Source organism: Candoia aspera, chromosome 3 (genome assembly GCF_035149785.1).
Source record: "Candoia aspera isolate rCanAsp1 chromosome 3, rCanAsp1.hap2, whole genome shotgun sequence".
NCBI lineage: Eukaryota > Metazoa > Chordata > Lepidosauria > Squamata > Boidae > Candoia > Candoia aspera.
The window spans coordinates 8558017-8702195 of record NC_086155.1 but is presented as its reverse complement, the minus strand read 5'-3'; the positions used below and the strand labels follow the sequence as shown (position 1 = coordinate 8702195).

Genomic DNA, 144179 nt, shown 5'->3' with positions numbered 1-144179 from the left:
CTAAGCCCTCAGATCTGTAGGGGTTCAATTTCTGTCAGATAACGCCTCAAGCAGAGCACAAGCTGGCCCAGATAAAAGCACATCAGGGATCTTGGCATATTGCATGAAGATGGGCAAGAGAAACAGACCTGGGTATCTTCTGCATGCACCTTCCTAGTAGCTACGCACCCAAAGGACAGGATCCCCTGTGGGCCATACTCGACAATGTAGAACTCCACCATGGAATTTTTGAGATTTCTGTCCTGAAACCAGCAGTGTTACAAAGGTCTTCTGCATTTTTTCAACAATCCTCATTAGACCAGATGGGAAATAAATTGTGTTTGCTTTTTCATCAAAGGATGTGGAGTACCAGCTGTTTCATTTAGCTTACTTATGAGGAGGCCAGAGAGTTTGCAGTGAATTTCCTTTATTTCATTGTACTACTGTCTTTGTCCAGTCATCTGTCCAGCCCTGCTTAGCATCCTTATGAGAGAATACAGGTGATATGCATAACAACAGGGGCATCCATGGAAGCCAGGAGTTCAAAACTATGAAGATGGCTTTCACAACCATGGGATTGAAGCCCCGCCCCCTTTAACCTACCATTTTACATTCAGTGGGGCAGGCCTTCAGTTGTGCAGTTGTGGCTATCAGCCTGACATTTCTGACTCTTCCCCATGGATGCCCCTGCACAATATTCTAAGCCAAAAAGAAAATCAGAACGAAAACTAACCTCGCAAACACTAGATCTTTCACTGACTCAGTTAAGTGTGTTGTGGGAATACAGCCAACATCTGTCAACGCCAGTTGTTGGATGGGGATTGCAAGCAGCAGGAGGATGTATTCTCATGCCCTGCTTTTGAGCTTTCCAGGGAGATCTGATTGCCTTTGCTATTATTTTAAGCATATTAGTGAATTCTAGGATGGATAATGCACATTTGTAGGGTTCTTCCAGCCCACCCCTCTAGGGAAGTTCTGTCTTGATAGTTTGCACTGCTATCTCTTTAGCCTTCAAATTCCCCCTGTATCATGCCAAAAAGCATAAACCCATAAGCCTGTTCATACTCCTTATAAAAACAGATATAAAATATTTTAATCAGAGGTTTTCCCCTTACCTCTTACTTAATTTGAGGTTAACTTAAGACTATCTTTCTGTCTCTTAGCCTCTGTTTTAAAATAGGTTTGCGGAGACTCATAGACTTAAAAATAAAAATTGCTTTCTCTCCCTTAATCTCTCTTTTTTTACTAGGTTCTGGTTCTTTTTATATGCTCACTTCCTTCTCAAAGCATCGATGCTTTTCATTTTATGTGAGACATCAGCTGAACACCTCCTTTTTGCAGTGTTCTGATTAACTTTTTTTTTTTTTGGAGGGAGTTTGGATTAACATAGGATTTAGTTCAAATTCAATCTCTCCAGCTATTTGGTAAACAATCTCCCAATTTATCTGCAGACAATTTTCTTTACATTATAAAATTTCAATCAAAATTCCTTAAGGCAGTCCTGGGTTTCTTTCTTTATGACCTCTAAACTCTATGTAAACTCAACTTTGACCTCAGCTGGCCGGCTTCCCGGGCCAGCTGTCATGAAGCTCTGAAAGTGATTGTCACCAAGATGTCAGACCAGAGACTTGAACTCAGAACCATACTGATCAGTGAGATCTTCTGAAAGGCCACATCAAGGATCGAAGCTGCTAGAACTGGGTTTGGCAACCTACAGCCCACAAGGCCAAACATTTAATTTATTTAAAACATTTGTATAGCCATTCAGCTTAAATCTGGGCAGCTCATACCCCCAAAATAAAACAAGACATACAAAAATAGAAACAATAAAACCAGTAAAACCAAAAACTGGAAAACAAGATGCCACAATGACACTTCCCTGATGCATCTCCCAATGTTCTCTTCTCACTCTGACCACACCCTATCCCAATGTCTGGGGAAAGATCTTTCCTTAAGGTTAAAGGTTATGTGCTTTCCTTAAGGTTAAAAGGGTGGGAGCCTGTTGGATCTTGGTGGTGGGGGGAGGTGTTCCATAGGGCAAGGGCTGCAATAGAGAAAGCACGCTTCCAGGACCCATAAGATGGCAATGTTTAAGGGAAGGGACTTGGAGCATGCCTACCTTATCCAATCTAATGGGATGGGGAGGTACCCTCAGGGAGATGCTATATGACCTGGTCCTGTGCCACTTAGGGCTTTAAAGGTGATAACCAGGACCTTGAATTGTATCCAGAAGGAAACTGAAAACTGGTGCAGCTCTCGCAACAGGGGTGTAATGTGGGTGAACTTAGGGATGCCCAACACTGCTGAATTCTGGACTAGTTGTAACTTCTGGGTGGTCTTCAAGAGCAGCCCCATGTACAGTGCAAAAATGTCCCTATCCCATTTTTATAGACCACTGAACTGGGTGTAAATTGCCCATTTGGGGTGGTGTGATTTCGCATAATTTTTATTAATGTCTGAAATAGGGGTGCTAAACTTCTAATTGATTGATTGATTGATTGATTGATCATTGATTATGTGCCACCAGGCCATTGTCAACTTTTAGTGACCACATAGATAGATTTTCTCCATGACAATCTGTCCAATCTGGTCTTTTAGGTCTTCCAACAGTGCACTCATCACTCATCACCACTGTAACTGAGTCCATCCACCTTGCTGCTGGTTGTTCTCCTCTTCTCTTTCCTTCCACCTTTCCCATCATTATACAATTCTCAAGAGAGCTGGGTCTTCACATAATGTGTCCAAAGTACAATAATTTGAGCCTGGTCATATGTGCCTCGAGTGAGAACTCTGAGTTGACTTGTTCAATGATCCATTGGTTTGTTTCCTTGGCTGTCCATGGTATTTTCAGGAATCTTTTCCAACAACAAAGTTCAAAAGCATCAATACTTCTCCTATCATACTTCTTCAAAATCCAACTTTCACTTCCACAGTGTCACAGGGAATGCTATGGCTTGCCTTGCACAATTCTGATCTTTGAGAATCTTAATAAACCATGTTTGAATTTAATTCCACCAAAATGTCTGCTTAAAAAATTTGCAAGTATGTATGGATCAAAAATCTTGTCTCCACCCTTTCTGGTGACATAATCACATCACTACTTGCCTGATAATGTTTAAAGAACAAGGGGGCTTCCAATTACAAAAATGTTGTCTGTTCTGGCATTGGTGTATTCTATTAATTCTGGGAGTTGAAGTCCACATATCTTAAAGTTACCAAGGTTGAGAAACACCACTGTGGAATGTCCGTGAAATTCATTTTCTTGTTTCTTATTTTAAACTTCTAGCCTTTGAAAAGAGATTTTTTAAAAGTGGTTAAAAAAAAGCAACATTTTCTAGTAGTGCTGGTAAAAGTAAACATATGTCAAGAAAGTAGGAAGAAATGCTTATGTTTTAGTAAGTGTCCTATTATTTCTTATTCAGTCTAGCCTAGTGTTTTTCAAACTTGGCAACTTTAAGATGCATGGACTTCAATTCCCAGAATTCTTGCTAGATGGGGAATTCTGGCAATTGAAGTCCATGCATCTTAAAGTTGCCAAGTTTGAAAAACACTGGGCTAGCCCAAACAAAATCGGTAGTTATTCATGGAGGAGGCAGAGGACTTTGCACAAATTCATGTAACATTTTAGGAGGTAGCATATAATTTCTGAACCCATCCTCTGGCCCAGCGCTCAGCCCAACACAAGTGCCCTCCAATTGTGGTAGACCACAGATCCTATCACTCCCAGCCAGCTGATGAATAGGTTGGGCTGGCCGAAGGTGATTAGAGTCACACCTTAATTTGCAGGCTGTCTGGTTGAAGAAGGGGGGTGTATATGGAGGCTTCTGGTTGATGCATTTTATAACTTCACTTGTGGAAAGAGATAGAAGTTGTACAATCTAGGTTTAGTGTTCTCTGGGTAGGAGAGAATACCTGTTGAAGGATTTAGCTCTGGCCTCAAGAAGCAGGTGGGAGACGGGACACGGTTGCTCAGCCTGAAAAGTAGAAAGTGTGAGAAAGAGATTCAGGTCAGTCCCACCTTGACTTTGTTGTCCTGAAACAGGAGCATGGAAGCTTCTGTGTAGGCTTTCAAGATTTGGTTATTCTGCCTAACTATAATCAAGAACATTTCTGGAATCCCTGCTATGTCTGTTTCTTGACCTGGCTTACCTCGAAGGGCTGAGAATACCAGCTACTTAACACATAGTGTTAAGAAGCGCTTTACTTACTAAGTGGAACATCAGTGAGATAAAGCAGTTACTTTCTTAACAGGGAATAAAAATGTTTCTCTGTGTCAAGTCACACACAAAAACAGCCAGAGACAACAAACCAAAAGAGCCAGTTTGGTCTGTGGCTAAGGCAATGGGCTAGAAACCAGGAGGCTGTGAGTTCTAGTCCCGCCTTAGGCCTGAAAGCTGGCTGGGTGACCTTGGGCCAGTCCCTCTCAGCCCAATTCACCTCACAGGGTGGTTGTTGTGAGGAAAAGAGGAGGAGGAAGGAGTATTAGGTATGTTCGCCACCTTGAGTTATTTATAATAAAGGCGGGATAGTAAATAAATAAATAGGAGAGAAAGTGTCTATTCCATGAGATGCTTTCACCTAGATAGAAGTGCTTTCTCTCTGGTTGGGTTTGCATCACACATTAGACAAAGCTAAGCTGGGATGGGTTGTTTGTGGTTCAACATCTCGTGGGAACCCAACCATTGTCTTAGGATGTTGTCTCAACCAAGCCTTCATACTGAGGCTTACTTGTTGAGATGGACAGCTATAGAAGATAAATAAATAAACAAACAAACAAACAAATAAATAAAAACAGGCATAGCACAGGATGCAAAGACAACATTTCGGTCCTGCTGATGCAAGGTTGGGCATAGTACATTGTGTCATCCTGGCCCCTAATCCTCTACATCTCCCCCCTCCCACTTCATGGGTAATTTGCATGAAGATGGAAGATGGCCAGGATGGCTACAAATTTGAGATTCAGTAGTAAAATGACTGGAGATCCACGCAGATAAAAACAGCAGCTACCACGGTCGAGCTTGGACAGAAAGCTTCTGTCGTTCTTTCTGGGAAGGGGAGCCAATGACTTGACTGGGTGGGCTGAGTTATTCTGAAGATCACTGAGTGGAGGGAATAGTCACAAAATAGAACTTGCCTCCCTAGGAAATTCACCATGCTGAATTACTTAGAGTTTTCCACACATCATTAAGCAAAGCAATACTTTTTGTTTAAAAAAATGACATATCTTTAATATAACGACTTTAAACAAACACATGACAGGCACCTTCTGAGAACCTGTTTTCTAAAAAGTTGCCTTCTATTTTAGCAGGAGAAGAAAACACCCAGTTTCTACAACTCATCCAGGTAGCTTCTACAATCAAATAATTCATTCCATAGAATTACAGAATGTATGAGTTGAAAAGTATCTTTGAACCCATCTAGTCCAACCTCCTGCTCAATGGAGGAATCTACAAAACCACCCTGGACAGATGCCCATCCAGACTCCATTGGAACATTTCCAGCGAAGGTGTAATGGGTGGAAGGAATAACCCTGAGGAACAGGAAAAACTGCTGCTACCAAGACAACATTCAGATAAAAGAAAACTGAGTCCAGCCCAGAACTGTAACCTGAGAAAACATCTCAGGCTTGACCCTTCCTAATTCTCATAAAGATAAAGGGAGGGGAGTGGGGGAGGACATTCAGACTTGCAAACTTCTGTTACTTTAACCTTATAATAAAAGTAGCATTAGCATTCATAAGCTTGATTTCCTAGTCTGGTCTACCTTGAAGGGCTGACATAGAGAGCCTCCTTCCACTGTTTGAAGCTCCATTGTCTCCAAAACCCTTTTATTCATAAGCAGTTTTATGGACATTGAATGGTTAAGTCTTCATTTGATCACTCCACTGAACTTCCTTTTAAAAGTCCGGAGCTCATTTTCTAGCTGTATGTTTTGAACTACTCCTTATTTCCCCTGCACCATGCTAGTCAAAAAAGGTGGCTTTTGTAATCCAGTGTGCCTGGAGACCTTTGGGTTGGAGAAGCTTGCATTAGAGTGTCAGGCACCTTCACTGCAGGGTGAAATATCCAGCTAAACATTGCACAGGGTAATCTTGAGAGAAAGAAGTCAGAAGCCCAAGAAAACCCTTATCAAGGTCAGTTTTCAAGAGACATCGCTATTCACCAATGAGAGAAGAAAAAAGAAAGGTGATCTAACATTGAGGTGAAACCTTTGTCTCTTGTAGGTCCCTAAAGTGCAATTCTTCTCCATTCCCAAGAAGGAGATAGAAAATAACCCCCAAAGTGTGGGATCTTTAAGCACCTCCAGATTTTTTCCCACCTCCCCTTGAAAGTGCCAGAAACGGCTGGCCATCCTTTCTCCCATGGCGCCTACCAGTTCTGCTCCTAAAACCTCCTGGGTTTATCTCGGCTGGAAGAGCTCCTGTTGATGTTGGTGGTGCCTGTTGGTTGTCAACAAGGCAGCTTATCTTCTCAAAACATTTACTTAACCCTTTGTCTTGTAGCCCACATGGAACAGGGCGGGGAGGGTGAGAGGAAGGTGGAGTTGGTGAAGGACCAGATTGTTGGGCTGCAGAACTACCTCTGGGGAACAGGGAGATTTTAGGGGCAGTCTAAAATGTAGGAAAATGTAGGAAAGACATATCCATCAATTTCTAACCAGCAATGAGGAAACAACATTGTTTAAAAAACAGAGCCCTGACATGAGATTCTGTAGGTTTACAAATTCATTTTTTTCTTAGATCCTTGATTGCGTGCAGAAACTTATTTAATGTCACAGATGACCTCAGATGTTATTTGATGATCTAAAAGACAACAACAGAAATCCCATCTGTCACAGGCAACAATCTGGCAATGGGCTGATTTCCATGCAATTTCCAGAACTCTTCAGCTGGCATGGCTATAAGTGAAAAATCCACACATATTCAGGTTGCCAAGCTGGGGAAAAGCTGATGCCATCTTGGGACCATATAGACCCCTTTATTTACTTTACTTTACTTTACTTTACTTTACTTTACTTTACTTTACTTTACTTTACTTTACTTTACTTTACTTTACTTTACTTTACTTTACTTTACTTTACTTTACTATTTTATTTTATTATTTTCTATCCTGCCTTTATTACTTTTTTTTAACAACAACCCAGCAGACAGTTCTCAGCCACTTGGGGCAATGACCTGATTTTGTAGAAGACAATCTGTATTAATGCTGTGTTAAGATCCATTTTACGGTTTTTCCAGTGTCTTCTTCCTTCTGCCAGAGGCTTGTTTTTCTACCTTATTCTCAGTATGCTTAAGGATTTGGAATGTTTCTTGATGATGCTTTTGAGCTGACTTTATTGTTGCAGATCTTCTTTTATATATTTCTCCATCTCTCCGATGGCTTCTGGCTGCCCACATCTGCCAATCTGAAAATGCCCAGTGGGAGAGGGACTTCCATGATGTCTTTGTTTTTAATTTAACGGAAGTGTGAGAAGCTGGTGAGACTACAGACCCCAGGAGGGATAATGCTAAGGTTGAAACCTGCATGCCGCCCAGTAGATTTTCCCTGAAATTCTCTTCCACTTTGAAATCAAAACCAAATTTTATTTCAGACAGTTGAATAAGAACTGGTAGGAAAAAATAAAGTACTTGCTTTGGCAGCAAATATATTAAAATGGGAATGGTTAGTAGGAAAAAAACGTAGGAGAAATTTGTGCATGGAACGATTCCATATATCATCAAGTGACAGGCATAGTTTTGATCATACATACAGTACAAGCTTTTCTCAAATAGGGCAAGTTCCCACCCCTGCAGACAAACCATTCTAATCGCACTGGCAGTTCCAAGAATAAAATCTGCATTGTTTTTGCACAGTTTGTACTTCATTTCCAGGCTCCTTCCATTTATATATTTCATTTGTTTTAAATATACAGTATATTTATATGTGGGCGTGTGTGCACTTATATCTATGTTTAGATTTTTCTTCTTATTTGAAATCACTTGTTACATTTTTGTTGTGTGTGTGCTTTCGAGTTGGATTTGACTCCTGGCAACTGCTTGGACAAGTCCCTGAATTTTTTGTTACTGAAGTTTTAAAATGTATTTTAAAAAAAATTCTTACTGCTATTTTTTTTTATTAATCAGTTCAATTGTGTCCAATTCTCAGAGACTGCCTGGAGAAATCCCTGCAGTTTTCTTGGCAAGGTTTTTCGGAAGTGGTTTGCCATTGCCTCCTTCCTTGGGCTGAGAGAGAGGGACTGGCCCAAGGTCACCCGGCCGGCTTCGTTCCCAAGGCAGGACTAGAACTCACGGTCTCCCTATTTCTAGCCTGATGCCTTACCCACTACACCAGACTGGATCTCTTACTGCTATTTTAATATCCCTAAACTATCTAGAACCCATGAGGACTGAGGAATTAGATAAATTGCATAAATAAAAAATAACATTAAATAAAAAATAATGACTTGCAAGGTGAAGTCTGGTTCTTCAGGGAGTGATGAAGAGAAGTTGCTTGGCTTTTCCCCATGAGGTCCACCACTCTGGCCCTATTCCTCCCAATGGTGGGTCAACTGAATCTGGCATCACGCTCAACAACCTTCCAGCACAGGTTTTCCCAGCCCGGTGTCCTCAGAATCATGGCTGGGAATGCTGAGAATTACAGTCCCAGTCATGCCAAGTTGGAACAAGTAATCTAGTGAAAAGTCATGACAGTGGCTGATTTATGAGGAGCCCAGCTACCCAGTATTTATTCCCATTTGATAGTGAGCTGCAGAAGATTGGAGATTCCACCATTTTGTTCCACCGCTGAGCCTTTTGGATCACTAGGGAAAAGGGTGAGAGATAAATAAGGTGAAGGGTCTTCACACAGTGCCTTGGGGGTATCTGCAAGGGGTCATAAGAGTCAAGCTGGCAACCACAGCCATGCAATCAAAGCCCCACCCCTTTTTTATGTGCGTCAGCACACATAAAAAGGGGTGGAGCTTCAATCACATGGTTGGGGCTGCCTTTTTGACTCTTTTGACCCCCTCCCTGCAGACCCCCCTGCACTGCTCTGTGTCTGTGTCTCTCTGGCCTCTGGCTAGTTAAATGATCTCTGTATTAAATCAGGGAGGTTCTTGTTTTTCTCTGCCTTGCCTTTTTTTTTTTTGCATTTTAGGTTGAAGTGAGGTTTTCTTATTCTATGTATTTGCTGAAAAGTTTAGGGTTTGCTTAAAATCTAAGGGCTGTCTGCCGGCATCCATTAACCACTGGGCTAAGTCTATACTTTGTGTGCCTGACAGCCACATTATGAGCACTTTTCTTTTCGAAGGGGCCCTGCTGTTCCTTAATGACTTGGCACAGGATTCTTTTATTTATTAAATAAGTAAATGAGAACATCCTATAACAGGGGGTCCTGCTGAATTCAGATCTCCAACAAGAGACCCTGGAGCCTTTGTAGAGAGGGATGGAACTGTGGGAGGGCAATCAAAGCCCCTCCCCTTTTATTGGACGTCAAAAAGGGGTGGGGCTTTGATAAGGCCATCTTATTTATTTATTAGTCAAATTTATGTAGCTGCCCATCTCACAGGAAGTGACTCTGGGTGGTGTACAATAATCAAATAAAAACAGTACCTATATAAAAACAAGCATTACAAAAATATCCACATTTAAAAAATGAATTAAATCAGAAATATGCAAACCCCAGACAGGGAGAGGATGAGTACATCCACCCCAAGAGTGCAGCCATTTCAACAGATCTCTGGTTCCCTGGGACCCCCAGGCCTGGTGATATAACCAGGTCTTGTGGGACTTCTGAAACGTCAAAAGGGATGGAGCTAACTGAATATTGGGGGGGGGGGAATGTTCCATAAGGTGGGTGCCATCTTGACTTTTTTGCAGATATTTCCAAAATAGCTGTTCTTGCTGTCATTTGGGAAGTAGTATGGTGTAACCTTCTCACGTGAATTAGGGCAAGTCCCATGTATATCTCCCTTCCACTATAAAATCTAAGAGCCCTGCTTTGTTTTTTTGTACCACTTAGTACAGTGTTTCTCACTCTTCGCAGCTTTAAGATGTGTGGGCTTCAACTCCCAGAATTCCCCAGCCAGCCATGCTGGCTGGGGAATTCTGGGAGTTGAAGCCCACACATCTTAAAGCTGCGAAGATTGAGAAACACTGACTTAGTATAGTGGTTAATACAGCCTGTTCCTTTTGAATACATTGGACAATTGGCTGTTGATGGGTTGTCAGTCATGTGGGAATGGGAATGGGGAGAAAACCCCACTCCCAAATATTCCACGAAGATAGAAGTCTGCGATGGACCCTTATATTGTCTGGGTCTGCCTGGCCCCATACCAACAGAACACTGATCACGTTCGTTTTTCCACTTAATGTAGGGTTTGCAGGACAGCTGTCACAGCTAATTAAGTAGGGTCTCTTTGAATGGACCTGAAAGCTTGTGATCCCGGTTTAAGATCTTGAGTGCTGCAGAAATTGCCAAAGGGATTGAGAGATTCAGGTTGTACCTTTTCCTGAGATGCATGCAACCATAGGCCGGGTCTGACTTTCCTACATTAACACGGAAAAAGAAAGAGGAAAACAGAAAAAGTGAGGGAGACATGAAACAAGGGAGTGATTAGTGGAAATCCACTCCCATTTCTCTATTTGGTTGGTTGTATATTTGATGGTGCCAGCCAAATGGAAAAGGAGGAGCTGGGAGCCAGTCTCTTATCTCCAGTGATAAGACTCACAAAATCCTTTTGGATATTACCCATTCAATAACCTCCACAATTTAGTTCTACCACTCAAGCCTCTGGTTCATATCAGAAGGCAAGCTCAGTACTTGTAAAAAAACCGAAAGCTTTAGCAAAACAGATCTTGTCAAACAAGAAAAGGGGCATCAAGGGAACTATTAAACAACTCTGTTCTTCTTTTGAGGACAAAGTGCCCAACGGCTAATCCAGGGTTAGTGCTGGAGAGCTGGAAGGCCTCTATTCAGGTTTCAGCTCCGCATTGGACACATTCAGCTTTCCGTCTGGGATCCTCGCTGACCATCTCCCCCCCAGTCTGGCCTCCTTCAGATGTGGTGGGTGGACTATTACGGCCATTCTCATCTGGGATGGATGCCAAAATAACAACTTTGAGCCTGGGGCCCCGGGTGTGGGACAGAGCCCATCTCCTGGCTGTATGGATAATTGGTGGAATGATGCCTGACTGCTATGTGTTTTGTTTTTTATATTTTGCATTTTATTTATTTTATTGTAAACCGCCTAGAGTCATGGATGTGAGATGGGCAGCTATGTAAATTGAATAAATGAATACAGGTAGTCGACTTATGACCAGAATTGGGAGTGGAACTTCCATTGCTAAGCGATTTTATGACCATTTTTGCTCAGTTTGTTTGTTAAGTGAATCTGGCTTCCCCCATTGACTTTGCTTGTTGGAAGCCAGCTGGGAAGGTCGCAAATGGCAATTATATGACCTCAGGGTGCTGCAGCTGTGGTAAATACCTGCCAGTTGCCCAGGGCTCGGATTTTGATCACATGACTGCAGGAGCACTGCAATGGTTGTAAGCGTGAGGACTGGTTGCAAGTCACTTTTTTCAGTGCCATCGTAACTTTGAACGGTCATTAAACGAATGGTCGTAAGTCAAGGAGTACCTGTAAATCTTTTTCCATTGGAGATGTTAAGAGTAGTTCAGCAACACCTCCATCCCTTATTTCGGCTTTACGAGGTACTTGTTTCACCAAATAATTAAAATTTCCCCATCTTCTTCCATCTGCACACAATTTCTCCAGAGCTGATGGATACATGTTGCTTTATTCCAGCAGAGAGAAAGGATCTATTTCCAGTTGGGAACAGAGCAGATAATGCGAGGCCTCGGTCTGGGAACATTCGCCATTTGAAGCATAATGGGGAAAGCCTTGGAAGAAAGCCTTTCCACTTAAAAAATTTCTAGTTACAAAATAAATGTGTGTGTATGTATAGGGAGAGGATGGTTTGCCACTGGTAAAAGTAGGAGATTCAGATGGCATTAATTGGTCGTATTTTCTAGTCACAAACCTGAAGAAAAAACACACCATCCAGACTCAGTTGATCTTCTGGAGAACAGGAGTATCTGCGGGATATGGTCAAAAAAGTCAAGATGGTTTTTATCTTCAATTGCAGCATCGTTGCCACCATCTTGACTTTTTTGAGCACACCTTGGGGATAACACAAATGGTCAAATGCAAATGGTCGTTTTGTTGATTCGTCTTTTAAAAGGTACTCCAGAGAAAACGTGGGCATCAAAAATCACGAATCTCTTTTCGGTAACTGTTAGCGGACGAGGACCACGAATAAGTCATTCAACTAGAACAGGCTCTGTTAACGTCTTGAAATCCCAAGACAGGCATCCAACTGTTCACAGATAGGTCCTTTGCTGCATAATATTTCAACTTTGCATTTTTTAAAAAAAGAAAAACAAATGGCCCGGCTCTCACATGGTACCTGGGCACTGTTAGCATAGTGGGAGCAAAGTGGCATTCCCACACGTCCATAATGGTGGAAGGCATGACTGCATTGGGAATACATCCCAAGACAATTGCAGTAGGAAAATCTCACATGCTCGGACAATGCCAGGAGGGCACCTGGTAAAGCTCACTCAACGCCGCCTTCTCTCCCTCTGATTCAGTGTTACCTTTTAGGCTCTCTGAGATAATGGAAGCTGGCAGGCCTGTTTGGTTTAATCAGTTCAAGGCAAGGCTGAATAATATAAATGACTCCCTGAGGAGCAAAAGAGATTCTGCATTCCAAATGGATATGATCAAATGCATTACTCCTAATTTTAAAGCCGGCGATGGGGAAGGGGGGAGGCTGTGTGCTGCAGACAGAGCTTTGAATGAAGACTAGCCCATTGCAGAAAAATTATCTTGCATTGTTTTCCCTAACAGTTCTCATTCGATTCAGGGAAAAATTATTTGCTCTGAAACTTCTTCCCAAGAAGGAAGAATGCAATGGAGCATTCTCATGGCTGTGGCAGGTTTTCTCACATTTATTTAATTAGCTTCCCACACTTCGATTAAACTTTGCAAGCCGATTTCTGCCATCTGGTGTTCTCAGAATGGGAGGTGTTGGGCTTTCAGAGTGATGGGAAGATGTGCCACAGAAAATGACAGCAGAAGCTACCTTGCCACCTCCAACATAAACGAAGATCAAAAACATCCAATAAGAATAAATTCTGAAGCACCTAGGGATTCAGTAAAAAAAAAAAAGGGGGGGGGTTTGCAGGGGAAGAACATTGTTGAGGAATCGAAAGATTCAGCACTGAAATGAATAGGAGTTCAAACAGTGAAATTAAACAGGAACCTGTTCAGTTGGTTTATCCAGAATTGTTTGCTATTTGCGTGAAGAGAAAGGGAAGGGAGCTATTTCTGAAAGTTAAGATACGTCATCATAGAATGAGAGAATCACTGATGGGGTTTGCACGTGGCATCATGCCATGGTTTGGTGATGGTTCATGGAATAAATAACAATTGGCTGGTTTCACCCAACGTGCTAATTCATAAACTGTGGTTTATAAATCACAATGGCCATTACACACTTCAAATATGACTCAGGGTTCAGTTTAAGTCAAAACAGGTGCATTAAACTTAGCAGATGCATCATGGATTTTAGATTTTATTTGATATTAAACACAAAAAATGGCATTGCCCTAAGTTCCATCTGGTTTTCAGAGTTTGGGAGTTTGGAAAAATGGGATTCAAAGTTGCCTATGGAGAGCCAGTCTGGGGTAATGGTGAAGGCACCAGGCTAGAAACCAGGAGACTCTGAGTTCTAGTTCCACCTTAGGCACAAAGCCCAAGGGTGACCTGGGTGACCTTGGATATGAGAGTCCCTCTCTCTCAGCCCTAGAGAGCCAGTTTGGTCTAGTGGTTAGTGGTTAAGGTTCTGGGCTAGAAACCTAGTCAGTTTCTAGCCAGAGTCTGTGAGTTCTAGTCCCGCCTGTCATGAGTACTGATGGCGAGCAGGAGGGGGCCTCTATCCAGGGTGGAAAACGCATGCGTAGTACTGAGGAATTAAGCAGCCATTCAAAGAGACACAGATCAGACCTGCCTTAACTTTGGGGGTTTATCTGTCTGGGTTTTCCCACGCTTCTTCAGTCTGTTAGGATTCTGTTTTATGTAGCAGCAATGAACACTAGAGACCTACTCCTTGTCTCAGCGTGGTTCCTGACTGTTAGGACACTGCCTTAGGCCTGAAAGCTGGCTGGGTGACCTTGGGCCAGTCCCTCTCTCTCAGCCCAAGAGCCAATCAGGCGTGGTATGAGAGTTCTAGTCCCGCCTCAGGCCTGAAAGCTGGCTGGGTGACCTTGGGCCAGTCCCTCTCTCTCAGCCCAAGAGCCAATCAGGCATGGTATGAGAGTTCTAGTCCCGCCTTAGGCATGGAAGCCAGCTGGGTGACCTTGGGCCAGTCCCTCCTCCTCAGCCCAAGAGCCAATCAGGCATGGTATGAGAGTTCTAGTCCCACCTTAGGCCTGAAAGCCAGCTGGGGCCAGTCCCTCTCTCTCCGCCCAACTCGGTGCAATGTAGACTAGCCTCCTCGCGGTGCACCCCGGGCAATGTGACTTGTCGCGGCTAAATAGTCTACACATCTGGCTGCTGGACCTCACAAGGATTTCCCAGCAAGAAAAAAGCAGCATGAACTGCTATGCCATCCGATTAAAAAAAAAAAAAGGCTTAGGAAGAAGGCAATGGCAAACCACTTCTGAAAAACCTTGCCCAGATGTGAATGGATTATTCTCCTCATAGCATTCTTCAAGAACTACAATCTCCAGAATTCTAGTGGAAGAGAATTCAAAGCTACTTATGCCAGTGTTGTACAGAGATGCATAAATGTTCTTAGATTGTGCATGGATATGTACAGATTGTATGATATTGGTGACATACTTACGAAGTTGACATTTTGTGTTCAGCTAACCCTACCCAGGTAAGAGGTCCTTCTCCTTTTAACAAGAGTCCTTGCTGGCTCCCCTGGTCACTCTGTCCTGTGCATCCCACCACCCACCTTTGGTGGTAGTGACACTGGCACTTATTTTCCACCCATAACATAATTCTGAGGACTCTCTTAGAATGACATGGCCGTGGCCACTACCAATACCCTTGTTTCCCAACCTCAGCAGCTTTAAGGTGTGTGGACATCAACTCCCAGAATTCCCCAGCCAGCTAAAGCCACCCCCACTTCAATCTGCCACTCTGAGGAAATTCAAAGAGTTGCTGAATTAACCCACGCTATGGATTTGCACAATACGTTAGATCACAAATTAATTAACTGAACTGGGTCTGGCCCACAGCCTAATCCTAATCAAGATGAACACTAACCCACTTTCAAGCGGGGCTTGCCACTGCATACATCCCTATGTTCACTCAAGACACTTAATCAGGTCTGAAAACAGCCATTTGCTCTTTAACTGACCTGGTAAGTGTGTTGTGTGAATGTTAAAGTTGTCTGCCCTGGGCACAAAGTCACAGCTGCTGCTGACCATGTGTTAGAAGGGTAGTACCTGGGCACTCACCTGCAATTTGCCATTTGTCCAAGCTTGCTACCTGAAGTAGTATCTAATTGTAGAGCTGGCCCCAAATATTATTTGCAACATACAAAGTGAGTTTCATGTCTGTTTAACCCCAGTGCTGAAAAGCAGCAGAAAGTCTTTCAGAAATTTGGATTCAGCTGGACTTTGGACTGATACATTATACCTGTTATGCCAGTTGGAGACTTCTCCAAAGGCTACAGGACTGAAAGTGTGTCAGAGGGCTGCATGCATGTTCTGCCTCCTTCAGTATCAGCCTAATCATATCAACTATGTGGAAGAGTGACCATCCCTGTCGTCAGTTGAATACAGGGATCTGGCATCTTTTGATGGGGCAGGCTAGCCAGTGCAGAGAACTGGATCCAGTGGAACACCATGATAAATATACCTCTGAATATTCAAAGGAAGTGGAACAAGCTCAGAGAAGGGCAACAAGGATGATCTAGAGACTTTCAAGAAATTGAAAGAGTGGGGCATGTTTAACCCTAAGAAGAGAAGACTAAGGTGGGATGATGATGATGATGATGATGGTGATGGTGATGATTTTATTTAAATTTATTAGCCGCCCAACTCCAGCAGAGTTGGGGCAGCATGCAAAACTAGAGAAAACGTAACAACAGCTAAAAGTATTAAATCAGACAGACAGCCCAGACTAAAATAATCTAAGAGACAGCAAAATCAACAACACAAAACAGGGGCCTTAAACAGATCATAAACATCAGCCCCAGGCCTGGGACCAAAGCCAGATTTTCAAGGCTTTCTGGAACCCCAGGAGAGAGGCACTGTCCTTATCTCTGGGGGGATGCTGTTCCGGGGGAGGGGGACAGCAACTGAGATGGCATGCTTCCTAGGTCCCACAAGATGGCAATTTGAATGGAGGGGTCCTAGAGCGCACCCACTGTGCTGGAACATACTGGGCAAGCAGAAACAGCTGGAGACAAGCCGTTTCTCAGACAGCCAGGCCTGATGCCATACAGAGCTTCATGGGTAATAACCAGCTCCCTGAATGGCATTTGGAAGCTGACTGGCAGCCAATGCAGCTCATGTAGCAAGTGGTGACACATGGGCACACCGAAAGGCGTCCGTTACTGCTTGTGCTGCTGCATTTTGAACTCTCTGTAGCTTCCAGGTGGTCTTCAAGGGAGCCCCATATAGAGCGCATTGTAATAATCTTATCATAAGGTAACCAGGGTATGAGTGACTGTCTGTAGGGCCACCAGATCCCAGAAAGGGCGCAACTGGTACACAAGATGAACTTGTACAAAGGCCCTCCTGGCCACAGCTGCCACCTGTTCTTCAAACAGTAGCTGCGAGTCCAGAAGGACCCCAGAAGGTGCAGTCTTGAAAGGGGGAGTGCAGCCCCATCCAAGACCAAGGATGGTAACATCCTTGACCCAGGGGGTCCAAACAGCCACAGCCACTCAGTCTTGTAGAATTCAGCCGAAGTCTGTTCTGCCCCATCCAGACTCGAACAGCCTCCAAACACTGGGTCAGTACATTGACAGTTTCACCTGAGCCGCTCATGGTTGAGATGTAATATAATAACACACCACAAATACTTGGAAGAATATTATACAGAAGACGGTCAAGACTTCTCTGATGGAATTATGGATGTGAGTTACAGAAAATCAGATTCCTACTATTAGAAAAAAAAATGGCAGTCACTGTAAGACAGTGGAACCAATGACCTGGAGAAACATTGGCTTCCTGTCATTGGAGATGTCCAAGCAGGGATTAGACTGTCATCTGCAAGGGATGCTGCAGTTTGAATTCCGGCACTGAGCAGAGAATGTGACTTCATTGCCTCAAAGATACCTTCCAAGATTAAAATTCAATGATTCTATGATCTTCAGGTCTTCCTACTTAACATGGGAAGCTGGGTGAAGGCGCAAAGCTGGAGTATCTTCGGTTTTGTGATACCTGCAAAAAGTTTGGCTGTCCTGTAAATATGCTGAGGGAATTCACTTTTGCTGATGGTGCCTTGGTGGGAATACTCTTCAGCAGAATGCACAGAAGGGTTCAGAATAAGTGGAGCACAAGGCCAGGCTAGCAGTCTCTACATGTTCATACAGAAGTCCTGTCATGAGTGCCGTTGAGCTAAAGTCATCAGCGCAATGGCACACATGACAATGACAAGGAAATAAGTGAAGGGGCACAAGTTAAGTAGCCATCAACCCACAACGACTAACGGCTAACAAACAATAGCTAAACGAATCACGGAGCCACCCAAGCCATCAGCGGCAATACAACGGGGATCGCCCAGCTGAAAGCAATCAGCAGAAGAATGGAAACCTGAGGATGGGCGATCCTGGAAACCCTCAACCAATGGCAGGGCAACGCATGGGACAAAGGGGGGTGACGTGACCGTGAGCGAGGGGGCGCTGACCGGCGCGGGGTATTTAAACCCCGCACCGGCGCGCTCCTGTCACTCTCAGCTTTTTTCTACCAACGTTGTACCTGCCCTGAAATAAACCAGAACCTGATTTGCAAACCAGCGTCTGAACGTTATTCAGAGGTAGGCAGCGCATGACATAAAGCTGAGAGTCATAAACTCAGCCTCGCCGAGCCCCACCGGACGACAACGAGCCGCGGGAGGAGTAGACGGCGAGAAGACCAGCAAGATGAGGCCGGAACGGCGCGGGCAAGGAGGGCGAGCCGCGCGGCAAGAGACAGAGGAGGACCGACCGAGGCCAGAGGCACCGCGGACTCCCGGAGCCATGGACGCCCACCCCACCCGACCCGAGCCTCAGCTCCAACCCCAAGGGGAGATGGCGACGGAGGCAACCCGACCGCGGGAGGGAGCAGCACGACTTCCGAAACCAGCGGAGGACCCCGCGCCCCACATCGCACCCCAGCAACGGGCGTGGAGCGACAGCCCCACGGTGCTCAACGCGGAGGAGGACGACGGAGACACCCATCAGACGGAGGAGGAAGCGGACCCGCGGCGGAGGGACGATGAACCCCACCGGCAACCCACCCCCGAGGACGCGCCAACGGAACCGGCCCCAGCGGCGGCGCGGGCTGTGGACGAGGAGGCACGAGCTGAACTCGCGGCCATGCGGGCTCAGCTGACGGAACTCCGGACCATGCTCCAGGCGCTTATGCCCCCCGCGCCACCCAACGACGTCCCCGCACAAGCCCACACCCCGAGCGAAGCACCGAACCCACACGGGCCAGCGGAGAGCCAGCAGACGGCACAGGCGGCCGACACCACACCCCGGGAAGCGAGAGGCGGGGCCGCACAAAACGCCCGGGCCCCAAAGGACTTCCCCATCTTCTTCGATGGGACCCCCTCAAAACTCTCGTTTTTCGTTACCAACGCTAGGGAGTTCATGGGGAGGCACGGACACTCCTATGACTCCGAGGCCGACAAGATCGCCGCCGTGGCGATCAAACTCCAAGACAGGGCGGCGGACTGGTACGTCCAACTGTACGAGTCCAGCTCCCCCGCCCTCGCCACCTTCCCTGCTTTCATCAAAGAGATGAAAAACTACTTCGAAGACCCCCTAGCTAAAGTACGGGCGAAAAGCGCACTCCAGAGACTTAAACAGGGCACACGCACGGTCCCTGACTACGCCCTGGAGTTCAAAGCCCTCGCGGGAAAGGTCTGCGACTGGTCTGAGACCACCCTGCTGGAAATCTTCAAAAGGGGGCTCAACCGCGACGTTCTCCAATGGGCCCTCTACCGCGACGACCCAGAAACGTTACACGGGTGGATCCACCTCGCGGGGAAAGCCGAACACGCGCACCGCACCTTCCTTATGACAACCACGGAAGACACAAACTATGTCGGGAAAAAGGTACCCGCACCACACGGGGGGATGGCCGGCCCCATATACCCAAAAAAGAAGTTCAACCGGGAGCCCTGCGGGAGGTGTGGCAAATTAGGGCACAAGACGGCGGATTGCTTCGCCAACCGACCGCCGACCAGCGCGCCCAAGCCCGCCCCGAAAATTAGCCCCAAACCACCCAACCCGGGGCCGCCCCCTCACCGCCGAATGACCGTGGCCACAGCGACACCGGAAGAGGGCTGGGACGCTTACTGGGGGGAAGAGGACAATACCGACCCCGACCAGCCGGCGGGAAATGCTCCCCGCTTGCTTTGAGACGCGTGGCGAGGCAGGCGGTGGGACAGCAACGCGGACCACCTCAACGAAACGACAAAAGCTCCGTAATATTGGCAGCAATCCAACTCTCTGCCGGCAACGGAGCCACCACGGCCGCGGCACTAGTGGACTCGGGGTGCTCAAAAAACCTCATCCACCCCGACCTAGTCGCCAAACTCGACCTCCGCTGCTTCCCCCTCCCCACGCCGCTGGCATTCCACCAGCTGGACGGCTCTACAGCAGGAGGGAAACCAGCCACGCTACAAACCGAGCCGGTCACCCTGCAAATGGGCACTCACACCGAGCGCACATCGTTCGTAGTCACGCCCATCGGACGGCCCATTGCAGTCCTGGGAATGCCATGGCTCGCGAAAAACAACCCGCGGATCAACTGGGCGACCCGCACCTTCACATTCGGCGACGGCGAGTATCGAGCACCAGTACCAGCTGGCAAAAGCAACCCCACGGTAGGACGAGCGGAGGCGACCACACAAGACAACGCCGCTACCACAGCAGACCTACCAGAACAATACGCCGACTTCTCCGAGGTCTTCGGAGAGGCAGAGGCAGACCAACTACCCCCCCACCGCAAGACGGATTGCCGGATCGACCTACTGCCCGACGTCCCCCTACCTAGACCAAAGATCTATTCGATGACCCCGAAGGAGATGGCAACCCTCCGGGAGTTCGTCGATAAAAACCTAGACAGGGGATTCATAGAGCCAGCATGCTCACCGGTCGGAGCCCCCGTCTTATTCCGGGAGAAGAAAGACGGGACCCTACGGCTCTGCACCGACTACCGGGGCCTAAACGCGGCTTCCCTGTCCAACAAATACCCCTTACCCCTGGTGAAGGACATGCTCGCCCACCTGTCCACGGGCAAAGTCTTTTCCAAATTGGACCTTCGCGAGGCGTACTATCGCATCCGAATCAGGGAGGGGGACGAATGGAAGACGGCGTTTAACTGCCCCCTAGGCGCCTTCCAGTACAAGGTACTGCCCTTCGGACTCGCGGGGGCCCCTGGGGTGTTCATGCAGCTCATCAATGAGGTACTGCATGAACATCTGTTTAAAGGGGTCCTGGTCTACATCGACGACGTCCTCATTTACACAAAAACACACGAGGAACACGTAACCTTAGTCAGGCAAGTCCTCGACAAGCTCAGAAGGGCGCAGCTCTATGCAAAGCCTACAAAGTGCGAGTTTCACAAAGAGCGCCTAGACTATTTGGGGTATCGAATCTCCGGGGACGGCATCGAAATGGACCCCGCAAAAGTCGAAGCGGTGCTAAACTGGGAGCGGCCCCGCAACAGACGGCAACTACAGAGCTTCCTGGGATTCGCGAATTTCTACAGGTCCTTCGCCCGGGGGTTCGCTGAGATAGCCCTCCCCTTAACGGACCTCCTCAAAACCAAAGGGGTGGGGGACACCCGACGCGCCAAGAACCCAGGCACAGTGCTGAATTGGACTCCCGCGTGCCAGACCGCATTCGACAAGCTGAAAGCGCTGTTCACGACGGAGCCAATCCTCGCGCACCCGGACCCAGAACGGCCGTTCGTGGTCCAAGCCGACGCCTCAGACTTCTCCCTGGGAGCCATCCTGCTACAAAAAGACTCCACGGGGCTCCTGAAACCATGCGCCTACCTGTCAAGGAAGTTCTCCGAGACAGAGAGGCGATGGCACGTCTGGGAGAAAGAAGCCTTCGCGGTGAAATCGGCACTAGAGACATGGCGTCACCTACTCGAGGGAGCCACCCAACCATTCGAGGTCTGGACGGACCACCGGAACCTCGAGGCCCTACGAACGCCTAGACGCCTTAGCCCAAAACAGGTCCGATGGGCCCAATTCTTCAGCCGCTTTGATTTCCAGCTGAAGTTCATGCCGGGCAAGAAGAACTTCCTGGCCGACGCCCTCTCCCGGCTGCCCCAAGACGAAGAGCCCGCCCCAGACACCATTGGGACGGTCCTATCCGCCTCGCAACTGGGGATGGCTGTGACCACCCGAAGCGGCGCACGGAGGCAGCTCGACGCTACGGCGCAGCCGACGGCGGGACAACCGGCGACGGAAAGAAGCCAACCGCAACTACCAGGGGGAATGCGCACGGACCTCGCCGCCGCCCTCAAAACCGACCCCTGGTTCCTGGCAAACCCCGACAAGGTAACGATGGCGCAAGACCTGGCATGGGGGGAAGGCAGAATCTACGTCCCGGACTCGCAACGCCAGGCGATCTTGCATAGGTCACACGACGCCAAGCAAGCGGGACACTTTGGGTTCCTCAAGACCCTACACCTAACACGGCGCCAATTCTGGTGGCCCGCGCTCAGGCGAGACGTAAAAACCTACGTGGCGTCCTGCCCAACGTGCGCTAGGGCCAAACGGGCACCAGGCAAACCCGCGGGGCTATTGCAACGGGTGGCAGAACCCTCCCGCCCATGGGAGGAAATCTCTATGGATTTTATAGTGGACCTCCCACCCAGCCAGAAGAAAACGGCCATTTGGGTGGTGAAGGACTACTTCTCAAAGCAGGCCCACTTCATCCCCTGCACGTCGGTCCCATCCTCACAACAACTAGCCAAACTCTTCCTCATCCACGTGTACAGGCTACACGGATGTCCCGCACGTGTGGTGACCGACAGGGGCACACAGTTCACCTCCAAATTCTGGCGGGCCTTCCTGAAGCTGACGGGGACCCAACAGGCCCTATCTACGGCTTGGCATCCGCAGACGGACGGAGCCACTGAGGTTCTTAATGCCACCTTAGAGCAATTTATACGATCATATACGAACTACCACCAAGACGACTGGGCTGAACTGCTCCCGTTCGCCGAAGTCGCATACAACAACGCCGTCCACACGAGCACGGGGAAAACCCCGTTCGAAGTAGTCTCGGGGCGCGACTTCATCCCCATACCGGAGCTACCTCAACCCCCGGAACCCCAGGTGGACGCCAGCGACTGGGGACGGAAGATCGCGGAAGCATGGCCAGTAATCACGGCGGCGCTGAAGGAGGCACAGGCTGCTTACAAAGAGCAGGCCGACAAGCACCGGCGCCAACAACCGACGTTCCAGGCGGGGGATATGGCCTATCTCTCCACCAAGTTCCTAAAGTCAACCCAACCCTCGAAAAAACTGGGGCCTAAGTACATCGGGCCGTTCCGAGTCACGCAAATAGTGAACCCGGTAGCAATACGCCTGGACCTGCCACACAACCTCCGGAGACTCCACCCGGTGTTCCATACCAGCCTCCTAAAACCGGCAACCACCTCCCGATGGCACCCAAGCACGCCACAGCCCACACCGCTAATGATCGACGGGCAACACCACTTCGAGATCAGGGACATCCTCGACTCCCGCAAGCAACGAGGAACTCTACACTATCTGGTCAGGTGGAAACACTTCCCCCACCCGGAATGGGTGGCGGCGCACAACGTTAACGCGCCTGACCTGACCAGAGCATTTCACCGGGCATACCCCGACAAACCGCAATCAAGGTCAGCAAAACCAACCCCCCCCCCGCAGGCCCCCCCCCGCCTCCCGTGCCCCAAGGGAAAGGGCCCCCCCCAAGCCCGCGACTTGGGTGGACCTTCCCCCCCCCGGGACTCACTCCCCCCGCCCCGGGCCCACGGGGTGGTGACAAACGATCGCCAGCACCCTCCCCCCGCCCCCCGGCCGCGGGGGAGTGGCAAGCAAGTCAACAGGGCAACCTGGGGGCAACGCCCAGGAGACACAACAAAGGCGACGCACTCTAAATAAGAAAAGAAGGGCCCTACCTGGAGCTGAGCAGCACCCGACCAGCCACGCCTCTCGCCTCGCCGAACTGAGCCAAACAAACAGGGTGTGGTTGGAGCATGCGCAAGCCAGGTCAGAACCCGAGCATGCGCACCATGGACACACCCTGGGAAGGCACGTGGTAGAGGGAGGAGCAAAGGGAGGGGCGACAACTACTCCGGCGGGAACTTTGAAAAAAAAAAAAAAAAAAAAATGTGGCGTTTTGACAGCTCCACGGGGAAAACCAAGAAAACCGGGGGAGAACACTATTCGAAAAGGGGGCAGTATGTCATGAGTGCCGTTGAGCTAAAGTCATCAGCGCAATGGCACACATGACAATGACAAGGAAATAAGTGAAGGGGCACAAGTTAAGTAGCCATCAACCCACAACGACTAACGGCTAACAAACAATAGCTAAACGAATCACGGAGCCACCCAAGCCATCAGCGGCAATACAACGGGGATCGCCCAGCTGAAAGCAATCAGCAGAAGAATGGAAACCTGAGGATGGGCGATCCTGGAAACCCTCAACCAATGGCAGGGCAACGCATGGGACAAAGGGGGGTGACGTGACCGTGAGCGAGGGGGCGCTGACCGGCGCGGGGTATTTAAACCCCGCACCGGCGCGCTCCTGTCACTCTCAGCTTTTTTCTACCAACGTTGTACCTGCCCTGAAATAAACCAGAACCTGATTTGCAAACCAGCGTCTGAACGTTATTCAGAGGTAGGCAGCGCATGACAAGTCCTAAAGGTGCCCTTCTCAAACTTGCATGCAGTTTGCTATGCCAAGCAAAGTCCCCAAGGATGCAGTTATCTGCAGTCACTTTTGTGCGTATCAGAAAAGGTCTCAGAAGCTGCATGATGTTCTGCAACAGGCTGAGAACTGTCTTCCCCAGGCCATTTAAGGTTCCACCAAAGATTTAGCAACATGAGGAAAAAGAGAATATTGGAAGTAGTCTTTTCCCAAGAGCAAAGCAAAATAAACGCAGCATGTAGGTACGTTAAAAGTAATTATAACATCAATTTAGAGTTCAGTTTACGTTTCTTGGTAATCTTTGTCCCCTTGTCTGCTACTGATGGCTTCTCCCTGGGTTGAGAAGGGCTGGATGCTACCATAAATAAATCTTAATTTCCCATTATTACCCCCCAGAGAATTATTGCTACCTTGATGATAATTAACAGTGCTGCTCCGAGTTGGCACTGCACTTTGGTTTATGACTGTATTTTTTTGGTACATGTGGGGAAACCTTTGAACTCTTTTTACAGACCCTCTGAAGGACATTCCTGAATCTCGGAGAAGAAAGTTTAACGCTTTCAAGTACAAAACACCTGAGAGAAGGAGAAACTGCAGTTACCCGTTCATAAAAGCCAACATTAACTTGGTATAATCCTCTTGTAGGATTGTACCCTCCAGAATGCACATTCATGTCCTCATATAGATTAGACATCCTCTTCATGCTATAGCCTGTCTTGAGTTGTAAGGTGGTTGATGGTACAGAAATATTGTAATAAATAGATAATTAGACATAATTTCCTTGGCATGCTAAAAATTGCTTGTCAATGGATCAGATGCATCATTATAGATATTATATAGATATTATATAGATGTATCATTCAATCTCATTTCTGAAAAAATTATAGTCTTGAAGACTAGACTTCAAATTGTCATGAGATCTTAGACTAAGGTTAAGGTTATTGGGTGTCCATGATCATATTTTTCCACTCTCACAATGCAGGGGAGGAAATATGTGTAAATTTATGGAATCTCCATAAGGGATGCATAATATAGAACTCTGTCCCTTGATAGGTGTTGTTGTTGTTGTTAATAGATGGCAATAGGATTCTTCTGTCTTGGAATTTCAGGGCTGTGATAAGAGCATTCCGGAGTCAAACCAACGAAATAAAAGATTTAAGTTACAGGATGGCAGATTCCAGCTGAATGTCAGAAAAAACTTCCAAACATTAAGAGCAGATCTTCAAAGGAACAAGTTACTAAGAAAGGTGGGTGGATCTCTTTTATGAGAAGTATTTAAGTAAATGTGACAAATTTGTGGTTTAATTTGGATTCCTGCACTGAGCAGGGGGTTGGCCTTGATGGTGCCTTCCAACTTTTATGATTCTAAGATAATCTTCTTTGGTTCTGGCATTTAAAAGTAGACTGATTCAAATGCTAAATATGTGTGAAGGATTGTTGGGGTTATAATCCATGAATTAATCGTTGAGTTTCTGTCATGTGTCTGGAAGATTAGATTTCAGATCCATGCTTGCCCTATAAACCGTTGGTAATGTAATTTCATCGAGGTTGAATCATTGTGCACACTGAAAGGCTTCAGACTTGAAAGGAGCCTTCCAATATTCAGAATATGAAGTTTGAAATTCCAGTGGATGAATCTTAAATGCCTTCGAATTAATAATTTGCATAAGTGCAGCCTCATTAGTCTTTTGCAGCAAGACTAATGCAGAGCCATGGAAATTTAGCACCTTGTAACTCAGTCTTCCTCTAAGACAGGAGCAGAGGTAGGACACATATTTTTTATTATTTTACTTTATTTATTTTACTTTTGACCAGGCAATGACTGCTATGGGGAAATCAATGAACTGATGGCATCATGGGTGGATTTTGAGGGGAAATGTAAATACTATTTTTGTTTCATTTTTTAAAAGTATGTTAAACCTATCCTACAGTTACACACCTTTGTGGGTTTTATTCTGCCTTCCAGCAGCATTTTTGGTATTTTGTTTTACATTTCAGTAGTCCAAGTCCAGACGTTCAGAGAGGCTACAAAATAGAAGGTTGCCTGTGGCCTCTGGGCTAGAAGTTGTCTAGGATGAACTTCCTCAACCTGGTGCCCTCCAGATAATGTTGAACTACAACTTCCAGATTTCCCAACCAGCATTAGTCAGTAGGACTTAGTCCTTAAGGGAGATGGGTCCAGCATCAGCTGAAAATCACATAGCTCATCTGTTCTAACAGGGCTGTCAGTGAAAGAATCTGTTCGCTGATTAATCATCTGCCAGGTTTTCAACATTTTGTCACGCTCAGATGTGACAAGGGTACAAAACAAGGGTTAAATGTTTTTTTTTTATTATTTTTTAATAAGAATTTTATTAGATTTAACGCAACGATAAAAACTAGAAAAAAGAAAAAAACTACAAAAAGAAAAAACTAAAAAAGTGTGAAAACACAAGAAAATAAGAATGTTAAAGATTACATAAAGCGGTGACTTCCAACTTTTTAACAGCAAGAATATGCAGCAGTTTCCATAGTCAATCCCTTACTCTATATCAGACCAAAATCACGTTATTTCTATAAATCATTCCATTAGCACACTATAAAAATCACTAAATACAATTGCTCCTTCCCCTTATATTGAAAGAAAAAGAAATATATAAACCTCCTAATCAACTCCCCCCCCAAAAAACAGCATTTATTTTATTATTTCTTTCCTAACACTATTCTATACATTTCTGTCCACTATAATAAAGATCAAACTAAAAAACATATAAGTTGTCTGCTCCTATAATCAATAATACTGCAGTTATAACAACCTAAAACCAGCATTTATTTTTATGCCTTATTAATCTTAATCCAAATCATTAAAAAAGAGTATGAAGTCAAACAAGCCCTAAAAGCAATCCAGATAAACATTCTCAAATCCTTACTCCACTTCAAAATATACCACAGCAATTACATATCTCCACATTACATACAACGCATTTTTCATAAAAAAAAAATCAAACAGCCCAACTGCTCCCCTTAAAAACTCTGACTTCTCAGCAAAAAAACCTCCCATAGAAAAAAAAAAACCCTCTTCCTTCCCATAACTTTCCATCAGTAAACCAATTCTATGTATGATTTGCAAGTTGATCTGTCCCTTTAATTCCTTCAGTTCCACAATCTGGTCATCATCAGCAGAAGCCTCCATCTCACTATCAGTAGAAACATTTCTATCGTAGTTGAGTTCTCAACTTCTTCCACGACATCCCCAGCCAGATGACACATTTTAAAGCCTATATTTTCTACAATGTCCCAAATACCTTGCAGAATAGCTTGACAGGAATCGAAAAAAAATCTGTTTAAAAATCTGTTTAAGCTCACAACAGAACTCTGAGAAAGTCAAAACATGGGTTAAATGTGATGGTTAGAAGTTTGATTTCAAATAACTGGGGTCACTAGGAGAAGGGTACAGATTTGAGTGTCCCTCTTTGCTTAGTGAGCGGCTCAGCAAACAATGTTGCTTTGCATGTAAAGATCCCAGAGAATCAATTGCTAGAGCTAGAGAAGGCCAAGCTGCCTTGACGAATGATCTGACTCAATATAAGGAAGTTACAGAGATTTATTCTTAAATTGTGCATAGCTTCCATGAATGGTGTTTGCCTGTTATTCTATACAAGAAGGGTGCAACATTTTAAGTAGCCACTAGGTTGACCTGGGCAAGTGCTATATTCTCAATATGGATTCTTAATGTACAGTGTTCTTGCACATGGTTAAGTGCATGCAACTGAATGTGCATAAACTCCCTCATTGCATGGAAATCAAGCATTGATGCCACGTGCCAGATTCAGAGAGTGGACTTCATATATTCAGGTAAAGCATTTTTATGAAAGTTCCTGTAAGCCTGGGAAACAGTGGTGGTTAATGCCTGATTAACTTTTCAATATTTTATAACCACACTTGCCTCTATGGTTGAGTTCAAAACAGCACATACAATGGTGCCTAGTCCTTTCCTGCCAGATTGTGGCCCAGAATAGTTCTTCCTTAGCAAGTTTGCAACTGCTTCAGATCCAGCTTGCGGGCACAGCTGGAGAGAAGGCAATGGTTGGTGGCAGAAAGCCTGCCATCCATGCAGAAACTCCCTACTTCAATCATCAGCATCTCCAGTTAAAAGGAACGTGGGAATTACGTTCAAGAAAGATGTATTCTAAGATCCTGCAGCACTCCTGCCTGCAAGAGTTGACAACACCATGTATGAACTAAATTAAAGCACTTTCATATGTCGATATGAAAGAATTAAAATGCAATTTTAGGACGCACTGGCTCCTGCACCCACAATCTCCTGTTAGCACAAGTATTTTATTAGTCATTACTTTAAAAAAAAATTATACTCGCATAATAGACCAGAATCAAGTAAACCTTTAAGATGTAGGTCATTCCTGTGTTTACAACTGATTAAGCAGTGACAGTTGTTAGTTGATTAGCCTATTGATTAAACCCAGGCACATTGGACATGTTCTTGTTTGTGACCTGTCTCCCTGTGAGACACACAGAAAGATGTGCATGAAAATTCCCTCATAAAAACTCCTGGAAGGAGGACAATGTGATGCTGATACAAGCTGTTATTATGACACACAGTTCAAGGCAACTCTGCACTTGTTGCCTGTGGTTTTTGCTTTCTTGCAAGTGATACACATTTCATTCTAAGTGGCTTTCGTGAGGCCAAGGGAACTGTTTATAATTAAAAGAGTGGCCCTCAAAAGAAAACAGATGTAGTTCTAGGAGACATTAGCTGCTTATAATAAAGCATTCATAATTAATTGAGTGGCCATATAAACATTACAGAACCCCTTCATAACCTGCACAGTAAAGCAGATAACTCAGGAAGCTTGCTGGAGACAGGGAAGTGTGATTGTGCATCTGCCCTCTCTCTCTTCGAGTATTCCTCTCTCCTGCCCCCTCTGAAAGTGCTTAGCTAGGCTTCCTTTTCTGTCCTGTGTTCGTTATTTACAGTAGATGCTATATTGCATGCTACATCTACAGCTTCCTCACTTTCCTTCTTCCATCTTCTGTCTTCCTTCTCCCATCTTTCTTCTTTTATCTTCTGTCATCCCATCTTCTTAATTCCATCTTCCGTCCTCCATCTTCTGTCTCTGTCTTCCGTCTTCCTTCTTCCATCTTCCTTTTTCCTTCTCCTTCTTCTGTCTTCCTTCTTTCTTCTTCTGTCTTCCTTTCCTCTTCTGTCTTCTGTCTTCCTTCTTTCTTCTACTGACTTCCTTTCATCTTCCTTCATCCCATCTTCCATCTTCCTTCCTCTGTCTTCCTTTTCTTGTCTTCTGTCTTCCTTCCTCTATCTTCCATCTCCTGTCTTTTTGTCTTCTGTCTTCTGTCTTCTTTCTTCTTCTGTCTTCTGTCTTCCTTCTTCCTTCTTTCTTCTGTCTTCCTTCTTTCTTCTACTGACTTCCTTTCATCTTCCATCATCCCATCTTCCATCTTCCTTCCTCTGTCTTCCTTCTCTTGTCTTCTGTCTTCCTTCCTCTATCTTCCATCTCCTGTCTTTCTTTCTGTCTTCTGTCTTCCATTTTTGGTGCTCTCTGATTCATCATGGCAATGCCATGCATACTGCTACAGCTGAGGCCTCTTTAAAGGGCTTCCTCATCCAGGGTAGGGCCCTTAAAGGTAAAACGGAGGAAGGAGGGGCACAGGGTTTCTCCTGCCACACATCCTTTCTTCTACTGTACATGGAGTTTTTTCAGAGGACCTTTGAAATTTAATTATTGCTGCTATTAACTGGTCTTAGTGCCAGGGCTGCTTTTGTGACTACCATTTTATTGCTATATTACATTATTTTATTGATTGCTGCTTTAATTTTTATTATTGTGGGCCTGTTTTTAATTGTTTAGAAACCACAGGAAGTCAGCTCCAATCACAAAGGTCTATTTAAAAAGCAAAACATGATGGCTTAATCAATGTGTAAACCAGGTCAGTGAGCAGTCTTTAGAGCAAGTCTTCCGTTCTTTCGCAAACTCTGTTCAACCTTCTGGCCAAGGCTGTTGGCTAAAGTTCCCTTTTGCTTCTTAATTTAGTTTGAAAGACTGTGACTGCAGGATACCCCGCTCCTTGCTTGTCTGCTAAGAATATGGAAGGTCTCGGATGCTGCAGATGCAAAACTATAGAGGACTTTAGCCTCTTTTTGCATATGTTTCTCCAATAACTTTTTGTAACAGTCCAGTCCAAAAGGCTAAGTATCTCCATGACTGTGAACATCCTGAACATATTCATGTGCAGCACATGCACAAAAGGGGTGGGGCTTCGATGGCAATGTACCGCCTGCCATCTTGCAGATTTTTTCTCTCTCACACACATACACACCCCACATGGATGCCCATGGCTGTGTCTCATTTTGTTTTTCCAAACCAGTGGGTAGGGTTAAGAAGAAAAGTAAAAATGACTTAGCACTTTTTTACCTTGCCAATGTGGTGTTAAAGTTCTGTGGAGAAAAAGTAATGACAATGGAGCAAAATCAGAGTTTTGGGAACCATAAAGTAAGTAGGCCTTATCTAACCGTGCTACCGCCCAGAGTCCCTCTTTTGGGGGAGATGGGCAGTAGCAAAATTTGAAAAATAAATAAAGAAAGAAACAAACAGGTCTTTGGTTGCGTCCTGTTTGAAATCAGGACTTCAAAACATGTGGCCTACAAAAGCTGTCCTTTTGTAGTCTTAGAGCCTTAGAGCCATAGAGCCTTTTGTAGCCTTAGAGCCTTTTGTAGCTTTACAGCCTTTTGTAGCCTTTTGTAGCCTTAGAGCCTTTTGTAGCCTTTTGTATCCTTAGAGCCTTTTGTAGCCTTTTGTAGCCTTAGAGCCTTAGAGCCTTAGGAAGCACAATATTGGATTTTGAGTTTTGGGAGAGGTTGGAAGAATTTCATCCCTTGTGGGCGGGGGGGGGAACTCTCCCAAATCAGGCCCACTTGGAGTCTTGGCCCTGTCTACTTTTCAAGAGACCCCCCCCTTTTAAAAAAAAATAGAACTTTATTGATTTTTCAAAGTATAGTTAAAATACAAAAGATAGAATACAGCACTAAAGAAAAGAAAAAGAAAAACTAAAGAAGTGCAGAAATAGAAAACTGAGAAAGAAAGTGACTTCTGACCCTCTCCAACACAGATATAAATGCATATTATACAAATGTAATCTCTTACCATTGTTTAAACTTTGAGTAACATTTTGTTGTTTATTCGTTTAGTCGCTTCCGACTCTTCGTGACTTCACGGACCAGCCCACGCCAGAACTTCCTGTCGGTCATCAACACCCCCAGCTCCCCCAGGGACGAGTCCGTCACCTCTAGAATATCACCCATCCACCTTGCCCTTGGTCGGCCCCTCTTCCTTTTGCCTTCCACTCTCCCTAGCATCAGCATCTTCTCCAGGGTGTCCTGTCTTCTCATTATGTGGCCAAAGTATTTCAGTTTGGTCTTTAATATCATTCCCTCAAGTGAGCAGTCTGGCTTTATTTCCTGGAGGATGGACTGGTTGGATCTTCTTGCAGTCCAAGGCACTCTCAGAATTTTCCTCCAACACCACAGTTCAAAAGAATCTATCTTCCTTCTCTCAGCCTTCCTTATGGTCCAGCTCTCGCAGCCATATGTTACTACATTACTACATTACAAACCATTTAATCATCAAAACTCAAAATCAAAACTTCATTTTTTTTCAGATACAAGCAAATAGTCCAAAACTGATTTCCAAGTAGAAACAAATCCAGTCACAGTATTTTCTTTTATCAATGCTGCCAACTTAGCCATTTGCTCCAGTTCCATTAATTTAACCATTCAGTCTTCCCTTGAGATAGTTTTCAAGAGACCCTTGGCATGTTTCATAATGTCAATTTTAGCCAGGGGCATCATCAGGAGTGGTAAAAAAAGTCAAGATGGCAGGGTTTCAATCACATGGGCATGACTTCCATCTTGACTTGGGGCAGCCCTTCAACTGCATGGCTGTGGTGGCCATCTTGACTTTTTTGACCACTCATGTGGTTGGCCCTGACTATGACCCTTGAGTTGATGGACAGTCTGAACCTTTGCTGCAAATAGATTGCTTTATTTATTTATTTATTTATTTATTTATCACTGCCCCTTTACTGGAGAAAACATGGGCAAAATAAAATAGGGGAGCCTTAATCATGAATTAGGCCTAGCTTGTGATCTGCACTGTGGGGGTGGTGTGCAAGTTTGGTATTATTGAAATCTTCCGATGCTGGTTAAGCTACTGACCCAGGCAGGCTGATACATAGGCTCACCCATTGTTTCCAGACCCAGTACTGTTGCCAACAGCTTGGCCTGAAAACATAAAGTCTAATTCTATGATGTTTTTCCTGGCTCAGAAAAATCATTGTTGAGCGCTGTTACCAATCTTCAAATGGAGTAGTGGCTGTAATTGTGACAGTTTTATTGTGGAAGTTTATTGTAAAAAGCAGCAAGAGAGCCATCAAAGTAATTGGGCTGTTGGCCTCACCTCCATCAAATTCTCCTGCAGAGGGACCTTTTTATCCAAGGGTTCAGCCGAATTATTTACAACAGGTACTTACAACAACAGACTCCATCCACCACTAGCTAATCCTCACAGTGTCGTTCAGAGGGAAAACCTTTATTTGGGTTTTTTTTTTTTACCAGTATTGTTTGTCCTGCCTCTCTGCAACAGAGTCCCAGAATTGACACAAATTTATCTTAATATTTCTGGGAGAGGGTCCAAGGAAAAAGGTGACATCTTTGCGATATCCATCATATCTTATGCATGGACTAGCATTAACTGAGATGAACAGAATCCCATTCATTCTCCTGTATTTTAGAATGCTCTTTTGAATCTCAAATATCTCCTTTACTGTAAATGTGTGATTCAAGACACCCAATGGAGAGAAGTGCAGGGATCACTTATTAGATCTCTTACATGTTTTAAAGGGTTCACATGGACCATGTGTCAGTTCATATCTCTGTAGTAGCCTGTGCAAAAATCAAACTGTTCCCTCATTTACAGCTGCAAACAACAAACAGAAGAACCTATGTGGCTAATATATCTAAAGTAGGAGGTGAAGCATTCAACCTATGTCTTCAAATATGTGTTGTGCTGTTGGTTCTCCTTCTGGTTTCTATGAGGTTCCAGTCATGAGACTGAGCTGTTTACAACCCTGGTATAATAGAGTTAAAGTACATTAGCGGATAAATAAAATACAAACGTGTTAGCCCTTTGAGGTAGACCAGGTTCACAGAGCAGGCAACACAAGGGTTAATGGAACTCTACTTTATTGTTATAGGGTATAATAATAGAATCTTGAAAGCCTGCCAGATTATCACTCTGCCCCCTTTTATACCAAATAGAACCAAGGCAGGGTTATCATGAGTTTCTTAAGCCTTTTCCTTCTCCAGGATTAGGGTTATCAGATGTCCGGCAAAAGGAAGAAATGTCAAGGTTGAGAAACGCTGGCCTAGACTGACATCATTTAATTGATTTCCTGATTCCACCCATCAGCTTCAATCCAGCCCCTTCAAAACTATGATCACTGTAGCCTGTACATCTCATGACTTGTCATACGTTTCTATGGAGAAACTTGAAAAGTGCATTGTTGTAGATTCTATTTTATCACTACCATACATTCTTGAAAATAAAGATTGTTGGAAAAATATTGGAACTGAAAAACCAGTCTTTCTGATGCTGGGAAAAGTAATTTTATATACATGTAGACCTGAGTACATTTTTTGGGTAGTTTTTCACTGTAATTATTTTGCGGCTGCCAAGGAAGTTAAACAGTTAGTGTGTCCTCCGTAGAGAGGTAGTTTGGTGTAGTGGTTAAAGCACCAGGCTAGAGACTGGGAGACCGTGAGTTCTAGTCCTGCCTTGGGCATGAAGCCAGCTGGGTGACCTTGGGCCAGTCCCTCTCTCTCAGCCCCAGGAAGCAGGCAAGGGCAAACAACTTCCAAAATCTTGCCAAGAAAACTGCAGGGGCTAGTCTAGGCAGTCACCTAGGAGTCAAAACTGATTTGAAAGCACATACTACGTTTGTGTGTGTGTGTGTGTCTTTCTTTCCCCCCATTTGTCGTCCTTTCCAATTGTCTATGTCCTCCTTTGCCTGCTCAGATATCTGGTAACCCTACCCAGGACTAGGCTGTCATTTATTTAATGCCACTTGTATTTCTTCAAGATTATCTCTGGACCCCTTTATAAAAAGGGGACAGGGATGCCAACCCCACAAGAACTCCCCACATTGCATTCATGCAAAGGCCATAGGGAGAATTCAGCCATTTATCCCATTCCCCAAGGCCCTCTGGAAGAGTCAGGATTGTACCCCAAAGTTGTAAAAGGGCTAAAGAGAAAAGCCAAGGGGCTTAATATCATTGACCCTTCACTGCCAAGGACCAAACAATAGTATTCCACCCATGTTAATAGTCCAGGAAAGCTCCTGTCTGGAGCTGTCCCGTTCGAGCCTTCAGCAAAGAAGTTAAATGGTTTTACAAGAAGTTTCCCTTTATGAGATAAGAAGGCCTTGCCCCAGTGCTGATTTGAGGAGCACTTAAACCATCCTTGAGCTGGCAGGAAACTCTAGGGCAGTGTTTCTCAACCTCGGCATCTCTAAGCTGTGTGGACTTCAACTCCCAGAACTGAAGTCCATGCAGCTTAAAGATGCTGAGGTTGAGAAACAATGCCCTAGAGCATGAATTTGTTATTCCCATTGCTGATCTCTCTCCTGCTGTCAGCCCTCTGAGGTAGGCCAGATCAAGAAACAGACAGGGATTCCAGGAATGCTACTTTAGTGTAGGGTTGAATAACAGAACCTTGAAAGCCTGTCCAAGTTTCTCCCTCGTCCCATCTGACCCTAAACCAAATCAAGGCAGGGTTATTCTTTTGCACACTTGCTCCCATCTCTGGACTGTGTCATCTTTTCTGCAAGTTTCTCCTTAATGGTTCCTTCATTCCTTTTTCAAGGTTACCTCTAAATTCCCATATCCCTATTTTCTTGCCTTCATACCCAGACACCACAGTCCCCAGGTTTGCCGGGGAGGTGGAGGTGATCAAAGTAGACAAGATGGCAGGGGCGGCATCACAATGTAAGCCCAACCCCTTTTGCCCTGGGGTGGGGCTGGCATGGTGTTAGCCCTGCGAGGTAGTCCAGAAAAGACTCACAACGAGGAGTATTAGCGGGAGGGTCCCTTCTGAAACTTTTCCCACACCCTCCCCTCTTCTGTGGGCTGAGATATCTTTTATATACCGGTTCTGTCTGCGGCTCTTCCTCCTGTCTCCCAAGGTCATTCCCACGTACCATTACACACAGTGACGCTGTACCCACCATCTTGACTGTTTTGATGACCTTCCCCACCCCGCCACAGACACTGTTGCTGCAGCTGAATGGGTGACAAAACCTAACAGAGTGTACACCCTCCAGGCTAGTTTTTGAATGGTGTCAGAATAAAGCGTGTGTTTGGATGTAGTTAAAGACAACTTAAGGCTGTTTCACTCAAAGGTTGGGGTTGAGAAGAGGGCAAGGTCCTGGGGGGGGGGGGCAGGAGAGAAAAGGAAGTTGTCAGGATGTGATTGTGCCAGGTTTACATGCCCGGGGAGAAATGGAGCATGCCTTAGTGAGCTTTTATTACCTGAAATATTTTCTCTTCAAAGGGGATCAGGATAAAACTCTGCTTTGAAATTAGTCCTACGTTGCCCATTGGGGGTGGCGTATGCCTGAGTGTGATTCAAAACAAGGGTAAGCTAATTCGGAGATACCCAGATATAAGCTACTTAATGAAGTCCGCCTGAGGTTGCGGTGTCTCCAGTATTCCCTCTGTGCATGCATGTCTGTGTGTGTGTGTGTGTCTGCTAGTAATAATGAACCCTTGAACCATGTTTGAGTTTCAAATACAATCCTGAATGATTCATTCCATTCAGTAACAAAGGTCAATATCATACATTCTATCACTGTGAAAACACACGTTTCTTGTCATCCTAAGCTGCCGGCTAGACTGGGAAGCTGAAAAATCATTTTGGAAAAAGGCAGCAGTATGTCACTTTGGTTCTGTTGCCAAGAAAACTGCATGGACCTCTCCGTGTGGACACCAGAATTGAGTTCCACTCAAGTGAGACTTTCTATGCTCATAACTGGCTTTGGATGATCTTGAAAAAGCCGAGCAGGGTCAGACCTGGTTAGTTATTGGATGGGAGACCACCAGGATATCCCAGAGCTATGGGCTAGACCATGCTGGCTGGGGAATTCTGGGAGTTGAAATCTACACATCTTAAAGTTGCCGAGGTTGAGAAACACTGGGCTAGACTCCGAAGCTGCAAACAAATCCCAAAGGTTAGGACTAGCAAATCCTTTCCATAGGTTGCTAAAAGAAAAAAAAAAACTAAGAAAACCACAAAGTCACCAGAAGTCAAGTTGAACGGAACAGAATCTTTATCTTAATCTTTTTGATAAGCCATGGTGCAGAGGGCATTGCTCAATGCCCAATCAAAGGCAGAAGAAGCATATTGTCTTCTTAAGCAACGGTCCCAATTTGTCAAGTTCTAGAAGTCAGGACTACAATTTCCATCATCCAGAGACAGCTGGCTGCCTAGAAGGCATGGGACCTGCAGTCCAATGCTGGTGAAAAGCAACGAGTTGGAAAAGGCTGTTGTAAAAATGCTGTAGAGCTTCATGTGCCTTGCCAGGACACATTGCATTCTAAAGCTGTACTTGCACATTGTTTGGCATGTAAAGTCAGGATGTACGAAGTGCATTATGTGCTTGCTTCAACCAAACAGACCACACCTCTCCCCGCAGGCCTCATTATATGGCTTGCAAACTTTGATCAATTAAAAAAAAAACAGATTAAGCAGCTAAAACATTTGCAGACTGATCTACAGGGATTACAATGCTTATTCCCAGGATATCCTCTACTCCTGGTGCCTTATTTTTTTTTAAAAAAAGGATGAAATGTGGCCTTTTCTTCTAATATTTAGTACTGGAACTTAATTATTCATTCAATTCTGTTTTATTTATTTTTCTCTTTTAATTACTAATATTGGTGTTCTGGTTATGGAAAGGACCTTAGCATTCTTAGATTCAGAATATTTGCGCAGTGCGCGCGTGCGCACACACACACACACACACAGCATTTCTTCTCATGGCATGCTAAATAAAGGTTATTTCTTTTTCCATTTGTTCTCCACTGAAGCCAAAAACTCAGTGCAAAGGGGGAGGTGGGGGAACCTAGAATACAATGATCGCGCATAGGATTATATTTTAAGGAATGAGCTTCATTCTTTGGGATGAAAAGTATCAAGGCATCTTTGAATACTGAAACTTGAATGGGGTTTCCTTCATGCGTGAGGCCAGGGGTACGTCCTTCTCCTAAAAGAGATCATGGTTACAGGCAGCTATATTATTATTAGTATAGGGAATTCATTTTCAGAAAGAAAGTCACCTCAGGTCGCCTATTTTTAGTGCCTGTAGAGTAGGACAGGGCCTCTCAACCAGGGTTCAGTGGCACCTAGGGGTTCCCTGGGAGATCAGGATTTATTTTAAAAAATTATTTCAAATTTGGGCAACTTCACATTAAAGAGGTCGGCTTCATTCTTTTTTTTTTTTTTAGTTTAAGAACAGGGTTAATGCATATATACAGGCGTAGCCATGAAACGAATATAATCATTTTGTAACCTCTGGCCTATATTTGAGCCTGAATGTGCAGGGGTTTCCCCAGGCCTGGAAAATATTTCAAGGGTTCCTCCAGGCTCAAAAGGTTGAGAAAGGCTGGAGTAGGCGCTGATTTTTGGTTACGGTAACTTTGCCTTTTTAAAAAGCGCGCTTGTACCATTATAACCCAGTTGGTTCTCTCTTTAACTGTTTGGGAGTGTTTTTGAAACCACTCAGCAGAGGGAGCCTTCAGCTGGATTTCCGCCCATCCGCCAGATAATTTCCCATTGCAGTTTCAGCTGGTCACAAGTGAAAATATCGTCGGCTGAAACTTTGGAGTACGGCCTTTTACTCAGTGGTCAAAGCCCATGTTTCTTTTTCAGGAGGATCCTACTGCAATCCTTATCTTTTCCAGTTTAAAAAGAGAGAGAGAGAGAGAAGATGACTCAGCAGCAGATGAAACTCTCTCTTAGGTTTCTACTAATCAGAGTAGACGACGTTGAGCTAGATGGACAGAGTCTGATTGCCAAGAAATTTTGCTGGGGTTGGTTGCTGAGGCTAATGCTGCCCTGGGTACATGGCCCAACCAAGTGACAATAACACAACGAAAGCAGTTGTAAGCATTTGGTGTGACTTCTTTTTCCTCAGAAGTGCACAACTGGAAAAGAAACACAAAACATCCAGCTTTGTTGGGCTAAATATAGGCTCTCCATCACACAGATAACTAGAGAACTCCACTCCTCTTGACTATATATGACCTTGCCATCTACCAAGCCAAAAAACATTCCTGGCAAATTATTATCCGGGGGCTATATTTTCGTTGCTATTATCTACTCTGACAGCTGTGGCCATAAGGACACACAGGGAGGCTTGTCATGCTTGTACAATTAATTGCCTTTGGTAGGAAGCTCGGATGATATGGTCATGGAAATAGATTTTTATTTTCCAGATTGTGAGTTTGCCTGACTTTTTTGAACGAAAGGTGTATGTTGCCCTACACTGAAGTCCTTCTGGCTCTTGGATGCAAGTCGATTAAAATCTGTTCCACTGTGTCTAGTGAGGGCTGTCCCACTATAAGTGGGCACATTGTAACTCAGTGTTTCTCAACCTTGGCAACTTCAAGCTGTGTGGACTGCAACTCCCAGAATTCCCCAGCCAGAATTCTGGGAGTTGCAGTCCACACAGCTTGAAGTTGCCAAGGTTGCAAAATACTGTCTTACAGTGATACCTGTAAGAACCTGTAACCTTTTGAATTTTATTTTAGAATTTTGGTTAAACTGAGCCACTTGTTTTCTTTGCTTTCAGGACAAGTACCTTTTTTTAATTACTGTGCATTTACAAAACTAAAGCTCACTAGATTGGGCCTCTGTATTAATTGCCTACAGTTCCTAGCAGTAGGACTTGTTTTTATTCAATGGTAAGATTTTCTGTCGGATTCTTGTGTTTCATTTATTATTGTGAGCCCCCAAGAGTCTTCTGTGATTGTGATGGGGTATATATTTGATAACGAAAGGAACTTTCCTCTTCTCTCAAGCCATTACAGAGGTTTCTGAATGGCTGGTGATGGCTGGTGATGACTGGTTAGTTATGAGGGTTAGGCACATCCTACTAGTTTGAGCAGGACTTGAAAGAAATACTCTAACGTTTTGAATGAAGCCATTCTACCTTACTATATTTTGAGCAGGGATGGTGATAAGGAATGTGGATAGGCCTGTGCAAATATTTGGTTTGGAGATTTGATTCAAGAGCAAATTGATTGAACCTCCAAATTCAGCTCGCTTTCCACTGCAAGAGTGAAAAAGCTATGTCACTCAGGGTTGAATTGTTGAGTTCTCTCTGAACTCAGTTTCTTTCCTGCAGACATTTCATTGCTGGACTAAGTAGTATCATTGGTGCTCTGGCATGGAAAAGTGAAGTTTGTTGGCTGTTTATATTTAGCAGTCTATTCATTTGAAGGCCACTCAGGTGGAACGCACCGATTCTGAGTATTCTGGGCAGGTACAGAAAGTATTTTTCCCCAAACTGATCCAAAACATTCAAACCAAATCGACGCAATTCGACCATTGGCTTCAAACATCCAAACTGAATTGGGGGGGGGGGTTCCCAGACCAACAAATGATCCAAACTGGAGTTTGCCTGATTCCTACAGGCCTAAAAACAGAGATAATGCTGCTTTGGTTTTGCTGAAGGAAAATTGAGCAGAAAATTGAAGACTCTTTCCTGAACACAGTCCCCTGTGATGTAGGGGAAAGGAAAAAAGCAAGCTGGGCTTCTTAAAGAGCAGGCCCAAGAAATACATGTTTGAGTTTGTTGAGGTGAAGAGACCCCCAAGGATTTCCCCCACATACACACGCACTTGAAACGGTCTGATGTGTTTTCTTGCCCCAAACTGAGAAAGAATCTCGATCCTTCGGGGATTGGAGGCTGCCGCAGAATGGCGTCTGCCCCGAGACGAGAAATATGTCCCCTTTTTCCGTCTCAGCTGCTGGCAGCCCGAGGGATGAGGAAAGACTTTGAAATCGTCCCTTTGCATAAATAACGCTCTGTGTCAACGGGCTGTGTTTGGACACGCTGCTGAAATATCGTGTGCCAAAAGATGAGCCTATAAACATTAAAGCCATATGGGCTGTGCAGCCAAACCACGCTGGCGTGGCTGCGGGAGCGCCACTGATGAGCCAAGCTCTGCGGGAGACTTGGCAGGGGGAGAGTGGCGCAGCGAACCCAGCCTGACCCCGCTCCATGTAGCCAGCTGGACTGCAGGGGCTGGCCAGAAGGCGATCCAGACCCTCGACATGGGCCTTGGCTATTTATCAACCCATGATCTGTTTGGCTTGAGCGGAGACCCTGAACGTGTCAATCCCTTCTGCTTTACTGCAGCCGTTCATTTTTACAGCAGGAGGAGATATTGGATGGAAATGCCGGCAAGAGGCTAAGAGGACTGTGACGTGGGGCAGGAGTTAGGATCCTTGCTGAAACGAGAATCTAGGGAGCCTGGTTCAGTCCTGCGGCATCTTCCTTTTTCTTCTTCAGAGGAGAACACAATCAGACTTGCTTGGGAATTGTTGACCCAACGCTGGAGCAAGTGGATCTGTAAAATCATCGAGTTGGAAGGGACCCTAGAGGTCATCCCTACAACCCCCTGGTCAGTGTAGAGCATTTCTGATGGACTATCTCCCAGACTCTGTTTGAAGAGCTCCGATGAAGGAGAACTGGCCAATTCATATTTTTCCAATTTCCCCTTCATGTGTAGAAAGTAAGGAAGATGACCTTGATGGAGATATACAAGCTCTGTTGCCAAAGCAACAAGGGGTAAAACATGTCTTAAGTCCACAATAGACAGAGAACAGTTGGAAGAGGCTCAGACAGACACCTCCCTAATTCACAGAAGGGGAGAAGGTGCAACCCAATCAGACTTGCAAGCTTCTGTTATTAAAGCCAATCTCAACAACAATAGTTTCAGCCTTCCTGCGGAGTCAATTTCCTGGTTTGGTTTACCTAGTGGGGCTGACATTATGTGGCAATCTGCTCCACTGATTCTGAATGATTCACCATTGATGGGAAAACAGCTGTGGATCTCTCTGATCCCACGAGTGTTAGAGAGTGAGCTTAATTTGGGTGATATACATGGCCCAAGGCCACCCATTGCTGGCCTGTAACTGAATTTCTCCTAAACTAAGATGGGGGACTCCTGCCAACCTAGCAGTTCGAAAACACGCAAATGTGAGTGGATTAATAGGTACCGCTTCGGCGGGCAGGTAATGGCATTCCGTTTAGTCATGCCAGCCACATGACCACGGAGGTGTCTACGGACAAATGCCAGCTCTTTGGCTTTGAAGCGGAGATGAACACCGCCCCCTAGAATCGAACACGACTGGACTTAATGTCAAGGGAAACCTTTACCTTTACTAAGATGGGGGGAGAGTCAAAGAAAAAGGACCATGCATTTTGAATGTATTGTGCCTCAATGTATGTATTTGTTAGATTTATATTCCCTCCACCCCCAGGATCTCAAGGCAGCTTACTTAGGGATCTTCCTTACTTTAATCTCCACAACAACCACCCTGTGAAGTAGGTTGGACAGAGAGAGAGTGTCATGCTCAACGTCACCCAGTGAGTTTCCACCAATGAGATTGGACTTGAACCTGGGTCTTTCCAGTCCTAAACCAGCACTATAGGTATCTGCAGGAGGGTCAACAAAATCAAGATGGTGGCCACAACCACATGATCGAAGAGGCCAACATCTTGACTTTGTGACTCCTTGTAGACACCTCTGTCCAACACATTAACCGATGTACCACATTAATCATTCTACCCAGTTTGGTGGCAGCACCCAGCCAACTTTGGCTAATCCTGAAAAGCTAAGCAGGATGGTCCTGGCTGGATGGGGGACCATGAAGAAGTCCCACAACTGGAGATTCAACAAGGAAGTTGAAAAAACACCTCAGAAAAAGGCCATGGCAAACTACTTCTGAACTGTGGCCAAGGGAGGAGGGGGGGGGGGAATCATAGTTATGTGCATGAAGTCACCAGAACTTGAGATTTTCCCTGGAGAGATTTTCCCTGGAGATTTTCCCTGGAGAGATCATTGTAAGTTAGGGGCTTATGTAAAATAGCAGCAGAGCCATCTATAAAACTGCTAGAGCAAGTGAGAAGATTTGGTTATAAAGCCGCAGATTTTCTCCTCCATTGCTTTGGATCACCCGAAATATCTGTTGGTTTCTGCCCAGTGTTCCAGCTTCACAAGCTCCTCCTGAAGCTTGACATCGTTGTGGCTGAGGGATTCTGGGAGTTGAAGTCCACACATCTTAAAGTTGCCAAGGCTGAGAAACACTGCTGTAGGTGTTTGCTATCACTCTTGTCTTTGTGTCATCTGCAAATTTGATAATCCTATATTCTATTCCCTTATCCAAGTCTTTTATAAATAAGTGGGTTGGGGCTTGGGGTTTTTTTTTTTTTTTTGTATAACTATATATTTATAGTTAAGTTACTGAAATAGAAAGAAAGTAGGAAAAAAGGCAAATATTGAAATACAAAGAGAGTAACTAATAAATAAATAAGCAAGACGACTTGGGCCAGTCCCTCGCTCTCAGCCCAGCCCACTTCACAGGTTTGTTGTCATGGGGAAAATAGGAGGTGGGAGCATTAGATATGCATGTTGCCTTGAGCTGACAAAAAAATAAAGGCAGGATAAATCAAATCAAATATCAATCAGTAAAAGACAGCTACATTAGATTGTTTTAAAAAAAATTGAAAAAAGAAAAAGCAAATGAGCAGGTTTGTAGGAGAACAGCCAACATGAAAACAGCCATAGGAAACAATGACCATATTTTCATGGAAAAAATGAAGGACAAACCTGAAAAAGGGGTAAATCCGAAAGAGTTTCATAAGGATAAAAAAAGTTAATTGTTTAAGTTCATAACTTTGCTTTCCAAAGGAAAATTCAAGAGCAAAACCAGGAAAAACTTAACCAAAACCCATGTTCCAATAAAAATATCTAAAACTGAACAGCGTATGTAAATTTATTTTAAAAAGACGATTCAATCTCCTTATTTTTCACCTGAATGTGAAAGGCTGTGCATTAAGTGGCACCATTTGTATGGTAACAGTTAAATGGTCAAAATAAAGGACAAAAGTGGCTTTTTGAAAAATAAATAAATCTAAAGGACAGCTTCCTGAAATAAAGGACTGGCCTTTATAACAAAGGGCATATGGCCACTGTACCATAGCAGGAAAAGATGGAGCCATTAGTCAAGCCTTTCTCAGGCTTTTCACCCGGAAGGACCCTGAAATATTTTCCAGGCCTTGGGGAATCCCTGCATAGTCAGGCTCAAATATAGGCCAGAAATAACAAAATTATTATATTCGTTTCAGGGGTAGGCCTGTATCTATGCACTAACAGTGTTCTTAAACTAAAAATAAAGAATGAAACTTAACTCTTAAATGTGAATGCTGGAATTTGAAATAATTTTTTAAATAAATCGTGATCTCACAGGGAACTCCTAGGGACCTCTTGCGGAACCCTAGGGTGCTACCGAACCCTGATTGAGAAACCCTGCGTTAGCCTGAAGGAAGTAAGACTGGGGGGAGAAATCACATATACTGTATATGAGGGGCTGTCATAGAAAAGAAGAGCAGAATTCTTTGGAGTTGTTCTAGAAGGCAGGACAAGAAGCCAGGGGTTTAAATTATAGGGGAGTAAGTCTGGTGTGACATCAGAAAAATGTCCTAACAGTTGTTCAACCACAGAACTGAAAGCCTAAAGTGGTGGAGGCAGGTGGCCATCTGCTGGAGCTACTGTTGAATGTGACACCCGCACTGGGCAGCGGGTTGGACTAGATGATCTCAAGACCCCTTCCGACTCTTTTATTCTACGTTTCATGACTTAGCTGTTTTGTAATAAGTCCGTTCCCCACCCCCTGTGGGGGTGAGGTCCTTTTGAGAATCTCCATCATAAAATCCTTCTCTGAATAATACCCTCCTTGCTCTCCCTTGTGGGGATCATTTCAGAGAAGGGCAGTATTTGCATAAGTCACCCACTAACCCTTTCAAACGAGTAGCCAACAAGTGATAGACAAGACCTGATTTTATTTCAATAGAAATGGGCAGCATTGCAGAAGGTGCTGGCGCTCATTTGCAGGCCCTCCTGACCTCTTCGTTTGTGGCACGTGAAGGATCTTTTCCTCATAAAGCATCTTTAAAGCCTCCTGCAGGAAACCCAGCCGCTTTAAAAGGGTCGTTAGCTCCTGGCGTGACAATGAAGAACTGATCTGGGGTCTTTCCTTTCTTCTTCATTCATAACCTAAACATCTCCTGATTTATTTGAGGGAGGCTGCAGCCTTGCTGGGTGTTTTCTTCAAGGACTCCAGAACCGCCTAGCATTGCAAAATGTTTTTTAGAACTTGACCCGGGAAAGGCCAGCCTTTTAAATTACGCCAATTCAGGAAACAGTTGAATTCAACACATGAGACGGAAAGGTTAAAATGTTTGTGATGAATTGTATTTAATCTTTCTACAGTAAATGCTGGAGGAAGCCGGACGTTTGAAGGAATTGACTTATTCTTGATGTCTTGAAATGCCTCCTGTTCTTTCGAAGGGAAATGATCATTAATCAGACGGAACAACTGCAAGCTAATAAAAGTGGCTGTTAAATTGGAACACATTTCCCATTTTTAGCTTTCATTGTTAAAATCTTCTCTTTTCCTACAAGGTAACCGTGGCTCACTCTTATTTTTATTCTATTTGTCGTATTTCCCTACCGCCCATCTCGCCTATAGCGACTCTGGGAGGCTTTTATTTTATTTATTTATTTATTTTATTTGTCCAAACCAGATGGCTGCCCTTCTCACAAAAAAGTGACTCTGGGCAGCGTACATCAAGATTAAAAACAATTAATTAATATATAGAAAACAATTAGAAAAATTGTTCTTATCCTTTACTCTGAAATGAGACCTGAACTAGTGGTGGTGGTGGTGGTAACCCTCTTACATTCATATTGATTGAGGATAAAATGGGATCTGGGAGCAAACTCTCTTAAATTAAAGAAATTAAATAAAATAAATTAAATTTTAAAATGATTTTTCTTGCCGAGAACAAAAGCCCTCAAATCTTGTGTTCTTTGGCCAGCTATGACTAGGCAGTTTTCTCTGAGTAGATTACCAAAAGAGTAATATGAAACATTTCTTTACTGCTGTAGAGGAACCAATACTCAAAGGAGACTGCTCCTGTGCCTGGAGGATCCATTCTTAGCTTTTGTTGGGTGATGATTATTACAGCTTAACAATAATGGTTTTCCTTCTCTGGGATTTTATATTGTCTTTGAATACGATGGCTGTTTTCACATCATACCCTAGACCACAAATAAGCCAATCATATTTTAGCTTAGGACAAACCCAGCCCTGGAAAACTGGATTGAGTAAACCATGGTTATGTTAAACATGTACAGTAGAAGCATGTCGTGCAAATAGCCCCTGTGAATGCTTCCTCCCATTTTTTGCCATCTTACAGACTTCCTCTTTTGCAGGAAATTGCATTCTCCTGTTAATCCATCCTGGCCACCTATGATTTATGCAAACCATAGTTTGCTTAGTCTGGATGAAACAGCTCACTGTGGCTTGCTATGAAAGAAGAAGACAAAGAGGAAAATGAAGAGGAGATGGGAGATGGTGAGGCAGGAAGAAATGCACAACTGAATGAGAATACTGATTGACTTTCGGTGAAGAAATCAGAGAAAGGTTTATAAAAGGGTGGATTCTGGGCAGATATGATCCTGCCAGGCTCAATATTCATATTGAGGATTAATATGCAAGTTGCAATAACTGACAGAACCTGGAAGGGTGGCAGGATTTGTCACAGAAAGGTAATACATCAAAATAAATGAAGAAAATGTTATTACAAACATATTACAAAATCTATTCTCAGGCTAACTAGTCTTCCTAGTCTTAGTGTCCTCCAGATTCCCATAACACTTTGCCAGCTGTTGGCTTTGCTGTTTAGAGATATTCAACTGGGGGAACATCTGTTTGAGGAAAAACTTAGGTAGAGCAGTTGTGTGCAAATCTTTTTAAGATAAAATTTAATACCATAACCTAGGCCAATGTTTCTCAGCCTTGGCAACTTGAAGATGTGTGGACTTCAGCTCCCAGAATTCCCCAAGGCTGGCTGGGGAATTCTGGGAGCTGAAGTGCACACATCTTCAAGCTGCCAAGGTTGAGAAACACTGCTTTAGAGAAGTTTCTGGACCTGTTGCTCTTTGGAAGTGTTAGCTGAAATTCTTAGCCAGGAGAGAATTTTTTGACCATCATCTTTGGTTGAAAAATGTTGCATGGAAAGTACAAAGGTAGCTTGGGAATCTAAAACTCCAACTGTCTTTTTTCTTTAACCTAGAAAGAACATTTTTAAGCTCCCAGGTTAGGGCAGGATTTATTGTGCTATTAATGTAATAAACAAGAACAACCTGCAGAGATATCAATGCAAGGGCTGTATTACTGTGCTTGCTGACTTGGTAAAAAAGAAACCATTCAGAAGCATCCGTGTAAAGGGCAGGACCAGCGGATCCTTGGAATTATGTTGTAAAAGGGCAAATGGTCTTTGGACAGCAGCTGCAGAGAACTGGAAGGACGCTATGCTCAGCAGAAAAAATAAGAGCTACGACGTGTCCAGTCACTGGAACACAGTTTTGAAGCTGCCCATGCTCTTTGTAGTTTGTGGCTGTTTGGGAGATGTTTTTTTAGGCCTTCAAGTTGTGTCAAAGCAGAGCAGGCTGCAGGTGATAGGCAGGACATTGGGGTAGACCAGTGTTTTTCAAACTTGGCCACTTTTAGATGGGTGGACTTCAATTCCCAGAATTCCCCAGCCAGCATGCTTTAAGTTGTGTGGACTTTGAATCCCACAGGCCAGGGCATTCTGGGAGTTGAAGTCCACCCATCTTAAAGTGGCCAAGTTTGAAAAACACTGGGGTAGACCAGTAAGTGGGTCTGGTGGAGATATTCAGTGTTGGAAATCTTCCTTAAATGAACTTTCCACATGGGGAGATCTAGAGGTCTGTGAGGAGAGCATCCTCATTAGCTTGGGGGTTAAATTGGATTAAGGTCCAATTCACTCAGTTCTCTTGCAAGTTATGAAACTGTATCTCAGTGCTCTGAAGGGAACAAATGCTGGTATATTTTTTGTTTGCACACATGACCTCATCTGGATTATGTTTCATAGAGAAGGCAAAGCTGTTTCATTAACCTAACTATTTAGTCAGAGCCAAGTGACTGGCTTCACTTGGTAATCACATTCAATCTGTGTTCCCTGAATGGCTTCACTTGGTAATCACATTCAGTGTGTGATCCCTGATAGGCTTTACTTGGTAATTGCATTCAGTATGTGATCCCTGATGGGCTTCACTAAGTATCACATCCAGTGTGTGATCTCTGATTAGCCAACATCATGCAGTGAAGAAGATATAAAGAAGCCATCCTGTTAAAATACAAATATAAGCAAAAGAAAAAAGAAAAAAATTGCAGTGATGCAGCAGCAGTGCCCCTGGAGAAGGGCTGCCAAAGGCCCAAAGCAGTAGCAGGACTGTGTGTGTTCATTTTTTTGACTCATGGACACACTTCTTCTTATTTAATTTATTTAGAGGGCAAAAATGTGGTGCCTCTCCATGTGGATATAAGCAGACATGCCTTCCAACCGGAAGAAACAAAGGACAGCCTTCTATCCAAAGAGCTGTCAATGGACAGGACTTTGAAAGCAGCTAGTCTGAATAGCTGTGGAATACAAATCCTTAAAGAATTTCAAGCAAACACATACACCTTAAAGTTGTTCTGCAACCATTCATACCCTGAAAAAAGACAGCAAATACAGTCATCTAATTAAAGTATTTCCAAACTGGGTGAGATATATTGCATTTCTAACTATATCATGGTCATTTCTCAGTTCACATGCAGCATAGCCTCTTTGGGGGACAATGGGTAAGTGGCCCACTGGAAGGAAAAATAAATCAGCTATCCACAGAAACTTCAGTGGCTGCACAGAATCAGGATAAATATGGAGACCTGCTTGCACTGTGGGAATCCTAAATACTGTGACTAAAGGTAAAGGTAAAGGTTTCCCTTGACATGAAGTCCAGTCATGTCCGACTCTAGGGGGGGGTGCTCATCTCCGTTTCAAAGCCGAAGAGCCGGCGTTTGTCTGTAGACACTTCTGTGGTCATGTGACCGGCATGACTGCACGGAACGCTGTTACCTGCCTGCCGAAGCGGTACCTATTAATCAACTCACATTGGCATGTTTTCGAACTGCTAGGTTGGCAGGAGCTGGGACTAGCAACGGGAGCTCACCCCGTCACACGGATTTGAACCGCCGACCTTCCGATCAGCAAGCTCAGCAGCTCAGCGGTTTAACCCGCAGCGCCACCGCATCCCTTAAATACTGTGACTAACATATTGTAATTTTCCATTAAAATTGGTGAAGTTCATGCAGTGCCAGACATGAATGGCAACTGCTTAAGATTCTCCCACACTGTGTGATCCTACAGTATGCATAACTCAGAAGTAATCCCCTTTTTGATCAATGGAGCTTACTCCCAGGTAAGAGAATCACAGATTTTTCAAATCCAAGATCCAGACCATGATAGTTGAAATAGCTTTAGCTGTAGTCCCTATCACTCTATTTGGGCTTGCTTTGACAACTTTGGATCTTGTGTGAGTGAACACTTCTCTGTTACCAATTTAATTTAATTTAATTTAATTTAATTTAATTTAATTTAATTTAATTTAATTTAATTTAATTTAATTAATTTAACAATTAAATTAATTAAATTAAATTAAATTAAATTAAATTAAAATTTAATTGATTTAAGTGCCACCTGACTCCAAATGACTCTGGATGGTTCACAGTATAACAAGAAGTTAAAATACAACAACAGTCCAACAACGTAGTACAGCTTCTGCAGTATCCTAAAAAAAATATGCAGCTGCTTTAAAAGTCACATTAATGAGTCAGTGCATTACAGCAGTCACATCTTTTCTCAGACTCACATGGAAGCTTGAAAAAAAAGGTACAGTATTTTAATGTATAATAGAGACGCATGTGGTGCATCCATTTACATTGTTTGCCTATAAATTGAATAATTGACTGACGTAAAATGACATTAAAATTTCAATTACGTCATTACAAAAATGACATTGGCTCACCTAAATTTGGATTTAACAGATATGTGGATTTAACAGACATCCCTTCCCCCTTATGGTCCATTAAATCGAGATTTTACTGTGATACAGCCCTGCTGCAAATGTGAAAGGCAAAACTTTTTTTTTTTCCCAGACAGGAGCTATGTTTTCTAAACTAAAGGCAATTCTGAAAAATAAAGGATGGGAATGCTGGAAGCCTTCAAGACTAAATTAAAAAAAAAAACTGCTGGGGTAGGATGAAAAAAAATGCTTTGGGTATGAATTATGGAATCATACAACAAGCCCTCTTGCAGCCTACTTGGAGCGGGAGCAGTACCTTCTTCAGAGCAACTGTTTCATTTCTTCACACGCTTCCATCCTTTGTCAAGGAATGAGCTTGTGGGCTGTGTTTAGCATCAGTCCATAAATAAACCCACTGGAGCCATCACTGTCGGGCTCTTGGCGGAGTTTAGAGTTCCAGCGGCTGCTTTAGAGAATGACTCATGCCAGCAGGGGTCAGGTGACCCATCCCTGGTGACAGGGCCATTGTCTGTGGACAATGCATTGCAGCAGCGTTGACTTGATCGCTGGATTTAAATAGCTCTTCTGCTATTACATGCTTGGCCTCCACTGTATCACTCCTCATGTTTACAGTCCTATATTTCTGCTGAGGCAAAGGTCAAAATGATGCCCTTCCTCATTCTAGGTATATTGTACATGTGGATTGGATTGGGAATCAGGTATCTGCAGGGAGAGGAAGAGCTTTAAAAAGTAAAAATGGTGGCTGCAATGGTATGATTGAAGCCGGGCCCCTTTCACAGGTATCGTGACCCCCAGAGGTGTCCAGAGGGTATGGCCAAAAAGTCGAGATGGTGGCCATGATGAGACAATCAAAGCTCCGCCTGTTTTTTATGTGTGTAGCACAGGCAGGCCTTTGATCGCACTGTTGTGCATGCCATCTTGACTTTTTTGACCATACCCTGCAGATACCTCTAATGGCACATATAAAAAAGTGCCATACATTCAACTGTATGCTTGCAACCACCGCTGTAACATGTTTTATTGTCCCCACCCCATGGACACCCCTGCAGTTGAATTTAACCTCAACCCAGAGTCCTATACTTCATCTGAGGGCAGAAGACTAATTTAGGGAATTCAGGGCAGGCCATGTGGCACAGAGAGCTTTGTCCTCTGAGGAATATGATCCAGAAACTCAGAAGGAATGTCCATGGAGCTGCAGGTATTGCCCTTGGCTTCCATCTGCTTCTTTCTTCTTTACAATAGGACTCCTTCTAACCTCCATGAAGAGGTAGGTATAAACAGCAGTTGGCCTCCCCTAAAATTGAAGGATGAGTTTTTTATAATCTCTGCCTCCATTTCCCTCCCTCTAGTGTCCCCCCTTGTCTCAAGCAGTGGAAGCACCTGGTTGACCTTGTTTGGATTCAGAAGCTAAGCAGAGGTCAGGTCTGGTGGTAGTCGGATGAAAGCCTGAGTCTGTAGGGTAAACTGGGAGATTGGAAAAGCAATATCCTGGAAGAAGGTGGTGGGAAACCACTTCTACTTTGCTAAGAAACTGTAGGGATGGCAGGGGTGGTGAGGTGGGAAAGGTACATCATGACATCATCACACAAATGACGTGAATTAAGTATGTCGTGGTACAACTAAAATAAAATACTTAATTCATGTCATTTGTATAATGGTGTCATAACATGCATGATTCCCCTTTGGTTTCTACCAGATATCTATGCCATGAAATCATCAAGCATTGAACTTGATTTGAAGGAGACTTTATGATGTCTTAACTAGAGCTTCCCTTGATAAATACCTCCCTCAGAGTTCTCCTCCCTCCCTCCATGTGTCCTTCCATAAAGTCCTGAGAGCAAGGCCACCAAGCAGGAAGGATCCCCACCTTGATCAAGGTGGCCTAGCCTTGACATCCTCTCTTTTTCAAACTGCCACTTGAGCAGAGGACTCACTTGGTCTCATGAGAGGAAGTCCTGTATATGCAACACCCCTTTTCCTCTTTTAACACCAGCTGCTCTTATGGCATCAGGAGAGACAACTCCCTGATTCTTGTTCCTTGTTGCAACTGAATATCCCATGTCTCCATTGGCTTCCTTCTCCATATTTGGTCCACACCGACTCTTCTGCTTCCCTTTTGCATAGGTTCTGCCACCACCACCCTTGTCATCTAATTATCTTTGGGGTCTTACTGCCCTTTGATTCTCTAAAGCCATACATTGACTACACTGACCCAACAAGCTGAACTCAGTTATTGAATTAACATGTTTTATGGGTTCAGACAACACATGGAACCATATATTATGAATGGCCCGAGTTTGCAGCCAGAACTCCCCCCCCCAAAACTGACCACTGTTAAAACTAACCAAGTTTAGCATGTTGTGCAAATGCATCAGCTAGTCTTTACCTGACCTGCTTAAATATGTTGCATGAAAACAGCCATTGAAAGGCCCTACTCTGCCATCCTGGGTAAAGGTACCTTCACATTCCCCTCCTTTACTCCTTCTTTACTTTTCCATTTCCTGGGAACTCCCTCTTGCCTAGATGGCTGGAAAGAGCCCTGTTATCAGACCTTGCCCAGTTTACACCTCTGTCCTTCCCTTAGATGCCAGATGTAAGCCCCAACTTTGCAATTTGCTGTTGCTCCATAATTTACAAACCTCACTGATCTCTTGTCAGGAACGAACCCCTCCCCTTCAGGGCTGTAGGCCACTGTGTGCATCTAACATTAGACAAACAAACCACATATTTCTCTTTGACAAGGGAAATGACCAAAGCAGGAAGCTGTAGTACCAGGTTGTTTCCATATAATGAACTACCTTTGGACAGCTTCCTGGTTATATAAATAACTATTGCTATATTGAAATAGTTCCTCCACACTTGCCTGTGATGAACTCATGACACGTCACCACTCTCCTCTCTATTTTTTAAACTTCTGGTGGGGCTTCAACAATTGGAGAGGACAACAATTAAGGCCTTTTGGAATCTCCTGGCACATTTCCTACCGCTCTTCCATTTCCTGAGATGTTTAGAGAAGCCGGCAAGGAAAGAGCAACACTCTTAACATTGATATGTTTCACCTCGCATTCTGAGAAACTTGGCAAAGGTTAATGCTTATTTAAATTCTGGAGCATCTTGCTTGAACAATATTGAGATGAAAATTGAAAAAAAAATCATAGCATTTTCATCTAATCCCAAGCACTCAGTAACAGGTTTTTCTACCACGGCAATATCTGAGACATCTCTGAACCTCTACTTCAGAATGAGATCTTACCACCTTCTTAGACATGGCTTGATTAACAGTGCTAGGGCTTTTATTGTTAGGAAGTTTATCTTAATGTTTGGCTTAAATTTGCTCCTTATGAATGAGATCTATTAATACTGATCCTGTTGGCCGACACAGTGGAAAACAAGTCTGCTCCTTCTCTGACGAGTGGTTGGATGTCTCAAACCATGATCATGTCTCCTCTTAATCTTTTCTCCAGGGTCAATGAATAGAACTCTTCCAATACTTGTTCACAAGTGTTTCCAAATTCTCCTTGCCCTTCTAAAGATATACAACAGTACCCCAAATTGGACACATTATTTTAAATGCAGCCTGGTGGGCAAAGCATAGCTGGACCTATTATTTGTCAGGAGTTGACATGCTCTTCCTGATTAATGCAGTTTAAGAATCCATTATCGCTAATCTCTACAGCAGCTTTCTTAGTTCCCAACTTCCTCACTTGAGACTCTATCACACTGTTTCTCAACCTTGGCAACATTAAGCATGCTGGCTAGGGAACTCTGGGAGTTGAAGTCCATACAGCTTAAAGTTGCCAAGGTTGAGAAACACTGCTCTACCAGATGTCCCAGGCGAATATACACAGTGGAGGGGTGGCTGGGGATAGAACCATCTCAAGATGTTTCTCCATCTATGGAACCTTCTCCCTCACCATGTTCTAGGATTTTTTAACCCAAAGCCAAACCATCACTAATACTTAGATTAGCTTAATGTGTACCAGTAAAATACGTCTTATGAAAATGGATGTGTGACAGGACATGCTTACTGAAATAATTCCTTTTCTTTCTTTCTTTCTTTCTTTCTTTCTTTCTTTCTTTTTCTTTCTTTCTTTCTTTCTTTCTTTCCTTTCTTTCTTTTTCTTTCTTTTTTGGAGTGCAGCCTAACAGAGGAGCAGTTCTTACAAGTATGTCTTCAAGCATCAAGCTTAAGGAATGGATATGTTTAGGGAGACAAAACTTGTAATTGTTTTATAATCACCATAAACTAAAGATCCAGACCTGCTCCCATTCCAGTGGCTTTTACTACTGAAAATTAAGCCCAGCTCCATTAGTGATCAAATGTACAATAGAGTGAATATTTCCCTTTCCCTCTCCCTTTCTGTGTATAGCTTATGGAAGAAATTTCAGAAGTGATACAGATGTTTCTTCCAGGCTGCCATTTAAAAAAAGATCACAGAATTCCTTAGAACAAGAGGGTTACACAAAGTTTACAAAGGGGATTCTGGGGAAACAGGGGTGGCTCTCACACAGTGTTTCTCAACTCACATGAAGATGTGTGGACTTCAGCACCCAGAATTCCCCAGCCAGCATGCTGACTGGGGGATTTTGGGAGTTGAAGTCCACACATCTTCAAGTAGCTGAGGTTGAGAAATGCTGCTCTCACTGATGCACCTTGATCTGCAATGTTCATCTTAGTTTGTGTAGATGTTGCTGAAGGACAATTCCAGCCTCTCCAACCAGCATGGTCCCATTGAGGGTGTGGAGTTTTAATTCAGCAACACAGGGAGGACCACAGGTCCCAGCCTTGCTATAGCACGATGAAATGCCGAGCGGCTTTTCCCATCCGAGTTTGCATAGGAAAGAGCTGTGCTTGGGAACATCCACCTGCACCTTTTTTTAAAAAAATGGTGATTAATTAGGCAGCCCAGGTCTCAACAGATGGCAACATCTGATTGACCTTGTGTAGGCTCAAAAACTAAGCAGGGCTAGGCTCTGGTTAGAAAGTTGAATAGCAGATCACTGGAAATCCCATGCTGGATTGGCAACTTGAAAAACATTCCAGAAGAAGACAAGGACATGTCATGAGTCCACCAGAAATCAAGCTCAACTCAAAGGAGACTTGAACATTTTAGGAACCCCTGAAAGTAACACACTGTTAGAAGGTATGTATGTATGTTAGAATCCTTCTAACATACATACATACACAGTGTATATGTATATATTCCATTCTTTGCCGCACAGCGCATGTGAGGCAGACAGCACTCTTTAAATTTTAATAAATTAAATGACTTGGTGTCATATGCTACCATATTTATTAGAAAGTGGAATAAAATTGCACACAAGGGAGTCATTAAAAAAAAAAAAGAGGAGGTGGGGGGAGAAAGAGAAGAATCACCATGAATGAAACATAGATTCTATTTCTTTTGGATGGATCTCCAGGGAAGGGAGAGAGGAAGACTTGTGCTTGAGGTGGGAGCTCCCAAGTCCCTTCCTTTTGATTGGCGAAAGAATATCAACTTTCAGAGATTCAAAGGGCCAACAGAGTTGGCGGCAACTGACTGCATGCTGCATGCAACTGGCAGCCTCCACAGGGAAGAAGAAGGAAGGTATCGGCCTTGAGGAACAGAGAAACATGCTGATTACGAGAAACCTGGCAGATCCAAAGGATTACAGCCGGGAAGTCTTTGTCAGCTCTCCAGTGATGTCAAAGGGGGATAGCATCTTTGTAGCATCTTTCCTGGTTTCAGAATGGAAGACGGGTGGCCTAGGCCAGGGCCAACGCGCACCACGAGTCTTGACGAGGGGCAACGCTTAGTCCCGATTGCTGGGGCATGGTGGATGACGAGAAGGTGTAATCTTCTGGCTCATACTTGAACTGAGGGTGGTGGTCCGCCAGTGCGTTTTCAGAATGACTTGGACCCTGCAAGGGCCAACAATATGTCAGTGAGGTCATCACCACATAGGACATTCTTAGACATTGGTTACTGTTCTTGCTGTTGTTATTAATCATCTCTTGCTGCCCATGCCCAGTGATCATAACATGAGTTCATTCAAATGTCTAGCTTTCCAGATTTTTGTAATACCTGGTCCTCTTTGAAGAGATAAATGTGGTTTATCTCTATGTATCCATTGATGGCTGATGTGTCCCTATGTGTGGCTGATGTGTCTCTGGGTCTATTGATGGCTCATGAAGCTTGTGTCTCTATGGGTGGCTGATGTGGCTCTTTATGTGGCTGATGTGTCTCTACACCAATTTCCTTTGGGAAATGAAACCAGTGTTTCATTTCCCAATGTGTTCGGGGCATAACACTTTCCCTCTGCTGCAAAGAACAATAATAACCCTTCTACCTGAGTCCATGTAAACCAATACCCAGAAGAAAAAGGTCAAAGTTGCATGGGGAGAACTTACGTGTATTCCTAACATTGAAGGACTCAGCCATGTAGACCCCCAAGGACCTCCACTGCCGGAAAACTAAAATAGATTGCAAATGAGCCATAGCGTAGATGCGCCATTACTAGGGGTGAGAACCACTGCCACCAAATGGATAGCTTTTATTTTATTTTATTTTATTTTCTATCCTGCCTTTATTATTTTAATAAATAACTCAAGGCAGGGAAGATACCTAATACTCCTTCCTCCTCCTATTTTTCCCACAGCCACCACCCTGTGAGGTGAGTTGGGCTGAGAGGGACTGGCCCAAGGTCACCCAGCCAGCTTTCAGGCCTAAGGTGGGACTAGAACTCTCATGCCACACCTGATTGGCTCTTGGGCTGAGAGAGGAACTGGCCCAAGGTCACCCAGCCGGCTTTCAGGCCTAAGGCAGGACTAGAACTCTCATACCACGCCTGATTGGCTCTTGGGCTGAGAGAGGGGGACTGGCCCAAGGTCACCCAGCCGGCTTTCAGGCCTAAGGTGGGACTAGAACTCTCATACCACACCTGATTGGCTCTTGGGCTGAAAGAGAGGGACTGGCCCATGGTCACCCAGCTGGCTTTCATGCCTAAGGCTGGACTAGAACTCTCCTACCACGCCTGATTGGCTCTTGGGCTGAGAGAGGGGGACTGGCCCAAGATCACCCAGCTGGCTTTCATGCCTAAGGCGGGACTAGAACTCTCATACCATGCCTGATTGGCTCTTGGGCTGAGAGAGGGGGACTGGCCCAAGATCACCCAGCTGGCTTTCATGCCTAAGGCGGCACTAGAACTCACGGTCTCCCGGTTTCTAGCCCAGCACCTTAACCACTAGACCAAACTGGCTCTCTTTACTCACTGCTTGTCCACTTATGGAATTCCTTGCCAAAAGAGAAATGCCAACTCAATTCAGTTGGTTCTTTAAAGAAATAGAAGCCTTGTTTTGGTCACAGCAGCTAACCTTGGTTGATTTTGAAAAAGATAAGCAAAACAGACCTGGTTAGAACTTGGATGAAAGGCCACCAGGGCTGTTGGATAGACTGAGAAATTTTTTAAAAAACCTATCTTGAAGAAATCATTGGCAAATCACCGCCATACCATAGCCAAGAAAACTACATGGATGGATCCACATGGTCACCAGTTTAACTCATCCTGGGGGATTCTTTACTTTTTAACAACATTTTGATTTTTACTGGGCCTCCCACCTGCAAGCTGCAGAGTTATAATTAAGTTTCTGACCTAGGCTTCTTTGACTTGATGATATTATTATGGTTCTCAGTGTTGCGACCACCTGTTTTTTAACAATGTTAATATTATGCATAAACGTTTGGTAGAATATGCAAAGTCCCTGCTGGTTCTACTGACCTGGGAAGTTGAGACTATTGACTGTCCCGGATATTGTGATGTGACAGCGGGTTCCGTTTTTAAAGTGACAGTGCTCTCTGAGTTTGTAAGTGAGGAAGGAGAGTTGGTGGTGGAAGTTGTGGAACCTGAAAGTGGTGGGAAAAATATATATATTTTAGGAAGTATGTATTAAGGAAAGCATAAAGCAGATCAAGCAATTACCATTTGCAACCATCTCATACTGTCATTTATTTGTATCTCCATCTACTTCAAAACTTCTCACTGCCGTATATGACGTTGAAGGCCAAATACCATTTCATCTGCTTGTCTCCAGTTTAGGATTCTAACTCAACCTTCCAATAGCTCAGGCTTCCTCAACTTTTTGACACTGGAGGAACCCTGGAAATAATTTTCAGGCCTTGGGGAACCCCTGCACATTCAGGCTCCGAGACAGGCCACAAATTACAAAATTATTATATTCATTTTATGTGTAGGCCTGTATATATGCACTAACAGTGTTCTTAAACTGAAAATAAAGAATGAAACTTACTCTTTAATGTGAAGTTGCCTGAATTTGAAATAATGTTTAAAATAAATCGTGATCTCCCAGGGAACCCCTAGCGACCCCTCGGGGAACCCTAGAGTGCCACGGAACCCTGGTTGAGAAACCCTGCATTAGCTGATTCTAATGCAGTTCCATTTTCATTTCTTTAAAATCGATTTGCTAGCTGCCTCAATCGCCAAAGGAACTGGCAGCGTACAAGAAAATAAGCATTAAAAACAGAAATCCAACAGTAAAAGGAAGATTATCTCAGACCAGGTCAGGGAACAACAATACCATAAAAAACCGTCACTGAACAGAGTTTTAAATCACTCTGACACTGGGAAGGCACTGTTAGCATTGTAGGGGGAAGCCCAAAAGTTTTCACAAATAAAAAAGAAAACTAAAAAAAACACCTAAAAAAATCAGAAGAATAAGCCAATGAGAGTTAGCACACTCAATGGCCATGAAATGCCATGAAATGCTTGCTAACTGCTGGATAAGAAAACATTTCAAAACTGGTGGGAGTTGAACTGAGTATGCAGGAAGAGGGCTGGGGTAGCTGAAATCTCTGAAACCCTCTGCCCTGTAACATTTTGTCTCCATTCTGTTACGCATTTATATACAGTCCTGCTGCCAAAGCACTCAAGGGGGTTTATAGTTCAAAATTACTGAAATCAATCTTTAGCCATCATTCTTTGTTAGAGTGGGCAAAAACATGGGGAGTGATCCATCTTGAATTGCAGTACTTCAGGCTAAGAATTTGGATGGGGCAAGGTTGAAAATAAAACAAAAATCTCAGTTGTTCTGTAGCTGCAAAATTTAGTTCACAAATCAGACATAGCTTGCTTATCCGTAGTGTGTTGAAGTAACTACTAGCTAGGTGCATCCATAGAACTAAGCTACAAACTATGATCTGCAAGCCACAATGGATGTGTTCACACAATACATTAAGCCTGCATTTCCCAGTAGGACACTGCTGACATGCACTGGGACTGCACGTGTTGTTATTCCAACATGTCCTTATGCTTTTGGCTAGAGATGGCTACACTAAGCTAAAATCAAATAAACTATATTATCCCTTAGAACCATGTTTGAATTCAGCCAGAGAATAACTGAATCAAATCTAGCTCCCCTTCCCAAATCCTTTTTAATTCTTCCTTTCTTCCATTGTCCTCCCTCCATAGAATTCAAACTACAGACCTTTAAGGACTCAAAGCTGTCTTCTAATATTTTGAAAAATGCCATGCATACAGTACTGAGAAGCAGTAATAACCCTAACCAACAGAATAATAATGAAATACCATTTGTTGGGGATTTGCCTTTAGTGATATTTTTAGGTTTCCTCTTCCTGGTCTGGATGCTTTCTTTTTTCATTGCCAGAGGTCTTGGCACCTTGACATTAAAAAAAAAAAGGAATAAACTTTCAATACTGGTTTAGACCTGCATTTCTGTTCTGCATGCATACAACACATTTTTTCTGCATGCGGACATGGTATTTGCACAATACGTATGACGTCCTTGTCCTTCGCTGCAGGCTATTTTCCTCAATGGCAGTCCTTGGCTAGTAAATGGGTGAGGCACAATATCTGGAGAACTTCCTGAATGATATATTATTTCTCCTCCCTGTCCTCCTCATTTGCAACGGCCACATGCAAAGCAAACTTTCTCTCTCTGGGACCAAAGATAGGCCAACGGCTTTGGGAGAGCTGACCTGGAGACTGTGGTTTCAAACTCTGGAAGGCGTTCCTTGGATATCCTTCAGCAATACCTTCTATATTTCATGGCAGCTTAATTTTTTGAATTTATTTTGAAAAAGAAGACACTGTATAATATTTAGCATAAGGATAAGGGGATGCAGGGGTGTCTGCAGGATGCACATAAAAAGATACGTGGTGCACATATAAAACAGGCAGAGCTTGGATTGCTCCATCATGGCCCACCATTTTGATGCTTTTGTCCACATCCTGTGGACACCCTTGGCTATAAAGGTCTGGATGGGGAGAAACAAGGCAGAGAGGCTGTTCATTCCTCAACAGACCAATTCTGGGGCTTGTCCTACCCCCAGATGGTTATGGCTGTTCTGGGAGGCATCATGCCCTCATCACCTCCTATAACGGTATGTGGGAAAGTCCTTGGGAGATGGGGAGAAGAGATGCTGCCAAGGGAACGGTCAGATAAGAGGCAGCATAGCCTGCAGCTGCATAGTGGATGGGATAAGAGACTCAGAAGGGACCCTCCCTAGTTTCTCGGGCTGTAAAGGAGATGGGGGAGAGATGTACTTTCAGACTTGCAAGATTGATATTGGCCTGGCAGAGTAAACCAGTTAGGAATCACAACCAGATGAGCTAATTCTACATTATTGTAAAGCTACATTGAAAGAATCCTGCTACGAGTCCCACCATCACCATGAGGCATAGCAGGAGGGGACTCAGAAGCAAGCATCCACTGCTGCATTTCAATCTACCCCCTAGGAATAAGATCAGCACCCTTTTTATTAATGATATTATTAATATCGTTCTAGTCATAATCAGTAAGTTATTATGTGTAGGCAGGCATTTGGGAACTCAGATGTTGATGATGGTCATCATCAAGGGGCTGACATTTGGATGAAAAGGAGGAGGTCTGCAGAGCATGGTCCAAAACATCAAGATGGCAGCCACAATGGCGCAATTGGAGCTCTGCCTCCTTTTTTATGTGCGAGGCAAGCGGAGTTCCAATCCACCATTGTGGCCGCCACCTTGACGTTTTGGACCACATTCTGCAGACCCCCCACCCTGACTACCTAGGATGTAGATAGATGCCTGGGATGGTCTGTGCTATTATCATTATTGCAAACTTGAACTCTGGATAGTGACATGTTAGCATCTGCATGGTTAGCTTTCGAGCACTGTTTCAGTCCACCGCTTAGATTGTTTTTGACCGGACTGGCACAAAAGCCTCAGTCAGTCAGTCAGTCAGTCAGTCAGTCAGTCAGTCAGTCAGTCCAGGAGCGCTCTGTTAAAACACCTACTTTGTGCAAATGTATACGCTAGAGAATGAGGAGAAGAAGAGCCGTCTGCATTTGGAATAAGGGTTCTTGGGCCAGTTAATTAGCAGCTATGCAAATTAGAGAAGAAAGTGTGGAGAAGCTATCTATGTTTGGGAATCCAATGAATATAAGCCATTCAGTGCCTGATTGGAATAGTGGCTTACCGTCACATAGAGCAGAGCTGACATTTGGATGAAAAGCTTTAAAAGGCCTGTCAACCCTTGCTCAGCTCATTGTTAGGAGAGAAAGTTTCCTGTGGTTGGATAAAGAGCTGTTGGGTATGGACAAACTTCAGAGCCCTGCATGGCCACAAAGTTCTAAAACAGCCACATGTCTTGCTTTAAGAACCACAGTTCTCTACATGCCCAGAGTGGGAACAAAGAACTTCCAGAAATAAGAGCAGTGATCTGAAAATTACCCAGAGAGCAAACTGAACAAGTATACAGGTACTCCTCACTTAAAGGCCACAAGTGGAACTGAAATTTCAGTTGCTAAGTGAAGCAGTCATTAAGCAAATCTGACCCAGTCTAAGTGAAGCGGTCATTAAGTGAATCACTGTGGAAGTTAAGCGAACCACATGGTCATTAAGCAAATCACGCAATTCCCATTGATTTTGCTTGCCAGAAGTCAGCTGGGAAGGTCAGAAATGGCGATCATGTGACCGCGGGACACTGTAATAGTCATAAATGCAAACTGGTTGCCAAACGCCCAAATCATGATCACATGACCATGGGGAATGCTGTGATGGTCGTAAGTGTGAGGATCAGTTGTAACTCAGTTTTTCCAGCACCACTGTAAGTCCGAACCTTTACTAAACAAGTGGTTGTTAAGTGAGGACTGTCTGTACAGGTCACGCAGTTGCAATTTTCCCCCTGCAGCAAGATGTATTATATGGCAAGTTAAATCCTAGCAACTATTCCTGAATGATAATTACTAATGACAATCAGTATGACAGGATAAAAGGCAATAAATAAATGACATTATGCTCTCTTCTTACCCCATGGAGTTTCATGTACAATCCACATGCATTGCACACGGGCTCCCCTTCTGCGTTCCTTCTCCAGAGGGTTGTGTTGGTTGTGTGACAATTAGTGCAGCAAAGACCAGCTCGTCGAGATGAAGACTGCAAGGAAAAGCAGAGAAATATTGTAAGAGCAGAAACACATTTTTTGGGGGGGTGGGGGGAACCAAGAGAGAGTGATTATGAGGCCATCAATTAGGAGGCAATCAGAAATTAAAACCATTTCCTGAAAGATGAAAAGTCTTGATTCCACATTAAAAACAACACAATTCACTGTAAGCAATAACAATCTGCTGAGATCATGTCTTTTTGCAGTGTGTATGTTTTTTTTAATGGCTATGACATACCCTGCTAATATCTCTTCCCTGAATTTAAGTGGACTTTTGCCAGGGAAAATCTTTCACAAAGCAGGATAGGAGAAGCTAAGCCAAAGATTTAGCACTGTGCGCTGCCTCTCTCTCACACACACAAATACATGCACATACACACAAATCCATCCGTCCACCCACCCACCAACCCACCCATCCAGATCTTTGGGAGAGTGTTTCATGCCAGCAAAGGCATTAGCAAAACACCCCTTTGAACCTGTTTCACCCAGTTGCCACAGCCTCATGTATATGTGTTGTGCCTCTGCTGAAGCCTATTCAGGCATTTGCAAATGTGCAGGAAATTGTGGGGCAACATGATGTGCTTCCTTAAGACAGATTGAGTTGTTTCTTTGCTCCACCAGGGACATCCCATCTCCTTTGCGGTGCAGAGTGCCTCCGCAAGGCACATCAGAGCCACCTCTTACAGTCCATTCCTCCCCTCCCCACCCAATGTATGGAATCGCGCTAAAGAAAGCCACATAACCATGGATTGAAGGACATCAAGAGTGGCCTCACAATACAGAGGGGTCAGAGCCCTCTAATACTGAAACAGAAGGCCATGATTTCCAGAAAACTGTGGGTCCATGTAACTGCTGGCTAAATGCCACCCACCCCCAATCGTTCTGAGCTTGTGAGCATGTTCCAAATAGCAAGGAAGTGCTGTGAGTTTGGTCACAAAATGGCAGCCACATGGATGCGCCAACTCAGGAAACATCTGCCCCGATCGCTCAGCTGCCACCTCCAAGGGAGACACCCTGTTTCAGAGCATCCTGGGGACCATGGTGTTGACTGCATTAATTGCATTTAGTAACTTTTTCACTACTTCCCTTTCTTTCTCTTCTTTCCCCGTAGGAGCATCTAAGGGAGGGAGGGTGCAGGTCAAAAAAGGCAACATGGTAGTCAGAGCTGTGTGATCCAAGCCCCACCCCTTTCCCCTTTTTTATGTGCATTGATGTGTGCAAAAAAGGCTTTCGCACAACTAGACCGAAGTTGTGGCTGCTTTCAAGATTGTTTTAATGTTGTTGTTTATTCGTTTAGTCGCTTCCGACTCTTCGTGACTTCATGGACCAGCCCACGCCAGAGCTTCCTGTCGGTCGTCAACACCCCCAGCTCCCCCAGGGACGAGTCCATCACCTCTAGAATATCATCCATCCACCTTGCCCTTGGTCGGCCCCTCTTCCCTTTGCCCTCCACTCTCCCTAGCATCAGCATCTTCTCCAGGGTGTCCTGTCTTCTCATTAAGTGGCCAAAGTATTTCAGTTTTGCCTTTCATATCATTCCCTCAAGTGAGCAGTCTGGCTTTATTTCCTGGAGGATGGACTGGTTTGATCTTCTTGCAGTCCAAGGCACTCTCAGAATTTTCCTCCAACACCACAGTTCAAAAGAATCTATCTTCCTTCTCTCAGCCTTCCTTATGGTCCAGCTCTCGCAGCCATATGTTACTACAGGGAACACCATTGCTTTAACTATGCGGGCCTTTGTTGTCAGTGTGATGTCTCTGCTCTTCACTATTTTATTGAGATTTGTTATTGCTCTTCTCCCAAGAATTAAGCGTCTTCTGATTTCCTGACTGCAGTCAGCATCTGCAGTAATCTTTGCACCTAGGAATACAAAGTCTTTCACTGCTTCTACGTTTTCTCCCTCTATCTGCCAGTTATCAATCAAGCTGGTTGCCATAATCTTGGTTTTTTTGAGGTTCAGCTGCAAGCCAGCTTCTGCACTTCCTTCTTTCACCTTCATCATAAGGCTCCTCAGTTCCTCTTCGCTTTCAGCCATCAAAGTGGTATCATCTGCATATCTGAGATTGTTAATGTTTCTTCCAGCGATTTTAACTCCAGCCTTGGATTCCTCAAGCCCAGCATGTCGCATTATGTGTTCTGCATACAAGTTGAATAGGTAGGGTGAGAGTATACAGCCCTGCCGTACTCCTTTCCCAATCTTAAACCAGTCCGTTGTTCCGTGGTCTGTTCTTACTGTTGCTACTTGGTCGTTATACAGATTCTTCAGGAGGCAGACAAGATGACTTGGCATCCCCATACCACTAAGAACTTGCCACAATTTGTTATGGTCCACAGAGCTTTAGAATAGTCAATAAAACAGAAATAGATGTTTTTCTGAAACTCCCTGGCTTTTTCCATTATCCAGCGGATATTGGCAATTTGGTTCCTCTGCCTTTTCTAAACCCAGCTTGTACATCTGGCAATTCTCACTCCATGAATTGCTGAAGTCTACCTTGCAGGATCTTGAGCATTACCTTACTGGCATGTGAAATGAGTGCCACTGTTTGATAGTTTGAACATGAGTGACACATTAAAACAGTTGCATTTTTTCTGCCTTGTGATGCTAAGTGACCATGTATTGTTAATTCAGTGAGTTAACCAACTTTTATTCCCATCTTAAACTCCGAGGCAGAGAAATAAAGTCATACTTGATAAATCAAAATCAAAAGACATTAAGACTCAGGTTCAAAACCCATTGCATTGATGGAGATTCCCTGGCTCTTTTGCTTCTAACATAGTAAGAATTTTAAAAAACGAAAGTTCTTAAACTGTGCAAACAAATTTGCATTAATATCATTTCTCTGCTCTGAAGAGTAGGAAACAGATCCTGATTTTTGCATAGAGCAAGCTGTTCCAGTTGAGTTTCTGTTGCTCAAATGCATTAACAAGTTTCAGAATCTGGTAACAGCGAGGCATCCAATTATCTGATACAAGAAATAATCACTATGCATGTAGACAAATCTAGCTGCACAGCAGAAGAACCTAAGCTAGGAGAGGCAACTGTGAGCTTCCAAAGGTTTCTAAATATGACTGCACCTTCCAGCATCCCTCACCATTGGCCACACCAACAAGAGGATACTGGGAGTTGTAGTTCAGCAACAGCTGGAAGGAAACTGTTTCCCCATTCTTTGCTAGCCTGACCTTTTCTTGACATGCTAACTGTCAAGGGACAATTTTTGGGTGCTGGGGGAGGATCTCTATCACACCAACTTCTCCAAGTGGCTGCTTGCAATGCTACATCATGTTGACGGGCTGACCCTGTCTTTCTTCAGCTCTCACTTCAGGTGCTTCAGAAATACTTCGTAACCTTCACAGGAGAAAGTCTCTGCCTGTGATGATCATAATCCAGCTGCCTTGGAAGTTATGTGCACTCCGAAGAATTTCATATCTGTTTACTTTACTATTAAAAACTTGGGACCACAAATGATGGATTAAGTGAAGGAAGCAGGAACCCAAATGCCAAGCTCGGCAAACTTCATAGTGCAGGGCGGCTTTTGTGGAAAATGGATGGTGTGACAAGGCAGAGTAGACGTTTCAACATTTGGGTTGCAAAAACAGTTGTTAAAGTAGATATTGCACCCACATTCAAAGCTGCCTTGCTTCCCTTTCTTGGCTGTGGATCGTTGTTACTTGCAAAAGATTTGTGGTTCCTTTTCTGCTTCTTCCACCGACTTCAAGGAACAATAAAGAGGCTTCTGACCTTGTAAAGATGAGCAGATTTGTTCTGGCATGTGCTTTGGTGGATTTAAACCCACCTCATCTGATGCAGGAAATGTTACCCTTAGCTGATAGATTTTAACCCACACATGGACAAAAGTCTCCTGCTTGATCAAAACTACCAACCCACAAAACTGAAAAAGAAGAGGGGCATTTTTGTGACGGGTTGAATATCCCATCACAAGTTGTGCTTCACTTAAAAATGCTGCAAGGAAGGCAAGAGGTGGCATTATTATTATATTATTTTACTTTTATTTATGGGCCCTTGGTCATGCCAAGCAGGAGACCATGCTACCTTTGCTATAATTTAAAATCTAATAAAAGGTTTAAAAAGGATTCAGATATCGATAATCACGTGAAAAGTCACATGTTGTAGAACAGTATTGTTTTAAGTGGCCAAACAGGCAGCAAATACAATGGTTCAATCACAATGCATGTGAACATGCGCCACAATTGTAATAAGGTGGGCTGATGCCAAATCTCCAGGAATGGATCTTCTGCAGCGTGGGTGCCACAGCAGAAAAGGCCCTCTTCCTGGATGTTGTTGCTGCCCTTAGCATTTGTCCCACTTAGTTGCAGGCCCACTTACTGTGCACTGTGCTTGCCTACATCACATGGGGAAACTGGGAGCACATGACATAGTGAGTTCTGGTTTTCAGCTGGCTTTTTACAGAGCCTGATGCTGGTTGGGCTGAGACAGAGTGACTGGCCCAAGATCGTCCAGCTGGCTTCTGGGCCTACAGGGAGGACTAGAACCTGGGTCTTGCCACTTCTAGTCTAGCACTGTAACCACTATACCATACTGCCTCTCGCTTTCTTCCTGGTTGCCAAATGAGTTTCCACAGGTGGTGACATCACCAGGAGGTCTTCTGTTGAGGCTGGATGCACTCAAGCAGAGGCTGGGCACCATCTGTTGGGGATGGTTTAAACTTGCACTGTGCAGGGGATTGGACTTGATGGCCCCATGGGACATTGGTATCTGCCATGTTGGTATGAGAGCTAGTTGGGTGCAGTGGTTAAAGCACGAGGCTAGAAACCAGGAGACTGACTTCTAATCCTGCCTTAGGCATGAAACCAGCTGGGTGACCTTGGGCCAGTCCCTCTTAGAACTAGGAAGAGGGCCAGGGCAAACCACTTCATGACAAGATTATGTATGTATGTATGTACGTGTATAATCTTGCCATGAATGAATGCTCGCAATACTATAGTTTATAAAATACATTATTATAATGATTGTTTCCATTAGTAGAAGTTGTCCTATTTAAAGCGGGGGACTAGCGTTCTGCTCCCAAGAATCATGGTTATTATCCTATAATATGACGCCATTGAGATCATCCTGAAATCTTAGCAAATCGTTTTCAATGGTCGGCCTTTGGAAAGCGAACAGGGTGCACCTTGGCACTTCACTGTGAGTACCAATAGTGATGCGGCTCACTTCAGCACTCAGAACAAGGTGGCCCACTCAACCTCTGAAGTATCTAGATCAAAACAATCTGCCTCCACTGATGGTTTTGCTTCAAGGCAAGTGACTTCTGCACATGTGCTGTGCACACACAGAACACTACCCAAAATCCACTGAAGCATGGCTGCTATGATTTTGCAGAGTCAGAAAAGCCTACCACAAACAGGGTTGCTCTGATTTTTTTTTTTTTAAGGAAATGTGTTGCTTTGCTGATCTGACTGAACCACCTTCAGACCGAATCACCCATTGAAGCTTTGCACCGGCCTGTTAAACAGTGACACCCCAACGGCCTGTACTCTGGACCTCCTTTACATGTTGTTTTCCCTCTCTGTGCACTGTGCTCAAGATATGAAAGCAGCAGCAGCAGATCACATTACTATTACTATTATTATTTGTCATCATTTTTAGAACGTAGTATTCATGCTTCAGACGGCAGCTCAGTCGTTCTTACAACCATCCTACAAAGCAGGTCAATATTACTTCTTTCAGAAATGGCTTCTTGAAAAATAACTTGTCTAAGATGATGGTCTCTGGCCTCTGAAGACTTGGAATTACCTTCCACCCAAAGATTTCATTGGAGAACCCTGCTTCATCCTATAAAAGAAGACAGAGATAAGGCCAGGGGTATCACCGGGGGGTGGTGGTGCGTGTCAGAAAAGTCAACACTTTTGACTTCCCCTGCGGATGTCCCTGGTTAAACCCCATTTTAAATCTGGGTGTGGCTTACTTACTGGTTTCCAATCCACCCAAATGAAGGAGATTAGACGTTCCCTTGGTAGCACCTAAAACTGTGTTTTTCAACCTTGGTGACTTTAAGATGGGTGGACTTAAGCCGTGCTGGCTGGGGAACTCTGGGAGTTGAAGTCCACACATCTTAAAGTTGCCAAGGTTGAGAAACACTGATCTAAAACGCGAAGAAAAGACTTTCTGGTTTGTGTCTCTGCTTCCACTATGTCATGAAGCCCTTCAAGGAAGTAGTAGACTTGAGTAACACATTCCTTTGTTTTGACATTTGGCAACACCAGTGGGGGGGGGGGAGTCTGTTTGGCTAATGGAAAGGGAGGGGGACCCCAAAACATTCCAACAGTTTTTCAGAACAGAAAGTGAATTTCTCCTCCTTCCTACTCGGACTGGCCTTTGTAAAGGTTTGACCTTGCCCAGAGAGTTGTTGATTCCAGTGCTGGGCCTACGCCATCTGTTTATACAAAATCAAGCGGAGTCCTTAAGCAGAAAGCTAATCAAGAACTGCCTAAAGCAGCCCAAATGCAGTTGATAAGCTCTCTGCCATCGGGAGCTTCCAAGTGTGTTTATTCAAAACACGCCCAGGAGTTTCACCCTCTCTCTCAAGCTGGAGGACCTTACTGGTGATGCCTTGCTGCACAGTTTCTTTCTCTGCTGTTGATTGCAAGAAAAGAAGAAAGGAAAATAAACCCAGAAAATGGAGGTCCAAGAAGCAGACCAAAACAATAACGTCCTAATCCTAAATAAGACCAGAAACACAACCCAGGTTGTATGATTTCTCTTGGTTAAATAAAAACACTGTTTGCATAGCAAAGAAGCCCGCAATGAAAGAGGAACGGAAGAGGACAAAACTGAGCATTAAGATTTTCCCCTTTTAAATAGTTTATCTCGGGGTTTCCCAACCTTGGCCACTTGAAGATGTGTGGACTTCAACTCCCAGAATTCCCCAGCCAGCACGCTGGCTGGGGAATTCTGGGAGTTGAAGTCCACACATCTTCAAGTGGCCAAGGTTGGGAAACACTGGCTTATCTGCTCAACTTTTATCTACCAAAACCCAACTGCAGGGGGTACATTTGAGGTTTTATCAACAGGTCTGCAAATCTGTCCTCTCCACCCCCACCACAAAACACACTTTTTCCTTCAGTTAGGGTTGCTTTCAGTGATACGCACATCAAAGCCCACAGAGACATTGTCAGATTCTGGAAAGTTCAGAGTTTTAAATTTCAGTTTTAAATCCAGCAACAAAACGAATCACAATTCATGAGAAATTCATTTGGGGTCTCAAGGAGAAGACATTATTTTTGCAGCCCAAGTTGTTTGAGCCGTTCTCCAAACAACTGATGGGGAAAAATGCTTTGTTCTTGAATGTTTGGTGAGTAATCCTGGAGGACGTGCACGCACATGTGCACGCGCGCACACACACACACACAGAGAGAAAATCTCCTGGATGAAGTGTGAAGCCCTGAATGGCAAAACACGGACAATTTGCAGCTCATCTTGGCCCATGGATTTTCCAGACTGAATTTGGGTTAATGTGCTTTCAGAAAATGTGAAACCTGAAAAACTGAGCCGAAGAAGCTGGTTTGTCGATTTGATGGCCTACTTTGTATAAGGCTTTGCAGAGCAAGAACAATTATCTGTGGTACAAATAAAAGCATTTTGGAATTCTCCCTCCTTCGATGCGGTAAATGGGAGATCAGTGTATTTAAACACGCTGATCAAAAGGCGGCAAAAACAGATGCAGGAAGAAGGTTGCCAAGGTCTCGAGACAAAATCAGACCCCTGAACGAGACCTCCCCATCCCCCCAAAAACAGGAATTGTTTTATTCTTTTCCAACTATTTATCCACCTCACCAGAATAAGCTGCTCTGAGTGAAAGAGGCTATTCCAGCAAAAAGAGATTGGCCACTTTACTCTTCCCACTGAAGATGCTATATGTTAAGCCTGGAAATTCCTTGGGCAAAGTGGACACTCCACGGCAGAACTGTGATTTTTTTTCTCTCTCTCTGAAGGCAAGGAATGTTTAAAGGAGCTCGCTAGATGATTTTCAGTTCATTAACCAGGAACAGCTTTTCTCTAACGATTTCAGAGCTTGAGAGCCTCCAAACCTGGTAGGCCCATTTCCCCTCTCAGACTGGGAGCAAGCAGTGCATCGTACATAATGAAGAGGGCAGCGGTGCTAAGCTAGGTCAGGACAGTGAAACACACGTTAGAGCGGCGTTTCTCAACCTTGGCCACTTTAAGATATGTGAACTTCAACTCCCAGAATTCCCCAGCCAGCCATGGGGAATTCCATGGGGGATTCTGGGAGTTGAAGTCCCCCCATCTTAAAGTTGCTAAGGTTGAAAAACGTACGTTAGAGATGCTGCAAATGGGTGTGGAGGGTCCCTTAAACATTACAAGAAAAGTAGCAGCTCAGCATTAGTCAGCCTTACCAGTCTTTTCTGAGGCTTGATGAGAGGCCGGTTGATGCCATTCATTTTGTGATAGAGGCCACAGGCATTGCACAGGTAATGCCCTGTGCCATCTTTCCTCCATAGCGGAGTGGACATGGCCCCACAGTTAACACACTCTCGGCCATCACCAGGAAATTCCTCCAAAAGCTCTGAAATGAGGGGGGAAAAAAGAGAATTGTGAGAATTGATCCCTTGGTAGCTTCAGGTCAGCCCTTCAAGGAAGACCAGACTAGGGAACCAGGATTATGAGTGCTAATGCTGCTTTTATTATAAGGTTACAGTCACGGAATATTGCAAGTCTGAATGTGCTTCCCCCCTCCCCTCCCTTTATCTTTATGAGTACAAGGGAGGGGCTTGTCTGAGATGCTTTCTCAGATTACGGTTCTGCCTCGGACTCAGATTTCTTTTATCTGACTGTTGCCTTGGTTGCAGCTCTTCCTCCTGTTCCTCAAGGTTATTCCTTCTGCCAATTACACATTAAGATACACCCAACAAGGTTCTAGAAAGAATTAACTGGGGCTTCCCAAGATGGGTGCTGGCTTGGTGTAAAGAAGTGAGAATGACAGAGAGCACCAGAATAATGAGACATGTTTGGCCAATAACTTTGGTGTTATTAAAATGACAAAACGCTAAAGGAGGTCAATGTTTTCCAAACAATTTCCATCTGGTTTTTAAAATTTTCTCTAAACCACCCTAGGAGTGTGGCAGGCAGAAGGGTAGGTCCTAAGTGCATGAAATCAACCCAATCCATGGCAAAGGAGTGTTTCTGACTGACCCCCACATCCCCGCCATTTTAAATTAGAAGCAAGCTTTATTTTTAACCATCTATCTAGAAATGTTCAAGATAGCTTTTTCATCACTTTCTAGCACCAGATCTCACAGTCACAAGGTTCAAGGTGAATTATTATTATTATTATTGACCACTCCCACATGACTTTGCATTTCCAAGCTGAATAATGCACCTGTCAATCATTTAAAAGTTAATTAGTTTCTTAGTAGAATCAGGAACATGTTGTAGATCACAAGAGAGCACAGAGGGACAGCCAAGTAACTGTAATGGAGGGTTGTGGACAGATGGTGATGAAGAAGAAGAGGAGACATAGGTTTTGCATGTTGACAGGGATAAAAAGGGGGGTGGCAGCAGAGGAGGCATCTGGGGGAATAGCCAGCCCCCCCTTACCTAGGGGTTCTCTGAGCAGGCCCATAATCTAAGCGTAGTACCAATGCTCTACTGACCCTATACATCAGTTGAACACAATATATTTATCAATCTGATGGACTCAAAAGAAGGACAAAGTGGTATCAGAGCATTTCAACCTCACAGGACATTCTATGGTAGACCTCCAAGTGACCACAGAAAACTGAGACTTTACCAGCACCATTGAGCAAGAGATGACTGAACTCACATATCTCAAAAAGTTTCAGGCCATCTAAGAAGGCCTCAAAAATGGGGTTTTAACACATTATAATTGTTAATTGATAAGGTTCTGACAAATCGGTCTCACTTGTAGTCTACATCTGCATAACCAACCTGTCTTCCCCTCCGTCTCCCCAAGTCAAATTTAAATCCTACATCAGTATAGCCACTCTATGCATCTGATGTGAGCTCATGAAAACTTATGCCTTTTAATAAAATTTGTTAAATGGAAAAGATATTACCAGATTCCTCATGATTCTTCGCTATTATAGATTAACAAGGCTTTCCTACAATGCCCATCAGGTGCCTGTGCACCGCATGCTTATCTTAGTTAATGTAGGTTCTCTGGGGCTTAGCGTGTGGTGCCTGCCTAGCCCATCTGCTTGGTGATTCAATGAGTTTGGTAAATCCAGACAGTATGCTAGTTTAATTTGATATCCAGGTTAAGTGTGTGAATACAGCCATGATGTATGGGGTGGGATGGGATGATGAACATATTGATTTATTATTTATTATTCACATTTCTATCACCGCCCATCTCCCCCTAAAAGGGGGAGATGCAAGCCTGTCTAATATGCAAGCCTGTCTGCAGCTGAGCACCAGTAAGCCAGACGTTCCTCTCCTAATGCCATGAAATCTGCTGTACTCCAACTGCCATCGGCTTCTGCTTACATCAAAGCTGCACTCCTATACAACACATTTGGAGGGCACCAGTTTTTTTTTTAAACTGCTATAGGGTAAAAAAGTGGGGAGGAAACTGCAGAGGATCTAGTAAAAAACATAGGATCCACATTTATGTTGCACAGGGGAAGAGCACAGAGGCTAAAAGAGGGATGGCTATTAGCACATCTGCTCCCCATCCTGGACCACTCTGGAGATGAGAGGACTTCAGTTCCCAGAAGTCTCTGCAACAGTCATACCAACTGGGAAATTTTGGGAGCTGAACCCATCTATCTGAAAGGAATACAAGTTGTAAAATAACACATTAGCTCAGGTTTCTTAACCTTGGCAGCTTGAAGATGTGTGGACTTCAGCTCCCAGAATTCCCCAGCCAGCATGGTTGGGGAATGGCTGGCTGGGGAATTCTGGGAGTTGAAGTCCACACATCTTCAAGCTGCCAAGGTTGAGAAACATTGCATTAGCCTAAGGGCCATCCTAGCAAAAATATTTAAACTTGTATTCTCTTTTGTTACTGTTAAAAAAACAGTTGAAGTCAATAGCTGGAAATCTACTCAATTCTCTTTTGCTCAGTGTATGTATGGAGCAGTGCAGCATCACAGAAGAAAAAGTGTGAATGAGTGCTAAAAGGAAAGGCCGCCATCTTGGCCTTGAGAAAAAGCAACCTGTGAAATCCACCCAAGGCCACGCCTTCCATGGGCTAATTCAAACATTATATAACAGTGTGCAAGCTTTTGTGTTTCTAGAACTTTTCTTTAGGGAAGCTGGCAAAACTCCAAATGAATAAAAGAATAAATATGGGTGGGGGTCAAGCCACATTTGCAGTGGTTCCAAGTTCTGGAATGTGGGTGTAAACTGCAGACATGCAAATAGACTACTCTCACATAAAGAATTTAATTTGGCTGCCTGCAGGATTCTCCCCCCATAAATATCAACCACCACCACCATTGTTCCTTTCCCTCCCCCAAATTTTGGGTATACATCAAATGCAGTTTAACCTCACTGATGCATCCAACAGGATTGATTGTGCATGTCCTCAGTCTAAAGCTAGACAACAGCTAAGGCCAGCCTAAAATCCCCTAGACCAGCCATCCTCAAACATTTTGGTCTCAGGACCCCTTCACATTCTTAAATATGACTGAGGACCCCAAACAGCTTTGGTTTATATGGATTATATCTATTGATATTTGGTGATGATGTTACCTACTTGGGTCATGAAACGTCTGCAAGCCAACAACCAAGCTCAGAGAGCACCAAGGACTCCACCACAGTTCAACCCTGCACTACCCACATTCTCATCAGCCCTGTTTAATTTTCTTCCTGATTTTTGTCTTTTTTTATCCCACTTGCCTGAAGAAGGGTTCTCAAAATTCAGATGCTTGTAGGTTGTTTTGTAGCCTTGAATTGGCCTAATAAAAGGCGTTGGATGGAAAGGCAAACACAGGCTTCCATCTCTTGTCTTGCCCACTCAGGGTATGTGTCTGTGTAAGGTAACCCCCTTGGAGTAAGTTTTAGTTGGTTGGTTTAGTCCATGGGTGTGACTTGATAAACTAATCTTTGCCTACAGAGAAGGAGGGAGACGTTTTGTGTAACAGGAGGAGGGGGTGCATTATGGATCTGGGGAGAAGCACTGTTTCCTTAGCTGTTAGACCTTGTTTTAAAAGTGCTGCTAAACTGGGAGTTTTTTGGCAGAGATGAACCAGAAAACAAAAAATCCTATCTTGTTCATCAGAAGAAAGGAGGACTTTTGTAGCTGGCAAGGAAAGAGACAAACGGGAGGGATTGGAAATTGAAATGTGTTCTGGTGCCTGTTGCACGCAACAGTTATGTTCTTGGTTTCAAACATGGAGAGACAAAGTAAAAGTTAATGATTACAAAGCCGCCTCTGCAAATTCAGTTCTTGCAGGTCCTCAACTCAGTGTCACATATACCCTTTACACACTCACACAGGGGGCAGAAGAAACAGACAGAGGTGGAAGGTAAAAGCCCATCTGGAACTGTTTTGCTTGTATTTGCTATAGAAGCGGTATACGTGGACTTTTAGAATTCTCCATCCAATCTGTGGGCAGAGAAAAGGTGGGAATGGTTTCTCCAAGCGAAGGAGGAAATGCCCCGGCTTTGTTCCCCTGAAAAACTACAGTAACACCGCTACTGAAAAAAAACCTGTCAGAAAGTTTCTTCTTTGGACTGAATAGAGAACATGGAGAGCCGGGGAGTCTGCGCACCACCAGAGAGATAAAAATAGGGGAAAAGGAAAAAGATGTTAATCTAGACCAGTGTTTCTCAACCTTGACAACTTTAAGATGCGTGGACTTCAACTCCCACAATTCCCCAGACTTGCTGGCTGGGGAATTGTGGGAGTTGAAGTCCACGCATCTTAAAGTTGCCAAGGCTGAGAAACACTGGTCTAGGCCTATGGGCCACCTCTGATTAAATGAGAGGAAGAACACCATGCTCCACCCTGAGAAGATCACCCAAAATATCTTCTCCTTGAAAGCAAATTTTGAGAGTAAATTCTCCATCATCACATTGAATCCCAAGTTTTTTGTTCATCTGTTTGTTTGCTATGCAAGATAATATTCCTGCCTGCCCCAAGCTTCCAGCACACAGTCACAGGATGGCTCCAAAACCTATGTGGCCAATTATTGATGGCTGAACAGGGTCAGTGTTAAACCATGAAACAAAAAACACCCCAAAGATCTCCTGTGAATTTGGACTTCACAAAGAACTTTGCGTCTCCTTTCCCCACTGGATTTCTGAGTCCACAGACGTGACCGGCATGACATCCCCCTCAAAGTGTGTATTTACATCAGGCAATATACGCCCAAGATGTTCCCAAGACATCATGAGTTCAGCCAGCATTTCCCCCCAAGTCTTAACCTCCTCAAGCGGGAAATACGTTCAAAACAAAATGCACCCCTGCAATAGCTCACATATGTACCCCCGTTGGAAAGATTGGCTATGAAACCAGTCATCTACACCAGCCCAAAAGCAAAGGGCCAGGATTTTTCCCATCTCAGAACGTGCATTGAAGGAAGTTCAGTTTCACAATGATCCTGGAACCACTGATCTGAACAGTGTGATCCAAGAAAAGCAGTGAGTATCAAATTACATGCCATCTATTAGCCTGAAATCTGGGTCACTTTGACCCAAGGCAAGACAACTCGAGAATTTTACTCAAAGAGCTTCAGCAGGCAGTCACATTGGATTATTCTCATTATTCAGCAGGCATTCACACAGGCTTGCATTTCATAAAAGCTTACCCTCAAACTAGACATAGCTACTCAGTGCTTCCAATTGGCTTTGCTAAAGTCAAGGCATTTCGGTTTCCCCAGGCCATTCTAGAGAAGGGAAGAATATTTCTAACCAGTGACCTGCCAATGGGCCAGAACTGGTTTTCAAATATTTTCACGGGCTGGGAGAGAATTGGGAGGACTGTTCGCTCAACTGTGGTGAAAAAGTCAGGATGGTGGCCAAGACAGCATGATTGAAGCTCTGCCCGCTTTTTGTGTGCGTTGCCAGCAAAAGAGGTTGGCAAGGAGGACACGGGATTCTTGGTTGTCTGTTAACTCAGTTTAACTGGGCAGTTTAGGCAGATTGATCCACAGTCTATGGATTGCTTATCCACGTGGCATTCCAGAACCAGATTTTAGATATGCTACATGGGGAATGGCAAGCACAGAAGAGATAAAGCTTTGCCAGCTGGAGGTATTCAGCTATCAAAAGGAGTTTTCCTGTACAGGTCACACAAGCTGCCAGAGTGGAAAACCTCCACACTGTGTATTTGTGTGTGTGTGTGTGTGTGTTTTTGGAGAGATTTAAAATGCAAAATGCCACTTCAAGCCTTCCAGATGCTTGAAGATGTTAATTAAAAATCCTGAAGTCACCTCTGAAGATAGCTCTGGCCTCACCTGTGCAGACTCTGAAGTGGCCCTTGTGCAAATGTATGCCTCTGGGTACTGGATGCACACAGAGACAAGCCATTTAACACTTCTCTTTCCTGCCTAAAGGTAAAGGTAAAGGTTTCCCTTGACGTAAAGTCCAGTCGTGTCCGACTCTAGGGGGCGGTGCTCATCTCCGTTTCAAAGCCGAAGAGCCGGCGTTTGTCTGTAGACACTTCCGGGTCATGTGGCCAGCATGACGACTCGGAACGCCGTTACCTTCCCGCCGAAGCGGTACCAATTAATCTACTCACATTGGCATGTTTTCGAACTGCTAGGTGAGCAGGAGCTGGGACGAGCAACGGGAGCTCACCCCGCCGCGCAGTTTCGAACCGCCGACCTTCCGATCGACAGCTCAGCGGTTTAACCCGCAGCGCCACCGCGTCCCTTTCCTGCCTATTGTCAGATTAACTGCTATTTTAGCTAGCCTGTCCCATCCTTGTGACCTCCAGAAATGACAACTATAGTACAGTTCCCAGAAATCCCCAATTAGCCCATCCTTTTGCTGAAAGAATTCTGCGAAGTCTACCCAACCAAGCTCTCCCATGTTGGGAACAGCTAGCTTTGCAGTTGTTTAAGTGGTAAAAATTCTGGTTCAATTTGGATTGATTTCTACAAATAATATTTCTTGCCCTAATTTTCTAGACTAATCAGGATTTTAAACAAACAATACCCAGCTTCCATAGAATCATAAATACATATCTGACAAGGGCAGCCGGTGGCAAGAGAAGACGAGCTACTTTTAAACAACTGCAAAGCTCTAAAAATAAACCAAGCTTTACCTACTGTATGTGCTCTTCCTCAACATATATAATTTTCTTTTATTTTTAATTTCAACACTGGACTCAGCAGTATTGCTCCTGAATTAGGGCTACACAGAGTATACTAGTCCTTATTCTTGCTCTGCCTCTTTTGCTAGAGATGGGCAGTAACAAAATTTTAATAAATAAATAAACAATAAATAAATAAAATCCACAGAACTTCCATAACAGTAACATCATATGGGTAGATTATTTTGATTTTGATGAGACCAAATTGCATCTGAACATCTGCCTCAGGGGTTTAGGATCAGAGCCTAAAAGACAAAGAATTATAAATGTTCACTGTTACTCTTTCAGCTCCATTTTTAACCACCTTTTTTCTCCTTCCTGGCTTTGGCATGTCAACGTATTCTTTTTAAACTCTGTTTTTCTCTTGGTTAATTTCTGTTCTTTTTCTTCTAAAATTAGCAGTAAATACCTTGTCTATGCAATGGCTGCAACTAATGGCCATTGACTTCTCTGGAGGCTTGGAGGGTGCCTTGCTAAAAATGACACGCACACACACACACCCACATGAAAACCCCTTCCCTATAGTTTGCATGGGCCGGGTGACACGCAGCCCAGCTTGGTTGTAAAAATAAATGATCGAGATGATGTTATTGTAAGATGATAAAAGGGGAGGTGGGGAGGATGAGGAGACTTCCCTGATTTCAATCAAACCATGTTGCTTGTTGACTGGTGGCGACAGGCAGGCTGGACGAGGCCTGGTGGAATGTCTTTGGCTGACGGAGAAAGTGGGGGATACTGAACTTTGCGTATCAATCACTCCGACAGCTTAGACCTGACAAATGACAGACTCACTGCAGAAGTGTGTGTGTGTGTGTGTGTGTGTGTGTGTGTGTGTGTGCGCACGGTGGTGGTGAAGGGAGAGAAGTCACCTTTCACGTCAGTTTTACAGCTTCACATCAACCAAATCCTGACTACAAGGCAAGACACATTGGCGCTAAACTCCGCTAGAACAAGCCATAGGCAATTATTGGGTGTTACAAGCGGCCTACTTTCCCATGCTTGTTGTTGATTCATCCAGAAGGCCAGTGAAGAGACATAGATTTTGCTTCCATTTCCATCCAACTGGACAGACAGCCCAGAATCAGCAGAGTGGTTGTGTGAGCAGCTAAAGAACCATGCTATTCAGCAGTGCCAAGGGTCTGTTGGGCATGTACTATATGTAAACCAGTGATGACTGTCATAAGCTTCCAGGTGACCTGAGAGGGCACAAGCACATCCTAATGTCATTACTCCAATGAACCCCAAATATGGCTGACTCATAAGCAACAGGAAGCCATCATTTGTCACAACAGCTGGCATCTTCACTAGCTGTGGGCTACAGCCCGACTCTTCACTGCCCTCATGGGAACTAAGACAGAACAGCCTAGTGGAGCCATATAGCTCAGTTCTGAGCAAGGGGGAAACTGAAAGAATTACCTTCCATGGGGGTATGGGTGGGGCTAAGCAAGTAATCAGTTCAAAAATCTAATTCAAAAGTGATGTGACCAAGCTGCCAGTTCAGATTTCCCAGCCAGGCCTCCAAACTGATTTGGAAAGCTTCACTCTGATTCAGTGGGCTTTTCCACACGTACAACAGCACTTTCCCCAAATCAATTCCAAACCTGTGTTGGACTGATTTTCTGAATCAAAACTTCAAATCACCTGGAAAATCCAGATATGTAGCAACATGCATCTGCCTAATTGACTGTTTTCTGTGACACCATTCTCTTGGGTTGATGTTGCACACTAAGGGCAAAGGAAGGATGAAAAGATGGTATGAGGAGGGGGTGGCATGCATAACTCTATCATGGTTGAGTACTGTTCTTAACCCAAGAGCTGCTGCTGTTGCGTATGCAACTTTGTGACTGTATTTGTGGAACATAAAAAGCAACTTCCTCTATGTGTCCTGCCAAATAAATCCAAGGTTATACCAAGGACTTGCCCTACAGCAATACCACAGAGGTGGTGGCAACCAAAAAGGACAGCAGATGGAAGAGAAACAGGAACTTTGGAAGACCAATCCATCACTGCCACCATGACAACAGCCACATGTTTTTTGTAAAACAGCTGTGTGCCAAGGAAAACACAAGCCTAGTGCCATTTTTAGAGCTTATTGAAGGATGATTTCTGTTGGAAGGGGTAAATAGTGGCAGTGAATACTCCATTTGACCCTGGCTTGTCCTGTAAGCTTGCAAGTTGAGGATGGGCTGGAAATCCACAGCATTCTGGTCAACCTCAATTACTGACCTACTAGAGGGCTACAGAGAGGCTGCTGATTTCTTAATGCTTTCTGCACTTGTCCCAATGTTTCTCTGTTGGTCCATCCCATCGATTGGCCTCAGCTAGAAGTTTTGTGTTCAGTTCCAAGAATTCCCTAGCCATCATGGCCGTTGCTGAGAATTCTGGGAACTGAAGCCCAACTAGCTGGAATCTTCTATCTTGGGGAAGGTTGCTCTAGACATGTTACCAGAATTAGCTTTCCACTATCTTTCACTTCAATCCCAGCAATTTCCTGTTTTGCCCCATTCCCTCCCATCTTTGTTTCTTGTAGCCATAGGTGGAGACCCAAGGAAAGAGATGAGCTGACTATATGCCAGGTGATGACCAGGATCACAAACAGTGTAACAGATACTTGTATCCTGACAGCCCTGCTTAGGAAGGAAAAATCTCAGGTTTATATATAATAATTCTGGTCTTCTCCATTAGGAGACAGTTTCAGTGCTTCTGCCAGATTTTATTTGTCCTGCAAGACTTTTTGGCTGTCTCCTAAACTAGAAAGCATCTCAAGGCACAGACAAATTTGATACAGCTTGCCTAAAAGAGATTCTGGTCAGGGCATATCATCTTCAGATGTGCAAAGCGCCAGAATCTCCAGTGCCAACTTTTCCTACCCTCTTCCTTTCTTGTAAATTTAACAGAAGGAAGTCCTCTGCATCAGTCTGGAGATGATGGAGCTATGATATATCGATAGAGGAATGGTCTGGAAGAGCAGAAGATGCAATTCTGATGCATTCTTCCCTGTGCTACTTACATTAATTCCCATTTTGGTTGGTGGTGGAGCAGCTCTCTTGGCGGTAGAGGTGCTGGCAGAAGGTTTGAAGAACATCTAAGAATACTACCAAGAGCAATAACTCCATCATCCCAGCAGCAAATATCTACACTGAGGGTCAGCGCAATACATGTCCAACTCCCCACTCAAGGCAGAGTCCATGGGGCAATTTTCAGCTCATCACTCCTAGTACAGCCAACCTCCCATGGTGATTGTTGTGGGGATAAAATGAGGGAAGGTCCTATGGATGCTACCTTGAACTCCCAAAGAAAAGGCAAGATACATATGCAATAAAGAAATAAATATCTGCTATTGCACCATGATAGAACGGTTTCCATCAGACCAGAGCACCGCAACCAACATGATGCTAACTAGGATTATACTCTTTGCCTGCATATGAACAAGCATAAATGCTAAAATAAAAGGGAATGCTTTTGAAAGAAATGTCCCCATCAAGCTATACCTCCCCACTCTGTTATTTATATTGTGAGTAAAATGTATCTAAGCATGGTTACAGAGGGTCTTTCCAAGAGGACTCCTTCCCTCCCATATTTCACATCCAGCAAAAAGGTGATATTTTATCCAGGAGACAGCATCTTTAACAATGTGTTCTTTTCTGTCTGAACTATCACCTAGCATCAACTTTTTCTGGTTAAAACAACATCCTTGATATGACCCAAAGGTTATGGAATTAATCTAACCAGGGAGAAGTTAGATTAATTTAAATTAAAATGGTTCATTTTCATTTGACCCTTTGTTCTGCTTAACTCAGAAAGTGAATAATTGCAATTCACTTCCAGCTGATGTTGAAGGAAAATTAAGATTTGAAGACATCAAGACAATGAAAAAGAATCCTGTTGACTTGACCTCTAAAGTCATAGCTTGAGTGGGACAAATTTGGAAGCTATTTCATTGATTTCTCTCTTTTGCACCAAATATGTTTTTGGTTCTGAAAGTGTGCCTTAAAGGTGGGAAAGAAGAAGGGTTGTCTGATCCTGAACCGTAAAGGTAGTCATGCTGGGTATATTAATTCTGGCAAAATCCCTATGAATGCCACTAGATTTAATCTCCTCCTCAACGTGCTTTAGGCTGTAAATAGAAATATTTAACTCTATACATAGAACTATTTAACATCAGCCTACACATAAAACAACTTTTGGGATTTCCTTTCAAGGCTTCATAATCATGTCTTTGATTACAAAGTTTTGCAAGGAAATCCCAAACGTTCTAAATTAAAGGCTTAGAATCTCTAGTGAAGATGGTAGCACAGAAGACAAGAAATATATAAAAATGACTAGGGGAAAAAACAAGGCAACCCAAACCCAAACTAAACCGTGACCCCACCCCCCTTGCAATTTAGCTAGAAGCAAAAAGAGCCCCCAGTCAAGTTTCTATGGATATAACCCTGTTGCTTTCTTAGCAGCAGGACAGGAATGGTTTGTCATGGCCTTTAGGGTTTTTTTTCCTTCAATTTCCCAGTCTAATTTACAGTCTTGTGTCCTGATGTCACCCATCCAAGTACTAACCAGGTCTGACCCTGCTTAGCTTCAGTAGTTGCCCAAATGTCAGACTGAATGGGTAATTTGATTGGATTGGAGACATAGGGGAATTAGTTCACTATTCCTACAATTCGTTGTAAGATTGCAGTCTAGTGTAATTCAGGGACACCTACTATCTACCAGTCCTAAGGCATTTACTTGGATGCACAATTTCCTCCTAATCCTATTATTTCTTCCTAACCCAACCCTTTTACCAGTTTACTCCTAAATCTCCTTCCACCCTAAACTTGAAAACTGCGTTTAAGTGCCCTGAATGCACCTAATGATGAAAGAGTGGGCATCTGTACAAGGCTATTATTGTGCTGCTTTCAATGTGTTAAATGACACATTTAGTAGTTAAAGTCATTTACATTACCTAACTCAAGTAAAGTGATTTTAGATGACGCTTATGATCTTTATCTTAAACGGATCCATTGTTTTTTTTAAAGAGGCTTGTTAAATTCAACGTCGTTATTGGGGTTTTCATTGAAAAGCATAGATAAAAATGTTGGGTGGTAATTATGTATGTTTTAGTGTGTTGTATACAAGACTTCAAAAATATTTGGTCCTAGTTGAAAATTGGAAATTATATTTGCATGGGGGATTCATGACATCTGGATAAATGGTTCTTGCCCGTTTTTAAAAATAAAATAAATCATACCATTTTGAGCCTGCTGAAAGTGTTACACAAAGTGTAACTTCGTTACTATGCAACACAAATTGTTAAAGGAACACGCACATACAGTTTCACTGACGAACCTCCCACAAAACGAGTATATAGATTTCAGCTGAAGAATTAAAGGGGAAAAAATAACTTCATGCTGTTTTCATAGAATTAATTTCCATTTAAGGGAATTCACTGGGCATAAGATTACAAATTCATTGCCAGCTAAATTTCGTCAGATTGCACTGTTATACATATTCATACTTAGAATCCCATTTTATTAAGAGGAAAGATGGATGCAATTTCATTTCGTTTGACTTAGGGGAAAAGAAATGAAATCAGGATTCCGAATTAATTGGATGCTGATCGGAAGGACGGGGGAAGGCAAAAACGAAAGCGGAGAACGCATATCGGGAAAGCAAGTATTTTTTTTGCTTTGGAGCATTAAAATTTGGGGGGGGGGAAAAATCACCCGAGAAAAATAAATGAACAATTTAAAAACGACTAAGAATTGCCACCGTTAAGTACAGCTTTAAACCACAGACCTGAAATCTCGTAGTTCTGAAATCTTCCCTCGCTAGCACTACTTCAGAGCAAGCACGAAAAATAAATCAATCGAGAGCTTCTGCTTGGAATTTGCAAACTGCAAACTGGAAAAGGGTCCTTAATTCGGCTTGGCTTTTCGGATAAAAAAGAACAGACCGCGGGGCGGGGGGGGAATGCGGAAAATCGGACCGGCCGCGACGCGAACAAAAGCCGAATAATCGACCTCAACTCTGAAAAGGCTTGCAAAACCAGACAACAACAACTAAACAAACAAAGATAAGCCCACATCAAGGGCTTCCCCCCAAAACTAGCTCAAGCCCCTTTTACTAGCCGCGCGCAAGTTTCAGACGACCAATTTGCCCAGTTTCTCCGTCGCGTGAATGAAAGCGAAGCGGCTTCCATTGTCCTGTGCCCGCGTGATTTTCACCTGATGGATGGTGGGGAGGAAGACGACGAGATATTCCTTTGGTGATTTAGGAGCCCAAGAGTCTGTTCGCTTCTAAACTCATCCCCCCCCCCCCAATAAATTACTTTTAAAAGCGAAGCGGCTATAAATCTGGTCATTTCATTTAAACACCAACCCGTGTCACTCCTGAAACCAGCATAAAGTGGATATTAGCGAGGTGGGGAATTAAGAAAAACTCTAACCCTGCTTTCATTTTAACCCCGCCGAAAAAAAAATGACCCCCGGGGCATCTCTTTCGTCTTGAACGGTCACTTTGCAGCCGCGACACCTTTTAAAATTTTGCAGGGGGAAGTCCGAAATTAAAAACGGGAGTGAAGCTATGGCGAAGCCGCTACCCCCGGGAAAACCGAGGCTTGGGGGTAAGAATCCGGGGCCGGGAAGGAAGCTCAGCGGTATTGTAAGTACCCTCCCTGCTCCTTCTAGCGGAAAAGACCAGGGAATTTTGTCTGGAATAAATGTAGGGCTAAGAATAGGCTGGCTGAGGGGGAAAACTTATCAGGGATAGGCCCCTGGGCTGCCGAAGAGTGGATTTTCTCTTGCACACCTTTCTTTTCTGCTGCAAAAAGTAAATGCATAGCCTCCTCAACAAGTTAGTAGAAACATCTTCCCCAACTAGCGTAAAACAGGAATTTAGATTTTTAATTTTAAAAAAACAGATTCAGGTTCAGCTAAAATTTGGAGCAGTCAAAGTATCCAAACCCTGGGAAGTAGTATTTTCAATCTGCATGCTAAAAAGTTTTGGTGCTTCAATGGTGGAGCGTATGTCCTGTTGTTCAGTAGCACTTAGTCTGGTATGTTTGCTAAGCTCTCTCTCATGTGAATTTTCCTACCAGCTAAAATTATTTCCACTTTTCCAAAGCATTGGAGGGTTCAAGTTGAATGGCTGGTCCTGCCTTCAGCCAAGGGATGCAGATCCAACACTTGTGGAAAGATGCACAACACTTAAAGTCCCTTTGATAGCAGTGAAAAATGAAAATTAACTCCGGAGGGGTGGGTAGGGGTGGGAACAGAATTACATTCATTTAACTTCTCAGGGGTGAAGCCTTTCCCCAAGGGCAACATTTGACTGATCAGAATTTTATCTAAATAACTTATTTCCCATTTGGGCTGGCTTCTGACAGGCCCTGCAATGGGGAAAGATCCAGAGGCATTTTATGCTGATGAGGTATGCGTGCTGATGTGTGCACACACCATGCCCAGGTCAAATCTCAAAGTCACAAACTCCAAAGCGCACTTGGCAACAGGTCAGGTGCATTCAAGTCAATGCATGTTCGGCTCCAAGTATATTATGCCTGGGTGGCACCTGGTTCTTCAGCATCTTTACAATATTTGATGTGCAGACTAGTATGACTAAACTTAGACCCTTCTTAAAATAGACTGAACACTAAGAATAAAGCTCAGCATTATATCTTCCTACGTCCCTCAAGGGCACTTTGCATAAGAATCAGTGAATTGCCACTTGGTCCTCTTTGGAATTGGCCTTAAAGAGGCCTTCAAATGCTTTCCTTCAATGATTGTGCCTGAAATACTTTCAGTCACACACTTAAATCATTTAGCTTTCCATGCCTATCTTTTGCCAAATCATCTTACTGTTCTGTGGCTTCTTTTGAACTGGGGTATGTTGCTTTGTGAAATCCTGTCCCTGAAAAGACACTTGTAACTTACATACATACATACCCACCCCCTATGCAGAAAAATACATGTGCACGGAAGTTACTCAGAAAAGTTAATGTTAGTCAGAAAATCCTAGTCACCCACACTTAAGAGATGAGAAATTAGATGAGAAATATTGGATATATTAACAACCAGGTTCCTGCATTTGCTAAGCAATAATATGGTCTGTTTGCTTTGTGTGAGCCGAGACATTCTTGTCTGCTAAACGTCTCACTAATTAGCACAATCTACAAATGAGGCCTACAAGTACCTTTCCATCTAAGCTCTTTTTAAGCAAATGTTTTGAAACTTTTTGTAAATCCTTGATTTCTTTTTGTTTCAGATTCAAGGTCATCCAATCTTGACTGTATAGTTATTTTCACACTAGGAACAACAGAATTCAGCTCCTAAAGCTCTCACTATGCACAGATACAGGGGCATGGCAGAACATCTTTTTACAGCTAGTTCCCAGTGTTATAGAAATTAGTTTCTTATCCTCAAGCAGCATTTGGTAAAGATTCTAGAACCTAAGGGCTGTAGCTTCTGGCACTCCAGATTTTAATCTTTTTTCCCAACTCCCAACCTTTTAACGTTTAGATGTTAGTTAGGATCTACAAGATCCCCTTGTAATGCCAATACTTATACAAAAGGTTTGATACCATTACCTAATAAAGCACAATTTTAAAACTGGGAAACACACTTTGGAGCTTTTGTCAAATTAACTTAAGTGCATGGGGATATTGCATAATATAAACCAGCCCCGCCCCACTGCCCCCGGAAAAGCCTCTAGTCAAAATGCTTTCATGACTTTCTGCAAGTAACTGAAAAACCTGTGGCTATAACAGGGGATTCTACTTCACCATCAATAAACAGATTTGTTCTCTATAGCCAATACAATTGTACCCAGGTTGCTTCTACAAACATTTTCTTTAGGAAATCTTTGGGAGAATCATGATAACCTTAGCCTGATATGGATTTCCACATGCAATACAGATGTCGCTTCTAAACTAAATCCCCTTTCTCAGCACAGAGTTATTTTCTGACATTTTCAGATCTTGGCTGAACCCAGTTGACACTCCCCACTGCCCCCTGAGAGCGCTGACCATGGCATGGTTCAAGCATCTGTGCTTTCTGTTTTTGAAGCACTTCCCAAACTCTGCCCTTTACAAGAGGGGCTATGGGGACCAAGGACATGAGCAATGAAACGTTTACAGTCACACTATCGGCTCTGAAAGGCCATTCTCTGGCTCCAAGTCGCTGATGGCAAATCACTACAGGAAACTGGCATGGCTACTGTTGGGGATATGCTACATACCATACGTGGGTCTCCGGCTGGATAAAGTTCCTTGTCTTGTCTGGAGGCTGTGCAAAACACTGCTCTCAAAATGCCCCGCAGGCCAGGATGGGGGCATCTCTGCTGGGCTGACATAAGCACCAGGATACGGGCTGGAATATGATCCATTGACCGAACGCACCAGAGTGTTGCCATACTGGTCACGCCCTCCAGCGCCCAGCAATAGCGGACCTTGGTAGCCCCCATCTCGACCAGCGCTGCTACCCCCGGGAGGGCTGTGGGTGTAGGAAAAACCTGACGGTGGGTGAGGGCTGCCAGCATTAAAGTGGGCTGTCTCAGCACTGGCTGGCTGACCCCATCCTGGGTGACTGCCCAGAGGATGGCCTTGGTGGGCAGGGTCACAGCTTTGCAAGTAGGGCAGGCCCTGCAGCATTGAGGAAACTCGGCTGGTGGGCACATACACGGCTGGACTTGCTGTTGAGTGTAGGAAGTTTCCGGAATCATGGGAGTAGGCCGACTGGCCAGGGTTAGGAGCAAGTGCCAAGCTCTGGTACATTTTATATCCTTCAAAACACAGACCACTTGGCAAAGCAGCGTCAAGAAAAGCCAACCACTTGGATGACAAGGACCAGGACAGGAACACGAAGGGCTTGGCTAATACCTTCTGGGCTGTTACAAGCGAAACAGTTTTCAAGCACCTGGAAAGGAAAAAAGAGAAAGTCAAGACCACAGCCAGACATATTTCCTCCCCATCAACCAATTTAGCTTCTTGGAGGTCCCTGTTGGATGGTCCACCACCATCTGGAAGGTGGCTTAGAACCAGCAAAGAGGTAGGAAGGTTGGTTAGACCAGTTTGGTTAAGGCACGAGGCTGGAACCCAGGAGACCGAGAGTTCTAGTCCTGCCTTGGTCATGAAAGCCGGCTGGGAGACCTTGGGCCAGTTGCTCTCTTTCAGTCCAACTCACCTCACAGGGTTGTGGTTGTGGGGAAAATAGGAGGAGGAAGGAGTATTTGTTATGTTCGCCACCTTGAGTTGTTTTCTATCCTACCTTTATTATTTTTACAAACAAATAAAAATGGAGCTCATGATGTCTAAGTTTAGAAGTACCAACTTTTAGATATCTAAAAATATTGGCTGGTTGGCAAAGTTTCCCCACCAGGATAGTTCTTTTGATAAGTCCCCCACATCTACATCTCATCCTTTCTTTATGGAGGCCAGACCACTGAAAGGATGGACATCTGGCTGAATGCTATCTGTTTAAAAGGTAATCTTCTCTGAGTCAGTTCCTGGTGGGGACACTGTCATGTCATTTTCTTGGCACCAATGTGGAAGTGGCATGTAATTGTCTTTTTTTTTTTTTACTTCCCAATCTAGTCTACAACCAGGGGCTTTCCAAGTGGTCTCCCTTCCAAATATTAATGAGGTCCAACTAGCTGGCTTTCAGTGGAAGTTCAGTTTGGCAGTTGAGAGAATAAAACCATGTCCTTAAAAAGTTAGAATCTTCACACCAGACCTGAGATTGTGCCAGGGCCACATTTTCAACCGTATGCCTGAAATGTCCTCCTGGCTACTTGGGTCAACACTAGAATTCCTCAGATGGTTGAAAGGGTGTTTTCCATCTTTGAAGATCTAAGTGAAGTAGCTTCACAAAGGGGCCTTTCTTTGCTAACCAGTACTTTGGCATAAGTACAGTGCATTCACAGAAGCCACCAGCAGTAAGATGGGTCACCTTGTGAAGGCAAAGGAGTTGTCCTCTTGGAAATTACTTCTTCAGCTGAAAGTGGGTAGCCCCATATTCAGGAAGAATTACTCTCAAGAAAGGAAAATCTCCCCAGGACAGTGAATCTGGGTTGTTATGCAATCCAAAAGCCGCTGAAGTCAACTGGATAACCTGCTGATTATATATTCCACTACTCAACATATTAACTACTTTCTCTAGGTGTGTAGCTACTCAGTATAATCCTACTGATCTTAAAAAGTGCAACTTCTAGAAGACAGCTTGTAGGTTACAGTGTTCTGTATTCTTTAAGATGCTTACAACTGCATGCTGTTTTGATTGTAAGCACATTTCTCCTATTGAAAGGCCTTGATAAATATGTCTTAAAGCACCCTTCCCTGACTTCTGGATATGTTGGGATTACAAATTCCCAGCCAGCACAGTGATTAGCTGAAGGCTGTAGAAGTCAAAGCACAACACACGAATCTGGATGCTAATTGGAAAACGTTGCATTAAACATATGGTTTAATGATATGCTTATCATTTTAAAACTGGAAATAGCAGCCTTGAGAGATGCAGTTAGGACCATGGCAGGGGGAAAGAGGAAGACTCATAGTACCAAAATGTTGGAGGGGGCCCTTGAGGCCATCCAATCCAAACTCCTGCTCAATAGGAACCCACATTAAAGCATCCAGTCAGATGGCTGCCCAGTCTGAAGATTTCCAGCAGTGAGAACCACCATCTTCTTTCATAATCAATGTCATGCGTTCCAAGATTCACACATCCATGCTATGACAAATATCCCCAGAGAAGCTATCATCCTCTCAAGAACAAAGTTAATCCTGCCTAGGAATGACAATATAATCTAGAGGATGCCCCCTTGGGGAACGTTGCCCTAAAGTTGAATGGAAGCAGATGCAAGCTTCAATCCCAATGTCTGAATAGGGGGGGAAAAAATTTAAAACTGCATTTCAATTCAATTGACAGATGCAGGAGGTGAAACTAGTGTATGGAAAATCACAAGAAGCTCATGTGTATAAATCAAGGAGAGCTCACAAAGAATTTATAAATACTGTGCTAAATCTAATTCAGAAATCCTCTTGCAGACAATCAGATGAAAATGGTCCTTTTGGCTTGGAATAAGTTGGGCTTCCATTTGTTGCACACCAACCAATGTCAACCCATTTTAGACTGATAACGGGTCACCTGGGGGAGAAATCCTAACCCCTCACACCTGACACCGTTCAAAATACTTCCACTGCCCCAAATCTCTCTTACTAAAGTGGATCTAGAAAAATGCACGAGTGAGACCTATAGATTACAACCCACTTGTACAATGGATATGATTTATAGCAACAAAAATGCTAAAGGGCTATAATTGACCCAGTATATACATTTTTAATTTATTGGCCACACCCACCCAAGATTGTGATGGGCATTGATTGGAAGAAAGAAGGAATTTAATACAGATTTAGGGAGGTTATCTATATCTAACCATTAAATACTATAAACTGGGAATCAGAGATGCCCATAAGGGGGTCCAGGAAGTCAAGATGGTGGCCACAGCCATGAGATCAAAGTGCCCTTCCTTTTTATACATAGGTTGCACTGCCTTATGAAGTGGGATGTTCATGCAATCACAGACTTGGAAGTAACCAGTGAGGTCATCTTGTCCCCCCTCTTGCTCAGTGGTGGATCTACGAGAGCAGTGTTTCCCAACCGTGGCAGCTTTAAGATGTTGAAGTCCCCACATCTTACAGTTCTTAGGATGGAGAAACATTGTCCTAGAGCATCTCTGACAAATGACCATCCAGTGTCCATCTGAAGGCTTTCAGCAAAGGGGAGCGCACCGCTTCATGTGGCAGCCTGTTCCACAGTTTCTACAGTAAGTAGATCTTCCTGATGTCTAGCCTGAACTTCCTTCCTTCTAATTTTAACCCACTGGTTCTGGTCCTGCCTTTGGGGTCAATAAAGAGTAGATCTACTCCTTCTGTGAGATACCCAGATCCCTTTCTTATCTACTAATGCCAAGCCCTGTTTTCTTCCCAGAGGTCTTCAAGCAGAGGCTCTATAGACACCTGGCCACCATGGTTGAGCAGCTTCTGCAGGAGGTTGGACTAGATGATCTCTGAGGTCCCCTCCCATTCTATGATTCTAACAACAACTGAACACTCAGAGCCACTGAACTAAACAGTGCTTCCTATCACCCAGACCTCTGTTCTGACCCAGCCCAGCCATTCTATCTGTGCCGAACAGAGAGCTGGATATTATTTAGGTGTTTACTTATTAACCAATTTGTATGCAACCTTCACCCAAACCTTGAGGTGGCTCCTCCTATCATAAACACAATGAAACACAACTATCCAGAGAATTGCAACAAACATTCCTCAGCCATCAGCTGACCATAAAACCAACATTAAACATCAGAAGTCCCTTGGCCGACTGCCCCTACTTTTTGTGACACCTTATGCCCCCAAAACTCCAAGAAAAAGAAGCCTCTTCGTGGCTTTTCTGAACGCTAATAGGCAAGGAGCCATCTCAGCCTCAAAAAAAAAGGGGGGGGGGCATTTCAGAATAAAGGATCTGCAACCGTGAATATACGTAGCTCAAACAAGTTGTGTGTATATCTGATTGGTGTCTTCCAGGTGGCCCCCAGATTCTGGCAGGGGTGCTAAGAGTTAAATGACAAGTGTCAAAGTTAAGACATTGATTCATGGCAATGAACCAACCCAAGAGCCAGTTTGGTGTAGTGGTTAAGGCACCAGGCTAGAAACCAGGCGACTGAGAGTTCTAGTCCTGCCTTAGGCATGAAAGCCAGCCAGTCCCTCTCTCTCAGCCCAAGAGCCAATCAGGTGTGGTATGAGAGTTCTAGTCCCGCCTTAGGCATGAAAGCCAGCCAGTCCCTCTCTCTCAGCCCAAGAGCCTATCAGGTGTGGTATGAGAGTTCTAGTCCCGCCTTAGGCATGAAAGCCAGCTGGGTGACCTTGGGCCAGTCCCTCTCTCTCAGCCCAACTCACCTCACAGGGTTGTTGTTGTTGTGGGGAAAATAGGAGGAGGAAGACTAGGTATGTTCCCTGCCTTGAGTTATTTATAAAAATAATAAAGGCAGGATAAAAAAATGTTTAAAAAAATCTGAACCAAGTCAGGAATGCTACGGACACTCTTCTTTGGGGAAAGAATTCCAAGGACAAATCAACCTTATTTAGCCAACATCTGTGTTAACAATTCTCATTCAACCCTAACATGGTTTATTTCTTTGGGTCTTGCATACTTTGAAGACCAATTGCCTATGGCTTTGCATTATAGGTAATCCAAGCTGTGAAAAAAAAAATACATCTCCATCCCACCCGAGGACAACATGGACACAGCTACGTGGTTTTTCTCAGCTGCACTGTGGAAGCAGTTTGTCCTTGCCTTTTCAGCTTTCTAGTCTAGCCTACAGCCCCAGGATTTCCTTGTGGTCCCCCATCTAAGTACTAAACAAACCTGGCTAAGCTTAACATTTTCAAGATAAGCCAATATCCTGATTGAGCACTGTGAAAATGCAACCAAAGTGACTCATTGAGGGTGAAGTCCTGTTAATTAAGGGGAGGAGGATCATTCTGGAGAGTAGATTAGGCAGTATGACATTAATATGGCCATTTGAGCAATTGCAGACCAATGGAGCTCTCTTCTGGGAGTGAACCTAGCTTTAAAATGGGTTATAAGCCCAGGGCCGCAACTAGGGTCTGTGTCGCAACTAGGGTCTGTGTCACATGGGGCAAACATGGATTCCACACCCATTTTGGCACCCACCCCCAGCACGGCGCCCAGGGCACATGCCCTGGTTGCTCCCCCCCCCAGCTGAGGCCGTGTATAAGCCATCCTAAGATACTTCTCTCTGCTTGCTTAGAAACAAAATCTGTGGTATTGACACTGTACAAAAAAAATGTGGTGCTGAAATTGGTCCTTCTCAGAAAGATGAAATCAAAACCCTCTTTTAAATTGAACCTTGAAGTTCAGCGGCTCATAGAGCCAACTTTGCCTTAGAAACAGCCTTGAAATTCTAATATTGTTTACCTCCTCCCTTATAACACCACCCAGATTATTTTTGTACACCCAAAGGCACTATTTCCACTGATGGGCAGTTCCCATTGGTGGACAGTGTGTACATTTCCCAGCTGGATCTCAACTAAAACCTCAGAGTAGATCCTGAAAACCCAAAATCTCCTAAACTAAGCCCAGAATCCCACTCTTTCTTTAAATTCCCACTATTAAAACGCTAGAACTTCAGAATTCATATTCTGACTCTAGTAGAGAGTATACTAAAAAGAGAGAACCATTTGCACCATGGAGGCAAGAAACAGAGAAGCCACGTTCGAACAGCAAGGTTACCCACGTTTAATCTAACTATGGCTTGTTTCCTCAAAGCCGTTTTCAGGGTTAAGCCGCTCGGGCCCCGCAGGCAGTCTGTGGCAAGTCAAGGATCGTGCACTATAAAGGAAGCAGCGAATCTGGATTCCTGGAATACCGGGACTAAAAGATGAGGGCTGGTTCGTGTCTCAATATTTATTGAGAACAGAGCCAAAAAGATGCGCTGCCGAGCTTGTTTGAGAAAAGTCGGGTTGAAGAGCGGCCTCACCGAAAAGTTTCCCAGGCGCAAAATGAGGCTCGCAAAATAGATCCAAGTTTGTAGAAGAGGGGGGATCTAAACACGCTTCAAGGCATTTTAGCAAATTAACCAGCTCAGAAATTACCATTTCCCTTGCTGAAAATTAGGGGGGCAGGTCTATTTTGATTTCCCCTCAACAAGATTAGGTATTAAATATTTTATAGCGATGCGGTAGAATGTTTTTTCGTTGGACAGGCAAAGAACCGTCACCGGCAGCCATCGAAGCGCACTTTTCAAACTTTTGCTCGGGATTCGTTCAGAGGGGAAGGAAGGGAGTAGCGGCCGAGCGGTATTCAAAGAGGCACCGAAAATGCCCGGCCCGGATCTCTCGGGAAAAGAAATGGAAAGAAAACGACTCAATCAAACAGGATTTCAAGCGTGCGTCCCTTATTTGTGGGAGGGGAAAACGGGAGTAGGGGAAACCAACGAATTAAGTGCCGGATCGCGAGCAAACCGGAGTTCGGTCTTACAGCGGCTTCTTGAAGGGAGTAAAATAATAAATCGGAATTCCACCGAGTTCGGAGCGATTTTCCCACCGAGCAAGCGCAGGCCTGAGTTGCCTACGGGTTAAACCGAAGGCAATTTGCTTCCGAGTAAAAGGCGCAGCTCAAGCACCCGAGTTAGCAGGAAGTACAATTTCTCTTGAAGTCAGCGGAAATACATTTTATCAATTAACGGCTGCTTTGCTCGATTTTAATTAAAAAAAATCCCAGTCCATTTTCAGCCTTCTTAGAACCCACTTAGGGCTGATTTCAGGCGCGCGTAAATTGGACTCTGTTGGCCGATAGGGATTTCTTGTTGGTGGGGGTAAAAAAAAATGAAAAAGAAGGCCCTCCCCACGGTTTCTCCGCAGGGGTCTGATTTCTAAAAAAAAGAGAGCGCCGGTTTGCAGCTTCAGCTCTTTGCTTAGGGGTTAAAAGCCCTGGAAGCGAAGACGACGTTGAGCGCCAAAGGAAGGTTGTTTTCATAGGGTCGGGTGCAAGACAAATAAGAAAATAAGCAAAATAAGATTGCAGAGATCACTCTTTTGCAAGACCCTTGAAGAAGGAAGGCGGGGGGGGATCTTCCAGACCAACCCAGATCAAACTTTTTGATAAAAGCCAAGGAGGGGGAAAGGAAGGAAAGTGGGGGGAACCTTTCCCAACTCTTCCAAGGAAACATTATCTTAACAAGATTGGGCGTTTAAAAGGAAGGTGGGGGAGAAGAGGGGGAATTTAATCAGCAGACCCGTAAATCACCCGCGCGGTTATCAATAGTCGCTGCAAAGTTGATTCTCTCTCTCGCTCTCTGCCCCCCCTGCTTTCTTCCTAGCTTCTCCAAGTGCGACATTATCTGGTAGATAAGCCCAGCCGAAGACGAGATAAGTTGGCTACAGAGGGAAGATTAAAAAAAAATACTTACGTTGTAACAGACCAGGAGGAAAAAAACGCATGACGCGGGAGGGTCAAGGCAAAAATAATCCTAATTGCAAAAAAGGAAAAAAAAGAAAGCAGTCCGAAAGGAAAACCCCGGTGCAAAAAAATAATAATTAAAAAAATGGCAGCGGGGTAAAAATTGGGCAGGGGGAGGTGCTGTTTCCCCTCCCTCCCGAAAAGGCTTTGAAGGGAACCCCGGCGCGGCCGCCGTCCGGCTGTTATCTCAGCTGCGCCCAGCGAGTGCGCCTCCAGCTCCGCTCGCCCCTAATCTCGGCCTTCAAGTGATTCCTTCATCTGCGGCTCGGCCCCTTTACGGCTGGCGGTGGGGCAGCGTCACGTGACGGTCCCCCTCCCCCGGTGAGCCAGACGGTCTAGGCGAGAGTGGGTGGCTTCTGGGTGGGGAGGGAAGCGGGTAGCTGGCGACTCCGCGTGCAGACTGCCTGCGAATGGCGGCGGGGGTGGGGGAGAAATTGGGGCTTTCAGATTAATCCCCCCCTTCTTCATTTGTAGGAATGTGTTTCTGGCAATCTCTCTTTCTCCCTCTCTTCTGTCCCCACCCCCACCCCCCAAGAGTCGGGTATAGGTGAGTAAAAAGTTCCTGGGTTACTGATTAGGACTGTTTGCCAATCAGCAAGACCCCCCACCCCCGGCCCCGGATAGGATTTCCAGAGAAAAGTTTGCTTCGGGAACTTTAGCCTTCCAATCTCCCCCTTTCCCGGCTTTCTTTTCTGTCAGCTGTTTTCAAAATAGGGGATGGGGGCGCGGAAGCTGGAGGGCTGAAGCTTTCCAAAAGCTTTATTTCGACGTAAGTCCGGTGGAACTCCCGGCGACTTTTTCTTCTCTGTATACGCGGTTTGGCGGTTTGGGATCGGGTTGTAGGTCAGAAAAATCCTGTTAAGCTCCATCGGACGTTTATAATGCCGCTCTTTGCACGTCTACTAGGAAGTAAGTCATTGTTTTCGGTGGAGAAAAACGTATATAGGATCCTTTTCTTCCTCACTTCATCCTCCCAATTTGCCTTCCCCCTTTTTCTCCGCGTTTTTTCTTCTTTCAATGTTTTCGTATTTTTCCTCCCTTTTTCTTGTGCGATTTGTAGTTGTTTAAATTTCTTTATTAAATAAGTTTCCTTCCTTCCTTCCTTCCTTCCTTCCTTCCTTCCTTCCTTCCTTCCTTCCTTCCTTCCTTCCTTCCTTCCTTCCTTCCTTTTTTCTTTCCAGACCCTATGTATGAAATTTGCCACTATTTTTTCCCTCTGTAAAAAAAAGTAGATTCAAGTCTATTGGTTAAATCAACTGGTGGGAAATTTTATTTTTGAACAGATGTCACCTTCCCAAATGCTCAGACGACTAATAATCCGTCTGGAGTTCAACTTGGCACTTCAGTTGACCCAGAATATTATAAGGTTTCTCTTAAAGAATAAACTTTCCTGAGCTAGACTTGGGTTTACTTCCGAAAGTTCAGCTGAGAGATACACAAACGTTGTGCCTAAGATGAAGTCCGGGACAAATATTTTAAAATTCCTTCCTTCCACCGAAGAGAGAGAATTTGTGTGTTTTGATTTGAGGAGAAGGCTTAGTTGGGGGGAGGGAATCTCCATCAGTTTTTTAGGGAATATTCACACGTATACTTCGATGGATTAGTGAAAAACAAGGGTTTTTTTTTCCAACTCAGTGCAGCAACCCTACATAAGCTTACTCAAAAGTATGTTTCCATTGGTTGTGTGCGAACAACACGCTTCCCCAGATCATTTATCTGCCGCCGCATTCACACAACCCAGCCCGTTTGGTTCCTTTAGGGTGCAATGCATGCTGAGCCTCCAGAAAATGAGTTAATTTGATGACCCCAAATTAGTGTGTGTACGAAGTGGATTTTCCTTTAGGGATCTTAGTAAAAGCCAGAAGGGAATGATGGGAATTCTGTTAGGGATCGTGCAGAAGAACGGCGCCCCTCTGCTCCAGTTTCGTACTTTCACAGCCTGGACCGCCCTTTCTCTTGAAAGTGACCAAGATGAACACAGCTCGTCAGTTTCAAGAACTCCCCAAAGGTGCTTGAACCAGATGTGGGCCGCTCCTTGTCAACGAAACAGACCAGGGGTCGACGAATATCGAAGCCGGCCAAACTTCGCTTTCAGCGCCCAAACGCAGCGCGCTGGGCGGTGCTTCGCGTTTCTCTTTCCAAAGGAGTTAAATTCGCTTTGCGAAACGGGGTTTCGCCTTGAGGGCACCGGAGGAGCTGCCCCTGTGAAATGGGGTGACAACCCAGAATTGTAATGGCCAGTGGCCAAAGGTTGTGCGCGGGGTGGGTGGGGAACGGCCAGAAGCGCTCTAAGATTCCTTTCCTTTCTCCTTCCTAAGGCGGCGACCGTAACAAGCTCATGCCTATTTTTTATTATTATTATTATTGTTGTTATTATTATTATTATTATTATTATTATTATTATTATTATTATTATTATGACTGAAACAAGCAAACCCAGGACGTTACCTTCTTTTATAGCTAAAACCAGAAAGGGTCTTTAAAACTTTCGCAGCTCCCACGAACCGTTCGAGCGCAATCCTATTCCTGCCTACTGAGCAGAGGTGGCGGCTAAATTCGGTCAATTTTGTTTCTGCGTAGATGGTGTGGGGGGAGCGTGCTTCGCGAAAGAAGGGATTTCTTAATGGCATTGGCTTCGAATTGGATCGCTGGTCTTAGCCTGGTTTAAGGGGGAGGTCAGTATCAGCGGAACTCGGAGAGGGTGCAAAGAAGGTCTAAAGCAGGGGTCCCCAAACTCTTCAGCTCATCGACTCCCTTCCTGAAGTTTCAGATTGTTCATCGACTCCCAAACATTTATTATATGAAAATAATTGAATAAATACAATTTTAACTAGCAGTACTGGGCTACGCATAATAATAATAATAATAATGATGATAATAATAATAATACATCGACCCCTTGGATAGTCCCATCGACTCTTGGGGGTCAATATTGACCACTTTGGAGAACCCCAAGTGGGCACTCAACCCGAACCGTCCATTCATCAATGTTCTCCATTGGGTTTAGCGCAGCTTACTCTCCAGTACATGTCAATGGGAGTACACTCCGAATTGAGGCGATTTCAATCCATGAACCGAACCAGAGGTTCAGTTAACCAGGATGGCCATGTTAAGAACACGGACCTTCGGCCTCAGTTAACCCGGGTCGGAGCTGGGCTGGGGCTGGGGCGAGCGACACTGGCCGGCCAGCCATGAGCATCCCGAAACCTCACCCATGGCCAGGCCGGGGCTCCCCTGCTGCTCATCTTTCAGGCATGAGAGCTAGGATCCTGGGAATAGTCAAGGAAGGACAGGATCGTCAGCCTGAAGTCGCCGGATCCTCCACCCCAACTGGGGTCCATCCCCACGGATGGCGGCAGCGCCTCGCAGCCTTGAATTCTGGCTGGTGTTAAAAGCAGGAGCCGCAAAACAAAAGTTTTCTTTTTCAGACTGGTTTGCCAGCAGCCTAGTTGCCACGGGGCCCAGGAAAATCGCCTCCATAAGTTGGGCGGCCGATAAATCTAAATACATTAAATGAATTAAAAAATAACGGCAAAGGGATTCCTCGCCCCTCCCCTGCCTTAAGCGTTAAGAATGAATTAATATACAATGTGAGGAATCACCGCCGTTAATAAATATGTGGAGGCGGTTTCTTGGGCGTCGTGGCAAGACTCTTTGCTTCCCCAGTTTCCCTCTCTTCCCCCTGTATTTCAATTTATTCGCTCTTTTGCCCTCGGAAAAGTAAAACTCCCCAGGCGCTTAAATCCACCGGAAAGGAGAGGGAAGGGGCATCGCGCTTCTAAAACCGCCCCTCCCCCATAAAGGCCCTCTGTTTCGACCCTCAGCCCGCCAGGCAAAGATTCAACCGGTATAGCCTTGGGCTCTGGCGGCTGAACTGTTTTAGAAAAGAGGCTTCGTGGGAGCCCCACCTCAAGTTTTTTTTCTCACCTCATCCTAATCAATGTCATCGGCTTTCCTTTATTTCATGTGGTGGCGGTGGTGGTGGGGGGAAGCAAGGGTTGGTTGAAGTCAATTACTCTGTAAATAGAAGCCCTATGAGGAAGCCCCAAATATCGTCCACCACCACCACCACCATCTTATAATTAGGCTTATGCTGCAATTGAGTCTTGACCCAACCGCTCATTAGAAGTACTCCGGCGTTTCTTGGGTGGGACCTCTTGAGGCCATCGGCATCAAAGCACCTTCTCAAAACCCTTGGCCAGGCTTGTTTCTCGTGCCCTAGCCATCTTGCCTTTCTCCCCCGAGAAGTAAGTTTGCCTGCCTTAACTGGGTTCTCGGTTTTGGGAATGGCCGCGGCCAAGTTCACCTTCCCAGGCAGACGAGTGAAATGCAGAAAAGCAAAGCAGGCTTGGCTCTTCGAATATGAGACTCTGGTAGACTCGAAAGGACCATGGGGGAAGCAAAATATTGGCGTGGGGGGGAATTGTCCTCTGTGGCCGCTGTCCCCCAATTGCTAAATGTTCCCAACAACTCTTTCTTCTTTTTTGAAACTGAATGGTGCCCCGCAAAACGCTCTACTTTAAGGAAGATACAGGAGGACAGATCCCACCCAGGGGAGGAGAAGGCAAGGGGAAAAATGGGTGCCTATCCCTGAAACTGATTAATGTTATATTTTGATCTATTTCTAGCAGATACATTTCAGCCTTGGATAGCACCTTCGCTTATATTACACACCTCGAGAAAGAATAAGCTATGATGATCCCAGTGGATCAACTGACCCATCAATATCAGTTTGCCCTTTGAAAAGGTACTGGAGAAAGAGGTGCTCGAAAATAAAAACCGCAAAAATTCCTTTTCCCTCTGGGAAAGGGAAATGCCTGGGATCTCCAGCCATTTACAGCACAATCTTTGGAGAAGTGTCGACTTCCATTCCTAAATTTCCCCTTTGCATCCTAACCACATTTTCTGGGAATTCAATGGGATTTCACTCCCCAGCAAGAAGGCATATAACTGGAGCCTTGATATGCATTGCCCTAATTCATAATGAAATAGGAAGCCCTATTGCCCTCCCCGTAAAATTATTTCTGTTGTCGCAAGTGCTGAGATGGGAGGGTAAAAAAATGTAAGCTTCACTTTGCTCCTTAACCTACAAAGCAAAAGTAATTATTCCCATTTCCAAATAAGTGTGTAAAGGATTAAAATATAAAGCTGCAATTCCATTTTGGTTTTTGGAGAGTTTGGATTGATCTGAATCAATGGGACCTGCTCTCTTTGGGGTAAACACGGCCAGGCTCCAACTGCGATTCAGTGGCACGGGGCCTCTTTTGCTGTGTCTGAGTTAAGTTTGGGATCAGGAGCAAAGCTGGAAGTGGAGGAAAAGAAAGCAGGCTGGGCCAAGAGGGAGGCCAAGACGGTTCAAAGGGCAGGATAAAAATTAAATTCATGCTTCCTTTGTGGATTATTAGTACTGTTAGTAGTACAAATGCTAGCCAACTGCACAAATTAAACTGTTCATTTTGCCTTTAAGCTTCTTCCTATCATCTCTAATTGGCTTGTCCTTGTTTCAAAGGGACTTTTCCAGGTGGAACTTGAGAGATGCCTTGGAATGCCAGCCATCCAAGGAATTCAGTTCCTTTAAAATCAGTGGGACTATTTAAGCCTTCTTCTTCCCCCCCCCCCACCGCCCCCATTCCCTGGTGTATGTAAAGTCCAGGGTGAGGTGGGGAAAGACAATGTAGGGTAGGAACTACATTCTAGTTCTACTCCGGAAGGCAAATCTGGCTCCAAGCCTCTAGTTCCTGATCTCTATGCATAAAGTCTTGCCATAAAACAGCCAATTCCCAATATTCTTTCTCATCAACCTTAGTACAGAAATGAGCCACATTTTGGTGCTGGGGGGTGGGGGAACAAAATATTTGGAGGGCCATGATGTAAATTGGGTAGGGATGCATCATGTATGTGAGTCAGTTGGAATGTTTTTGCTTTTTCTAGTCTTTGTGGGATGTTGTCTGTTGCTCTGTGTGAAGCTCAGTTTAATTTACGAATTGTTGCTGGCAACAAAAGCATGAGATAAAAAGGCCTTTTAAATAAATAAATATTGTAGGTTTTATGCTACGATTTCATGGGTTTCCTGCTTGCCAAATAATGGGAATCCATACTCTTAATGGTCAAAGATACATTGCAGTTTGTGTGATGCTGACTCCTGCATTAGCAAATTCAAGGAAAGCTACCTTGGGGAGGGATCTACAAAAGATTGATAAGATAAGATCAGACTGATTTATTAATTCAGCAGAATTAAAATTGTGATCCAAGCCTTCTCGTCTAGGTGAAAATCCTAGTCTGTAGTTATACACTATATAAACCTTCCCAGTTTTTTCGGCTGAGCCATCCTAAGCATCAACATTTGGCACAGAATTGGATGGTTTTGCTTTGTTCTCCCCAAAATGAACCTTTCATATTGGGGTGAAGGCAGTTAGCCTGTAAAGAGAGACTGATGCAATCAATTTCTCCTGGCAACCAAACATTCCCTGTTTTTTGGAAAGAAGAGAGTTGGGGACAGATCTACCATAATAGCTTGACTCTCTCAAATAGAGATTTTCATTTCGGCTTGTTCTGGCATACAGGAAAATTCAGTCATGTAATTTCCTATCTGCACAGTGCAGTAATAAAGATAAGGTGTGTTGGTGAGAACAAAACTCAACTTTAGTAGAAAAGTAATGAATAGATTAATAGTTCTTTCTTTTCCTAAGAAATATTGGAAGCAAAGTTATTTTAGCATCTGGTAGCCAAAATTAGGAGTCTGGCAAAGCTTGTGTCTTTTAATAAAATCTGTTAGTCTAAAAAGGTACTACTGGAGACCTTCTGATTTTTGAAAGTGAAGTGTGTATTTAATTTGCCTGATGATCTGTTTAAGACAGGAATAAGGACTCTTTTGCCCTTCGATTTTGTTGCTAAACTAAAAATTCCCAGCATCCTTCATCATCAAACATGCTGACTTTGCCTGCTGGGAGAGCGACAGGCTTCCATCTCTACTTCGAACAAGAATATTTGGGCATAATGCATGGGACTGCAACAAAAGTTTTTAAAAAGTCTTGCCTTGAATGGTGCAATTAATTTAAAATGTTGGGGTTTAATGTAAAGGTAAAAGTGAATTCTCTGTGGAGCTGATTACTTCATGGACACACCCATTAGTTTTATCCACAATCTTACAGAAATGGCTTTCTACTGCCTTCATTAAGAATTTGTTGTACCTTCCCAGTCTAGTCTGTACCTTCTGCAGTCCTGGAATTTCTCTTCCAAGTACTAACTAGGTTTGACCCTGCTTAGCTGAGATAAATCAGCCGTCTCCACTGCCACTGGAGATTCTCCAGTTACATTTTGAGCCCGACTGAGCAGTGCTCAGTCTGGAGAAGACATCCAATGATCATTTATTTCAAAGTGGGTTTAGTGAAATTAGGAGGAAACATTTCCCAGCAACATTCCAACCCTGACCATTTTATATAGAATGAATATTGACTATTTAGTCCCCAAGACTCCAGTGGAAATGCATGAGTGCTTGGTGACTTTCATTTCCAGGAACCCCCCCCCCAAAAAAAAAACCCAAAACAGGGACTGGCATCCATTGCTACTCCCAAACTAAAGTGGGTACAGCCTTCATCCAGCTTCCATTGGCATAGCACCACTGGGATCATACTGAAAAGTGAGGCACTGACCTCTGCCTAGGAGGAAAATGTATTTCAACTTTAACCTACCCATTCTTAAGAAAGTCTCTGGAATGTTTTATCCAAACAAGATAAGCTTCTCAGGTTATTCACTGGAATGGGGTCTTAGTGGTCAAGAGTTCATCCAAGTTCAGGGTTTTTCTTTATTGCGACCGCAATGTGCTTGTTTGTTTGTTTGTTATGTCTCTATCCCACCTTTCATTCAGGAACTCAAGGCGGTGTACACAGTGCACCCTATTTTTCCCTTTAACAACAACCCCCCTGCAAGGTAGGGTGGGCTGCGAGAGAGTGAGCGGCCCAAAGCCCCCCAGAGACAAATGATGGGATTATGCTTGCAGGACATACTTAACCATGGTTTACTCAACTCAGATTCCTAGGATCTCATAACACAGTGAACCCTAAACTAAGCACACAGGGTAGGTTCAGCGCCACATGGTTGGCTAGCTTGGTAGATCACACAAAGTGCAAACTTGTAATCCCTGATTTCCAAACTGTAATAGCCAGACTCACACATTGCAGTTAAGCCATAAACAATCCAACTGCATTATGTTTTACTGTGAGGGCTGGGTCCAAACGTAGCTTGCAATTTTATACAGGTAATCCTCACTTAACAACCATTTGTTAGTGATGGTTCAGACTTATGACGGTGCTGGAAAAAACAACTTATGACTGGTCCTCACACTTACAACCATCACAGCATCCCCATGGTCACATGATCACGATTTGGGTGCTTGGCAACTGGTTTGCATTTATGACTGTCACAGCATCCCAGGTCACGTGATCACCATTTTCAACCTTCCTGGCCAGCTTCTGGCAAGCAAAATCAATGGGGAACCATGTGATTCACTTAATGACCATGTGGTTCACTTAAACACCTGCAGTGATTCGCTTGACAACCACCTCAAAAAGGTAATAAAATTGGGTCGGATTGGCTTAATGACCGCTTTGCTTAGCAACTGAAATTCCGGTCCCAACTGTGGTTGTTAAGCAAGGACCACCTGTAATCACTTTCCTCATTGAACTCATTGGGTCTTACTGGTGAAGGTGTGGACTAGGAGTGCGGAGATTTAGGTTCAAGTTCAGCCTTGCTGGCTGGTGAATTCTGGGAGTTGAAGTCCACATGTCTTAAAGTTGCCAAGGTTGAGGAACACTGATATAGTCCAATCCTTTACTCAGTAAAGATCAGTAAAGATCCATTGGCGCATCTCTGACCCACGATCCTTCAAACTTTTAATTACAAACAACCTAGCCTCCTTCTACCCAAATACTGCATCTGAACAGAAGGAGGCCATTTTCTCTAAAACACCCTCAAATAAGGAAAAGCGGAAGTAATTCAGTAGCTGGTATTCCGAGGAATCACGCTTCCGAACAAGCCCAGCGATATTTGCCAGAAACACATCCTCCATGCATTTCCCCTCACCCTTTGAAATAATTATTTTGTTGCATCATTTCTTTAATCGGTTTGAATTATACCCTGCCTTTTTTTTATACAGGAGCTCCAGGAATCCCATTTTTCCCTACAACCCTGTGAGGTAGGTTGGGCTGCCTCTCAGTCACCCAGAGAGCTCCGTGGCTGAGGAGGTTCTAGTCCAGTGTTTCTCCGCCTCAGCCACTTTAAGATGGATGGACTTCAACTCCCAGAATTCCCCATGCTGGCTGGGGAATTTTGGGAGTTGAGGTCCACCCATCTTAAAGTGGCTGAGGCGGAGAAACACTGGACTAGCACCTGATTAAAGATCCTTTCAGGCCAATATCCTCTCTCCAAGGTTATGAATGTTTAAAAAAAAACGGGTTACAAAGCAGAAGCCCGAAGAAACGTGCCGGTCTCCCAACCAGCACGCACCTTGCTCTCATCACCTCTTTCCGGGCAGCTTTCAAGGCGGCGGACAGTTTAAAAAATAAAGAAGCAAAAACCCCTTTGCGGGGGAGGGACGAAGGGCGGGCGGGTTGAGAACCGGCCCGAGGCCAGCAAGGCGCGGCGGGGCGCGGATGAGCCGGGCTTGCAGGGCGGGGCGCGGCCGCAGCGTTGCTGCCGCCGCCAGACCCTCCGCCGGACAGCCCCGCGCCTCCTGGCCGAAAGGAGGGCCTGAGCCGAGCCGCCTCGCCCCGCCCTTCTTCTCCCTCACGCTGCCAGGGACGTCCGGAGCGCTGGATGGTAACGCCCGGCCGCGAGGCCGGAGGGAGGGAAGGCCAGATCGAGGAGGGCTCGGCTGCCCAGGTGAGTTCTCCTCCAGCGCCCGGCACAGACAGAGCAGCGCCCTCCAGCCCCCCTCCTCCCCGCGCGCCCGCTTTGATTCGCAGCCCCCGCTCCGGGCGCGAGGCGCGCGGCGTTTGGCGGGGGTGGGAAGGGGCGGCCTGGCGGGTGTTCCCGGGAAAAGAAGCGGCGGTCGGGGCCGCGTTGGGAGGGCGAGGGAAGGGAGGCGCGGCCGGGGGAACCGAAGGGAGAAAGCCCCCTCGGGAAGCAAAGCCCAGAGCCCCCTTTTCGGGAGAGATGGGCGGTGGTAGAAATTTGAAAAATAAATCAATAAAACAAAAGCGCCGTCAGACGCGGGTCCGGCTCTCTGCCACCGAAGCTCACTAAGGGCCTCAGAGAGTCGGTTTGGTCTAGTGGTTAAAGTGCTGGGCTAGAAACCAGGAGGCTGTGAGTTCTAGTCCTGCCTTGGGCCTGAAAACCGGCTGGGTGACCTTGGGCCAGTCCCCCTCTCTCAGCCCAACTCGGCCCTAAATAGTCTACACATCTGGCTGCTGGACCTCACAAGGATTTCCCAGCTAGAAAAGCAGCATGAACACTGAACTGCTATGCCATACCATTAAAAAACAAACAAACTAGAGGCCCTGGGGCCAGCCCCCCTCTCCCAGCCCAACCCACCTCAGAGGGTTGGGTTCGCAGAAGCCCCCTGAACTGCCAGCTAGCTGAGCCAGCGGTTGTGCCAACCCGGCCCTTGGAACGAGTTTTATGGTGTAGGATGTTGGGGGGTGCTCAGGAAATGGGGTGCACCAAGGAATGCCTGGTTTAGTTAACCGAGTCAAGTCTGTGGTGGGAACAAATGGGCCCAGGAGAAGTGAGGGTGGTATCATGATGGGCCTGTGATATCAGGGCGTGTGTGAAATCGCTTCTCCCTCTGGATGCCCAAGCTAGGTAGGGGGAGTTAGAGGGGCTAGGGGCCTTGAGTAAGGCTGTGGCACAAAGGGGTTTTGAACTCTGGGCAAAATACAACCTAGGGTCTATCTAGTGCAGTGTTTCTCAACCTTATCAACTTCAAGATGTGTGGAAGTCCACACATCTTGAAGTTGATAAGGTTGAGAAACACTGGTCTGGTGTGTCCATCTGGTGGGTTTGGACCATGCTTCTCATGATCCCTGGCCAGAATGGCACTTGGCTGCTCATGTAAGGCACACAATTTTCAACACTGCCAAGCTGGCCGCCCATGGGCGTTTGCTTCCATTGGACACAATCCTCATTCAATGCAGGACACTTCTGTTTATCAGGTTTCCTTTAGCCCCCCAAGGATGTCACCTAGGAATTATGGGAGTTGAAGTCCAGCATCTCTGGAGGACCCTGGCTTGGAAGGGCTGGCTGCGATGAATTCATTCAGCTGGGAGCATTCAGTCTCACTGCTGGATGGACGCTTGGGAATCTTGCCAGCATCACTGTTTATATCCAACCCCGATTCACACAGCACATTTCACCCAGTTACTACAGTAATCCATTTTCTGGCTTTGCATTAACCAAGCAGGCTAGATTCCACAAAGTGTTCAGCCGTTAAAAGAGTAACTGTGATGAACGCTAACCAAGTTTAGCAGGTTGTCCCTTGCGCTTGACCTGCCTTGGTTAAGGAAATTGTGTGAACGCAGCCATGTGGTACAGGCAGGTCTGCGGGAACAAAATAAAGCTCTTAGCTCTGAAGGCCCTGCCTTATGCAAGAAACTTTTTGGCCATCTCAGCTACTTAAATTCCAAATGTTTAGATTATATAGCCCTTCAAGTGTGTAAAAACAATATCTGAACATGTTTTGTAGCAAATACATGCATTTATTACATTTTAATACCTTCCCCTATGAGCTCACAATACACTGCTCTCATATTTTTTTAACCTCAAAACAAGGTTGGAAGGTAAGCTGTGGCAGATAAATGTGGCTCCTGGTTGACCAACAGGGACCTTAGCTATAGTTTCCTTAGTCCTGGCTTGCAGGAAAAAAAAACCATATACAATTGACTGGCTTCTCAGAAAGCACTAAACTAAGCCCATTACAATTCAACAGGATGAGTGATTGTGGAATTAATGTATTGAACAATCTGTAATATGTAGAACTGTGGAACAGTCTACCCATGGAGGTGGTGGTTTCCCCATCTCTGCAGATGGATGGTTTAATTGGTGTTCCTATGCATTGCAGAAGGTTGAGCTAGATCAGTGTTTTTCAAACCTGGCAACTTTTAAAATGTGTGGATTTCAACTCCAGAATTCCCCAGCCAACTGCAGTCCACATATCTTAAAGTTGCCAAGTTTGAAAATCACAGGACTAGATCCCTTCGCATTCAACCATTCTATGATATATTGTGCAACTCAGTTTTTAAGAGCGTGGGTGTAGTGTGGTGCGAAGGCATTGGACTGATATCAAGGAGACCAAGTTCTCAGTCCACCTTCTGCCCAGAAGCTCATTGGGTGACCTGGGGCCAGTCTCTCTCTCTCATCCCAACCCACCTCACAAGGTTGTTGTTGAGGGGAGTAATAGGAGAAGGGAACACTATATTCACAAGGGAAGAAGAAGAAGGCAACAACACACTACCCTCCCTGAATATCCTCATCAGCAGAGAAAACAATGGCAAATTAGAAACGCAAGTCTATCGAAAAACAAGCCACGCTAACCAAGTGCTCCATTACCTCGCACAAGAGGAGCTGCTTAAGAACATTATTCAGACTAGCACAAAGGCGCTGCAGCAACCCAAATACCAGAAAAAGGGAAGAGACTGCCGATACAGCATCTTCCAGCGAAATGGATACCCACGCAACTTCATCAAAAAGTGCCTGACCACTCACCCCACTACAGCACAACCAACACAAGCCATGGAAAGGATAACACTGCCATTCATCAGAAACATCTCAGAAACCACCAACAGACTGTTACAACCACACGGCATCACCGTAGCACGCAAACCAACTAAATTCCTTCAAAACATCTTAAGTAACCTGAAAGACCCAGTAGCCCAAGAAGAAAAAACAGGAGTCATCTACAACTTGCAGTGCAAAGTCTGGAACAGCCACTGTGTAGGACAGACAGGCAGAAGACTAGCAGAGCCCATCCATGAACACAAACTGGCAGTCAGAAGGCACAGTGAAAACCCCTTAATCTCACAACACAGGGACAGACTCAACCAGAGTTTCAACTGGGAAACTGTGAGCATCCTAGACCAAGATGAATCCAAAAACGCTAGGGAATTCCTGGAAGCCTGGCACTCAGACAAGTCAGCCATCAACAGACACACAGAAATAAACCACATTTACAGACCATTCAAAAGGTACAATAAAAAAGCTAAGAAGGAAACAAAAAGACCAGGACACATCCTTTCCAGCAAAGCAGGGATTAACACCAGACAAACAAGCAGAGAACAATACCCTAATCAAAGAACTACCAAGGAGAAAACCACACCCCACAAGCTAATGGATATAAATGGGAGGGCACACCCCCACTCCCTTACACTGATGATGTTACCTAGTTGGGCAACAAAACATTTGCAAGCAACAACCAAGCTCAAGGATTCCACAGTTCAACCCTGAGCTACAGATGTTCTCTTCTATTGGAACACTATATTTGCTGCCTTGAGCTCCCCGCCAAAAAAACAAACAACCCAGCAGTGTATAAAGCTAATACATAAATAAATATAAGGCATATTTCAGCATGTTAACTGAACTCAGTTTATGATGGCATAGCCTGGGTAAACAAACCACTGCTTAGCATAATGTCTGAATCAGATCTGTCTCTCCTGAGGTCCCTCTTCCCAAATCTGGGCTGTACACTTGGGAAGTCTTTCACCAAGAAGCTTAGTCAGTCAGATCAACACCCTTTTGCATCCCACCCCCTAATGGCTTTGCTTTCTACAGCGCCCACCCAAGTTGCTGCCATTCGCACCACCCCAAAGTAGGCAGTCAACTTGCTGATGAATCAATTCTGTTGGAATGATTGCTTGAACACTCAGTGTGTCCAGGGAATTCAGGAAGTTAGGTTAAAATCAAGCAAAGCATCATTTGGTTGAGTGTGGGTTATCTGGCTGGGTGAAGGAAGCTGGGTCTTTCCAAGAGGGTGACAAGGATGGGGTTGGGAGCATCTGAGGCCATTGCAGTTGGACAAGTAGCTGGTGGCATGCTGTCTATTCCTCTGTCGATTTCAGACACTGCGTCTGTTTCCCCATCGTCTCTAGCTAAAGGGCCCTAGAGCAGTGTTTTTCAACCCTTATGTGTGCAGTTCAACCTGCAGAATTCCCCAGCCAGTATGCTGGCTGGGGAATTCTGCAGGCTGAACTCCACACATCTTGAAATTGCTAAGGTTGAGAAACACCGCCCTAGACAAAAAGTAGAATATTCCCTTTGCTTTGGGGCAAATTATTTCTTTTCATTGCCCCCCCCCTTTATAGCAAGCAAGTTGGGATGAGAATGGGTGGGTTTGTGAGCAACTTGGGTGGGCATTATTATTTTTTTAAAATATTCAGGCATGCACACACAGGCTCACTCTTGGCGGTGTTCCTCACTTTTCTGATGCGAGTCCAAAGTTCAGAATCCCTCTGATAAAATGTATATAAATTGCTTGCCTAACCCTAACCCCCACGACATTGTTGTTTTACTTGGGGAAGGGGTGTGTGTCAGAGGTTCACATTGTTTGAGCAGGTGATGGTACCCCTTGCAAAGTTTAAAACCTGTGTCCTACAGCTTGCTACCCAAACAGCTGAGCGATGGACCCCCCCTCTGCCCATTCTTGGGCTTTGCAAGAAACATTTTCTGCTTTTCTTCTTGCCTTTCTGCCACTCATCAGGCCTGTTTGAGCTCAGATCAACCCATTTCACTGGGAGAGATTTAAATGCACTCTTTGAATTTCCTATGCGTTTAGCTCAACTGCAAGGCAAATCCCCTTATCTTTGATAGGATTGGCCTTGCAGCCTTGTGGCTAAAATCACAGGAAGTGCTAGGCTCAGAAATGGCTGTTTCCTTAGTTGCTTAGTGGTTTCCTCCTTACGAAATTGTTAACCTGGCAACTGAATTAACCCATTTCTCTGGCTTTTTAAAATTTTTTATTTTCTATCCTGCCTTTATTATTTTTATAAATAACTCAAGGTGGCAAACATACCTAATCTTCCTACTCCTATTTTTCCCACAACAGCCCTGTGAGGTGAGTTGGGCTGAGAGGGAGGGACTGGCCCAAGGTCACCCAGCTGGCTTTCAGGCCTAAGGCGGGACTAGAACTCTCCTACCACACCTGATTGGCTCTTGGGCTGAGAGAAGGGACTGGCCCAAGGTCACCCAGATGGCTTTCGTGCCTAAGGCGGGACTAGAACTCTCACACCACGCCTGATTGGCTCTTGGGCTGAGAGAGAGGGACTGGCCCAAGGTCACCCAGCCGGCTTTCAGGCCTAAGGCGGGACTAGAACTCTCACACCACGCCTGATTGGCTCTTGGGCTGAGAGAGAGGGACTGGCCCAAGGTCACCCAGCCGGCTTTCAGGCCTAAGGCGGGACTAGAACTCTCCTACCACACCTGATTGGCTCTTGGGCTGAGAGAGAGGGACTGGCCCAAGGTCACCCAGATGGCTTTCGTGCCTAAGGCGGGACTAGAACTCACAGCCTCCTGGTTTCTAGCCTGGAGCCTTAACCACTAGACCAAACTGGCTCCTTGCTTAATATTGTCCATTGAACCTGAGCTCACAAAACAGTCTGGGTTTGTGCAACCCACTAAGGCATGAAAATCTACAAAGCAAAATTGACAATACCCAAGTGCCTCTCCATCTGATATAATACAGTGAGTTGTGTGAACCCCAAAAGTGAATTAATTTAAGGTTGAGCATATTGTGTGAACCCAGACAAATCGGGAAACTTGGTAAACCATGGTTCAGGTAACCATACTGTAGCATGATGTATAAAATAATCTCAGGGTAATTAACTTTTGGGGTTTTTTTTCTTCCTTTCATTTGCTAGTTTTAACCCTAGCAAGCTCTGCAGTTCTTGTGTACCATTCCATGGGGGCAGGAGCAGCTGAAAACTTTAATAGCCATCCATTGGCACAGAGAGGCTTTTAGAGTGGTGAAATCCAGCTTTGGGCCTGAAAACGCATCAGTAACACTCAAAAAGAATTTTCAAATGCTGCCAATGCCTGCTATATCTCAAATCTTCTACCCACTCTTGCGCACTTCTGGAGTTTGAAAACCTCAGGGGTTCCAGCATCTCTTTTCCCCCTTTCTCTCTAACTTCCTGGGGTGTATATCCTGCAGAATGGGGATTTGTTCAGAATGGAGATGGTGAACCACAGTTAGTCCAGCTGCAGATGCAGTTCAGGATGAGAGGAGATGCCATAGGCTCTTTTTCATCCACCCATCCATCCATCCATATTTCTCCCTCTGCAGGATCCTGCTGTTAGGTCTTTAATATAAATCATGCTTTTAAGTCCTTAAGATAATGTTACATATGTGCTGAAAAGAATCAGCACAGGTGTGATTTATTAACCATTTCCCAAAGGATGATATTCACAATCAGCCTGGTACCTTTTTGTGTGCCATAGAGGTGGTTGCTATGCTTTTGTAGCAAATTCACAGCATGCGACTTGTCTGGAAGAGAGACCAGTAGTTGTCTGAAGTTGATGGGATCTTGCTGGCAAAAGCAAGGAGTTAAAGTGCAGATGTCTGGACTAACTCGCAGGTGAGTTTTCACAAATATCTGTTCCGTATCAAGATCTTTATATTATCTGGTGTAGCCAGCCCTGGCTTCTCAGTCTGACCCCCTGTGTGTGTGTGAGTGTGTCTCCTCTCACCCCTATGGGTGGTATATGTCTTCCTCAATGTCGGGTCTTCTACCAGAGGCCTGGGAGTTTGAGGGTTCTGCGCAGGATCTTAGCTGTTCGTGGCACTGCACTCTTCTGGACGGAGAGCTCTGATGTTCCTGGGGTCTGTTGGAATCCCTTTCCCAGCTTGGGAGCCACAGCCCCAAGTGCCCCTACCACCACTGGGACCACTTTGGCCTTCACTTTCCACATCCTCTCTGGTTTCTCCTTCAGGCCCTGGTACTTCTCCAGCTTCTCATACTCCTTCTTCCTGATGTTGCTGTCACTTGGCACCCCTATATCTATCATCACCGCTGTCTTCTGGTCCTTGTCTACTACCACGATGTCTAGTTGATTGGCCAGTACCTGCCTGTCTGTCTGGATCTGGAAGTCCCACAGGATCTTAGCCCTGTCATTCTCCACAGCCTTCTGTGGATTCTCCCATCTGAACTTGGGAGGGTCTAGCCCATACCCTGTGCAGATGTTCCTGTACACAATGCCAGCTACTTAGTTGTGCCGTTCAGTGTATGCTGGTCCTGCCTGCATCTTACGCCCTTCCACCATGTGCTGGACTGTCTCTGAGGCCTCTCTGCACAGTCTGCACCTCGGGTCCCGTCTAGTGTGGGAGGCCCCTGCTTCTGTGGATCTGGTGCTTAGTGCCTGTTCTTGTGCTGCTATGATCAGTGCCTCAGGTCTGTCTTTTAGTCCTTTTAGCCCTTTCCAGCCACTAGTAGGATTTCCCAGTGTCAGCCACCTCAGCTATCTATCGATGGTACATACCATGCAGGGCCTTGTCTTGCCATGGCACTTCCTCTGCTTGATCTTCCTCCCATGTCTGCTGCTGCCTCAGGCATTCTCTCAGCAGCTCATCTTTGGGTGCCATCTTACTGATGTACTCCTGGATGCTCTGGGTCTTATCCAGGACAGTGGCTTGGACACTCACCAGATCCCACCCACCCTCTTTTTGGCTGGTGTAGTGCCTGGGTGTTGGACTTGGGTGGGAACCTCCATACATTGTGAGAAGCTTCTGGGTCTTCACATCGGCTACCTCCAAGTCCTCCTTTGGCCAGCTTACCATGCTGGCAAGGTATCAGATGACTGGCAGGGCATCCATGTTGATGGCATAGATCTTGTCCTTCCCATTGACCCAGTGGCACTACTTGTGGGAAAGATCTGAAGGTGTTCCTACACATTCCCACATGCTCCCAAATGTAAACCCCCACAAAGTCCGAAAGAAAGAAAGAGCCTTGGCTCAGGAGATCCAAAACAGTGTCCATCTGGGAATGCTGAAGATGAATGCCATGCTTGCCCGAGTAAGATCACTGCAGTCCCTCTCTGTTCTTTTGCAATGCCACCTGAATGCATTGCACAAGCACTTAGACATTGGCTCCATAAAGGCAAGAGGAAGATGGCCTTTTATCATCCATTCCTACTGAGCGGGGCCTACCCTCCAGACCGACACACAAGCAAGTAGTCACATGGTAGGAGTAGTATCAGCAGAAGGAATCCTGACCCAAGTAGAGCTTTGGTGTCTCATCACTGGTATCAGTCCCTAGCACTGGAAGATGCGGGATGTCCTGGAATCCTCAGCAACTCAGTCCATGGAGGGAGCACCTGTAGGAACCAAGAGATGCAGGTGTCTGACTCTGTTTTACCTTGCTGAGGGCTCAAAGGGAGGGGTTGGCCCATAAGGTCCCCAACAACCTTTTGTTACAATGCCATTGCTCAGCTGGCATTCCCAACACAAGGATAGACTTCCTGTCTCTGCTCTGCCAGTGATCCTTGCATCTTGGGGGCTAGGCAGCACACCCTTATCTTGAACTCCTGGGATGGTGGGATACAGTTATGCCAGGGAGGAAGTTCAGTCTGGAGCAAGGGGAGCAGAAGGAACCGCTAGCCTATGGTACATCTAAATTTAATACACTTCCTCCAATCCTTGATGTAGTATAACTTTGCTCTATGTACATATCCCACATCTACTCTGCTTCATGAATGAGACCAGTGGGTGGTGGAGCCCTATCAACTTACTGCAGGGCACATTGAAGTGTAATGATTGGTGGACTTCTCTGCTGGCAGGCAAACATCCACCAATTGCTTTCCCCCCCATGAAACAGGGCAGGACTGTAGGAAGTCGTGACTTGAACTTGATGTACAGGGTGGGTGAGGACCTGCTGCATCTACTTTACCAGGGAGCTGTTATCTACCCCTTGAATCACAGTATAGGCCTGTTGGAGGGGTGACTGAGGTAGCAGCCTCTGTCATCCTACCTTAATGGATTAGACAGGAAAATCTTTATATTCATGCATTATCAGGAAGGCCCTAATCATTCTGTAGATCACTGGGAAGTCCTTTGTCATACAATGCCTGCAGGTGGGTGGGTGCGGGCTGACAGGCAGGGCAGGCACGCGTGGGGATTAATTCCAGCATTGCATTGATCTCAGGGCGTTCACTCATAGCAGGTACGTTTGCAAAGGGTGTCTCCAACCTAGAGCAGGGCATTCTCTCCACCTGTTAGCCAGAATAATAGAATAATGACAACCTGGACATAGTAATGTCATGGTATATTGCCAATTCGTATTTGCAAACTGATTATTAGATGCAAGTATGCAATCTGCAGGGTTTGTGTTAAGACATCACAACACTGTTAGGGTTACAGATCAGGTGTCCACATTCCTCTGTCTGCATTGGTAGAGATCAGTCACCATCCCTCCTAGCTTCCAGAGTTTTTGGGGACTTGAATTTTGCCTTTTGCTGTCTATTCTCCACCCTCTTTCTGACTTCTCTTCCCTTCCCAGGTGATGGGCCAGTCATTGTATTGGAGATCCTCAGAGGATGTTCCTTGAATACAAGACATGAGTGATGGAGGTACGTTGCATGTGGTCCTATGGATTGTATCACCTCACTTTCTGGAGTCTTAGAATGCAGCTCTGCTGCAGGACATGGCTGTTAGGATGCCCATTTCTATCTTTGGAAGCCAGAGATTAGAGGTTTGGAGGTCACAAGAAGGCCATAGACTCCAGCTTTCCCATCAAGCTATGGGGAAGAGGAAGAAAATTCCCAGAATCCCCCTCAACCCTGACTTGGGGGAAATTAAATGCCGCTGCTGTGAACAGGCAACCACGGAGCCGCGAACATCTGCAGGTGTTGCTGATGCTACCACCACCAGAAGCACCATTTTCCCAATCGGTAGCAGAAAAGAAGAAGTGAAAGAAAATTGGGGCGGGTGGGATATACGTAAAGAAAAGAAATAAAATAACACAGAAAGAAGGGCGAAATGGGAGTGATTTTTGCAAATGAAATATGAAGGAGATTAGAACATGAAAGGAATAGCCTAAAAAAAGGAAGATCTTTCTTGGGGACACCACTAATTCAGTCGACCATTTTGCAAGAACAGGAGCTGACTGTACTACGACAGCGTGGGCTCTGCCATGCAGTCTTTGTGTCAACCTCTTACAGCAGGGTTTCTCAACCATGGTTGGCTGGGGAATTCTGCGAGTTGAAGTCCACACAGCTTAAAGTTGCCAAGGCTGAGAAACTGTCATGAGTACTGATGGCGAGCAGGAAGGGGCCTCTATCCAGGGGGGAAAACGCATGCGTAGTACTGAGGAATTAAGCAGCCATTCAAAGAGACACAGATCAGACCCGCCTTGACTTTGGGGTTTATCTGTCTGGGTTTTTCCCACGCTTTTTCAGTTTGTTAGGATTTTCTGTCTTATTTAGCAGCAATAAACACTAGAGACCTACTCCTTGTCTCAGTGTGGTTCCTGGCTGTTAGGACAGAAACACTGCGTTAGCTCATGCAAAACCAGCCCACTTCAGTTTATCTAGTGAGCAAACCGCAGCCTGACACGACTTTTGAACCTCCTCGATGGTAGCTCAGCCTTCTCCACCCCAGTGCACTCCAGGAGTGAGGGACTCCAGTGCCCATCATCCCCGCCCAGCTGGGGAGGGCCGAACAGCAGGTGATGACATCTTACCGGGCCCTTTCCGCAAGCTCCACTTTGGTTTTTTGGAGAGGCGCCGTGTGCTGTTGCCAGCTTGCCTTTCGGGAGCATCTTATGCCCAGCTCCCCCACGCTCAATTGAAAGGGAACCAGGGGAGGAAAATCATCCTATTTTGGGGTATTAACCTTTTTGTGGCCAGGTGAAAGGTTAAATGCTCATGATTCATTGGAGTTGGAGAGACAGCACTTTGTTGCTAGGAGTGTGGGGAATGCAGGGGGCTCCTCCGAAGGAGTCTGAGTAATCTTTAAAGGGGGGGGGAGCCCGGCTCCTGTCTGACTGCAAAGGCCTTGGTGGCTCTGGGTTTCATTTCAGACTGTCAGGCCCCTATCTCTCCGCTCACTCCCCGCTCCTGCCTTCTGCCAGATCCTGGGAACTATTTGCGGAGACAAATTTATAGATGTGGAGAGGAGAGGCCAAGAGAAGAAGGGGGGCCTGGCAGGCTCTCCTTCAGCCAGGTCCCAAAGGCTGTTCTTGTAACCTCCTGAAGGGATGCTCCTAGGCTGCCCTCCCATTGTGTGCCAAGGCAAGCATGACCACTAGGCATGCTGGCAGGCGATAGGATGAGAACAGAAGCCCAGTGCATCACACTGGGGACATCTACCGCCAAGTGAGGTGCAAAATCCACCCTTGGAGCAAGATGGTTAGCGACAAGGAAAAAGAGCAGGTCTTGTGGCACAAGTTCATTTTAGCACAAGGGCACCAGCAGGAGGGGTCAAAAAAGTCACAATGGGAGCTGGGCTTGAGTAACAGAAACCCTGCCTTTTTAATGCATGTCCTGTGTGTAATGCAGCCGAGCTTCTCTGGTGCTGCTGCAGCCAGCATCTTGGCTTTTTGGACACAGACGCACCCACGTGAATGTCCCTGCTTTGGTGCCCTGTGATGCATTTCAGGAGATAAATTGTTTTTAAACTGCTAAAAGACGTCAATAAGAAATAAGGGGAGGGGGGGGGGCAACCACAGCCAGCAGTTTTCCTAGTTTTGCAGTGCCTGGAAGCCTCTGGGTTCAAAATTTGGCAACAAAAGGCCATGTTTTGGAAGGGTGAGTTTTTCTTGGTTTGCCTCTGTGGGATGCCTTCATTTATTGCTGAGACTTATTTTGACACCAATAAGTTAAGGCGCTGATTTAGTTGACCCGACTCTCAGCTTCATTCACAATAACAAGAAATTTCCCTCAAAGACCCCAGCAAGGAAGATGAACCCCCAGAGAAGCCTTCTGCCATCTTCGCTAGCTGGGCTTTGCTGTAGAAGAAGCCCAGGTGGGAACCATGATTTGTTCTACCTATTATGTTCAGTGTTGCTTCCATTCCCCACCCCCACCCCCGGACAAGGTGCAAAACAGTTACTATCCTAAATTTGAGATATCAAGCCACTTTACCTGTTGCTGATGAAGCTGTAGATCTGTCCTCTGGATTTTGGAACTAGATGTCCCTGATCTTCCAGCCAATGCAGTCCAGGTTGGTGCTGTTGCCCTGGCTAATTTAGAGAGCATATTTGGGGGGTGCTACTGTGGGCCGTGGCTCTTTTTAACCTCTGTACATGATCAGTGAAGAGCTCACAAGGTGTAGTGGTGAAGGTGATAGATGGCAAGGATGGAGATCCAGCTGGAAGTCCAACCCCACCGATGGCAGCTCAGGGGGTGAGTTTGGACCAGATGCTCTCTTTCAGCCCAACTTACTTCATAGGGCTGCTGTGGGAGGGCGGGCAGAAATGGGAGGAACAAGAGTTTCCTGCATTTGCGGCCCCCCTCACCATAACTAAAAATGGGAACAAATTAGGCACCCCTCCAAAGGGTAACTTGAATGCTTTTTAACTAGATAGGAAGAAATGTGATTTTTATTCATTTTATTTATTTATTGGATTGGATTGCATTGGACTGGATTGGATTTCTGTAGCCGCCCATCTCAGCAACTGACTCTGAGGAGCTTATTTATGGCATTTTCCCCACACCACCAAGTCAATAAACTCTAGGTGGCTTATAACAGTGAGAAAGTAATAACAGTAAAAAGAAACATTTTAAAAAAAATAATAAAAATTGTAAGAACCATGTCATTAATTAAAATTTTGGAAGCGATTCCCTCCTTTGGTTTAGAGATGGAGGCATGTTCCTCATAAAGCCATGGCCTTAAGAAGCACTAGTATTTATAAAAGATGTATGTTTTTATTCCTGATATTATGGGGAGGGGAAATCAGTCGGAAGGGGATGAAGCAGTTAATTGGTTTGACCTTGCAGGGTTCTATTTCTTTTAACAACATCTTTCTGGGATCAGAAATAGATCCTATCTGCTAGATCCAAACTGCAAGACAGTTTTAAATCTACCACCAATTTCCAAACAGATTCAAGATGGTGGACAATAAACCCAAATAAAGAGTAATGCAGAAATAATGCAAACATCATACATTATGATAACAGAAATGGTAAGTGTATTGATAGCAGGTCTGAAGAAATGTCTTTAAGGCTTTTCTAAAGATTGGTCGTGATGGAGCCATTCTGCAAATGGTGCGCCAGCCAAGCTGAGCGAAGCATCACTAGCCATAGTCTCCACCTGCATATCCAGCCATAGATGTGAGTTCAGAAGGATCCCCAGTAATGGCCCTTCTCCTGCACCGGGAGGGCTATTTCCACAGTTACCACTGCAGTGGAGAAAAAGAACTCAATGGTTTCTGGACAAGGAGCAACCTCGTCTTGCTGGCGTTCAACTTCAATTTGTTTTTCCCCAACCAAATCCCTACAGCCTGCAGGCACAGGGACAGGACTTCCACAGTCTCACTGGCTTGGCCTGAGGTGGAGATGTCGATCTGAGGGTTATCAGTGTTCTGATGATACCTCATCTAAAACCAACAAATAACCTTTTCCAGTGGCTTCATTTAAATTAAAGTAGTAAATAATGACATTAAATCAGTAAATAGTAAATATGAACACACAGAGAGAGGGAGAAGAGCCTTGTTACTCCCCATACTGGAACAGCCAAGTAAACCTCTCCCAACCCGTCCACTCAGGAAGGAAGGGAACCATGGTAAGACTGTGCCCTCAACCATCACCCGTTGCAGGTAGCCCAGAATAATACCATGGCAGACATATCAAAGACTTCTGGGAGGTCTAAAAGGACCAGGAGGGGTACATTCTCCCAGCCAGGTCACAAGTCATCCATCAGCAAGACCAATATTGTCTTCCATCCCATGCCCAGGCCTGAACCCTAATTGAAAGTGATCCAGAAAATCTGATTCCTATAGGATGCTTTTCAGCTGAAGAGCTAGTACCTGCTCCTCAGCCTTCCAGAAAAGGAAGGTAGTACACTGTATAATATTTATCTAACACAGGCAGGATGCAGAAGACCACCTCAAGAGAATGTACTACCGCTTCTTTTGAGGTAGGTGCTACTATCTTGTTTCCCAACACAGTGTTGACAAACTTGCTGATCCTTTTGATAGCCCCAGTCCCATCTCCTGAAGTGGCTGCACTCATCTTGCCTAGCACCCTATCCACTTCCTTGGAATCCACAGGATGGAATGAATTCCAGACAATATCACAAGATACTGTCCCTGTTATCTCCAAGCATTCTGCTCTTAAGTCCAGACGCAAATGAATTTGAGAGATTTTATTGGTGGAATGGTGCCCCAAACTCTCACAGCAATCTGCCATTTCTCACCTCCTAGGAGGCATCTGGTTATCCTAAACCAAGTTGCTGGGGTGTTGTCTGCCAACACATTGACACTAGTTGGGTAATTTGTGGTCAGCGTATCATTGAAGCCCAGCATTGTACACGAACCAGATCTTCATCTTAAGATTATGGTTTGCTTGGTTGCTTCAGTTCCAGGTTCTGTGAAGAGAAACAATTGGGTTTTATTAACCTGAGTCGTGGGAACCCAGTGAAATTTTCTCGTATCAAAGTGTGTGAGGAGGAAATCCAAGGTTTATGTGCTCTCACTGAAGACTTCTGTGCAGAGCTGGAGCCAAAAGGACAGACGGTTTTATCTACTGCCCCCCACCCACCCCATTTGCATCTCCCATCAGGGCTTTTTTGAAGACCCAGAGGTCAGAATGTTCATTTGACCCTCCATCTCTTTCTTCTCATAACATCACATATTGGTGCAAATCTTTTTTTTTCCTCCATGGCTTTTAGGCACTGAAGCCAATGGCCCAGTAGACAAAACCATGTAGGGAGTCCCCCGCAATAATAAAACAGTTTCATCTGTTAATTGATCAGTTTTACCACTTTGAATGAAAAGTATCAATCTAGTGGATCATTTCAAGTATGAGAGGTTACTTCAGATGGGGCCCATCTCAGCATGTGGGCCCTGGAATAACTGCTTAATAGCAAGGAATTTTCTGAGGGGGATCAATAGAATTCTCAGATCCCCACATACTGATTGCATTGTATTGAATTGAATTATTAGCATTAAGAAATCTATATGCTGTCCTATAGTGGTATGTGCAGGATATGTGGGGGTCATACTGGCCAGTCTAACAAAAGCAGCTTTGTGCTGTTGTGACACAAGCCGCTTCCCTTTTATACGTAAATGGTGACTTGAAGCCCTGTCCTTTTGAAGGGTAGGGCTTTGATTGCATGGTTGTGGACACCATCTTGACTTTTTTGACACCCCCGTGGTACTCCCACTGGTGTGAGAAGGAGAGGTTTTCTTAGCCCAGCATTGATATTGATCCTTCCTTCCTTCCTTCCTTCCTTCCTTCCTTCCTTCCTTCCTTCCACCGCATTCTTATCCCCCCCTTTGTAGTTAGTTAGCTTAAAACAACTCAATCAGTTGGTGCCATTTAAGACTTTGAAAATACTAATTGTTCCCAAGGAGACTTGTTTTTCAAAGGGAAGAGTCTTGTGCCTAAGGAGAGGTATGTGTTAGCCCTTGAAGTGGCATGGAGCATCTTTGAGGAGGACATGACTGGTTGGCTGGCATCCCCATCAGAACCGTTCCAGGCTGCAACTTTTTTTCCCCAGCATCCACCTGTATTTGCCAAAGAAAAGGAAATAGAAAAAGAAAAGAAGGCCTGCAGGGACTCCAGGAATGCTCTTTAGTGCAGTAAGGTAGAATAACAGAATCTTAAAAGCTTGTCAAGTTCCTCCCCACCTCATCTTATACTAGCTTTGTGGAGTCCTTGGTACTCTCTGAGCTTGGTTGTTTGCATGGAGATGTCTCATTACCCAACTAACATCATCAGTGCTAGTGAGTTTGCAGGGGTTTGCTCCTTGTTTATATCCAGTAGTTTGCCCTGCCAGAGTTGGAGGGGTGTGTGGTTTTCTCCTTGGTAGTTCCTTGATTTACACACCATTCAAAAGAGACAATAAAAATGCTAAGAAGGAAACAAAAAGACCAGAACATGTCCTCTCCAGCAGCCAACACCCAGATAAGCAGGGATTAACACCAGACAAACAATCAAGCAGGACACAATTCTCCATTCAAGGAACTTTTGTTATTTATTCGTTCAATCGCTTCCGACTCTTCGTGGCTTTGTGGACCAGCTCAGGAACAAAAGTTCCTCGATTGGAGAATTGTTTTCTGCATGATTGTTCGTCTGGTGTTAGTCCCTACCTATCTGGGTGTTGGCTGCTGGAGAGGACATGTTCTGGTCTTTTTGTTTCCTTCTTAACATTTTTATTGTCTCTTTTGAATGGTGTGTAACTATGGTTTATCTCTACAGTATATGTCTACTGATAGCTGATATACTAGCCTAATTCTTTCCCAGGACCAAGCAATCTTTTCACAAAGGCCTCCTGTAATGGCGCTCTCATTCCTTCCCTCTTCCTACATAGTAATGGAAGACAGGCAAATGATCCAACAAGTAATTGAACTGTCAATTTGAACAGACTCTTCCAATTATTGATTTGATTCATTGAATTGAGGCACTTCGTGAAGAAAAAAGAAAGGAATGGAATTGTCACATCCGTTGGAAGGCACCAGAATCAACCCAGCAAATTTATCTGGTGATTTGCTTTGATCACTCTATCCAAAAAGATAATTTGGGTCACATTCCAATCAAATCTTCAAATTCAGCTTCCCATTGCCCTGGCACGCAATGCAGGATCTGCTTGTAACAGTTTGGTTGTCATGACCCCGTTGCAAGGCACAAAGAGCCTCACAACGTGGATCATGATAATTAAGGAATAGCGGAAGGAGATAATTAAAACAGTGCTTAAACCAAGCACCCAAAGCACCCACGCCCATGGACTCATATACAGCTGAAAAGAAGGGCTTCAGATAAGTAGTGATAAGCCGCACCTGGTGCCCTGGAGGACACACCGGAACCAAGAGGACAAGGAAAGACACCGGGAAAACGCCCACACAGCCATCAAGGAGCCCATCAAAGAGGGATTGGGGACAATGAAGGGTGGAGGAGCACGGGACCCCGCAAGAGGGTATAAACAGGGCGCCTCACCACCGCACCCCCGTTCCCGTTTTTCGTTCTGTCAGCCACCATTCCAATAAACCGGAAATCCTTAATACCTATTAAGTGAGTCCGTGCCTTATTGCGAAGCGAGACTGACCCTGACATTGGTTCTCTGGTGTTCTTTGCTGTGCAAAGGAGTTTTCTAATTCTGCCTACGTCATTCTCATTCTTTCATGTGTTCACTCCTTGCTCCTGGTGAACGCTCTCACACCTCATTTTTCTCCCCATGTTTGGTGTCACTTTCTTCTCCAAGTGTGTGCTAAAAACTCCATGGATATACGTTAGAAAAGTGAGATAGAAAATTTTAATATAATTTAATTCTCCTCCTCTCCCCATTTCCACCGGTCGATTTGTCACAATGTATTAACACCTGTTCTCTGTAATTTCTTTTCAACTCTGTTTCTTTCATTCTTATCTTCGTCTTGCATGCTGATGTGACAAAGCACCATCTAAATCTTTACGAAAAATGTTGAGAAGGTTCTACAGTAGTCTTCTCCAAGCTAGTTCTACTAGCTGTGTGGGACTTCGAGGTGCAGCACGTCTGTAAGTTACATCTGGATTGGGAAAGTTGAGATAGAGGTTGACGCTCTACTTGTGAGAACAATCAAAAGAATGTTTGGCTGCCCAGATTGAGCTTTCAGGCATGGAATTTCTTTGTTTATCTTAGGGATTTTAGGTTTGATAATCCATGATACATTTTATAATAATATGCTGGTATGTCTGATGAATCTGGGTGCAAAGATTACTGCAGATGCTGACTGCAGTCAGGAAATCAGAAGACGCTTAATCCTTGGGAGGAGAGCAATGACAAATCTCAATAAAATAGTTAAGAGCAGAGACATCACACCGACAACAAAGGTCCGCATTGTTAAAGCAATGGTGTTCCCTGTAGTAAGATATGGCTGTGAGAGCTGGACCATAAGGAAGGCTGAGAGAAGGAAGATAGATGCTTTGGAACTGTGGTGTGGGAGGAAAATTCTGAGAGTGCCTTGGACTGCAAGAAGATCAAACCAGTCCATCCTCCAGGAAATAAAGCCAGGCAGCTCACTGGAGGGAATGATATTAAAGGCAAAACTGAAATACTTTGGCCACATAATGAGAAGACAGGACATGCTGGAGAAGATGCTGATGCTAGGGAGAGTGGAGGGCAAAAGGAAGAGGGGCTGACCAAGGGCAAGGTGGATGGATGATATTCTAGAGGTGATGGACTTGTCCCTGGGGGAGCTGGGGGTGTTGACGACCGACAGGAAGCTCTGGCGCGGGCTGGTCCATGAAGTCACGAAGAGTCGGAAGCGACTAAATGAATAAACAACAAAAAAAAGTCTGATGAAACACTTAACTGGGCTTATTTTTCATTGTTTGTGGGTTATTTTATTTTATTATTTTATGCTTTCAAGTCAGTCTTGACTCCTGGTGACTGCCTGGATCAGTCCCTGCAGTTTTCTTGGCGAGAATTTTTTAAAAAATTTTTATTAGTTAGTAATTGTTCAAGATATAATTAAGACACATAATGTAGAATATAAAACTGACAGAATACAAATCTAAGAAAGAAACAGGGAAAGCTAAACCGGTGCAGGAGTAAGCAAAAAAGGCATATCAGACCAGTGGTTTCTGACCTTTTCCAGCACAGGTATAAAAGTACCTCAAAGTTAATCTCTTACTATTAATTAAACATTTAGTAACATTGTATCTCTAAAATCAAACCATTCGATCATCAAAACCTAAAATCAAGACTTCATTCTTTTGCTTTACAAGCAAATAGTCCAAGAGCAGCTTCCAGATGGAAGTGAATCTAGTTGCAGTGTTTCCTCTTATCAGTGCTGTCAGCTTAGCCATTTGCGTTCTTGGCAAGAATTTTGGAAGTGGTTCACCCTTGCCGCCTCCTTCCTAGGGCTGAGAGAGTGTGATTGGCATCAAGTCATCCAGTTGCTTCGTGTCTAAGGTGAGACTAGAACTCACAGTCTCCTGGTTTCTAGCCTGGTGGCTTTAACAATTAACCAGACTTGGTTCTCTCATATTTAGGAGGGCTTAATCAGTTAACAACCAGACCAAGTTAGCCTCTGCACTAAAGAAATGTTATAACGACATGTGACTTGTGAGCCACTGAATGCATTGCCTAATTCAGCCTCTTTTAGAGAAAGAAGAACAGGACAGAATCTCATCTTATCTATTCCACTCTGCGAAGTCCTCTTTCCCCACTACTGAGTTTAAGTGTTCTTCACCCATCCATGAGATGGCAGAAAATTCCATTGGCATGACATTTCCTGTCATCACCCAGGCCTTTCCTGCCTCTGTTGCTTCTCTAGAAGGCAAGGGGTGACAAAGCCTAATGGATGTGAGTCCACCTAGCCTGACCTGGGACTATGCAGAGGTGTCCATCGAGGGGAGGGGGAGATGCTGAACTTCATGCCCGTTTTTTATATGTGTCGTGGCATTGCATGCACAAATGTAAGGGGCACAGCTTGCATTGCACCATTGCATTGTTGCACTGTTGCACCACTCATTTCATCCTTTCAATAAAATTATTGGTTTCTGTGGAAGTTTCTGTTGGATGATATCAGAATAAGGGGATAAAGAGTACTTTAAAGACTATTTTAAGTATGGCTGAAGGTGACTCGAGAGCCAGTTTGGGGGTGGTGGTGAAGGCATTAGGCTAGAAACTGGGCGGACTGTGAGTTCTAGTTCTAGGCGCAAAGCCGGCTGGGTGACCTGGGGCCAGTCCTCTCTCTCAGCCCTGGGAAGGAGGCAGTGGCAAGCCACTTCTGAAAAACCTTGCCAAGAAAACTGCAGGGACTTCTCCAGGCAGTGTCTGAGAGAAGCTGACATGATTGAATGGATTAAAAAAAAAAGTGACTTAGTAAGTCTGTCCTGCTCATGGACTGAGAAGGGCAATGTCCTGGGGACATGGGAGAAAGAAAAGGCCACTGGGGTGTGTTTGGGCCCTGATTATGTGCAGCCTGAGAAAGGCCCTCTTAGATAAAACTTTCAGCTGTCATTCGAGGCAATTTGTGTCTGAGTACCTGGCCCCTTGATTTCTGTGCAGGTAAACAGCTGAGCAAGTTTGTCTTGACCCGCATTTTGCTAAGAGCTTCCTGCATGCCTGGCCAGCCTTGCTCGGTTGGGAGACCGGGCAGCTGAGGTCAGTGGCAGGAGAGGTCTATTGATTTGCATCCAGGCCGTCTTCCTGAGTTGAAGTTAAGGTCATCTTGAACTGGCTGTTTTCCCGAGCTTGTTGACCAAGCAGAATTTGCCCACCAGGACAGACATTGACAGGTCCGATGTTGGATTTGACAGGGAGAATGTTGCGATGATTTACAGTGCAGGTGCTGTTGTAAAACACAAGATCTTTACCAGAGATTCCAAGCAAAGTTAAAATTTAATCCCGAACGTGTTGTTCTTCTGGCATCTTTTTTGGGGAATGGCTGTTCTGGACCCAAACCACCATATCATTTTCCCTCTTTGGGCCCCGCATCAGAATATTGTAGATTATTGTTGGGAGGGAGGGAGGGAGGGAGGGAGAGAGAGAGAGAAAGAAAAAGAAAAAGAAAAAGGGAGGGAGGGAGGAAAAGTAAAAGGATGGATGGATGGAAGGAAGGAAGGAAGGAAGGAAGGAAGGAAGGAAGGAAGGAAAAGAGATATATGTAGATTAATCCTGACATGGTGACTTCTGCAGTCATCTATATCTCTTAGAGCTGCACATACATCACAATAATAGGCGTAGAAGAACACAATAACTTTTGCAACTTTGAAGGACCGACAAGATTATTTTCTGAGCATTTCTTGTAAAGATGGTGATTCTTCTCGAAGTCCTACTGATCTAAGGAAGGGGAACTATGAGAGGACTGAATGCCACATTTAGCTTTGAACAACAAGTCACGTTGCCCCTCACCAACATGCCAGACCATGATGATGTGGAGCAGGCCCATCACAGTCCCACAGACTGTAAGGGCATCAGGCTGGAAAAGGCTGATGCAGATCAGGAAATGGCCTGCCCAGTTGCCTGAGCAGCAGTTTTTGAAATGGGAAATAAATTCTCAAACACCAGTTGCACTAGAGATGACCCTAGCATGGTGCAAAACTAGCAAGGGAGAGAAAGGCAGTGTTTCTCTGTGTGTGTGCGCGCTTGTGCCTAAGTGTGCAATGAAAGGAATTTCCATTTATCACAAGCTGATTGACTTTCCAAACCAATGGTCTTTTCTTTACATTCCAAATACAGAACAAATGCTATCAGTAAAGAAAATTACATGTTTTTTTAACTGCACTCCTTCACACAACACACTTAATTCTGGCTATTGAGTTAATTCATTTTCTGAATTCATGCAATACAGCCATTAATTAACCAAATGGGACTGGTTTGCACAGCACACTAGTACGCATTCACGTACACAACACACACACTGATACACACCCTAAGCAAGTCTAGCATGCTGTTCCATGTTCTGGGATTCATATGTCCTTAAATTTCACTGTGGACTTCATTTGATTTGCTTACCTGAAGAGATTTGCACTGCAGTTCAAAAGTTAACACATTTTCTATTGCAGATGGCCAAATATTTATTGCCATTTCTGAACTTGCTCAGTTTGTTTCAGAGCTGCTAGCAGCATTGTATAAAAGTCTGTGTTTTTTTTTTAATGAAGAATAGGGAATGATTAGTTGAAATGCATGCCTTGAAAAATATTCTCACATGGTCATGGGGCCAGCAACCTACTGAAGAGTTTGTTAGTTGATTTGGTTTATTTACACGAATTTGCATGCTACCGACTTCTCAGGGTTGTAGTTTGTGATGTTATTGGAAGGGAAGCGTTATTTTAAGATAACTCACTATCTAACAAAAACATTATATCTTTGTTAGATTAAAAAGACCTCATTAGTATTTGGAGGGGAGACCACCAGTGAATGTGGAGTTAAAAAAAAGGCATCTATATCTCTGTCTGTCTGTCTGTCTAATCTTCTTGGTTCATGTGGTTTTCTTGGCAATATTTTTGGAAGTGGTTTGCCCTTGCCTTCTCCCTAGGGCTGAGAGATAGAGGCTGGCCCAAAGTCACCAATTGGCTTTCTGCCTAAGGCAGTGTTTCTCAACCTTAGCAACTTTAAGATGTGTGGATTTGAATTCCCAGAATTCCCCAGCCAGCATGGCTGGCTGGGGAATTCTGGGAGTTGAAGCCCACATACCTTAAAGTTGTCAAGGTTGAGAAACATGGGCCTAAGGTGAGATAAACTCACATCTACTGTTGGATGTGCATCATGCTGGAGAAGGTCTATCTATGGTTGCTAAGAACTGACACTGACTTAATGGCACATATCAATCAATCAATCTAGCAATCAATCACAGCTGGTTCACTCTCATTCTCAGATGGTGTTGTCAGAAAGCGGGAGCCCTGTCAGAGCATGGGCTGGCAGCTTATTCCTGGGAAGGGGGTGACCCAAATTAATGTATTGTTTTAGGGGGTCACAGAGGTTTGATAACCCATATTGTGCCTGAACCCAGCCAACTGCGGTTTGTAATCCCCAGTTTATGGCTTAGTAAGATGTGTGAATTTAGCAGTTTGTGGGTTAGTCAATAAAACATGGCTAAAACATGGCTTAGCATGTGCGCTATGTGAACCTACCCTTTATGCTCTTCATAATTCAGGATTTGAGTCCTGCTAGGTCACAGGGTTGTGCCAAATCCTTCAGAATTACTGAAAGGCAATATAGAACGGTACCCAATATACTTACTGGGCATGGCTGTTGAGAAGGCAAATAAGATAGTTTTCCAAAGTGCTTCCTTGTTGGATGATTATTTAATAAGTGATTAATAGGAATAAATAAAACTAGGCCCACGTAGCTGTAAATCTCATATCTGCCCTGCTCCTTCTGATTTTACTTTTTAAGTATGCCGGAGTAATTTTCAAAAGAATGGCTGTTAGCAGATGCAAAACATTCAGCAGACTAGCTGGGGATTTGACTTGCAATCTATTAGCTGTAAATTATTTTTACGTGAGTGACATCACACTTGACTCTTGGCAAAACAGTGTTAAGTTAGTGGGTAATAAAACAGCTTGACACTAATAATGGGTTCAGCTTGATAAATTGCAGCCAGGGATCAGATAATGGTTCTTGAGTGTAACTTTGAACCAAGCCTAGGGTTGCGTATGTGGGCCTGCATTTGCTCTGCCTTGTTGCAGAATTTTCCTCTTAATGGGGAAAATGACTCCTTTAACATGTAAGAGAAAATAGTCTTCTTCAAATTCTTCTCCTACTTTTTGGAAAACTGCGCATACACAGTTGGATACATGGCCTTCCAAAGGAAGGTTGCTTTTTAATTTTCATATAGTGCGTTTGACCAAAAATTAAAGGTAGTGTATCTTAGATTTGCTTGTAACATCCAAGGTAGATCTGTGTAGGTATGTTTGCCTATATGTACATATATGTTTTTGTATGTATACAGACACTAACACAAAACACACACCCACGCATACTGTGCTCTTAGCAGAAGCTTAAGCAGCAAATATCTGTAGCCTAAAGTTTTTCCTAGAAGGGAGATTGGCTTGTTGGCAGGTTCTGCTTTTAAAAGCACACAAGTAAAGTTGGTAGTGTTTCTCAACCTTAGGAACTTTAAGATGTCTGGACTTCAACTCCCAGAATTCCCCAGACAGCATCTTAATTTCCTAAGGTTGAGAAACCCTGAAAGTTGACCTTGAGTTGAGGGCAGCTCCCGGTGAATATGAAAATGGTTTGCTGTTGCCTTTTTCCATAATGTTTTTTTTAAATTTCCCAGGGATTTCCTTGTGGTTTCCCATCCAAATACAAATCATAGATTCTGCTTATCTTCAAAGCAGAATCCAGTTGGAGTCAGCTAGGAGTCCCCACTTCCTGAGATGAAAGACCAGACACACACACTGCAGATCCTCACCCCCAATAATGTATCCAGTCCACATAAATGAATGAAGAAGCACTATCAAAACCTAGGATCCAAAATATCCAGGTTTTTTCCTCCCTGCAAGAGAGACTAGATTCTGAAATTGATGCATAAAGAAATGGTGGGGAACATACTCTGGATCAAAAGTGGTGTGTTGGAGATGGCTGTACTCATAAACATGTTGGGGGTAACCGGAGCAAAAATTGGGACAACCTGGGCATAAAAGTCTTTGGCCAATCGTAGGGTTGTCTGTGGGGCAGAGTCAAAAAAAGTCAAGATGGTGGCTATTCCTGTGTGGTCAAAGCCCCTCCCCTTTTTACATGTGTCACAGCCTCCATCATGGCTTTTCTGACCTGCCTACTGTGGATGCCCCTGGCCAATGGGGAGACAGGGTGTGAGGACAGACCCTTTGGAAAAGAAAATTGGAAAAAGAAATAATTGCATTTCAAAAAAAACCAATACAGTAAGAGAAAGTGCTACTGGACTTAAAATGCTTCAGAAGATAAATGTGTGCTGGGCACAGCATTAAAACATGAAGTTTACATGTGAAAGTCAGCCCAACTCTTCTCACAGGGTTGTTGTTGTGGGGAAAATAGGAGGAGGAAGGAATATTTGGTATGTTCACCACCTTGAGTTATTTATAAAAATAATAAAGGCGGGATAGAAAATAGAATATAAAATATAAAATAAAAAAATTGCTTTAGTACACCCAAATCAATACCCCTTGAAGCGCCATTTTATTTTTAAAGTCTGGCTCCCAAGCTGCAAGACTCTGGTTATATAATAGTAATTATTTATTAAATGATTTCTAGATGTTATGGGATGTGGGAAGAGTTAAGAGTTGGCAATCTTTGCTCTGCTCATTTAACTACAGAGGTCATGTAGAACTTTCAGCCTATGAACACCTGTTATAAATGTGTCTTGTTAGCATTAAGGACTGGTAGCATGTTTTTTTTAAAAAAAGAAGCTTTGATCCTTTGGTGACTGAATTCTTAACTCAGTGTATAAAATTCTGCACTTGTGTGATGCTTACAATAATCCTGGGTTACTTCTAGACCATTTTCAGATGAGAACTTAGCACCAGGGCCAGGCAAAGTTCTGAAAGCCCACACCGGCATATTCTGAAAGAGAGATTTGATTTTCAGGAGACCCGATCCCAGTTCCGTCACACCTTTGTCCAGGTCTGCACAAAAGGGAAAGTACCTAAAACCAATAGCTGCATTCCGGAAGTTAAGCTTAGCTGTGCCAGATTAGCTGCAGTTTAGCAGAAACTAAACTGGGAATGCTTTGCCTGTTCCAGGTTTGGACTGAAACAAAATTTTACAGGTGGATAGGGGAAGGCTGGTGCAGGAGTGGGGCTCTTCGCTCCTCCTTTGGTAACCCTTTCTGTTTGTCTCCCTTTCCTTCTCTCCCTTCTTCTTTCTCCTTTCTTCTCTCTTCCTTCTCCTTCTCCTTCTTCCCCTTCCCTCTCTCCTCTCTCTCTCTCCTTCCTTCCTTCCTTCCTTTCTCCTCTCCTTCCTCCTCCTCCTCCTTCTTTCTTCCTCCCCCTCTTCTTTCTTTTCGTATTTTCTTTTTAAATAGGTTTGTCCTCACGCCTCATCTCCCCATTGGCCAGGGGCAACCATAGTGTGCGGGTGGGTCAGAAAAGTCATGACGGAGATCTTGACGCATGTGAAAAAGCGGTGGGGCTTTAATTCCATGCCTGTGGTTGCCACCTTGCCTTTTTTGACCTCCCCTCCAGACTCCCCTGCCTGTTTCTCTGCTATTTTCATCTCATTCTGCCCCAAATAAGCAGCTGCTACTCTTTTCCTGCTAGGTAATTGTAGGTGATTTTTATATGGGATTGAATCTTGGACCAGAATTGAATTGTGCCTTTGGATCTCAGATTCAATCAGGACTTTCCATTTTTGAATCTAGTACTCAAACAAAATTTTGCACACTTCTACTTTCCAATATACTACTTTGAAGCTCAAAGTGTATCCTAAACATGAGGTGCAGTAGCCCTAAAAACTGATGGGCGTGGATGCAGTATTAAGACAGGTGAGGACTGTGACACCTGTAATTGATCATATAATTCCTTTAGCCCAGTGTTTCTCAACCTTAGCAACTTTAAAAATTCTGGGAGTTGAAGTCCACACATCTTAAAGTTACTAAGGTTGAGAAACACTGCTTTAGCCTATCACATTGGGCCATCAGGAGTGATGCACTGATGTGTAGCATTTTACTGTTGCATTTATCCCACTCGGGTTAGGCATGGGGTCAATGCCAAAAAGCTATGCTAAGCAGATATTTATATATTTATGTTCCTGAGCACAATTTTGCTTGTAGCTGTACTTTCCTCTTTGCTGGCTTGGAGCAACCTTTGCATTGAATTGGTTCAGGTCCAGCTTTACCCTGCTTAAAATTCTTTGAGATTACAGTGGTTTAAATATCTCATTAAAAAACCCAGTAAACATAGAAATACATAACTAATCATTGGAGTCTAACCCTAACCCTAACCCTAACCCAAAGGACGCTAGTAGAATTGGCTTGCCCGTTGATTAAAAGCCAGTCTGTTTATTTGTTTATAAAATTGATTGATAAAACAGCCCAATCTGTTTCAACTCTGGATGGCGTCTCTCAGCTTTAAAGGAAGCCCATTTTCTGCTCTACCATGCATTAGATTTCACAGTAACGGTACTACTTTGAAAAACACAGAAATTTGTTCCACATTCTGTAAAAACGTAATGTGTGAAAGGTCCCCTGTGCAAGCACCGAGTCATTTCTGACTCTTTGGGGGAACACCAAACTTAAACACACAAAAACTTAATACCACGTTAAAATTTCCCTGAAGTTTTCTTCTGGTTTTCAGCCTCATGCCCCAAATGCTGTAGAATTTATTCAGAAATTTGGCGGGGGGCATAGTCTTACCTTATACTTGCAAGGTAATAAAGGATCTGTTTTAAGGGGCATCTCTCCACTTTTTTGATATATTTTTCCATTTCTCTCCAGCTGTCCAAGCTTCTATCTAGAAAGAAATGAACAAACCGTGAAATGAATTCTCCGCAGTTTAAGTGAAACTTGGAAAGCCTGGATTATTTGCTCAATTAAAGACAGGATGCTTATAGAACACAGACCTCCTGGGCACCTCAAAAGTAAGATTGGCACCAAAACTCTGCAGGACCCAGAAGAAACAATTGAATTTCAGTACATCACTAGTAAAAGCAAAATTATTCTGCTCTGATATCCCATTTCCAACATATTAGAACGTTCTGGGTGCTCAGAAGCAGGGCACAGAGGTAGCGGCTTTTCTCCTTCCCATTTTCAACACCAGAGGTATACCATGCCTATATAGGGAGGTTCCACTGAGACAGATGACCCCTGGGTATTTTTCTTACCTATTAAAACTGCTTTCGAAGACTAGGGCCATTGTCACGGCAGTGAAATATTCCAAAAGTCCTTTGCACTTGGTGAAGAATCTAACAGTTTGCCCTAAACGTATTGCCAGCCACCCTTCATCAGGTGAGTCTTATTTTCCAGTATTTCAAAGAGAAAGAAGAAAAATGCCTGTGTCTCCAAGCCAAGTCCAACTGCACAATAAATATTCATCTTTCGGGTCAATAAAAGCAAGGCTAGTATTCTCGACAGACTGTATTTTTTTTGAACTTTATTGTCATCAGGGATGTAAACTGAAGGCGACAAGATGACCTCTTCCTGAAGCGCTCTCTTTATTTCTGTAAAGTAATTTGTATGGTTTATCTTAGAGATGGAGGTTTATGGTTCACTTTGAACTCCAGGTTCTTGACTCCACGGCGGCAGACTCCAAGTGGTGGCGTCACCCGCAGTGCAAGATGAAAAAGTCAGGGTGAACTTTTAGAGGTTTTGGGCCGCGCATCTCTATATGTGGTCGACGTCTCTGGGTTAAGCATTTCCTTTTGCAGGGCCTGGCAAGATCTTGCTTCGTGTGTCCATGCCAGTCGTTTGGGAACCGGGCAAGGTTTAGAAACGCAGCCTCCTTTATGGAAGGGTTCCTGAGGAAGAGCCACATAAACCTTGAAGGATTGATTTGATGTTCAGAAAGGTCTCTTGATTTTTTTCCCATTTCATTCCAGTAAAAACCCATTTGTGCAGAGATTTCAAGAAATAGAGGGGGTTTCTCTAGAGGTAGTCTTCGATTTACAACCACAGTTGGGACTGGAACTCCTGTTGCTAAGCAAGGTGGTTTTTAAGTGAGTCACAACTGATTTTGTGACCTTTTTTGCCGCAGTCATTAAGTAAATTGCCGCAGTTAAGCAAATCTGGCTTCCCCCATTGACTTTGCTTGTTGGAAGGCAGATGGGAAGGTTGCAAATGGCAGTCACGTGACCCTAGAATTCTGCAGCTGTCGTATCTGCGAGCCGGTTGCCAAGCACCTGAATTTTGATCATGTGACCACAGGGATGCTGCGACATCCGTAAGTGCGAGGACTGGCCATAAGTCACTTTTTCCAGCATTGTCGTAACTTCAAATGGTTGCTAAACGAATGGTCATAAGTTGAAGACTACCTGTACAGTGACATACATGTGTTCCTCATATTAACTGCTTGTTTTCTCATATTGATTCATGGGGTTACTATAATAGGATAGATAAGATAAAGGATACCTCTATAATCCACTTCTGGTGCCCAGATTTTTCGTATTGCCCCCAGTGCCCAGAGATCTGCAAATCCTTTTTGCCTGTCCGCAATTAAGTCCTATGAATGTCATCCATCAGTGGTGGGTGGGGCCTTTGAGGCAGGATGGGGCCTCAAAGTAGGTGGGGGTAGCCATCCTCTCCCTTTCTGACTTCCTTTTTTTGTCTCCTTCCCATGAATTATCCTTGAAAGAAGCAGAACTCCCCTGAGGTGTTCTTGCAAAGCGTGCTTAAAACTGGACTGAGGGCTGCCTGTGTTCCTAAGGCCATAGATTGGGTTCCTCTCCCTTCGGACTGCATGGATTTGCGCAGTGCACCAGGCTAGACTAAAATGGGGTTAGGCGATTTTTAGTTTAATGTATCATGGGAATGCAGGCATTGTCCTAGCATTCTGTGTGAACCAGGCTGTCACATGAAGCCATAATGATCCTTTGTTTGGGATTACAGGAGTGTGTGTTATTAACCTGGTACTTGTGTGAATCTAGTTTATTGCTTAATTTAAGACTCAGTGTATTGTGCAAATACAGAAAATGGATAAATTCAGTAAATGCATTTTCTGAAAGTGGATTTTTATATAGCCAGACAGACATTGCTCATACCCAAGTAAGGAATGTAGGACCTTCCCGTCCCTTCCCTTCCCTTCCGAAACTCCAAGTGGCAAAGGCAGATTTTCTGAAGTGGGCAAGGCTTTGGAAACCTTACCACTGTAAGGTTTGTTTGTCACTGTAATTGACTCATTCTCTCACACACACCTTGGTTTGTTTATTCTGATACCATCTCTTAGCCAAACAAAACATGCCATTATTTGTCTTGTTTCACACCTATGCCCACTTCCTTTTGCCTCCAGAAATCTTGCTTTTTAAATTTATTAGTTTTTTTTATATTAAACTAATTGACAGAAGAAAAAGTATAGGGACATGGGTTGATTTGATTGATTAAAAAGTGCTGTCAAGTTGGCGTCGGCTCTTGGTGACCACATAGTCCAGGATGATGTGTGTCTAACCTGGTCCTTCAGGTCTTCCAGTATGTACCCATCAGCACTGTAACTGAGTCCATCCACCTTGCTGTCAGTTGTCTTGTTCTTCTCTTTCCTTCAACTCTTCCCATCATTATAGACTTCTCAAGAGAGCTGGGTCTTCACATAATGTGTCCAAAGTAGGATAATTTGAGCCTGGACATTTGTGACTCAAGTGAGAACTCTGGGTTGATTTGTTCAATGATCCATTTGTTTGTTTTCTTGGCTGTCCATGGTATTCTCAGGAGTCTTCTCCAACAACAAAGTCCAAAAGCATCAATACTCTTCCTATCCTGCTTCTTCAAAGTCCAATTTTTGCTTCCATAGAGTGTCACAGGGAATACCTTACAAGGACATGTCTACACAGATTTCTTGGTAACATATAGAACTGGTTTGCCATAACCACCCGATTTTTTTTTCCTTGCCACTCTACCCTAGAGCCCTGGGAACACTTGATAGTGCCTCTTTTTTCCTATTTCTAGCATTGGGGTTCCAACTTCAGAGAACTGCAGGAATGGAAGGATTGTGGCAGGACCTCCCTCTCTGAGAGTAAACTTTTTCCTAGAGCTTTGCAGTGGAATATTTAGCATAATTTATGACTCCATTGATGTGCTCTCTGATGCTCTCTTAGGAACTATGGAACTGCAGCCTATGCTTGTTTGAAAGTCAGAATAAAATAGATTTATGAAATCATCAGAGGCTGAAATTCAACAGCTATGTAAGATAACTTCTCCCCTTTTAATCAATCTTTCTCAATATGACAGTTCTTGTCTTAGATTCTTTTATGAAGGATTACTCATCTGGCCTGCAAAAATCCAGATGGCTACCAGATGGAGGAAAGGTTGGCTGCTATGTTGATGTGGTCCTCTTGGCAATTTGCAGCCCAGTTCTGGTAGCCCTATTTTATGGGCTAGCATTTGGGAGTGGGAGTGAAGGGTAGATGAGTATGTGCCGGTGAGATTGCACTTATTTTCTCTGTACATTTTTATGAATTAGTTGTGCCTCCTTTAAGATGGTCTCAACACCTGGTATCTAAATGGACACATTATTGATTTTTTGGGGGAAACAATATATGGCTTGTCTTAGCTTTCTTCCAGGATGGATGGATGGATGGATGGATGGATGCTCTTTTTACTTTCCAATCTAGCCCATGGTCTTGGAATCTCCTTGTGGCCTCAAGATTTTGTTTAGTTTTCCAAGACCAGTCATAACCCACTAAGAATTTCTATTTAGCTGGTGAACTGGGCAGTTTAAAAATTTTGGGATATGCACTATGATTTTCATGTATTTCCTGCCTCCAAATGGCATGAAGCCATATCTCTGATTTTCAGATATTCTGCCCAAGTTTGGCTGTAATAGTCAAAGAAGTTTCTCTAAGAGGTGGGATGAAAATAGGATTGTAGGGGCTCATGCAACGTTGTGGCTGCAGTTGATCCACTCTTACTCCATTTGATAATATGAAACGGGAGTTGTTTTATTGTTAATGGAAATTTAAAAAAATAAAGTAATGAATAAAACATCTTCCTTGTTTAGTGATGAAAGGGTTGAATTCCCTTTCCTGAATCTTTTTTAAAAACCAATTTTTTTAAAAATTAAATATTCACTGCTTTCAGTCATGTATGAGTTCTATATCTGAAATCAAGTTACCCTTTCCACACATCTGTGAAATGTCAGAGGCTCAACTGGCTTAAACCAAGATTAATTAATTGGGCAGATACCTGGAGCCAGTGGTTGGCTTGGACTTCAAGGCTAACAGAGACACTTACTTTGTAATTCAGTACTGGCTTAATTTTTAGTGCTAGGGAATTCCTGGGATCAATGCCAGATCAGGGTGGGGAGGTGGAGGGGAAGAAGTGCCAGTTATAAGACTAATCCCGGCATCTTATTCATTTAGACAAGAAGGATCTTGGGAGGACATGGAGCCCACGGCTCTGGAACATGTTGACCAACTTTGACTTGAACAGAAGGATGCCTGGAAAGCCTGTTGCTTGTTTCAACTCATTGAATGTAGACTTGTTTCTATTTTAAACCCTGATGTCTCCCAAAGGCCCTTGATAATTATGGATTAGTTAATCTTAGATCATTCATAGATAATGTTTCAGATTGGTTACTCTATTGTTAAACTGTATAGATTAATTTAATTGTACAATTTGGAGGCCAACTCAACTCCACAAGACTCTGGGTGGCTTACCACTCGATGGCTGTAGGTTGAGTCATGGCAACTGGATTTCTTTCTTTTTGGTAGAAACGTTTCGCTGCTTATCCAAGCAGCTTCTTCAGTCTGGGCAAAGGTTGGTGAGGGGACCCCATATATGTCTTCCGGGGTGGCTGCATTGTCCCTACACCTGAATGGCTGTTAATTGTGCAACGGAGGTGTGGATTGCCTTTGGGATGTCTTACTCCTAAATCCCTCTCTCATCCCCAAGTGGATCATTAAGAATGGCCTTCCTGGTGGTCTTAATCTTCCTGGGGACTGATGAAAGAGCAGCATGAAAAATGGGGGACAAGTTGTGTCTGAGGCCTCCGCCTCTATTGAGGGAAGAAGCTGCTTGGACAAGCAGTGACACGTTTCTACCAAAAAGAGGAAACTAAACAGCCTTTACACAAGAGGATGGCCCAACACAGGAGGACCAACACCGCAGGACCAGAATCAGCAGTTTACCTTCATCTAAAAGAAAAAGGACACTCATTTGAGGACAACAATGTTCACATTTTGGACAGAGAAGATAGGTGGTTTGAGAGAGGGGTTAAGGAATCCATTCATGCCAAAGTGAGAAATCCTCCCCTCTCAGTAGAGGGGGAGGCCTCAGACACAACTTGTCCCCCATTTTTTATGCTGCTCTTTCATCAGTCCCCAGGAAGATTAAGACCACCAGGAAGGCCACTCTTAACGATCCTCCTGGGGAGGAACAAAGGATCTAGGAGTAAGACATCCCAAAGGCAATCCACACCTCCATGGCACAATTAACAGCCATTCAGGTGTAGGGACAATGCAGCCACCCTGGAAGACACATATGGGGTCCCCTCACCAACCTTTGCCCAGACTGAAGAAGCTGCTTGGACAAGCAGTGGAACATTTCTACCAAAAAGAAAGAAATCCAGTTGCCATGACTCAACCTACAGACAATTCCACCTGGGTGACTAAGAATCTTCATCGACATACTTACCACTCGATATGCAAGAAACAATAAAAATAATAAGAGAACATAGATTATAGGGAAGCACGCCCCCCATCCATAACAGATTAAAAATCTTGATAGCCACCCTACCCCAAAGCCTGGGAGAAAAACGATTTCCTGAACATCATCAAGGTGGGGATGCTGTTCCAGAGGGCAGGCATGGTTCATTGTGATGTCCATTGTTTGCTGGTATTGCAGTCGGGTATTAAATATGCCTACTAAAACACTTCTGAATGGCAGAGGAGGGACATTATGAGACATGGGATCTGCTCTGCTCATGGGGCAGACTGGACCACCATACAGATACAATATTGTTCAGTGCCTTTTCACTGAGCCCATTCCCAGTTTTGTGTTGCTGCAGGCACTAATGGGCCCTCCAGAAACAGCTGCATTTTGATCTAGTAGTTTACACAATGTGATTGCTACAGCCAATGGAACAGATAGCTAGCTTACCCCCCTCCTGGCTCCAGGTCTCCTGACATCAAAATAGGCTGGCAGGATTGTCATGCCAGAATGAATGCAACCATGGTGGCAGACCAGAAGTTTCTAATGTAAACATTAAAAACACCCACTGGCCAGAAAGGGCCCACTCTGGTTGGCAGGGGCTCCTCAGTGAGTGCTACATACCCACAGAACAAAAGGGCCTGTAGGATTTGGAAACTAATATGATCAAGCCCCACTTTGTTTTGGTTCTGAAATCATAAGATTTGGGTGATGGAACATCTGGTTGTCTGGAGTTGCCCTTAGCTTGAGTTCACCCATACGATTGTCCTGCTTTGGGCTTGGCATATTGCTTGAAACCAACCGTGGCTTATACAGCAAACCACAGTTAAGCAAAAATAATTTACACAATACATGACCCCAGTCTTAAAGGGATTTTCTATAGGAAAGTTTTGGTATTGTGTGAGTATTTGGATATTGGGAAGAATATTTTTGTTTTGTTTTAATGAAATGATGACTGCTTGAGAAAAGGTATAGCGATCCCGAAAGGGCAATGCTTAGCTCACACAACTTGCCTGTTTCCGTGAATTGAACCATGACTTCTTCAAGTAACTTAGTTTTCTGGTCTGCTGTAAGACATGTACATAAGTTAACACATGGTCTGAATTGATATTGATATTTATTTACTTGACTTGACTTGATTTGATTTCTATAGCCACCCATCTCAGCAAGTGACTCTGGGAGGCTTACAACAAATTGTGCACTAACACGGGGTTAGCTGACTTTGTTGTTCAGTGTATTATAGCTTGCTGGGTTCACATAACATGCTCTGCCCCAATGAATGATGGCCTTCACACAACATGCAAAGACCATAAGTGGGTTCCTACAACACTTTTGTATGTGATATGTACGCACACATGTCCTTGAGTCAGTCCTGACTACTGGCAAATAGAGGATGAGTCCATGCAGAGCTTTGCAACATTTTTCAGAAGTGGCTTGCCATTGCCTTCTTCCTTGGGCTGAAAGAGAATAACTGGCCCAAGGTTACCTAGCTGTTTTTCATGTCTAAGACAGGATTAGAACTCAGGTTTACCCAGTCCTAGGCCAGTGCCTTAACTACTAAAGCAAACTGGCTCTCGCTCCTACAAAATACTGAACTATAAACTACTTAACCAATTTTAGTCTACTGTAATGTGTTGGGAAAAGCCAACCTAAACATTGTTAGCCAGATGAAGGTCTTGAGAGTAATCTTCTGTAGTATCTCCTTGGGGGAATTTGCTTGCTCTGGGAGCTGCATTTTTTTGCTTCTCTTGAGAAAGAAGACAAAAACACTAGAGGTCTTTGAGTACTTGCCATGCAGATGAAGACCATGACCCTTTATCATGCCAGAGGTCAGGACACAGAAGAATGGTCCCAAGCTACAGGAAGACAGATTCTGGATGAATGTTAGGAAAAGTTTCAATAATGGAACCAATAGTGGAACAGGTGGACTCTCTTTCAAAAGTTGTGTTCGAGCAGAGGCTGGACAGCCATCTGTTGGAAATGCTTTGTTTTGGATTCCCACATGAACAGAGGGCCCTACTAGATAGTAACACCTAGTTGACCTTGGTGGGTCTTGAAAAGCTAATCAGAGTCAACCCTGGTTAGTACTTGGATAGGAGACTACTGGGAAATGCTAGGCTAGACTGGGGAGGTTGAAAAAAATCTATGATGAAAGCAGTGGCAAACCACTTATTTTATATTGTTGCCAAGAAGACCACAAGAACATGCCTGTGAAGTCATGAGAACGCTATTTGAAGGAGGCTTTACCTTTCCTGCAGAAGAAGGTTGGTGTGGATTGCCTAGATGACCCTTACCAACTCTGTGATTGTATGGTTCTACAACATCCTACCAAGGCTGAGAATCCAGCCATTTCCCCCTTTATATTAACTTCATGTTTCCCTTTGAACATCACCATATCATTCTTGTCCTTTGGTAATTCCACATAAGCAATCTCCCTCTTTTTTCACTAAGAGTTGAGAAAGACAACTCAGGCTATTGAGGGGGAGGTTAGGAAGCACAGTTTGAGTGGAATTAGAAAGCTACTTCGCAGGATTTATTCTGTCCATTGGGCTGAGCAGAGATGGATGCCAGGGACTAGCAACATCTTCCAGATGTCCACCCCATTCTTGGAGCACTTTCAAGGACCTAGTTAGATTCCACCCTCCCTGGTTTCACATTGCTGTAATTCACAACAGCCTCTGCAGCTTTACAGACAGGAAGAGGATGAGTCAACCAGCTTCGTAACTGGCAGTACCATGCTGTTCGCTGCCCTGCTCTTGGTGAGAGTGATTTTTGATCTCCAAGGCAGTCTCTTGGCTGCCATTGCCCTTCACAACCATACAAGAGACTGACAAAGAGTTCATGCTTATCAGACATCTCTAAAAAAACACCCTTTCCGGACTTCCCTGCCCTGTAATCTGAAGCTGGCCTTTTGCAGATGGAGGAGTAATGTTTACACATCTGGCTTCGAATAATTTTTTTTGTGGGGGGTGTAGGAGATTTTTTCCTTTGCTTTCTAAAGAAGAAAAAGGGAAAGCTTATTTCACATTTAGGGAGTGTTTCAGAGTGTTTAAAGACATTGACATTGTACTTTTAGGAATCTATGGATTACTGTATGGGGGCTTTTCCTCACTTCCTCCTAACCATGGTACCAACATGCCCTGACTCTTTTTTAGCTGTGTCCCCGTGATGTTGCCTTCATCTCATTCCCAGCCCAGGAGGGAGATAGCCTTAAGGTGCCCAGAGCTGAACTGGTATTCAAATAGTTTTCTTTTCCCGTGTTCTGACCCTGATCTGAAACCGAGACCATAAAGACAGGATAGGATCAGAGGACAATACAGTTTACTCACTAGTGTTTTCTGCTTGCTCAAAGGTGGGTGGAGAGCATTTTAACCCAAATGGGGGGAAACTCATAATTCTATCTACCCATCTTTGATTTGATAGAAAACCATAATGGCATGAAAAAAATACTTTTTTCTTCAACTGTCAAAACAGAAAAGATGGCCAGCTTCCCTAAAGGTAAGTTCTTTGACCAAGGGATAGTGGCAAGTCAAATCATTGTGTCATATAAATGCAATTCACGTGGATGAACATAAGATTAGATTTGCACAACTCTGCTGCAAGAGTTGATTCAAACACTCAGCTGATTCACACACTTGGCTAAGTGGTTAGTTTTAGCCTGGGCCACCCTCTTCTCTTCTTGATGACACTGTGTAACCAGGCTGTTGGGTTAGTTTGTGGTTCAACATTTTGTACCAACTCAGAACATGGGTTAAATCAATAATGCCATTAACTTGTTGTGTAATACCTCTTACACAATCTAAGGCGTTTGCAAAGTTCCTGATGGCACAAGGGATTGCAGACATTGGTGGGTGTTCCTGGAAATCAGCCAATATTTGTGGCATTCCTGATCTAGGAGCCCATACTATAACCCAATTCACATTTACATTTGTTAACCTTGGTTAGTTTTAACCTTGGTATGCCTGTGAACCCATCAGTTAAGGTAGGGTTCAGTGTATAGTGAATACTCAGAAAATGGGTTAATTCATTAACCAGGTTAATTTTGCTCTATACAACACAATGTATGGGGATTGATAGCTGCTGAGTTTTTCCGCAAATGGGATTTTAGTATTCTGCTAGAAGTCATATCCAAAGGCAATTGCATTCTCAGCAAACTATTAATACTCACCTCAACAGCAATTCATGTGGTTGATCTTCCCAGCATGTGCATTATCAGGTTTATTGCTCGTTGCAGGCTGAATATTCTAACAAGGGCATCCATGTGTGAGAAATCTGAGTCTTGCCTCTCCATTTTGCAGATTATATGAGAATGGGGGAAAGAACAGCAAAAAATCCACTTCCTTACGTTCTGACATCTAGGAGTTTGCCTTCATCCAGGGCAAAATCCCTCTTGACCTTTCTTGGTGTTAGATGGTTCATTTGTAAAGACCTCCATCACCTTTCAGTAATGAATAAAAAGATTTTCCCCCCTTCCCACCACCTGTTCCTTTATATTCAAGAGGCAAAGCTGTACTGATAGAAAATTGGCTGCAGTTGAGTGGTTTTTCCCACTTATCTCTCAGGGGACTCCATGAGGTTTTCATGCAACCCTAGAGGTTTATGGAATACAGTTTGAAAACCCCTGCTCTAGAGCTATTCCTCAGAGGACATTTGCATGTTAAAGAGAAGTATTCAAGTCTAGCCTTCTTGCTGACATTTCTGTTTTTGATTGATTGATTGAACAATGGCAGTGCAGAAAGTCACACCCAGGAATGAATTAGTTAATTGATTGCAGTGCTGAAAGGTGATTGACTGATTGATTGAATTTGAGAGATTCATAACCCGCCCCAAACTAACTCAGGGCGGCCTGCGTGAGTAAACTAGAAAATGGGATTATCACAAGCCATTAAAACAATACAATTTTTTTTATTTGCTTGAGATATTCCATTGTTTTGACTCAGTCCAAGCAAATTAACATCATCAGCAGCAGGAACAGCATTGATGGACTCCCCCATGTCATCATCACAGAGTCCAAAAGCCCATTGAAAACAAAATGGTTTTAAGCACCTTCCTAAAATGAGACAAGGGCAGGGAGTAATGTGTTCCACAGTTACTGTTCTCACACCTCTGGAACAATGTGTTCTACTATTTCTTGGCTTCCAGTCTGAAATAATCTGGTTTGAGGACAAATTTACCTTTTCATGCTAAGGCTGTGCTACCCAGTTGTCTCTGTTTCTGGCTTTCTGTTGTTCCTTTGACCACAAAATACCCAAGATTTTGTCTCAGGCTTCCTGCATGCTAAGCATGTGCTCTATGCTATACTGTGTTGTGCTGTGCTGTGCTGTGAGCCATATGCTTCCCCTTTGAATGGGCTCAGTAGTTCAACCAAAATTGGGGACCCAAAGTTTTTTTTATAATTGCTTAAAGCATTTGCCCCCTTTCATTTATTTGGTTCTGAAAGGAGTGCTGTAAATAAGAATAGGATAAAATAAGTATTATTTAACTATTTGTACTGTCAACTTCTGGGGTCCCTTGGTTTCCATTTGAAGGCAAGGAGATTTTTTTTCCTGCTGATAGAAGGAGATATGCTAATCTGAGCCACCATTTCTTTCCCAGAATGCCCCTGAGGTAGCATTGCTTTGCGCCATTCTTGGGAGAAAGTAGCTTCCATCTTCTTTGCATAGCCTTGGAATGAGGTGATACTTGAGCATCCTGGGAAAATAAAATGGTGGGCCCAAAATCTGCTCTGTTGCCACAAAAAAATGGAAGAATGTAAGAATACAAATCTGAGTCCTGAAATGAATGAAATGTAAATGAGTGAGTTATTCATAGAGATAAGCATTGGGAGGAAAATGTTCTTGAGACACAGAGGGTAAACCATATCTTGCACAATACAAAAACTAACAACAATGATAAAAAACTTCCATGGAGGGAAGACAAATACATCTAACTTGACTGTCCTTCCCTGCTGTCATTTCCTGATGCAACATTTCCTGTGATTTGACAGACTCATAGATCAAAACCATTGTTGCTGCCAGTCCCAAAGATTTTCTCTCTCCTCTCTTTTTGCAGCATTATGCTCTTTTGAATAAATTGAGCCCCTGTGCTCAAGATTCTGGTTTCCAGTGAATTATGGACCCCACCAGACTCAGAACCATTCAGGAGGCCTTATTGATCAAGGGCTGGTTTTACTCTGAAGGCAGGGTTGTGAATGAAATGACTTCCTTCCTTCCTCTGTTTCTGGAGTGCAGTTGTGAAAAACTAAAAGGGAAACTCGGTTTAATCCATCTGGATTTCTTCTTGAGCAACTCAGAAACTGAAACACACAACCACTTGGAGTCTTATGGTATAGGGCAGTATAACAATACCATAAGAAAGGTAAGTAAGTGAGCAGCTCTCTAAAGTGTATAATAGTAAACGTAGAAAGGATCTTGGGATTGTAGATGAACCCAAGCTGAAGATGAGCCACCAGAATGACATGGCTTCAAAAAGGATAAACACAATTTTAGGTGGTGTCAACAATAGTTTTCATTTCACAGGAAACAGTAGTCATCTTCCACTTTGATTTGGTCAGGCTCAACCTTTCTATGCAGCAACCAGTCTGGATGTCCCATATTTTAAGACAGATTCTGAAAATTGGAACAGGTTCACAGAGAAGGACAATGGAGGCTGGAAAATTCAGTCCTACAGGGAGATCAGTATGTTTAATCTTGCAAAAAAGAAGCTGAGGGGCAGTGATAACCCTCTTAGGTAAGGAAGGGCAAACAACAATGGTAAATTCTTTTCTCCAACATTACTGGGTGCAGGATTTAAAATAATGGTGACAAGTTAAAGGAATGCAAATTCTAATGGAAAGTTAGAAAAAAACTTTCTAACACTAGCAGTCATTCAACAGTAGAACCAAGTACCCAGACAGGTGGTGGGCTCCACTTCATTGGGCGTCTTCTGGAGGAGAAGATGGACAGCCATTTGTCTGGGATGCTTTAAATGGGTTCCTTGCTGAGCAGAATGTGGGACCTAGGGGCCTTAGTAGTCTCTTCCAAATTGATGGTCACACTCACAACCTGCTTAACCAAAACAGAGACCGAATAGCTACATTCACACAACATACTAAATTAGGTTAGTATTAACCTTGGTTAGGCTGTGTATGGTGTGAACACAACCTGTTTAGTTTATGACTGTCTTTTAAGAATCCATAA

At 44.3% G+C, this 144179-nt stretch overlaps 1 protein-coding gene and 2 long non-coding RNA genes across 5 annotated transcripts; 2 read left to right on the top strand and 1 right to left on the bottom strand.

Moving 5' to 3' along the window:
- The first annotated feature begins 25281 nt into the window (after window positions 1-25281).
- Window positions 25282-46152, top strand: LOC134494793 (uncharacterized). Its single transcript, XR_010067690.1, has 2 exons — window positions 25282-25377; window positions 45762-46152. It is a non-coding gene; the product is annotated as an uncharacterized LOC134494793 (long non-coding RNA).
- An 8539-nt stretch (window positions 46153-54691) lies between these two features.
- Window positions 54692-94239, bottom strand: GATA5 (GATA binding protein 5). 3 transcript variants are annotated; one of them, XM_063296962.1, is made up of 8 exons: window positions 94119-94239; window positions 86370-87046; window positions 70273-70442; window positions 67577-67690; window positions 61746-61871; window positions 59022-59112; window positions 57198-57322; window positions 54692-55341 (listed from the first exon to the last, which is right to left on the bottom strand). In XM_063296962.1, the coding sequence occupies exons 2-8, from the start codon at window positions 86902-86904 to the stop codon at window positions 55186-55188; spliced, it is 1317 nt and encodes a 438-aa protein (XP_063153032.1). In that variant the 5' UTR covers window positions 86905-87046; window positions 94119-94239; the 3' UTR covers window positions 54692-55185. The 3 variants fall into 3 exon arrangements, with proteins under 3 accessions (XP_063153032.1, XP_063153033.1, XP_063153034.1); XM_063296963.1 differs by having other exon boundaries at window positions 67652-67690; window positions 94119-94238; XM_063296964.1 differs by lacking the exon at window positions 67577-67690 and having other exon boundaries at window positions 94119-94238.
- A 96-nt stretch (window positions 94240-94335) lies between these two features.
- LOC134492833 (uncharacterized) lies at window positions 94336-128049 on the top strand. The gene is made up of 3 exons (XR_010067523.1): window positions 94336-94489; window positions 94643-94715; window positions 128014-128049. It is a non-coding gene; the product is annotated as an uncharacterized LOC134492833 (long non-coding RNA).
- The last annotated feature ends 16130 nt before the right edge of the window (window positions 128050-144179 follow it).

What these genes read in the sequence shown, in the direction of transcription:
- GATA5 (XM_063296962.1), bottom strand. Translation starts at nt 86,904, where the DNA reads ATGTACCAGAGCTTGGCACTTGCTCCTAACCCTGGCCAGTCGGCCTAC. An exon ending in CAGCCGGAGACCCACGTATG is followed by an intron (nt 70,443 to 86,369) that starts GTATGTAGCATA and finishes CCCTCATTTCAG; the next exon opens with AGCTTTTGGAGGAATTTCCT. An exon ending in AGGCAAATCCCCAACAAATG is followed by an intron (nt 57,323 to 59,021) that starts GTATTTCATTAT and finishes CACCACTTTCAG; the next exon opens with GTTCCACAACTTCCACCACC.